Source organism: Anopheles marshallii, chromosome 3 (genome assembly GCF_943734725.1).
Source record: "Anopheles marshallii chromosome 3, idAnoMarsDA_429_01, whole genome shotgun sequence".
Taxonomy (NCBI): Eukaryota; Metazoa; Arthropoda; class Insecta; order Diptera; family Culicidae; genus Anopheles; species Anopheles marshallii.
In genome coordinates, this window is record NC_071327.1 from 37,112,041 (window position 1) to 37,251,514 (window position 139,474).

Here is a 139,474-nt window from a genome sequence, read left to right on the forward strand (position 1 = left end):
TTGGATTCGTACAGTACAATATTCGTATCGCTTTGGTCGATGGTGAGGTTGAAGAGTTCAACTGATAATGTGCGTACATGTTATAATTCCCCGTTAACGTTCTTAATCGGTATATTGTAAATATATGGCTATAAATGGCTTTAAAAGGGCTGTTGTATGACTTTAAGCTGTAAACAATGAATGTTACAATTATTTTTAATAGTGATGTTTGCTGCAATGAAAATTTCTGTAGAAAATGAAGCACAGCAGGAACTGTAGAAATGTTTTAATCTAGCCATACCTATAAACAATCATACCAATTTTTAGATTTTTTGTTAATTGCTTTGAGTTTTGGGGAAAAAACTTATCATAGCGGTTGTCCATTAAAAATTAATTACAAAATAAAATAATATCGAATTATTTCAAACACCATTTTTTACATTTTTGATGATCACATTTTCAACTAGAACTTTAAATTTCGACCCAAGGCAATCTTATCAGTCGTCTGGTGTCCTTTAAAAAATAGCTGGACAATTTTATTTAGTTTTGTATAAAAATATTTGGTTCGCATGCTAGGAGGTATAAGTATTTTTAAACTCTCTTGCTAGATTATTGCAGCATTTATCTAATTGGATGCTTAAATCGAAAATCAGTAATGGATCGATCAGATTAGCAATAGCTTTTTGCAACGTTTGTTCATGTTTTGTTTGATTAATCAATTTAAATTTAGCCAATATAAATAGAAAACAAGAAATTGCTTAAAGTGTTGTTATATTGTATACATATTGTATACAATTTGTAACACTCAACTTCTTTGAAATTGTAACAATTTGTAACCTCATTTACTTAAAACACGAAGCATTTTCATGGGAAAATAGTTCAGCACTGCTCAGCTAATCTCTGCCCTCCTGTTGTTGAAATATTCTTGACATGGTTTATACAAACACCAATTAGATTTACATTTGCAGAGCTGCAACGAATTTGTTCTCATCTTGTTGATCATGCATGCCTCAAAAAGGTTCCCATTGGAATATCCTTGTTCGTATCGTTACAACCTCACCTACCTGTGTCTCTACATTGATCGTAGAATACAACGTCGACCTACTGCATCGAACACGAACTTAATCCCACCATCTGGACCGGTTCCTTTGAGCTATCCTTTTACCAAAACGAATCATCCAACGTGCGCCAAACGACAGCGCTGACGACGTCGATGGCTATGACGCAGGGCCCTTTGTTTTGTTATCTTTTGATAATGGAAATGGAGTTTAATCGATGTAAAATAAACGTTCATTATTTCACGATTCGATAAGCACGATGCAATTACCGCTTTGTCCGTGCACACGAAACGACGAAAACACCGATTTTCCACCGTATCACTGCGTAGATCAACCGCCGGTGTGGCATGAGCATGGCCTGTGTATTTTGGTGCAAGCAATATATTTCCGCATTTTGGGAGCAATTTGTGCGTGTTTCACGAATACGTACCGTACGCTCCAGCGCGCAGTAAGCCCCAGCGTGGGTATTCCGGTTGGGATTGTGTGTATCTCGTTAAAATAATTAGTATGAACTGTTAATACAATTTACCCAACAGTAGTAACGCGTCAAATAATGAGCACATGTTGTGGAAATGGCTTTCCAGTTATCATTAGACGCGATGCTTGAGCTTACGGATTCTGTTGTTATCAATTACTTGTTTTTTTTGGAAAAAGCTGTAACTCATTCGATAGGCATTAAAAAATACACTTGAAGTGCATAGAAGCTCAATTCATTTTGATTCAGTTTAAAGAAATAATATGCATGCATATTTTTAACTAAATGAAACGTTTCACTGTCCAGCCACAGTTAACGTATGAAGAGAAATTCCTTTAATTTTGAACATGCCAAACAAGAATTATTTACATCACGAATAATGAAGTAGCAGAACTCTAAAACTCTAATCTCGAATTCGCAAGGAGAACAACAAAAAATGGCAGAGTAATTTAAAACGGTTAAATATATCTCCTCTGGTACAAACATAAGAAATTCGTCAAAATCTTTGAATAACATTTTTAACAATATGCATGCGGTCAGTGTCATCTTCAACTCGCCAGCCCGGTCACTTGGATGTCTAGCATAAAACTACCTGCCCGGTGGGAATATTGCATGCAAAATTATAATGAGATACTTGAACATATTCTTTGAGACTTCTCAAGAGACTGTGGTTTGTTCAACGCACCGATCAGGGCACAAAATTTGTCTGACTTTCACAGTTTGAGTGGTAGAACTTTCAGGAATGATAAAAAAACCGGAGACGCCAGGGAACGTAATCGAGACATGCAACGTCCAGCAGCTCTACCCAGAACCAATTGGACCATGTACATGGAGGTTTGAATGTACAGTATAGGCCACGATGCATCCATGATTTTGTTGTGCCGTTTGCAGCGATGAAAGCATCTTCCACGGTCTGTGGCGCATAGATCTTGCGGTTAGCTCCGGGAGCATTCGACCACAAAAAGGGCAACCGTTTGGGGGATTCAAAACTCTGAGTGGTTCAACCATTGCTATAATTGGATGCCTGCACTGGTTCTCGAGTACTGCTCCTTGTGGTGTGTAAAAGTTTTTCGTTACTTCCTTCATTTTCTTGCATTAGAAACGTATTATGCGTCAGTGGACGAAACTCGGCTGCATTAACGTTCATATTTTCGTGATTTCTTCTCAAAGAGCTTTCCCCTGGACCCTTTCCATCCATCTTTCTACGAACGGTATGACGCCTTAAAATAATCAATTAATTAGAAAACTCGAATAATAATTTTGTATTGAAAAATACAAACATGTGCATAGTATGCTGCACAGATCTATACCATTGCTGTTGTCGGAACCAGGCGATTATATCGCCAAATTATACAGAGTAACTAATACTAATATCTCGCGAATTTACTTGACTTGACAATCTTACGATTGTTGAATTTTGATAGATTGTTTGTACCTAAACTCAAAGTTATTTTAAAATTCTAAAGGCAGGTCGGAATAATTAAATAGAAGATGAGTTAATCAACCACACACAGGGTTTAAAAGAATGCTTTATTTTATAATTCTCACCCCATGCGCTCATGTTGCGTTTTAGATCATGCGATCTTACTGCTGTCCAATTTAAAACTAACTGTCTTTGTGTCTTCTGTTCTCGTTCGATGTAAGTGATCTTTGAAGATTCTATTTGTCCAGCAGTTTGGCTGCAACTTGGCAGGGCTCTCACGCTGAGTGATGCATAGTGATGCATACTGTAACGAGCTGATGCGTTGTTTATGTAATGCGATAGTGGGATGGTGCTCCGTTGATGATTGCTTTTCTACAAACAGTGCGAGAACGTTTCGTAATCACTGATGCTTTTTCAACTATCGCACTTTTGGCGGTTATCTTAATGGAAATGAGCGAAATAAATCGTGTCAATCCTTAGGCTCAATGATCATAGATCGTTTTTTTTTTGTTTGATTCCTTCCATACTTCCATACCAATCCTATAAAATAACTTATTTCTCTTCTGATTTTGATAACTCGCATTTCATCTTTCTGCGCACTTCGGTAACCGCGTAGGCTTAACTTTTCCTTATCTAGTTTATGCTGCAGGATCTATTCTATGCTATCTTTGATTTGTTGCGCCAATGTCAGTATGACAGAGCATGTTTTGTTAGCATGACAAGGTCCCAACTCCTGGAAGTTCTGTCCAGCACTGTTATCCTCCACTACGTTTGCATTCAGTCTCTGACAGGTTTGCTATAATTGAACCAGCCAAAGAGCTCTTGTTTAGACCAAGTGCGTGGTATGGCATGAGTCAGACATCCTGATAATGTGCCCTTCCATGGTATCCTTCCGGCTTTGCCCACCATCAAGAAGTCTGAGCCGCCAAACAGTTCTGTTGGTTCGCTTTCTCGCTTACACCGTATTAAAAAAGAGAGAATTGGCGTACGTTAACCGTACAGTCGTGGCAGTATTTTGTACCGTGATGAAGTCATCTGAATTGTTAGAAAATTTGTTAAAAAGCATATATGGGTATTTGTAAACACCTCCTTACGAGCGATTTAAGCATTTTACATATCGTTATACCGATAATGTATAGCAAAACTATTCTTACAACTACACAAATGTCAATGTAAATTGTTTGCAGGAGAATATTTTCAATCCAATCATTAGAGCCGCATTTCGGTTGAGTGTACGCTTCACACGTCACCGTGTATCTACGTTCGATGATGTCGATAACATCAGCGTGGCCAAGAAATTGGAACGAACTCGGGTGAAACTGGTTCCCCCAATGTCAAAACCTGCCCTTCGCAAGCCACAATTATCCTTTAAATATTGTAAAATAACAAAGAAAGACAACACACAACATGATACGTTCGATTTCGCTAGTTTACATTTCGATGCTAGTTTACAAAAATATTTAACGCATTAATAAAAAAACATTTCTAAGCCTATTGCCATACATTATTTTAAAAACGATGAAAACAAATACGATCAATCAATAATTTAAGCATTTTTGAGTCAAACTTTAAAAGGCTTCCGAGCTTAGGTATGTTTTTGGCGTTAAGGCTATTTACAGAAAAGCCATTTTTAACTTTAAAAATTTTAGGGAAAATATAGCGAGAAAGATTAAATGTAACATGATTCTCATAGCTTTAGCAAACTAAACAAACACAAACAAACGTACTCAAACACACAACGCAAACGCGCGCACTTCGAAGTACATTTGCAACTTTCCAAATCACTTCCAAACTTGTGTCTAATTTATGAGAGAAATAAATAAAATGACGTACAGTTTTGCAAATAACAGTATTATAAACATGTCAGTATAAGTTTGCAACCAATAAAGTTACAGGGCCATGTTCGGCAATTTAGATCATAAACCAACTCGCAATGCAATTTTGAAAGTAGTTGCACTCCAATTAAACGCTTCATGCAAACAACAACACACCTATTGCGTGCCACCTGTAAGGGGAAAACCACAAATGCCCCTCGTTTGAATTGGTTTAAATGTTTTGCAACTCTTTTCATACCATAAATTGATCATCGTTCTTTTGCGGTACGAGCCGGTGCGGTGGTAATTTATTATATCAATTTCTTTAATTAACCTACCTGGCCCGCCATGTCCCTCCACTATCGACATTTCGCAAAAAAAAGTTTGGCGAGCAGAATGTTTTCATCGCGAGTCTATTACGAGGTGCCAATATGCAAATATTGACTTCTGGTGCTATGGATGACAAATGCACACTCGGCCCTCGGCGTCCTGCACACTACTTTATGTGTTTTATTTTTCCATGAGAATTCAATAACAGGAACGATATTTCTTTCCGTTTTTCTATGAACATCGTTCCATAATTCAACTACCGCAACAAAAAAATCAATAGAGACAATGCAATTAAATATGTCTGAAGTTTCTTTCATAATTCTAAATGAAAGTTGTTTTCATGCATTATGAGTCGTACAATTTTTTTTACATTTTGTCGCATCAAACTATTCAAAGTAAGCACTCAAAATGTATTATGCTAGTGGGCATTTTGAAAACGCTATTTGGTTATTAAAACATGTTATAGGATTTTTCTACGGTTTTTATGGTTTGCCCTTATTTACTAACTATTGTTGTAGCTTGCCTAACGAAACAAATGGCTTTATCACACTCTTTCAAATAAGCATTCTTGAGACTTATCTGTAAAATTACTTATTTAATCTAGAATAATCATAATCATTTTGGAGCGACTGGGCGGTGAATTTGGTTGCTGCACCGATTTCACACGACAGGACCAATACAAAATCTTGTACGAACCAATTCCCCTTATACAGGACTGGCTTTGCAGCTGCATTGAAATAAAGTAAATTCCAGCCAGAATTCCAATACTTTTTTTAAAGCTTTATTTTATTTATTTCATTTCATTCATGTTCAATTTAGATGTCCGTTTTGCTGAATTATTCGGTTACATAAGGTGAAAGAAACCCAGAAATGACAGGGCTCTTAGGTGTACCACAAAAAGTAATCTGTATAAAGATGTAAAATTCAAAAGCCGACTTAAGAAAGAATAAGTATGACAATACTGTTGAAATATTTCAATTTGCAATTGACATACAGTTTAGCTTTCAGATGTCAATGAAAGCTTGCATCAGTCGTTGCTTTAGACAAGTTTTTTTTGTTCGTTCACAAAAGGACCTACATGAAACAAATGAACTTAAGAAACTACCACTATCGTTTACGACCTTTTTGTGTGCAAGTGCCTTTTGTTTGGCTGTACTTTTTTCATAAAATAGAACAAATAATGTCATTTCAATCGAAGGGAGAACGTCATGAACGGCATCAGTTCGTTCTATAATTTTGGCCACGTTTGGGTGCTACTGTAGCATTTCCTTTGCATTCTAACTCAACACTGCTTGGTTCGTTTGCGGAAACCCTAGATAGTGCGCGGCTAAGACAACACTGAATCTCAAGCTCTACAATCATAAAAACCCAGTCGCGAAAGTGAATCGTAACGCGCCAATGGTGTTTGAGAACAGTTTTGCCAGGCAAGGACAGTACCGACAGCAACGAAACGGAAACTTACTTGCATGGGTTACTTGGATGATCGCTAGAGTCAGAAACCAAAAACGAGTCCTGAATATTATTTGCCATCAAAGAATCATAACAGTTAAAAAGTGAAAAGTCATTCACCGCATATGGTATTTTTTCGTCGGTTTGCCGTACGCCACACATTCGCCCGGAATCCAAATCGACCTTTCGGTTTTATTCTCGCACGAGAGCGATGCTGATTTGCCCCTTGCAAACGAGTTGCGTGTTGCGTCAGGATGAAAAGGCATAACTATGGGCATGGCAGCGAGCGCTTGGAGACACTTTTGTTTTTACTTATTATTCCAGGCACATACCGTCGATAAGAAGCCGAGTAGTAATAATATTCATGTGGCCCTATCATTTTACGTGGCAAACGCACGAACGGGCAAGGCGGGGGAAAAGTTTGCTTTTTTGTTTCTGCTTTCGTTGCTTAACAGTTTATCCGCAACATTATGATTCCGGTACGTAGTCTTCTGGCTTCATGTTTCAAGTTGGCAGGCAAACTGTTGATTATTTCAAGGAATCTTACGAGAGAGTCGCATTGTGATTGTAATTATTTAGTTCAATAGAGGCAAGGCTGTCGTACGGAGTTGGCCAATGCAAACGTTATGTTAAAAATACTGTTTCATGAAGATTATTTATGATGATTTAAAAAAACAATTATCATTCTAAACCCAGTCTAGCGAATAGTTAAACAGAACCAAGAAAAATGCGTAATTATGATCTTATTCAAAAATCTAAATTCAGAAATTGACTAGCACGTTGCCACAGAATGGTAAACCGTAAGGATTATATGACTACATATAGATCATTTTCACTAAAGTATCTAGTGCAGTGAAACTTGGCCACAAGTGGAAAAGGAGCTTTACCCGTCAGAGATTTTATGCAATCGGAAAAAAATCAGCCTTGACCGAGTTTCCTGGAAACGGGTAAATAACCTTACCATGTCAACACGACATGCTCTAAACTTCACATATTGAATGTAACTTGACTAAGTAACACAAACACTAACTTGACTTGATAACACCTTCAAAGAGCCGCGTTACCCAGAACACTTACACATAAATACGATTTAAAGTGAAGAGACAAGTACTGTTTTGGCATCAAGAGAAAAAATGATATAAAAAATGAAAATAATAAAATCCTGATTTCACTAACCACCTCTCCACGTACATCATGTTACGTGCTATTTACTGTAAGCGCTCTGTGTCGAAATGGGATGTGCACCCTACCATACTGTGAAAAGCTCAAGACTAATAGGATAAAGCAACAGAAAACATAAATCGTTTTGAAATAGAACTCTCAAATATATATCGTGCGTTCCTCTACAGTCGCTTGACCAGTGTTGTTCTGTTAATGCCAATTCAACAAGCTTCCAGTACCCAGATAAAGCTTGGGTACTGTGGTATACCGTGTAGGGAAAACATATCGCTTCAAAGCCGATTAACGATGGGTGTACCTAGTTTCACATCCATATCAATTTTCGAAAACTAATTTTAAACATTGTCTCTGAGTCACCATCGAATCATCATGATGATGCACCATATCATGCGGATGGTGACAGAAATTTAATTACGATTGTATTTCACCATTACAGCTACCATTCACCCCGATTCCGAGATCGGGACCGAAAGCCCCTCACGGAAATCGAATCACTTGAATGCCGCCATACCTTGCGGTAATGTGAGATTTTCGACAGCTACACGATGGTCACGGTGAAAATATCATTTCCGGTTGCCAATCACAGGTGTAATACTCATTGACATCATGTGAACACCGTTCATCGGTGGCGAGCAATGGAAGTAGAAGAAAAAAAAACTTCTACACTCACTCAAACACAAGTTGCTGGTGGGAAAGGAACTTTTTCAAGCGCAAGAGACCGGAGCCGGTCGACAAGAATGGTTTAAAGAAAAGAAACACTATGCTGGAGCTTACGGAGCGTCGCTTCCGGAGTAAAGACGGTTGGCAGGACTACCATACGCCTTGAGTCCATCCGAGAGGCAACGCCTTCCGTAGCAGTTTTGGAAATATTTTCCTACATTTGCTTCACCTTTTTTGTTGCGGATTTAGTAGCGCTTGGGAATAGCGAAATGAAGGCGAAAGAAATCCACTCGAGCGGTTTGTGCCGGTTTTGTGAATGGGCTACATTTCTTGGCTTTCAGCATGCATGCTCCGGAATCTGGCGGTAGTTGTGACAGTAAACAACTTGACACATTGTACGAATATTCCGTCCACTATTAGTCTCAACTATATTCTCGTTTGGCTTTCCATTGACCAGGCGAATGAATAATGGCCTTCCGATACGGGACATAAATCTTTCCCAGGTTCGCCATGCATCGAGCATTGAATGGTGAGCGTCTCTCAACACGAAACCCACACTGCACTGCTTGGTACTGATGAGCTCGATTTCTGGACGGATATATTTACGGATAACTCGCCGAAGATGGGGTATCAACTCGTTAGATGATTGAAGTGTTTTCCGGTTGCATTAACATGTCTACGTAGTCACCGAACGATGTTCAATAACGTTCCCAAGACGCCAGCGAGGCTCGAATGGTGCGCCTTGGTGTGAATAAGTACAACAAACACATCCGAGGGACAGTCAAGAGGAAAGATGCTCATGTCCGTGTGATAGTATGTGCTTGAGTGGGTGTTCTCTGGAGAAGGCGCTAAGAAAGTGGCCGTATTGATAAATGTGCGGTCGTTATTCAATGGAAGCAATCAATGTATTCTTAATTGAACCGTTTTACGATTAGCAGCTTAGACGTTAATCATTCGATAGCGGATCATTTTTACTTGTTTTTTTTTATTTGTCGAAATTACTAATAAATATATACATTGCTGAAGTTGTCAATAAACTTATCCAAATATGGTTGTTCATTAGTGACGTGCGACATTATTTACACTAAATGGCAGTCATAACTTGTTAACTATCTGTCAACAACCATATCTCTATCGTTAGTTTCTACCAATAACGTTAAACTTCTCGTACAGACAAGAATAAATCCTTGCGTGGATGAGAAAAAGCGTCTTTCCCAACAGCCTTGACAGTGTGTTATTTGCGCTTCTGAGCGAACCCCCCACGTGTCATCCAAGTTGGCCGCAAGATTTATGGGTTTCGCACTCCAGGGACGCGACAAGCGTGATTTCGTTCGTGCACATTCGAGCATTCGAGGGTGAAAGATGCTTTGGAAAAATGCACTCACCCGTACGCTTGCACCAATCAACTGCCACGCCTTTTGCACCTGTGATAGTACCGACTCGCTTTGGTCGCCTTATTCAGACCCGTTTTTTGTTGTTTGTCTTGTTGTCCCAGCAAAAGTAAAAATCACTTCCTTACCGATCGGAACGGCAGAAACTGCATGTTGTCTTCGTGCGCTGCACGCAAGCTCACCAGGAGCACTCTCCCCAGGTTCGGTTGGGATGGCTTAAGTCGTTATAATTAATGATGATTTCTCGCCTATTGTAACTGTGGGCGGCATGGCTGGATGTATGAGGAGCACGTTTACTCGAATTGAAAGCGATAGAAAATGATGTCATTGTTCTCGACCGTTGGTACGGTTTCTTTTTGCCATATTATACAACCGCTCCGCTTTTAATGATAGTACAAACCTTTATGTTTGTTTTGCGGTTTGATATCATTGAATTTTGTTTTGTTTTTTTTTTTCTCAATTCAAAACACATCAAACAGCCAGATCGGGTCGGGGATGAAATCAGAAACTAAATCCACCACTCGGGTTCTAACGCGTGGCATAATTTTGAAAGGGCTTTCGAGCAGCATGGTTTAACCAAAACATTGTTTGATTTTATTTCCGACACAAGAACAATACAACAAGAAGACAATGCTCTTTTCCTGTGTTGTTTTCCATATTGTGACCTTTGTATGCATACTTAAACGTTGAAAGGCCTGAAACATTAATCATACCGAAAAAAGCTTCCACAGAAAGCTTTCTATGTGGCCCCAGGATTCACCTTCTGCAGTGGAATGAGTTGGAACAAACAAAAAATACATGTACTATGTCAACTCAAAGTACGCAAAGCAAACAGTAATCCATACGCTTACAGGAGAAAAATGATGCTGTGCGAGTGTGCTTCTTGAACGTGAACCATGAATAAACATGAGTATAAAATAGACTATATTTATTTTAAAGCCAGGTTATCAATGCACCGTATAATAAATTTGAATAATTTTTATTTAAACTTTCTTAGTTCTGCAGTAGTTTACAAGCTATTAAACTTTTTTTATAGCACAACACACGGAACATTGTATCATTTGGTGCTGGCTGTAAATCACTGTATCGAAGCATAAATCAGGCAGCATATTCTATAATTTGCCTTTATTTATGTTTCCCTATTCTCTCCGGAACTCTTTCAAATCGCATCCAAATTGCGTATCATTCACTGCCCTCTCCGAGTCGGTGTGCAAAACCCATTGAAGTGCCGTTTGCGTTCCACTGATGTAAAGAATTATCTTTTCAATTATCGAAATTTCCAGCGAGCACCATAAATCCTTCCCGATTCCGTACACCTTTGCGCGGCTACGTCACTCGAACGCACCATCGGTGCCTGTGCCGAATCGGGCCGATTTATGCTCCACTGACAGCTGAACTCTATTAAACATTTTCTTGCGAGTAATAAACCACTTCATGCGCTTACGCCAAAGTCCCGTGCATTCCCGTGTCCCAAATCGTGGGTTGCAAAATGCGACCATTTCAAGAGGGCCCTGCCCAATCCCTGAAGGATCTATTCATCGAGTGTTTCTTTTCATCGAGTTTTAGGGATTGCCCCGCCTGGCGAAATACGCTCCGGTCCAGTGTTCAAAAATTGTCGAACCACTGCTGTGCTGTGTCGTACTAAGGATGAAATCAGCAGCACAATTTTCGCCAGCTTCGTTCATTTTGGTGGCCACCACTTATGTTTCGTTTCGAGAGCTTGTGGCATACTTTTGACAAACACTAGCCGAATGATGTTGGAATGGTAACAGCGAGCAATTAACGCAAAGGTTTGTACGGGTTTGTTCAATTTGACTCATTAAATTAACAATATTTCCGTCTTTATAGGTTGTAAAAAAATATAACAATATTGAACTGTTAATAATTGGGTTGTTCTTACGACCTTGTGCTGTGGAACCACAAAATTGAAGGAATGTAACAACCGAATCGAATCTTTTTTGCGCTATAAATTAAATCAACACATAAACTAAGTTACAATTAAGAATTTCTAAAGTAGAGTTTAATTGTGTGTTCCCATATTTATTAAGTTAAGCCTTTTTAAAAGCCATCAAATTGAATCATACTTTTATACTTGTACTTATTTTTATCTAACATTTAAGCAGCAGTCTATCGTTTTCTTGAGCATCTGATAAGGTTTCATTGAAGTAAAGACAGAATGAGTGGTACACGTGGTAATGATGAGTGGTAAGCGAACCCTAATGCAAAAAGGCTAAAAAAGCCCGAATATAGACAAAACTCCATACATAAGAAAGCTAAACAGAACCCAAATGTAAAATAACACCAGGGCCACGTAAATGCCCGCAAGATAAACAATAACCATCAAAACCTTTAATCTACCGCATCGCTTATGAGCGATACATGCCATGTACCTACCGCATTGCTCAAAAATATTTATCCAAAGACGACAAACATGTGAATTGGACAGTAATAAACAAGGTTCAAATTTCATGGAAGATGCACATTAGGTCAATAAAACGAATGCCAAATGTGGCATATTTTCACTCAAAGAATGGATAAAAAAATAAATGTTCTTGAGTAGCACAGTCAGGCACGATCAGTCTAAGATCGATCAGAGTTAAGTTGCGGTTTTATCGAACCCCTTGATGGGACAAGACTCCATCGTCTTCTCAATTACGCTGTAGAGCGTACACGTTTATTTCACCCCTTTGTTTCCCGTAGAAGAAGGAAACCTCGCAGTAATATTTATTTCATACCCTCACCATCCGCGCGTTTAATCTATATCGGGTCACCGGTATGTGTTGAAACGATGCCGCGTTAACATAATTTAGCCGAACCTAGTACATTCTAAAGATATGACCAGTCCACTGGAGTCTGGGAAGTCTATTTCACTGTACGACAGTGAGTTTGTCGTACCGCTCATAGAGCTCATCACTGTAGCGGCTCTTCAATTGTCCTTCCACACATTTGGGGCTAAGAATCCTTCTGAACAACACAATCTCGTCGGCGAGTCACAATGAGTACTGCAACAATATGAGTTGCATATAGTGCCAGCTTCGTTTGTCACGACAGGTATTTTGAGTACAGAAATTTCCCTTTACTTTTTCAAGGACCGGATGGCAGTCCGCACCCTAGCACATGACCCTAGATAGGAAATGTGATCTCCTGTTGATCATAAATATTACACGAGAATGAAGATTGTTTTCACAATGAAAGTTAACTTATTTTCTGGTATGTTAATTCATTAATTCATTTAAGATTTTAAAAAATATTATTTTAAAGGAATGAAAATTATTCGGTCAGTGTGTATGAGATCCTAGATTATCGTTTGGTCATATTGTACCGAGAACATATCTGCAAAAAATGACTTGTGAACTGTGCAGTTGATTTCGAACATCAAGTCATAGGCTTTACGTAAAGTTGGCTATGTAAACTTCTTCTCCATCTTAATGCCAAATGGCGATGGAATACACAATAATTCATTTCACCATATAAAAGTGTTCATATAGTTATGATAAGCACTGTGTAATAAGTTCCATTACCATTCTTAAATTTTGACCAGAATGAAATAATTTATTTAGAGAAGATAATGTGAATGTAGTAGCGGACCAGGTCTTTACGTAACAGGAGCGCTCCAAAATCCCTGACTACCTATCAGTACCTCATGGATATGGATATCATGGAACACCAGAAATCGTCATTGCTACAACCTAAGGTCAACATTTTTTTCTTTATTTAAAGATATTCTAAGCAAAGAAACATATAAAGTGTATGTGAAGTGCTTGCTCATCAGTTTTGCCCAGATTTGGATTAAGATATTAGAAATTATGGTACAACTATTTTGTCAATATGTCAATATGCGACCTATAACGTACATTTTACTTAAATCACATCTTTCATTACAAACCTTATGAAACGCACAAGAAATAGTCAAAGGGCCCACTGTCAGAACAGTTTACCTTGCATCGTTTTATTATGTCTAATAAAATCAGCAAAATCTCCCAAGTGAATTGCCAATAATTGACCAGCGACCCTTTCCGCACCACTTTCTTCTGTCCTACGAGCTGGGACGGAATGGACTGGTTGGCCCCTTGGCACCTTTTTTCTGCTCAAGATTGAACCAGATATTTGACCACCATCACCGCTGTTGAATTGAGAAATTAAAAATTTATTTTCAATTTCATCAACGCTCACTTTACCGTCTCGAATACGCCTCCGAGGCACTTTCCATGCCGGATCACATTCACAATGTTGTATTTTCTAGCATTTTCCCTACGCGCGGGCACACCCCAATGGCAACCTGCGAAGTCCGTGTCCTTCCAACATTTTTCGTTATTTTCTATGTTTTCTTATCACGGTTTGTTCTCTTCGGTGATTTCTATTGTTAGCACCACTCACAACTCAAATATTGTTTCTAACGGCATTTCTTAGCCACCTTGACGTAGCGGTTGATGATGATTGAAGACGGAGGATTTCTTTTCATGCTAAAAAAATACCGACAAAAAAAAGTCACATAGACGGGCGAAAAAAAAACACGGGAAACACGTTTCCCAGTTCTAGTAATCTTTAATAAATAAACGGCCTCAAATGGGCTGCATAATATATTTGCAATCGTTGCTCGCTTATGGAGCCGTCGTCGACGATAGATGACGATGGCAACTTTTAGTGCCCCCCGGTAACAAAACTCACCCGTGGGTGGTGGATTTCTTCGGGGACAACTCGAGGTAAGCGTAATTTTTCTCATCATCACAAAGACCCTACGGACAGGAAGTGAATGTGTTTGTTGTTGTTTCCTTTATCATATTATCCTACAACTGAGACGTTTGCCTACGAAATCATCGATGAATGGTTCATTTTTGGACGGTTAACTTTTTCCAACAGGGTTTACTATTTGGCCATAGGAAAAAAACCAAATCAACGCAAATAATCAACCGTTAAGTAAGCCAGACCAACACCTACAATGGCAGAAGAGCCTCGGGAGACGAAGTAGAATCGAGAAAACGATTTTATTCAAGAGCATGATACAAAATCCGTGGAATATATAATTAAAACCATAGCTCACTACCACTAAGAAACTTCATCTCTTTGTGTGTCTACTCATGTTAGATTGAATGTGAATTTGTTCATTAAAAAGAGTTGTACCAGTAAAATGTTTTAACTTTAAACGCAAACCTTTTTTGTGCTCTCGCTGGCTGCAGTAATTATGGTGTAGTGAAACAGCTTCAAACTGTTGAGTTGTGGGTGATTAGTACACAATTTGCCATGTTAGTTCGATCAACATGTTCCATGGTAATATTCATACGATCATACGATCAATTGAAATCAGTAGTTCTGTCGGACAGAGAAGTTGGTAATGCAGGACCCGAAACAAGCTGTGATTGTAATTTCGACTATGTCGACTGATCACTGAACGAAAAACAAATTCTTAATGGAAAAAGTTTTCTTCTCAACAAGACCAACCACTTGGCTGTATTGCTTAATTAAAATAAAGAAAAACGTTTAATCATCATCCCTTAATATATTGTTCCGAATACACTCCATTTACTTGGCCTGATTCAACCAATCCTGAAATAAGTAAGGGTTTTTTTAATAACTTTTCCCTTCATGTATTTATTAAAAATACAAAAAGTGCTGTTATACATTCGTAAAAACCAGCTAGACTAGTTTGTTTCACAACAATGAGGAGAGTATAGATATAGAATCCATTATGCTAAGGTTAAAACAAATATCGTGTATTCTTAACACAGTTTGTTGATGATACCAATAAACACTATTACTACTACTAATACTATTATTACTACTACTACTGATTCTTCCATTCCATGTATGTATTAGTATTAGTCAATATGTACTTTGGGGATTTTTTTAACACAATTCTTTACTGTTTGCTTCATTACTTATTGAAATGATGTCCCCAGTTATACTAATTGTGATAGCATTGAAAATTTTGAAAAATAAATAAATTATTAATAGAAATACATTTAAAGAAACAAGTTCATCTAAACTACAACCAATCGACTTACTGAAAATTGCGGCATTGAGAAATACTTAAACAACTGTCAATCAAAATAGTGTTAAACAATTTCAACTAGTGGGTACAAACTAGTGTTTGCCTAAACATACTTCTAAACAATGATTTCACGAATAATCGTCTGAATTTGCGTTCATAACCGACTCGTTAACGAACAGCACATATATGAATAAATCATATTTTCAGAACGATTTCAATTACCTGTGCTTATAACGGCGAACCGTGACAGACAAACTTCGCACGGTATACCACCATTCGGCTACTTTCTTCCATTACCCGTTCTTTCAATTTTTGCGTGATCTTTTGATCAAACTTACGCAAACTACCGTTGAGAAAGCGCTACTACAGGCACGTCGCCTTCATGGTTTCTAGCACCTTCTCCCTTTTCCCCTTGTGGTTGTGTTCATTGGAATGAACACACTTTTTCCGTAGAACAAGAAGCTAGCTACCCGGGCACCAAGGACCCGTTGCTGGTGACGATATGTGTGTTTTCGTATACGTTTGTGTGTGTGTGTGTGCAGGTTTGTGTCAGAAAAATGTGACAACTGAGCGCTAAGCTGACACAAACATGGCCGGAAAGCATAATTTCAACAGATGGAACACCGACAAGATGCTCGAATTGATGGAAAAAACCCCGAAACAGCACGACCTCACCGATCCCAATTGCTGCGACCGAAACAGAAAATGAAGCGAAGCAAAACAAAAAACAAAACAAATTAATACGTGGTCTAGGCTCGTTAGAGTAAAATCATGACCGGAATTCATATGTGCTAAATGTGCAGAGTGCTCCAGTGCCGGGGACTGGTTGTTCGGTTGTCTTTTCGCTTTTTCCCGTTCCTTATTGGGAAGGTGACAGGCACCAAAAGAAAAACGTCGTCCTGGTTTCGCTTCCGTATCGCCTTCTCCCGCACTAAGTAAAATCCAGCACCCGCTCCACAGTGTCGGACGGTTGTGGTAGTAGTTTGACTTCTTTTGACTTTGCTCTCGATGGTACAATCTTCGCTTGGACGAAAATGAAATGTTTCACGAAACAGTGAACGAGTTGGACGATGTTCCTAACGAAGATTCACAGTAGGCGATGATCAACAAGAGATTTGGCAACGAAGCTTTTCGTTGGTGTGTGTGTGTGTGTGTGATAAAGGGAAGATTGTTGTAGACGAAGTTTCGTTACGATGTTATTCTTTTGGCTGCCAAAAGCATGTTTTGCTTGCGTATTTTCAACGTTTTCTTTGGTGGGACATTAATGCAGGGTGATGTTTTATCTGAACATAACATCGATTCATAGCTGCATGCACTATCACACCTACACCACAAAGTGCTGCGAATGCGAATGCGAATGAGCAACAGATAACATTTGAACTTGATGAATAAAAGAATGATGGTTAAACAACACAAAATGATTGTGACGAGATTCATCTCACATTTAAAATAAGGTCGCAATTTTCAGGGTTTCCTGTCAGTAGTGAATCAATTATTCGCAAGTGGACTACCGACAAGACTAAACTGCTTAATATTGAAATATTAATCGCAGTTGCGCACATTTCACAACGCATCTTTCTCCTTTTCACAGGTTCCTTTTGTACCATTTTTTCTTCCGTGGCCAGTTATGTTCCAATGATCCAGACCGAACTTCAACTTCGCCTCGATTGAACCCAACTTCATAGTGGTCAACGTCAACAACGCCATCTACCCGTGAGATTGAGTTTGTCAGATTCGATCTAAATACCTACAAGCAATTGCGAGTAATAAATAAACGGTCAATGTCCATTGTTAAATAAACATGTATTTCTAAATCTACAAAACACTATCCCTTTCAGTCTGCAACCATCGTTCGGAACGAACGCACGCTTCGCAACAGATATAATGGATAATAGATTATCAGATTCCGAATGTCGCTAGGTCAGCGACCCTCGGGTAGAAGCACCGCAGCTATCCGATCTCGTATCGGGGCGAATATCGGATGCTCATGATGCCCGGTAAAAAAGAGCTGGGCATCGTCTTTAAATAAAAAGTATTCGGCAGTGACGGACGTACTTCGCGTCCGCACAAATAGAATCCGGGTCTTCGTAAACGATCGTATACAGGCGAATAGTTCGGGGCGTCCCGGTTACAGGATGATACCGGCGCCAGTCATCACACGAACGGACCGAATCAACAATCAAATGACTATACAGCTACGGGTAAATAAAGTCACAGAAAGCCAGAATTGGCAGACCTTCACCTCCTCGTGGATGTTGTGCCGATAAAGAAGAAGAAGCTTCAGGGCCTTTGGCGCGTGAAATTGCAATAGATCTGTCTCTATGCTCAGTGCCGCTTTCTCTGTATGCTACGTGGAAGGTTATCCAGGACCCCAATGGCAGCGATCACTTGCCGATTGAAATGGTCTTCACTGGTAGGAATCGTCATGTTGATGATGCTGAAAAGGAACATCAACCGGACGAGATACAGCGGACTTATGTCAGCTTCACTGTCATCTGTATACTCCCGTTTTAATCCACTCATGGAATATCAAAATCATGTGGAATTATCATTGAGTATGCTCTTGCTGCCCAAGCTAGGAGGCTCTTCCAACCAAGGTCCTTAAGCGAACCTCCTACTCCTTGGTAGGACAAGGACTATCAAGCTGCATTCGCAGCGAAGAGGAAGGATCAGTTACATCGAACTTCTGCAAGGGTTCTGTTTGAACCCTGTTTGTACAAGTTTTATGTGAACGACATAGATTTTTGCCTGGAGCAAAATTGCAACTTACGGCAATTGGCAGATGACGGTCTCCAAAGCCTTTTGCAAACCACGCTTGACAATTTTTAGGTATTCGAATAGCCTAGGTATCGAGTTTTCTCAAGAGAAAACTGAAATGCTAGTTTTTTCGTATCTTTACGACACCTCGAAAAATAGACTTGCCAATCTGTATAAACCCAAACTTCACATATTTTTATACGGCAAAAATATCTCAATTGTCCAAACTTTCAGATACCCAGGCGTTTGACAGTAACAATGTGTGTAGATCACATAGTTACTGTAGTAAAGATGTCCGGAATTATTCTGCTGAAGCTAAGATTGTTGCAGCTATCGCTTCGTGTGCTACTACGTTCCGCAGTATCTAATCCTCTAGTGATTGATAATTTCATTGCGCTACAAGGTTTAGGTTCTAAACGCAAAATCATAGAAGTATATTATTATTTTATATATTTCTAGGCAAACCCTAGCGCCACAAGAACAATTAACTGCACCAGTTTACTGGAGTCCTACAATTCCCTTTTAGTAATCGAATCCTCGATAAGGATCGAAACGAAGTACAACCCAAACGAACTTTGCTGGAGGATCATTCCCAGCATTTTTATCGATACGTATGGCCAACTCAATAATAACCAGTATTTTCACTTCCGTATCACTTCGGAAGTGGGCACGTGATTTGAAGCATGCACCGAAGTTTTCCACAAGCTAAGACAGTCATGCTCCAATCTATGTGGCTGAGCTTGCTGCTATCTTTTATGCGCTACTGCCTATAATTGCAAGTCTTCCGGATTAGTATTTTTTATTCACAGACAGCCTCTGCGATGTCGAAGTACAGAAATCCGTAGTGGCTATAAAGAGCTTCGATTACTTTATCTCCAAAATCTTGGATATACTAAGCTCTATGTTTAACAAAGCGTTTCGAATATCGTTTAATTGGCTGTCTGCTCACTGCGGTATCCCCCGAAATGAAAAGGCAGATCTCTTGGCCAAACGAGATGCCTCTGAGGGCGGCTTTTTCGAGAGTCGATTCGCACTCTGCAATAGCTATGCATGGCACGTTGGCAGAGCCTGTGAAATAACGATGAGCTTTGGAAGTTCTTCTATTCAATCTCACCACAGATTTCCCTGCGTCCCTGATTTGACAGGCTCCCGGTTGGTCGTGCGTTCATTCGTATGATGTCAAGACTTATGCCAAACCATAATGCAATGAATGCGCACCTTGAACGTATAGACATGTCCGAGTCCAAGGTTTGTAGCTCCAGTGCTGGAGTCTATGACATCGACCACATCCCCTGGTCATGTGGAGAACTCGATCTCGAAAGTCTCGGGCTTCTAGCAGGCGTTCGGGCATCAGGAAGATCTCTTGCTGCTCCAATTCGCGACATTCTGGGTTAGATTCGTGCGACGTGTACGCACAAATTCTGTTCGACTTCGCCAAAGAGATCGGAATCACTCTGTGATTCCTTCCTCTTCCCCATCCTGTAGGTAGTACCCACTGTCGTCCTCTTCATTGTTTCTTGTGTTTTGTGTTTTGCTTCTTGCTTGTACATAAGTAGTTAGCATTACTGATGCTTGCTATTGGTGACACTACGATACTTTGGCAGTTACACCTCCGGCGTAGAGAGTAGGATTTAGGACAAATTATTGCCAGCGATCAAAGGAGACCAATACTTCTTTTGGGATTAGAGATCACGCAACAACCGCTTCAAGGTCTTGAGCAACTACAGAAGTTCGATAAACCACTCAAGGCCGATCCTCGTTTTCAGGCAAAAAATCATCCCAGCCATTCTGCCTTACGCATAAACGCCTTTACACATATCCATAAGGCCATTCGAAGAACTCAAAAGGACTTATAGTCATAATATATGTACATACAGCACAACAGTGTGTACATAATTTGTATATAATATACACTTATTACCGAGTACACCCGGGATAAAGAGCATTCGAAGGATGAGAGAAGGAAATGCCCCCCATCCGTATAGCCATAAGTCATTTTGTTGTAAACATTATAAGATATACAGCTCGACCGCTCTTCGGTGAATAAAAAAAAACACTTTCCCTACCAAATTTAATGAATAGCTGCTCTTTAAATTGCCCTTAACAATCAAATACGTTAAGGCATAACTCGAAAGAAATTTATAATTATTTGAGTGTTCTTGCCTTAATGATATAAAAAACTTCACTAACCCATTTACGCTTTTGTTTGCAACATTTGAATATTTTCGGTTTTGCATTCTATTGATTTTTGTACTATTTATCTTCTCCAAGTCACGCTTTGTAGCAATTGTCTCGTGCAGGTCTGGTTAAAAGTTGGAAATTAAAATTAACTCGTCGAATCCCCGTGTTGCTAATTTTGCCGTTGAATTTTGCGAACAAAACAATGAGTACAAGCAGCTGGTTGCGAATATTCACGACGCCCAGACAACCCGTACCGTTACGCAGATGGTAAGAAGTAAGTTGACTTTACTGCATTCAGACGCACGACATTCCAAGATGTTGACTGGAAAGTGTGTAGGACAGCACTTCAGATACGATGCACCTTTACAGAACTTCTGTTTTCTTTCGCCAACTTCCGAAATTTAATTACTCTCCTCGAGTGAGATCAAGACCAAACCGATTTGTAAGCGCGGAAACGGCAGTCTGCTTTCACTGTTTCCATTTTTGATGCTGGTTCAGGAAACATAAAAAAAAACATTGCGTTGGTTTCAAGTTTATTTTTAGCAAGTGTAAAACATTCGCACTCGGACGTCGGGCTAAAGTTTGTGAAACAAAATTTACTACTGCGAATGAAAACCACACCGACCAAGACGATAAGCATCACCTTCGGAAGGAGACGGCAGAATGGAAAGTGTGGCTGAAATAAATTTTATAAGTACAGGTCATAACGACATAACGAGAGAGAGGAAGATAGAGAGAGATAGAAAGAGGAAGAGAGAGATAGAAAGAGGAAGAGAGAGATAGAAAGATATAGAGAAAGAAAATATCAACAAGAGCTGATTTTAAATTTAAAAAAGATTTTATCGTTGTTCTGGAGTAAACAAATAATAACAAAACACAACAACAATCAACCGGTATGGTTTCAGCCCAATTTTTCATCCCTTTACATTAGTTATGCAAATTTTTCTCAAGGATTCAGCTTCCGATAACACGACATTTTGTTGTTGTTTTTAACGTCCATGAACTTCATAGTATTTTCTTCCGTTTCATTCGATCTTTCTCTTGTTCAAAGAGCAAGTTAGAAAGTAAAATAAAACTAAAAAGATAGTTTTATTTCCTTATTCAACGTTCCATGCATTGATCTTCATTTTCCTATTCCATTGGTTTCATCCGTTTGTTTCGATGTGAAAAGGCTATTACGTCAAGGGCATCGGTAAAAATGGATCCAGCATCATGAAGTAAACAATTCGCGGTCGAAGATTTCCTCATTCAGTGAGACAGAAAATTAGCTGGGATTGTAACTGATTTTATTAACCAACGATGCTACATAAACATGAAGACATGCTTGGAATTTCCATTATCAAATGGTCAATTTAATGGAGAGAGTTTTCTACTAACCGATGTCTTTTGCTGTATTTTTGAGGAACATAGTGAAGTGTGGAAAAAGTTTCTAGCAAAAAGACCGCTGTTTGTTATTAATTTCGCAAATGGCCGTGATGTAAATGCAAGTTTTCTTTTTTTTCTAAATTTTACTACTTATTTTGAAACAAAAACAAAACGCAAATGTAATGGATGCAAGTAGGGTAATTATGAAAATAAACTTTGATTTTCCAATCAAATTTAACAAACTTTTCAATTTCTTTGCATAATCATAATAAATGCAGACAACATCATTTATTCAATAACATACATCATTGCTCGAATGATTCCGTCACCAGATACAAGGGTACTTACAAATATAATAATACCTCTAACATAAAATTCTTTGCATTTCTATACTCAGTCGAATAGTCAATTTACCACTAAGACTACTTGTGATTTCTACAGTTACCCTACCAATTTATACATAAATTTTCCTGTAAGTAGCTGCTCAAACCATTTCCTTTATTCGATGCTTATTCGTTTCCTACCCATCATACTTTGTCAGCCAAGAATATAAAAGAACAACTCTTAAAATAATCATATCTCCAGATGGTTTGCAGTACGAAGAAAATTCGATTTTCAGTTCAGATTTCATGCACCCTCCGACACCTTGCTGGTTAACTGGATCGTTGGCTACCTGGCTGTCAAGCAGTCTAATCAAGGTGCGATCGACGCAGTCTGACGTCGGTGTTAGCGAGTTCGTGAAAAAAAAGATTGGAATGATTCACTACATCTGCGGAACGTCGCCATCATACGGAACATAATTCTCTCCAACATCGTAACAGCCAACTAAATATGGCACATAAAAAATCTCGCTTGCTGAGGACAGCTGAAGCGGAAATCGTTCGTGAACTGGGTGGCGAAATAACATCATTTCACTGGCTGATGATACATTCTTTCGCTCGACAGGAAATGAAGTTGACTTATTGTGCGGGCGAACAGGCGATGGTACAGTGTCTGTGTGTGGGTGTGTGTGTGCATTCCATTGTAGAAGTAAAAAGCACATTCTAAGAATGGTGTTGAATGGGCGTAGGTTGGGTTTGAATACATTTAAGCAATGAAAAGCATATTTCCAGTTGATGGCACCTATTGGATAAAAAGGTGCTTAACAAAATTAAGAATTCTTCTGTGCCTCATTCTATAGTACAACCGTGAGTTTTCGTTTGTGTACAGTACTTGAATTCAAAACTCGACCTATGTATCTTTTTTCATAAATAAACTATAAATTATACAGTGTTCGGTGGAATACTGATTGAATGATTAGAAACATTGTTCTTGTTTTATTTTAGATTTTAGTTCTTATGTAGAGTTTTCGGATAAATTACTTTTGGATTAAGCGCTGAACATATTCACCGATGCAACCATCGGAGTTTTAAAATGAAAAGAGAGCAAATGGCCCCTTTGCCCTGTATTTATCAATGAATAATGAACTAGGGGATCAGTAGATTAATTTGGGAAATTAATTTGCTCCTCCGACACTCCCTTGTAGTAAGTTTTAAGTAACGTTAGCAGTGCTCCAAAAATTATTAAATGATTCTTTGTTATTCCTGCTGGTTAAAAATGTCTTTCTTTTACATTTTCATTCGTCCTCAAGTCCATATTGCTCTTTTGCGCGATTTCCATGTCACCGTACTATCAACTACCAGGCGTCTCCATTTCGCCATGCGTAACTCATATCTACCAGGCGTCTCCATTTCACTGCGCACAACCTACCTCTACCAGGCATCTCCATTTCGAACGTACACTCACGATGCCTAATCTAGCATATAGCCTCCGAAACACCAGCAGACAACCGCAAGTCAGCATCTTAAAAGTCACTCCGGTGTCACATTCAAACCGTACGCTTTGAGACTGGTTGCAGACCAAATCAAATTCGCCCTCGGGCGACATTCGAACGTTATGAGTTGGGCACAATGGGATAAGTCAGATACGTCCCAGCCAAGCGGGAAGTTGGCCATCTCTCGGCCAAAATCTCTGAAAGCCACTACATAGTCTGACGGATAGTTTCAGGTCCCATCAAGCCAAACCAGACACGATCCTAGCATCCTTGGTGCAGTTGCAGTCATTCGGTCAGTAGCAGAAATGGAAGAAGAAAGCACGAACACAAAATGCTACAAATACGGGTGACCAATTTGTGGTTTTGTTACGGCAACAGAATACTCTCATGGTGAGTGTGAACGATTCAGGGGATGTTTCCCCGGTCTGAGTGCTGAAGGTGGTGCTGGCGGTTGTGGACGAAGTTTAGCGTTTATTTGCACATCCGGAAGGGATTCGGTGTCAGTTTTTGGTCAAACTTTCACACTGACCAGACAAGGCCAAACAATGTGCACCAAAGATTCATTGTTGGCCAACAAACAGATGAAGCAGGCACAAGTTGACACTTAAAATGCGAGAAGTTTTGAGTGTAAGAAGATTTTTTCTTTTCGAAACGATCGAAAGAAAAAAAAAGTTCAATTAGCGTATTAACAATAGATAATTAAATGATGTAGTTGTTACTTAGAAGTAAATATATAAAATAATGATTTTAGTAAGCAGTTTTTATATAACCTTGAAAGTGTAGAATCATGATAAGTAAACGAAATATGCAAAATTACAATTAAGGAAGCATAATTGTTCTCCTTTTCTTCGCTTTGCTATTTACCCTGACCTGGAATAAACAACCGAATGGCCTCTCATCATTCATGCTGTAGAAAAAGAGTGCAATTAGAACGAAATCCTCTGTCTGCTCCTGCGATAAGCTCCATAAATTGGGCATAGTTCGGTGATCAACCAACTTCTGGATCTTAACTCCATCCCGCAATTTGACGACCCCATAAGATTCTAATAGCACGAATTAACCCTTTGCCTTGCTGATGCTACGTCATTAAGATTGTTCTGACAAGATGCTTCGCGGGAAAATGGCACCGCCATCACCATCGGCATCGTTCCTTGGGGAAGCTTTGACCTCGCACTGCGTATTAAAAGTCGTCGTTCAGCGTCGGTTTGAAGCTAACCAAACCATCGAAGTAAGTTAATGCGGCGTCGTAGCGAAGTATCTCCACGCTATGTAGGTAGGACCTATCTTTTCTGTACATGCTTGAGGGGATTTTCTACCGAGCACTTTCCACGGACGATACCGATAACGCCCCGACGCTCCAAGCGGTGAACTCAGTTTTGCAAAACGCGTAAAGTTCGTAAATCAGTTTCGTTGCGAATGTTTTTAAAAATTATAACATTATTTTAACGATGACTTGCGATCCGGAAGCTAGAGCGTTAGCCATAATGAGTGAAGAAATTCCTAAAGGTGACCTCCGACGTGGATTGAGCGGGAAAATACTGCAGCACACTCAACCAGCAGTGGAAAAGTGGTATTCATGAAGAGGAAAGAGTTTACTCTAACCATACTAATTTTATTCTACTGTAAAAACCGCAAATTGGCCGCGCAGTATCACTATCACAGTTTCGCTTCACCTTCTTTAAGTCTGTTCCTCACACAGTTTGCGTGACCCTTACGTAGATAAAAAATTTAATTAATGATTAAAGTTTTCCGTCGCCCATGTTTTAGGCGTGCCTTGAAGGATTCCTTCTTTTTTCTTACTCCAACGAAACTCTAACTACACTAAATGTCACCTATTGACTGTTTTCAGTGAGCAAAAAGGGGGAAAAAATCTTCGCGCTGTGTCGGGCATGCCTGGAGAGAAAAAAAACATGAAACCTTATTACTGAGGTGAAGCTATGCAGGAACGAAGGTGAGGTGCAAGTATGGTTCAGGATATTGAAGCAGAGAAAACATCAAGCCGATGGCATCCATCGTGCCGGAAAGAAACCGTAGCATAATTAGTTATGTTTCCTTTGCAAAACGATAAGTTAAACTGTGCGGCAGGCGGCACCGGAGCTATAATTATTATTATTATCGAAAATGAGTTAAACTTTAGCCTCCAGGTGCGGTGAATGAAACAGGGGAGGAAGTGGGAGGAGGAAGGAGGGGGGGGGGGGGTCATAAATGGCCAAACGAGCTGATGGTACAGGGAACGGATCGCTGCCGGCTACCTCTGAAGCAAACCGCCGAATAACTCACGTTAGCTGAAGAGCCAATCGAAGTACAGCGTGATGTTCAGCATCCGGCGACGATTTAGTTAATGGCAGTGACGTGAACAGTCGCGCCTTAATGGTTTTCGGTTTTTTTCTTTGCGCTTTGTCTGCGTTGAACATTTTGGAAGTGGCGTGAGAATGTTTTTCCTTGTTCTTTCACTACAGGTGCAGGAGTGCTGACTTTTATTGGCATAAGTTTTGTAAACTTGTCATTGGCGATTTATTTTAGCTTTTTATTTGTTTAGTCACATGTTGAAGTATCGCAACAAATTAAAATTATCTTTCAGATGAATGAGATGAAGATACTTAATAGAGTTTTCAATTTGATTCAAGTTCTTCCATCCGTATGATACCAAAATTTTAAACAAAATGCAGCGATTCACTAACCCTTCTGCTTCGTCTGTATAGGTACAACAACCATAAGAGGTACAAGCCTGCCTTTTCTGAGTTTCTGTGACTTTATTTATCCGCAGTTGGATAGTCAGTCCTGCGTGCGGAGGTCAGTCCTGGGTTCGTGTGAAGATCGTTAAACAGTGCGCCACTTGTTTGCTCCGCTTCGTTCCGCTCCGTTTCGACTATCAGCACGCAAATCCCTTCTGAAGGCGCTCGTCGCTTCTTATATCCTTTTATCTCTCTCACGCTCTCTCCCTCTCTCTCTCTCTCTCTCTCTCTCGCTTTCCCTTTATCTCTCTCTCTTTCTTTACTTCTTTCATACTTACGTTTCTACTCTTCTACGCGGCCGCTCTGATTTTTCGTTCTTACACTAACACCTTTCTTGTTCATTCCCACATTAATAATATCTTCATGATATCTTCTGGTAGTGGAGTCTCTAGTTGTTCGTTGTACTAATCGTTTAGTAATGCATGGAAAATGAACTAAAAATATAAAAACCCAATCGAACCTCCGTCCTCATTTCACAGCAGGTCTCCTAAACTCTGAAGACGGAGGTCTTCTTGGACGGGCGTCACCATCCATCCTAGGGGTTGAAAATAGCCCGTAAATCCATGCCAAGATATACGGTGACACATGCTACGACGAGGACATGACGGAGTAGGAGTTGGATAAGAAAACCTGTGAGATCTTCAACAGGTTTCGGTTCCCACGTCATTGCAGTTACATTCAAATAATTCAACCCAATTATGAGTAATATTGGCAAAGCATCCAATCTAGTCTACCGTCATCATTGAATTAAATGTTTACGTTTTCTCTGCACATCTTTAAAAATTTCTTTGAAGCAGTACTAGTAAAACAACGGTTCATTAAATATTCTGTACACAGTGATTCGATTTCCCGCGCTGTTCAATGGAATTGGTCAATATTTTCGACCGAATCGAATCAACAGAAAAGTATTACATCAGTTAACATATACAATAAGTCGTCCTGTCCATTCAGCTATTAGAACTCACAGAGACTGAGTCAGATTTTGAACTGTGGCGTTCTGAGAAGTAGTGACCCAGTATCTATTATTATATTAGTGATATTTTGATGATTGCTTTAATCAACAAGAACGCTAGAAAATAAATAATACTGAACACGCACCTACTTTTGTAATAGTAGGAAAATGTGATGCGAACAAAACAAAATGAATTCATAAAATACTACAAAGATGATTCTGTCCTTCTCGAGACTGGAGTACGAGACAGTCATATATTGTAAATGCGTAACACTGTTGAATTGTCGATCTGAATCTTCAAATGGTGCCAAACATTGTTTTATTGAACAATTATTTTGATCATTCCCTTAGTTCTTGATTTGTTTATTTGACCGATAGAACTCGATAGAGCTAGGTTTGCCGACACAATTGACACAAACAGACACAATCGATTGTGCCTAGCATAGAAGAATGTTCTTTTATGTACTCATTATACGTGGAATATTTACTACAAATTTTTGAAATGGGAACAAATTAACCAGTTAATCAAAATTTGTTATGAGTACTGAAATAATTCATAATAAATTACTTTTTAAAGTTCGTGATCTTTCAATGAGTTTATTCACCAATTTCATATTTTTGTACAATTTCTTCAAGAAGGGAATTAATTACAAGAATGGCTGAAAATTGTGTTTCAACGGATTTTTTGCGATTTTCACTCGACAACTAAACTTGCAAACAATAACAGCAGTGTGCATACTCCAAAAAACGAGCAAGGCTACCAGCGTATCTGCACGGTACAAAAAATAGGTTCGAACGCGAAATACACACCAATAATATTATTCTATCATTAGGCAACCAGTAACACTAGGGATTATCATAGTCTGCAAACGATTACAGACTCGGCGAAGTTTATATTGTTTTAATCCCACGAGCGCTACGGTCACGCAATCTGAACCGCCTTTACGCTGCACTTCGCTGCAATAATAATCAGTTCCCTGCTACGTCCTCGTATCGCTTGTGGTGGTTGGTTTTGCAATCAACTGACCGGGCGTCCATCCGATGAGTTTACACTCTTATCCCCGGGACAGGATCGATTTAAATCAATCGTTTCCAAACGCTCGGCAACTCAGCCTGTCCTGTTAACACAAAATTGATCCAAACGGGATAGTGCTCGTGATGCCCACGAGTCCCATCCTCCAAAACGTTAGGAAACATTGGGGTAAGTTCTCTACCCAACTGTTCACTGCATGGTTTGTTATTGTAAGTAATTGTTTGCGCAGTTTGCGGCGCATACGCTCGCTATGGACCATTATATTAAAATTTCCCATCGGTACATAAATGCATTTTATGTACCATAATTCCTGTACCCAAAACTGGCCGTTTTAATATCGGGTTCCTTAGTATGTGGCAAAGCATCCATTCGGGGCAGGAGTTGTTCGATGGAAAAGAAACGGTATTTTATAATAATCTCATCAACAGCCATCCCAGACCTCCGCATCGCACAGAGAAACGTGCCAGTCCTCAGACGCAGACCCCGGGAACCAATACGCTGCTATACGACTAGCATTATTCTTCTGCGATCTGAGCATTATTCATCAATTTCATGAATGAGTTCACACATATTGTTCAATTGTGATAGAGATTAATTTATAGTAGCTTATTTTCATAGACTCAGACGTATATCAATAGTTAAATTACTTGTTCATTTACTTTAACTAAAATCAGTTAAAATTATTAGATTAATAAATTTTAAAACGTTTTTCAGTTTATTAGACTGTTTAAACCTTCAATCGTACATCCACTATTTTGAATTTAGTTCTGAGAAGCAAATTGGCAGCAAATAAACCTCATGCCTTTTCTCTGGAGCCGAAAATCCATCAATTTTGCTAAGTCAAACAGAAAGTTCCATTCGTGTTTATGTTTTCCCATGTGCATAAGCGCCGGAACTATAATGAACTAATGTTGAGGTTTATAATGTGTATGTTTAGTGCTAACTTTTTGGCCTCTGAGTGTGTATTACCATATTTGGATTCATTAATTGTAACTGTACACTCCAGTACACCTAACGCTTAGCGAATATTATAAAGCTCGACCGCAGGTCAAAAACAAAGGTAGCATAAGTTGGCCGAAAAACACACCCCCCATAACGCACAGCCCGAGTATTCTATTTCGCTTTAGTTTTTATTACTTACCAAAAATTGTGTTTAACTTTCCAATGCACCCCAGCACAACAGTCGCTGCTAGGCGGTTGGCGATAAAACCGAAACAAGCACACAGGTCTCGCAAATGCCGTAAACTAAGATTCGGTAAGCACCGAACAAGCACCAAACACGAATTTTGCTTCCGAACAGCAAACTTTACACGACAAGCCGGTTGCAAAAATGTTGCGATACCACCTGGATACCATTAAGGGAAAACAAACACTAAACCCAGCTGGATGAACTCCAAAACATTCCCAACACACAAACACATGCTCGATTTAATGTGCCGCACACGGTCACACCACCACACAAGGTGTGCCAAGGGTTCCCGCCGATGTGAATCTGTCTATCGTCACCTTTTTGTGGTATCGTTGGAATGCCGGTATCGTCCCCAAAACATCTCACTACCCATTTTCCCGGTGCAAGTTACCGATGGCCAAAACAGAGCCAAAATCTGGGACACTCATTGGGGAGGGTGCACGCCTAAACCGCTCAAAGAGTGAGTCGTGGGAAACGCAAGAACCACCAAATGCCGCTGATGTGCCAGAAAACGCCCTTGGCACGGCAGGAAGAAGCTACCGGGAAACTGGAGAACTGTAGGTCGACCTTATCCAACAGTACCGTCCTCCGCGACCACACGGAAATGCGCCGGGGTTTGGTAACCGTTCCAGTCACCCAGCGGCACCAGCAACAACGCTAGGGCAATGCCGAAAAATTATAATATTTTCGTGTTATAAAAGCGCCTACGGGCAACCGACAAAATATTTTATTATAATATAGAGTTTCTGCCTTATCTACATCTAATCGTATTTTTCATTTTTCAACCGAAACATGTTCTTGAATTTCATTACGGTAGCGCAACCCAGATCTGGCTTCCTCCCCCCTGCGAAAGGTGAATGGCAGTGGGGAAGGAAAATGGTCGTAGACGCATTGGGGGAAAACCCCGTGTAGTGGAGGTCGAGTGTGAAAGGGAAGAGATTTGATAGCTTCCGCAGTGTGAGAGGCTCCTTGACAGGGTGTCGCAAGGTTGCTCTTGCCTGTGACGAATGACTTCTGGGGTTAATTCGCTGCTGCGACAAAAATGGAGAAGTGGAGTGCCTGTACGGGAGGATACAAAAAGAGGACAAAACAGACAGCTTTATAGTTTTTGTAACCAAAGTTTAAAGGTAGCAAATTGGAAAATATTTTGCCAAAAGTAAATAGCAACACAAAAAATATTACGGCGGAACTCAAATTTCTCCTGTTTTCTATTCACCCTGTCACATTCAAAACACACGCGAATGATTGTGAAGAGCAAGATTGTGTTGCTAATTGTCCTGGACCATTTTTCATGAACTTTCACTGATTGGAAAACTGATACCAACCGTTTGAAACTTTGGTTAATTTCATATCGACAGCTACCAATTTGTTACCCATTCCTTCGTTCCTTCCATCTGTAAACGAATGGCCCCAGCAGGGAACTATACAGACTCCCGATAGCATCTCATGATCGAAAGGGTACCTGTACCGTACCATGAACTTGGTTGGAATTTTTATGGTTGTTTAAACATCGCACTTAAAATGTGTCCCCCTAAAACAGATTAAAAAGACCGTCACCATCGCCTACGAGGAAGGCGCACACCTAGACACACCCCGTGTCCCATCGCTGGTGGGACATTCGGCTGATGAGCGAGTGAAGTTTCACCATTTCGTTTGCGATCGCCCCGGGATATGGGCACGAATTTTGAATACAGATTTAAAAATTCGCTACACAGCCCACTGAGGGCGGTACGGATGTCGGATGTCGGAGCTTTGCCGTAGCTTGTCTTCAGCAATGTCGTCTTGGTCGTCTTCAATCGACTGGTTTGGAGTTGTGGGAGCGTCGATTCATGATATCCTGCTTCTTGACTATCCCCGTGCTTGTCATAACACGATCTTTACGCGTAACGGCGCGCTGTAAATTAAATCCCGCGCATGAAACTCGTGGTTCCAGCGGCCAGCAGCAGTTGGGACGTGAAGAAACGAGCAATGGCTCGAGGCCATCAGTACATCTCGACTGTTTTGGAACGTAACGGCATCTTCGCCTTGCTCACCATTTTGACCGTATCTTGTGCTTTGCGTGACCGCGTAAGTTTTTCGCCGTTGCGATGAAGATCGCGCTCGAGCATCATTAGTTACGGTTCGTAGCAAATGAGCTGCAGTACACATACACGCACACGCGCACATACATCCATAAAAACCTTTACAGAAAATGTGGTCGCTGAACTTTGGCTTCCTGCACATGCCAATATAAGAGGGGAAAAAATAAACCTCTGTAAGACTATTCCTAATGCTTTCTATTCCAGTACAAAAGCGTGTGCCGTGGGGAACAGTATCAAGCTTTATGCGATAAGAACCACTACACATGAGAATTTGTGTTAGAAATGCAGATTGCGCCACGCTGAGCGCCGCGTCACGATACATCTAACAAATTCGGTGCGGGGTTCGGATCACCCGAGGGTGTAAAGTAAATGATGCTCGGTTTATAAATGTGCACTCGTGTACTGTACGGACGCTCCGGAGAATTTCTTCCCAACAAACTTGAGCAATGCCAACCGTGCACCGGTGCTTAATGATGCCTTAAAGATGGCGGCACTTTAGAGTAAACAGCCAAGATTGGCTACAAGATAAATCATGTTTTGCATACATTTTTAATTCTGCTTTGTAAGAAAATGGTGAAATCGAGCAGGAAAGGAAATCTTGTTAACAGCTGCTTCTTGGTGATTATATTAATTGATCTAGTTTATTAGAATTTACTTCGAATGTCGGTCGGTACGCTTCTGATGATGATCACCTCAGCTGTTGGGTCGGCCACATTTAAATGCCTTCAAGCAGAACTTTTGTGCAGAGAAGAAGAAAGCGAAATGTTAAAAATTGATTAAGTGATGAAAAATGTAAATCCTTGAACATAAGTTTTAGTTGAGCCTGTCATCAATTTAACTACAGAACAATGCAATCAATTTACATTTTCATTCCATTCTTGAATGTGAGGCTTGAAGCAATGTCATTTACCCTATTATTTGACTGAATTAATAGTTTATGATCGATCGTGTGATAATAACAGAGATTCGAATGAACTCAGATATTGATTACTGATGCATTGATGATTCGTGCTATGGCTTGACAAAAGGTTCTTCTAGTTTTAGACACAAAGATTTCTACGGCAGCGAAGCAAAAAAATGCATTTCGTCTTGTTCAACGGTTAAAATATTATTCAATGACCAGGTCTCCATCTGCATATCAAGTTGTCAATAGATCATGTCGATTGGGTAAATAGATCTCAACCAGATGTGCCGCAATATAAGTCTCTTGGTGATACATACTTTTCATTTCCTTGTTACGAGGATATAAGATAATTGGTTTTATGGGAGCTACACTTTAAATTTATTAATTATCAAAGCGTCTTTCATCATTCTCTCTCTTAATTTACAACTCGCGGCAATGCCCTTACGTTTGCGCCTATTATCCACAACGTAAGTTTAGGTTGAGCTAAGTAATTAGAGTGTACAATTTGTTTGTGTACACGAACACTGTGTAAAATACAGTTTTATATGTGTGGAGTGATGCAAAGATACCAAGTAGTGATCTATATTCGAACAGAAATTAGCTTTACTAGCTTTATATCACCCGTTTAGGTTAGGCTATCAATTAACATAGGTCTCTCAATTGGCTCTCGAAACGACCTACTAGGGGTCATGCCTGCCATTTCTACTACGTAGCCGGATAGTAAGTCTTTGGTCTTTGCTCTAGATTATTGGTCCGAATGGGATTTTGGACTGGTCCTGTCGTGTGATGTACGAGACCACTACCAATACACCAACGGCCGCCCTAAATTAACATGGGTATAATTTGTTTTAAGCTGAAGCATATTTCACGCCCACGTTTACTGTATATTTATACATTAGATATAACAAAGCCGAACTATGAATTTGTAATACGACTTATGTAGATATGATTTAAGAAGGTGAGGAAATAATAAAAGAAGCGTATGTTTTGAATTTGTGATTTTGACAGTTAAAGAAAGTATATTTTGTGTGCACTAGTTTCAAAAGCAACATTATCGACGCACATACTATTATCGTAATGCAGTGGTACTATCGTCCCTACTAATAACTACACATTAGTTTAATTCAATTGCTTATTTAAACAGCAACAAATATTGCTCACAACGAATGCGCTTACGAGCCCACTCACAGGCGGAAATTGCTAGTCACGTACCACGTACCTCGTTTGTGACTAGTAGGTACTCGCAAAAGTAAAACAAAACAGTGCATTACCAATTTTATTGCAGTCTTCATGAATTATGTATAAGATAATCACGAACCTAGTGCACGCTGTACATTCTACTGGAACGTACACCGTAGAACTTTTTTTTTTCTTCTTAATGCAATTACCCGGACCATGCAGCTCGGAGTCCACGCAACCGATTGACTTTTGGCGAACTTTTCCACACCGATCACTGCAGTGAAATAGAATGATTTTTTTTTTTGATAAAACGTTCACTCGTTCCGTTCCTAATAACGTCTAAATCTTGCGGTTTTTGCTACAATCACCAAGCAGCTGGATATTAGAGGAAATTCGCGGCTCGCGAAGTACTTCAAAAAGCCTCTGGCTATTTGATTGCGGTTATGTCACGATACAGCTGCATTCTACAATCTCTCCTTGGGAATGGTGCAGGGCTCGGGAACTGCTGTTCCTGCGAACTTACCACTGTTTGCTCGAGCGGAAGCAGCAGATCAGACATCGAAGTTGCTTATTGAATAACAATCAGGTGTGCCCTGCGTGTGAGCATGTCGATAGAATAAGCTTCATTGCCATCGATGAAGCGAAAGGCCCTTAAGCACCCGCCGTAGCCAATTGCTTACCGTAGGGTCCCAATTGCCTGCAAGCGTTCTTCACGTGTCTCTCAGATGCATCGATTGCCTTTGGATAACAAGAAAAAAAACGCACACACACTGGTGGCCGTTCCGGTGCCGGATGCCTTTGGCAGGCATCCAGCAACGAAACTACACTCGCCTTGTCTACTTAGCTTCTTTTTCAACCGTTTTATTCGTCCTCGAGAGCCGAGAGAAGGTTGTGACTCGTGCCGTGACTATGCTCTATGCAAGCACTGAATTATGCTTTCCACTAGTGCCCAAGTAGTACTGCATCATGGTAACATCTTCAGCAAACCATCGCTAAAGCATATCCACCTAAAGATCACCTTCAGCGTCCCTTTCCGCAGCGGGCCAACGCTTTCCCAGGAGAACCAGGCCGGACAAAATGGCAGCATGGCATAAAATGCTGCAATGACGATGAACCATTGTTGCGATTTGCTGATGAGCTTTTTTAATAATGCTCACACTCTTGATGCTTCAGCAACGCCTCGGGACCTTCGTTATGGCGGATGAGCTCAGTCGGTTGGTCTGGTTTTTCGTAATCAGCTGTTTACACATTTGCCTTTTCAGCCAGTCAACGAGCGGACAAGTGTTACGGTATGTACACAAACCGGAAGGGAATTGATTTAAAGGAGACTTTTGTTGTAAGAATAAATTAAAAATATATTTTCGAAATGTAAGAACAAATCCGATCCTTCGAGTACAAACTTCTAATCATGCTTGTCATTCGTTACTTGCACTATTTATATTTGTTCGTTCCTTAATATTTGCTCAATTTTATAGTATTTAAACTTGTATATTCTCTCGAATTCTCGTAACAGATATTTGGTTTGTTGAATAACGAACAGCGCTCATGAATGTTTTAAAGCCTTGTGAACAGAAAAAATACTGTTCTTCCAAACGGCAGCACTACGACCGGAAATCCGTATTCCCCATTCAGGATATTTAAAAGCTTCAATATTGTCAACGTACAGTTGACATTCTTTGTTAGTTGTTTATCGTTATTTCATACACCATTCGCCCAGTGCCGCACGATAATTCCAGCTTCCGGGACACCTTTTCAGAACAAACACGATGTTTGATTCTCGCGACATTTTCCCCATTTTTATGCATGCGCGAAAATGCTTTGGCCCGTTGCTTATCGTTTCTTGCACTAAAACCTGTTCGTCTAATCAAAGCCACTTTCAACTGCGGCACTGGCACAAGGCGAATAAAATACTTCTGCGTCGCTGTCGCTGATTCATGTTTTGCCGCTTTCCGGTCTGCTCCGAACCGTTTGTTTGAGCCGCAATGCCTTTTCTTGCTCGGCTATGGTGGTGCTACGCTAAATATGTTTTGTCAACTTCCTCTACGGAAACGCAAAAGAAGCTCATTCATGAATGAAAGATTAAACCGTTTGAAGGAAACTGCGACTGTTGTGTTACTTTCGAGGTGCGTTTTAGGAGCTATTGTACACACAGTCTTTGTGGATAGGACACAAATCATGTTCCATCTGGTCCATACTTGCTATGTTATTCTTTACTTATCAGTCAATGTACTGACAATCCTATTTGATCGCTGTCGTTGCAATAGTGTCAGTTTACGTTTATTAAAATATCTTACTAGTAATGTATAACTAAAAGGTATATTGTATATTATGTATTGTATTATGTTTGTATTGTATGTGTAAGTAAATAATATGTTAACTAATCTAAAATAATTGTTTAATTACATATTTAGTAAAATAAAAAAAAAAACATATTTTCTGATTCAATTAGCATTTCTCTACGGACATAGCAAGATCAACTGAGATGACAATTGAAAATATTGAAAAGAAAAATGTATTCTATTTTATCATCACTCATATAATAAGTTAATTTACTCAATAGTCGATAGTAGGTTAATTTACTTTAATACTACAAAACCAACCACTATTTCAAAACTAATTTGTTGAATTTCCCCAAACACCATCCTCGTCGACACCTCGACTAACAGGCGTAAACACTACCTCATCTCGATTTGTTGGACATGGCGTCACAAGTGCTGCTGAATGTGACTGTGCCGTAGCTTAAACACTCATACAAGGCAAAGTTTATGCTGCCGGACGTGAAACTTTCCGAAAGTAGACCAATCGTAATGACAAAAACTTATTTATCACATGCCATTTAATGATGAAATGAAACAAAACTTTGACCATTGGTAGAGGCACACGGCAAGGGTGATAGTTGGTCAACACGTGTGAGCGTAAGCGTACCCATGCTGTTGACACAAACACAGGAAAATCTATATCATTAGCTCCACAGTGATGCAATATTTAATTTACAACTAAATACATCCAAATACGTAAGTCTTCCCATAACTTATAGACAAAATGGGGGATGATTAACGTTGCAAAATGAATGTGTACCGTCGCCGCTGTGTATCATCTAAATTGCCCTCGTCTACTAATTCCCATGTGGCTAGTAATCAAACCCTCTGAAAAAATCTCGATAAAAACGTTTCATAACAGAGTATCAGATTCCTCCATAATTGCTGTTTTGAATAGTTTTCCACCATTCGCGACTATTTAGATGAGACGATCGATAGGGAAAAGCTAAAACATCTTGCAAACGTTCATTTTATTCCCACCGCGGCCACTTTGCAGGATATCCGGTTGGAGCGTCAAGTCACAAAAACTGTTCTGTACGCAAACATTATCATTGTTGGAAATCAATGTTTGCACTCAAGAAAAAAAACCTCTTAAAAAATTCGACGAAGCAACACATAAAAGTAAATAGTTTTACAATTCAATTATCTAACCGGTGACTGTTAATCGCGCGGGGGGTTTCCGTAAATTTGGCTGATGAACATGGTTTTGGAAGCGTGCAGCACTAATAAGAAACAAATAAACTAATAAAAACTTCCACCATCCGCTCGGTTCAGACGACATCAGCGGTTCGGTTTGTCCCAGCAGTTAACCGGAAACAAGAACCTTCGTTTGGCCGTATTCGAGCGCGTTTGATTTGAATCGCATTAGTAATCTAATCTGTTGGATGAATCTTAAGTTTAACCTTTTATTCTTTCCGGTCGCTTTTCTGGATCGAATATCCTAAACCGACCGAAAATTGAGCAAAAAAAACAACAACGGGTGGAGAACGTTACTACGAAAAATACTTTTTGATACTTTTTTGTGTGCTGAAACTAACGTTTCGGAATCGAGTTCCTTTACTTCATCCCCGATTTCCATTCTTTGTTGCTTTTTGATGAGCTTCCAGTCTCCAGCGGGCGGCTCCATAAAATGAATGATGTCGTTTTGAAGGGAGACGTCTCCCTCGACGAAAACATGCGTATCCCACACGTATGGCCAGAGGAAAGGTTGACTTTTTGCTGACCTTCTTGTGACGCAGAGCGTACGGTTGAGCGCACGCACGCAGACGAGCAATAACATTGGTATTTGGGGAGAAAATATAAAACCAAACAGAGCGCATTTGGATCCAAAGTCCGCCGAAATTGTGGCTTAGGCAAACGAAGACGTTCAATTCTATTGCCGGAACACGTGTACACGATCGAGTGGACAAGCCGTTTGATGGGGGAGAACTACACAACCATCCACCCGGTGTAGCATTTATTTGTATGTTTGAGAATATTTTCCCACCGGCCTGAGCCCACCTGCTATCTGCCCATGCTCCATTTCTCCACCGACCGAATAATGGTTCCTTTAGCCCACGCAAACAGGAGATACACGGATGCTGTACCTTAACTGGCATAAGTCGAACAGCAAAAGCACCCATCGCACCCTGTACCACACAAGTGTGCTTTCCATCCGGGTGGAACACAGCTTCCAAGAAGCCGATGCTGGTTGAATTTGATTTATAGTTGTTCTTTTCGGCATTCTGTTCCTTCACCCTCCCACCTCGCTCGACAATGTTTTTGTACGTTTGAGCACCGCCGCTATCGCCGGAGCACGCCGACGACGCCGGCTTCCGAGGGTGTGCTGCTTGAGATAATAAATTCTGTTATGATTTTGACAAATTGCGTATAAACATAGCATTTAGTGGAGAGACCAGCAAAAAAAAAATACGCACGAACAAAAGGGCGAAAGTGAAAATGTACTACATAATCTATGTCATTTTTACGTTGAATGATCTTTCCAATTGGCATGATAAAATGGTCAGCTACATGTTTACTATTATATGAAATGTTGGCGAAAGGTGGAAAGGCATTACGGTGTATTTAAGCACCTGTATTAATCAATACAGTGTAGATTCAGCTCTCTACATGGCATAAGGACTCCAAATGAATTTTTCGATGCTTTTGATAATGATAAGATTTATATCTTAATGTTACAAATGTAGGTCACAAAAGATCTAAAACTTTTACTTGCATGAAATTTTTTTAACAGTCTTTGATAATTCATCAGTAGGGTTAACGATAGGTGAAAAACTAGCCCAAGTGTGAACTGCAGCCTTTTTAAAATAATATTAATTTTTTACGAAACTAAGTCAAACTTAGGCCTTAGGAGAGCTATTGAATTATAAGCACGAAACTCAAGAATCAAATGCAATAAAACGAGAAAAATCACTTAAAGAAGAAGTAATAAACGAACTAAAAAAAGTGCAATGCGTCCCTGAGATACGCGGAATTTGACATTTTACAGCTGAAGTAGTATATTGCATAATATTCAGATATAAAGGTAAAATAAAGTGTTAAATATATTATGCAAATTATTTTGTTTTTAATTCGTTGTTCATGTTTTCTTTAAAAACAGGCACATGAAGTGCTGAATTAATTACAACTAAAAGGGAAGTTAAATTCATGAATTTCATGTTAAAACGATATTGTACCCTTATTTGATGCACACTGATCTCTCGCTTATTATTGTTTTATCAGAGGCTGTCTGTATATCTGTTTGAATGTATTATATTATATTATATTACATATTATAATATGATAATACGGCTAAGAGCCGTTATAATAATAATAGCATTAAAATAAAATATTAAAATAAATAAAAGATTTATGATAATATTTACAAGTATAGATAATTAGCTTTGAATCTTTCATGTTCATACAAGAAAGAATTCGAACAGCCATCTTAATATTCTAAATTAGCAATTTTCTGATGACACAGCCGTCCATAAGTACAGTTTAAAGTTAAAAGAGTAATTATGAAAACGATAATGGATCACGAAGATGTATTACTCAACCACAACATAAGGTATGAAAGATAAATTATGAAGTCATTTGAAGAGTACTGTCAATTAAGATGTTGTTGAACGATAGAATTTTACAAGTAAAAACAATTACTTTATTTTATCAAATACTTTCAATTTTTATTTTGATATTATGAAACATTTTAATATTTATTTGCGTTTATTATTTAATATTTATTTTATTTATTTATTATTACATAAATTTCTGCTCCAGGCATTCCAATAGCACTTGCTCATGACAAAACAAAATTAGTTTTAATGTTTAAAAATGTTGATATGCCACTGGAATTAGTACAAAACTTCACGCTCTCCAAAAACTCTTTACTTATTCGATTTTATTTTTTAACATATTGCTGATGTTCATAACATCATAGATTTTCTAACTTTGCTGTAAGTTATATATTAAAGTAAGTTAAACAGAATCATAGATACTCGTAGAAGATATGATCACCTTTAATCCTTGCGACGCCCATGGAAGTGACTCTTCAGTTGAGAATGATGTGCTCTTGACGAAGATCTTCTCGCTTGTAAACAACTTATCCTTCTAACGAACGGCAATATCCGAAGGCTTCAATGGTTCTGTCAGCCGTCAGTGGAAACCCTTATCATTTTCGTGCGAAATTATCATTCCGGCCGTCGTTATCATTTCCATCATCACCGGACGGCATCAGTACCGTCATCTAAAGTTCCGACGAATCAACGAACCCCACCGAACACCATCCGATCCAAACGGAGGGGAAAGCACAGATGGTTCGTAAATGTTCGTGTTGGCAACCCCCACTGCCTCAAGTTCATCCCTTCCAACAGCGTTGCGAACTGGTGCCGAACCTCGATTTCTTCCTTTGACACAGGGGAAAATTTGCTCCACGACATAAATTTCCTGCCGTTGCATACAACTCCAGCGGGAAATGCGGCCAAAGGCGCGCCTACAGCCTCCATCCTTTCGTACTCGCCCACTGCAAGGATGCAGTGCATTCAGCTGGTAGCGCGTTAGCAGATGGTTCTAGCGTTTAACGGCTGGTGACTTGGTTTGGCGTGTTCAGTACTCAACAGGATTCACTCAGCGACAGTTCGGTAAAACGTTGCGCTGGCCGGAAGTCCAATACGGTTGAAAGCAGTAGTTGCTTCGTCATATCGGTAGCAAGGGTTCGTTGCTTGTGGCGTCGGACGCACCTCAAATCGAAGCCACGCAATCAGATGATTTATCAAAGGCTCGCTAGAAGGCAACGATTATAAGGCAGAACCCTACACATCGGAAATGGCCATTGTAGTCGGGTGTAGTCAGTTCAAAATTTGGCTTTCTTCAATAATAGACCAACCTAATTATCCTAATGAACTCATCGTGCAAAACGCTCCTTAGTTTATCTCTGGCATCAAATTACATCACGGGCACTACTCTTCTAAGGCGTTTCCCTCTGTTCTTGATACGGTTCAACCTGTGCTTGGTGTAAACCGGATGTTTATAGTGTGCTGAAGTTACCACATTAGCATAAAAAACATACCCTTTCCCATTTTATCCAACAACTGCAAGCCAAATCGAAACCGGAAACCATTCCATCATAATCGATCGCATTGTGGTGAAGGAAGTCGGTGGTGATGGTGTCGGTTGTAATTAATTAAGTTTTTTTGCAAATATTTAACACATCAACCATACCACGGCGAAGCGGTTTTACGGTAACGATGGATCTGGATTTGGGCTAATGGACGGTGTTGGAAAAATATTTACCACCTTCTTTCAAAGTGTTCCGACAGCGCGTGTTAGTGAGTGTGTATTTATTTTTGGATATTTATATATGCGCGAACAAGTGTATGTGTGTGTGTGTACAATAATATTTAACTCATATGTGAAGCAGTGTGACCAGATAGAGGCGTGTGGCAAGTGTGTTGCTTCCCTAACAAAACCCCAAAAACCTCATCGTAGCTGATCGGAGCCAAAAAGTGTAACAATAACGTTACCCGGGTACGTTAGCAACACAGACCGCAACGCGAACCCACAACAGCGAACGGTCACACGTCAACGTTGGCCACGCGTTGGAGCAATTGCATCTGAACTAATTAATCCACGATATCGAACGGCAGCAAGCGAACTGCGCGAACGGAAATGCGCAACCGGAAATGAGTGTGCGTAGGTGGTGGAAATATGGGTGTAAAATTGGTTGTAAAACCTAATTGCGCCGTTTCGGATTGGCCGTGGTTTGTGGCCATGTTGACAGCTCCGCGAAAAAAAAAAAACGTACACGAGGCGAACGAAGCAAATAATCAAGCTGTGCAATTAATTGTTGCTTTTTTGTGCGTGCCAGGCGACATGTGACAGTAAATTGAAATAAATTACACCAAAATTATGCGTATCATTGTGGGAAATTAGATGACGCACGGTCATGGAGGACTACTGCTGCCCAAATATTGATTTGATTGTTTGGATTTCGATCTGATGAAAACGAATTTTGAAAATAAGTTTGTTTTATTTTTGCATTACACGTCAAATACTGTTTTGATCGAATTGACGAATATTGTTGTGATATATTATTCAAGTTGATAATTATAATCAATTATAAAAAAAAATTGCTGTTCATAAGAATTCATTACGTTTTAAAAACCCTTCTATTATTTAATCATAGTTGAACCCAAATTTGCTCATAATGTGTGTGAAATTTTTGTTAAATGTATTAACAACATCGAATTGCGAAGCGAAGCTAAAATTTTAATAACCAAAATTTGGAATACGCACGTAGAAACTGAAGCTGAGTCGGAAAAAATGAAAAGGACGAAATTAAATAATTATGCATCGTCATTGTCTAAATGAATGATATTGAAAAAACACATTTTGATAGCAATATAACTTGCTCAATTCATAACAGAAATTTATTTTGTTAAGATAATGCGAAAGCAATTCTACTTTTCACATATTTAACATTTTTTTTACAAAATCACTGACTTAAAGAGCTTCAAAATAAAAAAGCAAAAATAAAACAGGAAACGAACAATAACAGACAAAAAACTATACCGGCCATGCTACACTGTGGCAACAGTGCCATGCTACACTGTGGCAATACTTAACTATTGGAAAAGAATCATAACACCCTACTGAACATCGATTGGATAAAAATAAACTTTCCTTGACACTACTTTATGTTTCTTGTCGTAAAACTTGAAGATACTAATGCCTATATTGTAAAACCTTCCAGCTGTCAGTGCACGCCTAAGTCTTGTCATACTAATTACGCCTCGAAGTGTTGCTTCTGCAGTTCATTTAAAGTGTCCCGGCATGTTTGCGGGGAAAGTTTAAAATTCCGTGTTCTGTGTAAACAGTGAATTGATTGCGGTGTAAAAGTCGAGCACGCAAAGTAACGCATATTTAAAGTGCGCCTACAACGCGTGGCCGCAAATTTGTGCAAAGTTTAGCGACACTACCGGAACAACCGGCTCGGGGTGCGATCGATAGCATCGTGCTATGAGAAGGGCACTACCACTGAACAGCTGATGAGCGGCCTACAAACACTCGAGGCCCTCTTCCTCATGCTTCTAGCAACGACGGGGGTCTCTTCTAACACAACCAGCAAAACAGGGACAGCACCTGCAACTAACGGTAAGTGACCCGGAAGGCGCACGAATGTTGTAATTTTCGACAAGTTTCCCTGCGGCGAGACGCTTTTCCGGAACATAGCCGCCGGAACGGTAACAAAATTGTAATTATTCTGCTGGGAGCAGACTGCTACCCGTCGGTACGGTTGAGAAAAAGCCGGGAAACAGTCTACACTAACCGTGACTCAGCCAGAAGGAAGAGAATCTCATTTGATATTCATACAAACCTGGTGCTACTGTCACTCGAAGACACCCAACAGTCAATGGGGCAGAGTCGATGATGCCGACGCATTTGCGAACCGTTTCGAATGTAATCTACATTAATTTGTACCTTCACTTGTGAAGCAACCAAAATTATCGCTGGCATAATAATTACTACATAATTATGCTGCGGAATGACTGTTTAAGCGTGATGCTCATTTAATTCACTATTCATGCGTAAAGATTCGAAAACATCAGTGCTTCTACTGACGTTTGGAAGATAAAAAAGTTTGTAAAGGTAAAAAACGCCCAAAATGGTGCGTATGTGGTGGGGGTGGTGTATTTATAGAGGCACCGGTGCATATTTACTGCTTTGTTCTCTCCTTTCCGTAAATTCAGTGACTTCAAAGTATAGATAAGAACGTAAATTAGGTTATGAGGACACTTTTCAACGTTTTTTTATAACGTCTCACTTAATGCAATTTTGTAAAAAATATTTTCTATAATGATACAATCAATAAAATCATTCGACGAAGAGCCATCGTAATTATGAATTAACAATATAAATTCAATAGATCCTTCACACATTGTAGTACTTTATTTCAAAAACATATTTTAAATTGAATGCAATTGAATTAAAATATGCAATTATACAGTATTTAATTGTACTGTATGTTATTGCTAGGTTTTACAGACCTTTGAATTTCCACAGGGGTTTTCAATTTTGTAAAGGAATATTTCAAAATCGTCACTTGGTTTTTAATTGTGATTTACTTTACTCTAATTTAGCTCTTTTAGAAGAATGGAAAGTTTTGAAACAGTATTGCAAACTATCAAAAGAATGCCAATGAATGTTCGAATAACTTAAGTGCATTCAACAATGAATGCATAACTGCATAACAATAATAAATAATGAATACTGTGGAAATTGTCAATGAAGTATATTCAATCAAAATTCGATTTGAAACTTGAAAGAATTGAGTTTTGAATCTAAGTTTCATAAAATAATTGAAAAGCAAATTACATTATTGAAATAGAACGTGACGTAAATCTATCTTCTTCTTTATCGGCATAACAACCTCAAAAGGTCCAACTCTGCCATTTCTGGCTTGCTGTGACTTTATTTGCCCATAGCCAGATAGCCAGTCCTGCGTACGGGGACTGGATCCCGGTTGGGATTTTGGGCCGGTCCTGTCGTGTAAAGAACGGTGTCGCTACCAATACACCCCCGAGCCGCCCGGATGGAAATCTATACCCACAGAAAAGAAAAATCCGTTGAAATAGTCGTTTGCCGAAATTAAAGCTACTGTTGCCTATTAAAAATGGTCTGTTAAACCATAGTCAAGGATGTACAGGGGTGGTGTATTTGTAGAGGCACCGGTCTTCACACGACAGATGACCGGTCCAAAATCCCAACCGGGCCAGTCCGCCATAACAAAGACTGACTATCCGGCTACATGGTTAAATTGAGTCTAGTAAGCTCCAACTACGTGCTAAGCCAGAAATGGCAACACGACCTAGTAGGTTGTTAGGCTAAGAAGAAAAAAAATTGCTTTCCATTTCTTTATCATAAATTTAAAGTTTAAAAAGCAATCGTGCATTATTGGTACTTTGAGAGTACGGACACTTAAATAATCCGGACCAAAATGGAACGCTGTGTAGTACCCGTCCCAAAATAAACATGTTTGTAAGCGACGAACGCTCATACACCATCAAAACCAGCTGTTTCCTTTCCTAATAGGTCTCGATGCTTCACTATGTCGAACCACAAGCGAAATCAGCAAAAGCTGACATCCGCTAAAGCTAGAAACCGCCACGAAGGACATCACTACGTGGCCACTTGTCACAATAGATAATAATCAGATGTGCCGGTCAATATACCTTCACCCCAGCTGCTACGCATGATGGCTTTTGAATGACGACGATACGGAAGCTACGTGCACCCAGCATCGAGGGGTTATCTTTTTTCTGTGTTTTTGAAATTATCCTTTCACACACAGCACACTATCCAATACCGTGCACGCTTCGTCAATCATAAGCATTCGCTCATGCCATCAGCTGACCCAAACGACTGCGATTCTTGCAATCGTTATGTCGATGGAAAAGTCATCACACAGCCGACGATGCCGCATCGAGATGCGGTTAAATAGTGCGGTCGCCATACTATGCCACGTACCGTACCACGAGTTTTGCATTGAAGATTTTGTACCACGGTATGTTCTCCGTTTTGATTTTTTATTGCAAAGGCCACATCGGCAGACATCCACTTGACCGTAGGCATACGTCCTTGGACATTATCCTCACACAGAAAGGTATTGCGAGAAATGCAAACAAAATCCATACCGCTTACGGGTAACATACGTTGCGTTCGCTCAATCGATGATGACGTGTTCTTTGCACGTTGCCGTTCTTTGATGCACGAGGGCGTTCTGGCATACAAATGTTCGGCACTACGATACCGGCCGGTGCCACTGAAATCCCGTGTCGAAAAGGACACGTACTACACTTCTGCTGTTCATCGGCCCCCACAGCCACAGGTACGGTGTGCGGTAGCATTATCACGATGCTATGCGGTCATGTTTTACATAAATACGACACACCAACATGTGGCTTTTTTGGAAGCTCTTCCATGGGTGATCCGTCTTGCGGCTTCTGTTACGAAACACTGAAAACTGTAGCTCGAACGGCAAGGTTTCAGTGCATCGTTTTTTCCTTCGAGCGAATTTCGGTTCGAAAAGTGGCCTCTTTGCACCGAAGTTCTCTTAAAGCATATTACACTGGTTACGGAAGGCGTCCATTTGGTGCCGTTTAGTAGAGTTGGTGGTAAAATGATACGGTGCACCCTTGCAGCATTGCTTGCTTATGCACGGTAGATACTAAAGTTCCGCTGTGGCTGTGTTGAAACATGGTTTCGATCCGTGTCCATGCACTCAACCGGAGCACTAGTGCACAGGAGACGATGATTCAATCAACCCCATTCTTGTGGTCACATCCAGTAATCGAACGACACAACCCCCCTCTTAATCATCCTTCCACAGATTCTGTCTCGATTTTCAAGAATACGTTGATAAAGTAGGTATGGTAATGAAGCAAATTCCTTGAAATCTTCAAATAGCCACAATCACCTATAACGCCACCAGGTCCTTTCCGAAAGGCCAATAGGGTTGGGTTTCATTACAACTTTGCATTCCCATCAAACCCGTGTAGTTTGAATTGTGTAAACATTTGTTTGCTCAATGGTATGTAAACAGTTTAATGATGATAATTTGTTTGTTAGCAAAACATCTTGTAAAAATAAAGCAGTGTCAACTGTTCTGCTCCGTGATAGTTGTAACCCACCGAAAGTATAGCAAACAAAACTATGAAAAACTTTCCAAACCAATCTAACCCAAAACATCGAAACTAGTATTTTATGTAATGAATTTTTAAGAAGAATCGTTTATACGAATCTTTAGCGAATAGTTGTTTAAATCATGAATACACTCTCGATATATTTACAAATCCTTATGGGTTTACGAATCTTTACAGATTCACGATTCCTCAAAGATGTGAATCAAAGGTTCTGGAACCTTTAAAGTTGCATACATTTTCTTCCGAATAATCACAATAATAATAAATCCCAAATAACCCATATACTGCTAGCACTCGATTGCGTAAACCGATTGAAATAGAATTTGTTTTACTGGGAACTAATCTGGTTTATAATTTGTACATGGAGAGAAAGATGCTCATAAGGATTGCTGGCCCCATATGTGAGGAACGACAATGGAGGCGCTACTACAATGACGAGCCCTACGAGCTATATGATGATCTCACAATTAGCGAACACACAGCGAATTAAAATAACCAGACTCCGATGGGCTAGTCATGTCATGACATTGGAATGACACCGGACGACCAAGAACGTAACGTTCTTTTAGGTCGTTTGTATCAAATAGAGAGGAAGTGAAGGTGTTAATGCGCGTTTAAAGAGCTCCTGTAGCAGGGCAAGACCATGAAGCAGTTGTAAAGAGAAAACGACGTCGATAGGATTTTTTGAAGATTCAATATTCTATATGGAATCATCAATCTATAAGGATTCTTTTAAAGTTCATAAATCTTTGAGGAACCTTTGTTTCATACATAAGAATAATCTTTCAATGGAAATTCAGATCAATTAACTCAAGGTAGAAGAAGTGGAAATTAAAAGAGTACAATCAGCAAAAGTTCTAGGCGTTCTAGGCGAGAATCTAGGCGTTGATTGAGACAGTAGAATGACTTTCTCTAGACACATCGAAATAACAGTCAAAAAAAACCGCAAAACGCTAGGACTAATCAAACGAATAATCAAAGGCATTTATGATCCCTTATGTTTAAAAGCATTGTTTTGTTCACTCGTGAGACCAATACTTGAATACTGTTGTATTATTTGGGCTCACAATGCTGACTCAACATCTCATTCACCCGTTATGCGATCAGGAAAACATTGGGCAGCACACCAGCTAGCTTGCCTCAATACGAACATAGATGCCTTTTAAAAATGCCGACGTATTTCCCAAATAATGTTTGTTGCTTCCCGCACCTAATTTTGGATTGTGGAAACTCCTAACATAGTTGCTTCCCTCGTATTTTATCTTCTCACCCGTTCGTTACATCCCCGTCATTTTCTATCTGTCCCAAGCCGACGTACCTCAATAGGATTCAATCCGTTTAATCGCCCTTCGTCATAATATGTAGAGAATAGACTAGGTTTAAATTAGAAATGTTGTTAAGTGTATGTCTCAGGCAACAGATAAAATAATAAAAAAACAAACAAACTCAACTTAAAGAATCATACCCGCAAGGTGAATGCTTATTTTTAGCTTATTTACATCACGTATCCCTCTGACTTGTTGTAAGGAAACGCTCTGGGTGGGATTTGGTACTGGTCCTGTCTTGTGAGGGGCCATCTATAACTCTGAACTGCTACAACTCAAATAATGAATTCCATCTAAGTATCTTCCACATACAGCGAAATTCATCCTTCATTTTTATCCAATTTCTAGGAATGTTAATGAATTGTTTGTCAGAGTTCCGTACATAATTAATTGTAAGCTTTCAATATTGCACGTATTTTCCACGATTTATCCATCTTTGAATTGAATGTAATTCTTAGCTTGCCAAACCACGTACACATGTAGTAGGGCAGCTTCAAATGGAGGAGGAATTTTCTCGAATGATATCGCGCATCTCTCCTGATAGCGCCAACAAAACAAAGGGGTATAATATAACCCCCGAGATAAGCATAATTGGATCATCTGTTTTCCATCCGAACTTTCCAACGCTTTTCGTGGCAATTGTCAGCAATTTCTCCGGGCCAACCGAGTAACCATAGGTTGAGCTCGGTTTAATATGCTTTATTCATAACTTTGATTATCTATTATCACATCCCATAAATCTCTAATGAGTTTTCGCAATTCCCGAAAACGGTCGAGAATGGGTTGAATTAAATTCACACGGCATGCTCCTCAATGGTTTGTTAGTCGGGTTTGCGATGCGAGAGATGCGTATTTTGAAGGAACGATGGATTGTCGTTCCAATGTTGAGCTTTCAGCAAACCTACATAATTTAACATTGCTGTATGCATGAAAACAATGTGATCCTGTTGAAGATTGTTACGGGAACGATATGCACCCAAACCATACCATGATGTTCGTGAGTTGTTCAAATAAATATTGACGATTGTACGTGGGGAATAGAATTGGATCGTGTGAAGAAATATTGGAGCGAAATTGTCAGCTCAATGGTAACAAAACATTCAAGAGTTTTTCATTAAAAGGAACTGCAAGAAAGAAATTGTAAGTGATAAATTATGTTAGTTACAAATAAAAAAAAGAAACATAAATTTCATCTTGTTGAGAATTTCAACCAATTATTAACTGTTATTTGTTTAGCAGTTCATTGAATTAATCTTAACTGCAGTACTTTAACCGTAAAATATGTTTCTCAAACAGTAAAGAATAAACAATTGATAATAGTACCCCTACTGGAAAACAATGGCAGCATTTAATTAATCTCATCGACTGATATACTCAGCAACGTTCAGCACTCGTCCTTGTGCCTGCGAATACATCCTATGTACAATATAGCGAAACGAACAAACGAAATGAATAAGTACTTTTACGCAAATTATGGGATTACTTTAACAATCAAAAGAGATTTGTTATAAAAAAGTAACACAAACTCACAACTAAGGAATGGATTATACGTACAATGGACAATTATCGTACCGTTCCCGACATCCGAAGCCTTATCCTGACCAACAATGCCATTTATCTTTTTGCCGCTGGCAACATAAACCTGCATGCGAAACAAAACATCCATATAACACCGGTACAACAAAGAGAGTGAAAAAACAGCTCCGACACATCAACCGAACAGTCATGTGCAAGCCCATTCTGGATGCGTCTACCATGCATTGGTTGTTTAATAAAATATTAAATTTTACAGCCAGGAGTATTAAATGATTAAAACCATTCACAGGAGTGGCTTTTAATTTGGCGTCCGTAAATTGTTTTTCCCGTTCGCCGGTATGGCTGCGTTTGCACAAACACTCCCAAACCGGCTCCAGTTTTTGTACCACAGTGTTGCGAATCAAAAGCTGCGACAGCAACCGGTGGTTGCGCTACTGGCGGAAACCGGGTGACAAAATTGACTCTGACGGGAAAACCAGGACGAACTTAATGAACGAATATGAACTTTATGCAACGTGCGAACTGAGCCCGCGCAAACCCAACCTGCCCCAAAATGACAACGGAGACGAGTGTCAATGTCAGTCGAGTGTTTCGCAGCTATCATCACCACGGGGACCCATTTTGACGGTGCTTTTTGACGTGGACAGGAAACGCACAGCGGCGAGTGTTGCTGAAAGAGTGAGGGCGACGAACATGGTAATTGATTTCAAATGGCATCGCTCGACAAGCCGCAGCTAGCTAAAAACTGGCCATGTGGTGCAAGAAATTTGAATCCTCCGTCAACAAAGGAGCAACGATTTTCCAACACTTTCCTGCGTACCATATATTTAGTCGTATAATCAAAGACCCTCCCAGAGGACTTCCCTTTGCAAACCGGTGGCTCCATTCGGGCACTAGGATATTTTAATGAAATAGTATGTCACTGCAGGCTGGACAATGATAGAGAAGCAATAAATTGATAGCGAACGATGGATTTGTTGTGTCCTTGGTCAGCGGGACGCCAAGCGTATTGCTTTTGTGTGTAGCCAGTCATTTAGAGTAATGAATGAACTTTGCATATCCACCTTTTAGTGTGACTATGAACCGATTGTTTGCTCTGTCAACACCAGGCTGGATGCATCCCATTCAGTGTCAGTTCTAAAGGAATGGCATCAAATCGAACATCCGTAAAGATAACCAATAAAATAAAGTTCATTTAACTCCACTATGATGTTCTCTTCAACCCAAAATAGAACAACTAAATTCCATTATCATCCATTTTACAACTAAATAGTATTTAAAATATAATATAATATATAAAAAAATTCTTTATACAATTTTGTCTAATGGTACTGATTTAAAAATTATCCTTGATACACTACAATCTGTGTATAACCATCATCTAGTAAAGTTGCATGGGAAGTTAATTGAAGATAATGATTTTTGGAATACTTCTAACTTGGTTACTATATTTTCTAGTGTTTTTAAATAAAAGTTACATTGTTTCTTGCTTCCAGTTTTTCGTTCAATCTGAACCTTAATTAACGATATATTGAAAAGAAAACTTGTAAGTATTGATTGTTTTCCAAAACTTGACGTAACCAAACAAGTTAATTAAAGGCAAGAATGTCAGATCTCTGAATATTCTTTATTAGTTAGATATTAATAAATTATTTTAGACGTGATGTAATATTTTCAAGTGATATCATGTCCAGTCATCACTAAAAAAAAGTACGAGAATTGGTTATATACTTTCATAAGAAGAATTTATCATGTTGCTGAGATCAGAAAAATTGAATAGAAACGAGTCAATAATACTCTACCAGGACATTGCTCGCCCACATGTTGCTGCTCCGGTTAAAAAAAATATTTGGAGGAAAATGAATAGGAAATTCTACCACCATCAACTGGACTAGAGACTTTTAGCTCAAAACAGTGTTCGACTGCCTCTTTTTTCGTTTATTTTAGAACATATGAATGCGTACTTAATGTAATTCGTTTGATTAATACGTCACGACACGGCCAAATCACATCGGAATAATTTCTTCCGTCCGCAGGATTAATTATCTTACTATCCCAAAATAGCTGTCTACGACACCTTGAGATTATAGTCTTGTCCTATTACGCTAACCCGGCGGTCTACAGCGATTGAACATTGAGCAACTGTTGTCAAATTGTATGTGTTGTGGAATTGTTTGTTCATCGAACACATTTCCCTTATGATTTAATAGTTATTGCTCAATGTTCAATGAGTGTAGACCGACGGGTTGGAGTCGTTGACGATTCGTTAGCTTTTAAACCTTCTTTGTCGATTCCTCAAACAATTAGTAGAGTCTCGGGGACTGTACGAACCTAGGGTCCAATATCCCCTTGGTTACCTTCTTAGATGATGGTTTTTTTTAAGAGCATTCCTTACTCAGGTGCTTGCAGGTAGTATACTGCCATTTAATAATGGTGCACTGGTGGTGCAGTACTGACTGATTGGTGTTTCGAACCAATTCTTCTTGACTCGGTTGACAAGCGTTCTCAAGTTCAGGGGCTCATTCAGGGCACCATAAAAACATGAAATATTATCTGCATTACTTCATATCATAAAATATAATATAATGCAGAATTAAAGCAAGTATGAAACATTTTGTGTAAAAACTAACTAAGTAATATCAGTTTACTCATTAAAATAATTTTAAAATTTATAAAATTTTCGCAACCAAATATTAAAATTTCATTTGTATCATCAATCTGTAACTTTATCTTATAAAACAAATAATAAATTATCAGACATCACTTTTATGCGTTCCATGAACAGCAGCAAAAGTCACATTCGATTACACCTAATGATACTTTTCTGACACCAGTATAAATCCGAATTAATCAACCAACTCGTGAATTTCCCACGCCTATCAAAGTCTCTCCTTCCACATCAACTCGCCCCGGGCGCTAATAGCTGACCACGACAAAAAGCATCATTCAACGATCTCCTCAACGGACGAAACCTTTTCCAAGGTTCCACCAAAAAACCACCAAATGAGCCTCACCTAATCTTCTTGTTTATCGTTTTGTACGGAAACAGGAAACCATTTATCTTAATGCCACCCCATCCCATTCGAAGTTAGGTACCTTTCAGAAATTTTCCCGTACCACATAGTTTGTGAACCTAACCAAAGTTCCTGTAGCTCCTGCTCCAAAAACAAGGGTCTAGCATTCAGGGTGGGAACGCTCGTTGGGAATTAGGTTCCACTTTTTATGTACATTCAATTAGACTGTTTTTGTTGCTCGAACCACCCGCTCAGAAATGGTGACCGCCCATTTTCACATCGTTTCCAGTTCCATCCCATGGAAAAGCGTGCCAATCCGCTAAGCCACAGTAAACATTACATCAATGGGCCAACCTCAACACTGACGCCGCCAGTCACGGGTGTATCATTTTGTGACACAAGAAACCCATAAACCGTCCTTCCTGGCGACAGCGGACACATTGGGAAAAGGGCATGAAGGATTTCCTGATTTTCCAAAGCAGCCATTGTCGGTTACTGCGGGATGGTAGCTGCTCTCCGGAACGGGGAAAATCAAGACAACAGAAGCGCGCTGTGTCGTAACGGAAGCCCCTCTTCCCCGACCAACACCGGAACCATTTTTCTGCATGCTTTCGCCCGCGCTACATTGACGTGATTATCGTGCTTTATGTAATTAAGATTTAATTGGTTAATTAGTACGTCAACGTCAACGTTCAGTTGATGAATAGAAACGGGACTTCCGGTTATAATTATCGAACACCTCCCTGAGGCGGACCAAAGCAAACAGAAATCATGGTATAAAGCATTTTCTTTTTTCCCCCGTTCTGTTACGGATTTTACCAGCTTTTTTGTTTTTTCGCTGTGTTAATAGTTGAAAGTATTTCCCACAGTCATTTGTTAGTAGTTTGTTTGCAAATTACATCGTCACAACGACCTTCTTAAAAATTTATTAACCAATATTTTAAAGATAATGATTTTATAATTAGTGTTTACTATCCCGATGGTCTATAATAATTGAATATTCAAGAAAAACTGTCAAAAACTGTTGGCAGTTTTTCTTCAATTTTCAATTATTGTAGCCCGCTGGGTTAGATATAGAACCTATAATAATATCATTTATGTATAAAACAACGTTTAACCAACGTTAAAACCCGTTGTGTTGATTGTTTAATGTGTCATTATTATTCAATAAACTATGCTTATGTTTTTAAAATAAATATTTAAATTGCTAAGGTATTACAACGTCGTTTTCCCGAAATTTGTACTCTTCAGTCCTTTTCTTCGCTCATCGCTAGACACACAGCCAACACCTAAGATTGTGTTAGCAATAATTTAAATCAACATATACAATCGTATAACAGAGCCAATTTTGGAAATTTCAAACCACAATCTACAAGTCAAAAGTCAAACAAACCCCTTAATCAAGAGAAAGTAAGGATTCTTGCCATCTATGTCATACCAATTTGTTGCAACTGTCATTCGCATACTGACATTACATCATATCCCGTACGGCATACCACAGTTCCCGTTTTCTTTCGATAATGAAGAGCACGTAATCGCTCGTATTTGGATAGCATTCATTGGTATTCATTCGCGGTGGAGTTTCACCCTAAAGTTACGCTAAATTCGTCGATTGAGAAAAACTTTTCGGCACATGGAACGAGCGTCAAACGAGTTGCAAACCCCGAGCTCCCATGAGACACTTTCATCGCCCACTTCGGGTTATCGCTCAAACTATTCTTTCCTGTGCTGACTGACTGCTGTCAATGAAATTTCATTTAAAATCAGCCAAAAGTCAAGTTTATCAACAACAATCAATTGGCAACAGCGATAAAACACCGTTAATTCAATTTCAACTCAGTGTGTAGGTATTCCCCGGGACATGCGTCCTCGATGCCATGCTGGAAATGTTTCGTAGCGACCTCCAGTGAGGACGATCTGCCATCACAGAAAATCGACACCGACACAATACGAACGAAGCACGTACAACATTTCATCACAGAAACGCTTCTCGGACGTCTTTCTATCGTTGTCCCAGCAGCTAACTCTCGGAGCAGAGCGTCTTTAGGAATGTCTTCAGAAAAAGCTATCTCATGCTGTTGGCCCTGAAACTGATGCATCATCAGATGAAAAACGGGAAACCTCTCTCTTTCCAGCTACAAGTCCGACAGTACGTATCGTACCGTATTGATGCGGGTTTTGATCCAACCATACCCTTTCAACGTTGTCCTTTCGACATGATCCTAAGACAAACTCCTTACTAACCAACTGACGTTACCCCAACAGTTGTGTCGACCGACGCCAGAAGTTTGTTATATTACGCAGGAAAGGCTGTTTCCCGTCATGTCGAATAACCGACATCCGACAGCCTAACTTAGTTCGACGTGATGGCAACAACAAAAATAACCCTCAACAAATGTTCTCAAACACTATTTTTTTGCTCCACCTCTCGTATCGATACATCAAGGAGTTTTAATGCGGTTGTAGCCTTCGTATCGATAATTCCAGCTAATGATTTAAAGATCCTCTCGAGATAAAATTCGTTCCATTCCATCAAAACAATCGCAATATTTATATCAATTTATTTCGACGGAGCCTGTAGTATCACTCGAAGTAACACTTGATAATGTGTCAATAGTATTTTACAACATCAACACCGTTTAGTTTATGCCACCAAATATCCTGGACGGTTCACAAGGTCTTTAAAGTGTAGCCTACACTACGTATGTAGTGTTAAAGAAAAGCTCCATCTCCGGAAACTTATTACACACTCTCAAACACCATGCAGCAAGGTGTAACGAATCGTAAGATCGTGTTTCGAATACTAAATGGTTATAAATACATGCAACCCGCATTTCCTATCGTTCACACCCGATACATACCTTTTTGCGATCGATATTACTCTGAATGAGTTCAAAGTAAGGTACTGAAAAACGGATACTACAGTTCACTGACGGTGAAAAACGCGACAACTTCGACCTTCGCACTTGTTTATCACTGGGTGAATATTTATTTGTACATATTTTATTGTCACTGTCGGGATGTGGAAGCAGGTTCCTTTTTAATTTCTCCCTTTCGCTCTCCCACGAGCCAAACCAAGTGTGGTCGATAAGAAAATTGAAGTTGGATGACTTTTGGCACCGCCAGTGTCACAGTATGTGCCACGGTCGTGAGCCGGAAAACGGAAGTGTGCGCTGCACTTTTGCTATTAGTTTTATTTTTCTCCCAATTCATCGCAGCTGAAAAAGTGTCTGCGCTCACTAAAGACCATGTTTTCCACTATCGTTCGTCTGGCATCAGCACTTTTAAACTTCTATCGGCGCGGGCGACAAAAACACTGTGTCGACCATCTTTCTTTACTAGCGCGATGGTGTATCGCCATCGGCGACAGGATCTTGAACCGTTTGCCGAACCGAAATGCCACCTCTCGGGTGTCATCCGTGAAACAATACCACGGCATGGCGCCAACCAAACCCGCCCGCCTCTTGCTATCATTTCGTGCAGAAAACCGTCTGCATCGGGTTTCAAGAAATTGATAACCATTGTAGCCATTTATCTTCGGCAATGCGGTTTCGACAACCACCCAACGCCAACGAACGACAAAAGACAAAACGCCGGAAAAGCTGAGCCGGTTGGCAACCGTTCAAGCGGACCCATGGAATCGAAAGTAAAAACATGGGTGGGTCGAGTACGGGCTGGCCACCAAAAATTCAGTCCACAAACACACGCTGCAGGCGTACCTACACCTCTACTAACGATGGAAGAAAAGTCTCAACAAAAAAAGGCCAAAGCGGGTCAGAAGCTGTTCGCGATAAAGTAAAATGAATTGTTTTGCAAGCGACAAACTGTCTTGGCGAGATTACTTCAGAGGAAAACTGCTATCGAAAAGCAAAAGTAGTGCGTCTCCGGTGATATCTGGGTAAAAAGAAAAACTGTAATCGGAAAAGTGTCGTTATTAAATTCTTACATTTTTTGTTTGAAGTGCGGTGCGGTCGTAACTTCCATCAGCTGTTAATACTTCTTGTACTTTGTCCCAAAAGCAACAGAACGTTACATTTATTTTGAATAACTAAAATTATATCTAAAGTTGAAATTGCAAAACGTTGTTTTGTATACAGTCAATCACAAGTTATAGCAAGTTTAATATGTACAACATGCATGAAGAAAGAACTCAATGCTGGTTTTTTATTTTCTTTATTTCGCTAAAACGGCGTATTTACTTTTTTTTTACCATGTAGCCGGAAAATCAATCCTTGCTTCGGGAAATTGGTCCGGGTGGGATTTTGGAACGATCCGTTCGTGTGAAGAGCGGTGCCGCTACTATTATGCCTCTGGGCTGCCCTCGAAGTTCTTTTACATACAGTTTGTTTATTTTTTTTGGCATGAAGAACGGCCACACCGTATTTCTATCCATACAATGTATTCTCATCTTTATTGGCATAACAACCTCAGGAGGTCTAGGCCTTCCATTTTTGACTTTCTTTGATTTTGTTCACCCGTAGCTGGATAGTCTGTCCTGCGTACGAATATGATATGATATGATATGATGAGAGGCACCAAACAATGCTTGCGTACTCTAAGATCGGCCGGTCTAACCAATAAAAAAGCGTTTTTATGGGGTCACAAAACTCATTTGTCACTCGGAATAACATGCCTATCGTCTGATTACCATGAATAATTAGATTTGTCATGCGAAATCTAAAACTGTAAACAAACAGCAATATTTAATATTCTAATTAATATTTTCCGAAAAATGAATGAGAGGAATAATAGTAGTCGTGTCATACAATTCATTCTTTCGTAGCGCCACCGCATCGTCAGGATAATGCTTGCTAACATATGAGAAATCCACATCCCATTGTAAATTAACTTTCAATACTCATTTCATAACCATTGTAAAGAAAGTTATTACAGCTTTGGGCCTACGTAGGCTCACAACTGACATCAGAGATCCGATCAAATGTTTGAAGGCGCTCTTTTGCTGTTTAGTCCGTACCTCTCTAGAATACGCGTATATTGTTTGGAATCCTGCAGCTATAGTTTGGACTACGAAACTTGAGCAAGAGATATTTTACGAGGATGATTTTTCGACGCATCCTGGGTTTCGATTTTGACTCAATGCCCCCATTCCATGTGCGAAGCCAGTTGCTTGGTCTAGACTCTTTGGAGAGTAGACAGGACCTTGCTCAAGCAGTTTTATTGGTGGGTTGCTCCTGGGTGTCATTGATGTGCCTTTACTCCATTCTCGGGTCCCTATTTATTTTCCCTTCCACGCCGTACGATCCCGATTTTTTCTCTCTGATCTTGCGAGGCGCACTATACATGGCTCTAATGACCCTTGTTTCTTGTTTGTCTAAGACGCTACATCAGTCTGTATCACCGTTTTGATTTCAACCTTTCTTTGACCGTTTTCCGTTCCCGCTCCTGTCCTACTAATTAGCTTAGGTTACGCTCCACATAGTACTTAAGTTACTTTTTGTAAAAATCCCTTGGGGTTGACAATATTAAGAAGCAAATACAAATCTCATGCTGTCACCTTCAAAATGTGTTCGATTGATTGATCCTTTTGAATTGTTATTGGAAACAGCAACTCTATAAATTCTAAGTTCACCGAAGGGACTATCTTCGATGTGTCGTTAAAGTTCTACTATTTAATTGTTTTTTAGTACAAATCTCAAAGCGTAAGTCACCATCTTATTAACATGTTTCTCTGATGGCATTTATCTGACCAGCTGCTAAACATTCAATTTCAAGCCACAAGTTCCTTCAATATTTCGACACCGAGCAACTCAAAAACAAATAGTCCCAGGACCTCGTTAAGCGAGAGTTCATTCAATTGAAGAGAGTATTATCATAGCATTTATTCATAATTTATTCATTTAGCGGAAACCTCGTCAAACGGGGCGCTTGTTATAAGGAGGTTGGCTGTATTAGAAATCTATATGAATGTTAACACATTTCTGATTTCTTTGTGCTCATGAAGTAGCTACCAAATACCACAATTCTTTTACGCGTCTTTTTCCTCCCTCTTTCTTCCAGTTGTCGTCGAGGAACCAGAATTTACGGATGTTATAGAAAATGTTACAGTGCCTGCCGGGCGGAACGTCAAACTGGCTTGTTCCGTCAAAAACCTAGGATCATACAAAGTAAGTAACGATTGGACGCAATCAAACATCGCATTACAATGCCCATTACGATGCTCATTGCCGCTAATGATCATTTAGTACAACGCCCATCAAATAAATGTATCGTTTTGCAGAAGTGTTGTAGAAATTACAGCGATTTATGTTTCGCACGTGTGCTACACGCTCCACGCTGAAACACCAAAACAACAAAACGGCATGTTTTGCAAACACGAACCATCATCGTTCATCACGGTTCAATCGGACGCACGAAACGTGTGCAAATCTGGTTTTATTAAAATTGTTATCTTTTAATAAAAAGATATCGTTCCTAATCGTGCCCATTGCCATCTCACTCCGCGGGCAACCCACGCACAAGAACACGTTTTACTTCTTCACTCGGTCGCGCACCGTGTAGACTAACGCACGCAATCATGAATATTTTACTAATAAAAATTCACATTTATTTGCATTCTACCGGTCTGGGATTTCATCTTCCCACCCGACCGAAACGCGCGCATATTGTGGGCATATCTTTCTCAAGAGACTTCAGAAGTGAAGGGGTGGTCGTCAAATCATACTACGTTATTATCCGTACTGCTTTAGGAAACCTTGAATAATACGTGATTGTTGGCAGATTCTGTTTGTAACATCTCTTAGAATGGGTTTTTTATTTATCGGATTATTTTATCATATTCTTAAAGATCTTAAAGTCATATGGAAATTTACCCTTCGTTTTGTTTAAGTTTCATCTTTCATGATATAAAAATAAGATCGAATAAATTGTGCATTGAGTAAATATTGACTCCTTTTTATAGAATAAGTAACCTCTAGTAGTATCACCTTAAAGCAATGATGGTAAATGTTTACCCTACGGATCCGCTTACCATCATACTTTGAAAAATCCTACCAGGCCTAAGAAGGCATATCAAGGGTAAACATAAAAATGCCGTATTATTTTCATGCGTACCCACAATAGAGAAGGGCAGAAAAATTAAACCTATACACAAAAAATAAATTCCTCCACGTACAAGTGCATTTACGACGGTCTTACCGCCGCCCAGCGTTAGTTCATATCCTGATTCCGATTCTCCTACTACGAAACGGAGATGAAAAGAGTCCCGTATCGCTACATGATATCACGAACACACCCTGTCTGGACGGAGAAAGGATAGATGTAGCATCTGAGCGCCGTATCGATTCGGGCAGTTCTCCAAAGACCCAAAATCAAGGTGAAAGTAAATTATACGGATCAGCGAAAGCAAACCATAATCCTTACAGAACTGCTCGTCTTCAACATTGGAGAAGGTTGATGTTTAAAAATACTTACTTGCCGCAAGCAAAGATCTTATCCGGCGTTACAACCGCTTGGCGATCTTGGCCTGATGCAGGAACCCAACTCAAGGAAAGAACACAGGAACAATTTAACAACTTAAGTTCACTTTAACGAACGTTACCACATATGCATGGGCTGGGAATACCGCGCATTTCTTCCCAATGATGAAATGCCCCCGGGTGGCATCATTCAGCGAGAAAGTGGTAAACATTTTCAACACAAACACACCACCCAAGCACTAAACATATTATGCGTGCAATTTAGTTACGCAGTTAAAAAGTCAACAATTTCTATCGATAAAAACCATGCTCTAGAAAAAAATTTGCTTTTCGTCCCTCGACCTTCACAAGGGAAAACGCTCAATGGCGAAACTCCTACTGTGTACACAAATTTGCCGTTACCAGTACCACATCGGATTATGGATTGACTGAATATATTTTTCCGCGAAATACAGAATTGGAAAGCACAATATAGACTAAACCATTGATAGTATTCGATCGGTTAGCTTGAATGTCATTGGCTAGCGACTTGCTGCTATACGTCTAAACGAAGAGCAAATTTGTCAATAACCGAACAACCAGCGGAGAAAACATGCGACAAGAAGGCAGAGTATTACCAATCATACAGAACCAGCCGTCTGGACCTGCTCGATAAAGGACGATACAGCCGCAATACCTTTGGTCCAATATGTCTCAATCTATTCGGAAATACCAAGTTGTGCTGTGGAGAAAGAGCCAAATGATTCATTTTAGCTGGACATAACCATCAGACAGCGAAGGAAATATCCTCATGTTTATTTCATTTTTTATGAAACTCCACAATCAAAAGCATGTAGCATCTTTTAAATGTGATAAAAAATTGTGGATTCATTACTTTACCACATTTTCAACCGAGCTTGCCCGGGATAAGACAATAGGCAAGGAGGAAATGCTTTTAGGAATTCATACTCGCTGCAGTCGGTCTATATAGGACTGATAATACGGCTAACAGCCGTTATTATTATAATAAATAAATAAATGAATAAATGAATAAATAAATAAATAATTTTACTGCATTGCATTGTAGACAAAGAATTGAATGCAATAATTTTTTTAGTTTTTTTTTATTTCATTTAATAGAGGCTTTGAACCGTATGGCTGACAATTGCCTCTTTGGAATGTAATAAATAACAATTTTTGGTGCTCCATAAACTAATCAATAATCTCATTTTAAAAGATTCCATTGAACACAAAAACTTTAACTATTTAATATAAACGACTACGAAAATAAAATCATATCGTAGAATTGATTTTTTTGGCTATTAGTAAAGTTTATTATTGGATTAAAATTAAATTTTAATTTTTAAATTAAATTTTTTCCATTTCATAATCATTTCATGTTGACATCATTTCAACTTTTTATATCATTTCTAGACGTTTAAATAAATTCTAGAATAAGTTAAACAATATCCTTTAATCCCTTTTCGCTTCAGGTAGCGTGGATGCACTTTGAGCAATCCGCGATCCTTACTGTACATAATCATGTAATCACAAGGAATCCTCGCATCAGCGTCACGCACGACAAGCATGACAAACACAAGACCTGGTTCTTACACATATCAAACGTCCAAGAAGAGGACAAGGGTCGCTACATGTGCCAAATCAACACGGTCACGGCAAAGACACAGTTCGGATATCTGCATGTGGTCGGTAAGTACATTCGTCGTTTTGTAAAATAAATTTATTTCCAGCAACTCTCGCGTCTTTCATCCCATGCACTAATGGGGTTGGCTCACTCCCAGCAACCAAACGTGCTCATTTTCTTTAAGTGCAGGTTGCAGTTTTTCTTCCCTCGAACGTGATCACATTGCGAACGAACGAACGGTTCCCTAATCACGTCGGTACGCGTTAAAGAAAGCCATTTAGTACACCCCGGCCAACAATTTTCTCGTGGAAATCGATATCTTGGCTCGTATCTATAATCCATCAGCTACTGCTGCGTGGTAGCACCGTTACAATCGAATTAGATACTGTGATTTTCGTACAAGCAGAATATAGCTTCGTTAGCACCTGTAACAATCCGTCGCTCCTGCTCATAAGCAGTTGGTAGCAGCATTTGGTTGGTAGGAAAAAATTAAATTTGCCTCTCTAGCTCTGAAATAAATTGCCTTCGTCGTGCTTAACGTAACGATGTCTGTCATGTGATAAAACGACGATAATTAACTTATTTTGCTGGTGCTCTTTTCTTTTGCAAGATTTATTTTCTCTTTTCGGAGTGTGAATCTCGCCGAAATCAAACTAATAAATTTTGTACACCTGTTTCCCATTGTTTGCAAATGAAATTTAATTTTAATCTAAAGTAAACTGCACTGTCACAAATAACATGTTTTCCATCCATGGATAAACACATATTCTTGAAGAAATTCGTTAAAGCGAGGGAAATGACTTGTTAAAACGATATCTGGCATTACAGACGGATTTTCCGAAGATTAATTGTGAAAATAATCCTCCCTGCAGTATGCACGGACGACAATTGTTGTGTCAACGGGAACAATACTGTTCTATCAGCAATTCGGCTACGCTTGCCGTGTCACGGTTGCTGCTGCTGCACAGGATCGAAGAATGAAAAATTGAATCTGCACTACATTTGCATACCGTAGCAACATTTCCCCAATGGATGTACTTCTTCGGCCGCACTAGCATACAGTCACAAGACTTTGCAATTGCGATTCTTCGCTACCACGACAAACCCTGTCGATGAAGCAAGCAGTCGGTACATTTCCTCCTCTTTATATTGTTTCGTGTTTTTCGTACTTCGCATGCAGTTCGCTTTTGAGCCGTTCCGTGTTGCTCTACAGAACCTTTTCGCAAATCCGATCATCCGGTAGCGCTGCATCAACTGGCGCAAGAAAGTGATTCGATTTTGCACTTTTGTCGTTTGCACCGATGAAAAACGATAGGCATAATGAAGAACGGAAATCAATTTAAATTCAAATCACATTAGGATCATCGGCCGTCGTCATCCGATACACAAAATACACCGAACCTGCTTCCCCGGGCCGAACATTGATTGTTGTGTTTTGTTCCCCTTTGGCTGCTAGGACCGGGCAGCTTTTCCAGAGTAACGAGCTGCCTAACGCCTCCAAGATGTCGTCTGTCTTCGTCGCCTTCGACGATTGACGATGGGCGCATTGCTGATGGTGGGATGGTGACCTAAACGCTTAGCGAAGCCAATCTGGAGCTGATGCAAGAAAAATATCCCCCCAAACTGCTGCCGAAACGATAGATCGAGGAACAAACAAACGAGAAAAAAATCTCGCGAAACATAGTCAGCGAAAACAACCTACAGGATATCCGTAGGCAACTTGCCCATCGGGTGCCTTGAAGGCGAAACGGATGTGGGTTGGGTCAAGCGGGAAATGAAAACAATTTTAAAATAAACATTTATTTATTTTCATTTCCCTTAAGCGTGAAGCCGATACAAACAATCATGGTGGCCCGAGGTTGGATCAAGAGTGAGGCCCTTATTTATCCTGCCCTAGCGCAGGGGGAACAATGTTTAGCGCAAGCTGTTGAAGTGTTTCTTTTATATGTGTTTTTTGAAAAATGCATGTTTGGTGCTTCCTTCCATCTCATTGCATACGTTGTTATTTTTTATACATGTGTTTGAAATCAGTAATCCCATGAGCTAGAATATCTTCAAAAGCAATACACGGAACTTCATGCAATATGACAAACATTTACCTAACCACCAAGGACATACGATATGAAAAGGAACAACAATTCGAAACTTCAAAACAGCACAAAAAAGACTTGCGAAACATTCAACACTTCATGTTTTTGTCGGTTCTGGCACACATGGTTCACACCTCTGCCGCTGTCGCAGAGCGTGTAGTTTCGTGAAGATTATTTTTCTTCCATAAGAAAAAAGTTTCTTTGGACGAAATTGTTGCTTCTATTGTGCCAGTACACTGACGGGAACGCATTGGGAAAGTTTGAACTTATGAAAAGAGATTCGTTAGGAGATTAAAAAGTAAGCTATGTTCATAAACAATTTGTTTCATGTGATTATGTTGCCGTGTGCACTAAACTCTTCATGAGTTCAATAACAATTGCACGAAATTTTTATAGCAGATAAAATGTTAATGGGCGTTGTAAATAAATCTTGCAATCGATTGGCAAATTCTATTAAAATTATTGGAAGATTATTCAATGAGTTAAACCATCTCTGAATACTGCTGCTAAGAATTCAGTACTTCCCCATCTTCTTTATAGGCACAACAATCTCAAGTGGTCAAGGCCTGCCATTTCTGGCTTTCTTTGACTTTATTTACCCGTAACCAGATAGTCGGTGCTGCGTACGGAGGTTTGGTTCGGATGGGATTTTGGACCGGTCCTTTCGTGTGAAGACCGGCGTCGATACCAATACACCACCGCCGCCCTGATAGTACTTACATTTTAATTAATTTCCTTTCATCGCTTATTTTTCCAGTTCCTCCGAATATTGACGACTCCCTGAGCTCAAGCGATGTTATAGTGCGGGAAGGCTCAAACGTGACGCTTAAATGTCGAGCCACGGGTAGTCCAACGCCCACAGTAAAATGGAAGCGGGACGACAACTCTAAAATAGCCATTAATAGATCGTTAAACGGTAAGTGTGTTCCACTTTCATTTCTCACACACAAAGAAGAACTCACCACAGGATCTATTTCGACTGTCTCAAGTAACCAAAGGACAACGACCGATATACTCATTCTAAAAGGTTCCTTCCAAAGAGGTAGAAAATAGCCCAAGTTCTACCGGTCACACTACTATCGGCTACACCGTCTTTCGCCTGCATTAATAAATTTCTTACCCTTTTCCACGCCGTCCCCAAAACTACCGCAACGCACTACGGAACACGGAATCGAATGGCAAACCGGACGCCCCGTGGATACGCCATTTGCCCCACGCACCAGTGCTCGAGTGGGAAGGAAATTCCATCGAAATTACGAAAATTTCTCGCCTGGATATGGGCGCATACCTCTGCATTGCATCGAACGGTGTGCCGCCTACGGTGTCAAAGCGAATTAAAGTCAGCGTTGACTGTAAGTACACACAACATGATAACTTTCATGCAACATTTCCCATCCTGTTCGCTCGTGTACGATGCATCGTCGGCATCGTTGTTGCTATCGTTGTCGAATGTCATTGTGGTGTAACTGCTTAAATTAAAACCAATTTACATTTACCATTAAATTACACACGGGCGTGCTTGCATTAGCCTTCGTGGGTGGTGAAAAAGATGGAACACGGGCAGAAAAGTAGCACACAAAATCACACACACAAATAACGAAGCAACAAGCTTCACGAGAATGAATGTGATTTTCCTCGTTAAAGGGAAGTAAACCAAAAACATTTAAAAAACAGAAAGAAACCAGCAACAAAACAGAAAAGCAACAACCGTTCTGAAATAATTCCATTCCGATGCGGTTGCTTTAATCCTGGACCGAAGGTATGGAAATTAAAAACACTAATCGGCCATTTTCCCTATCCGTATCGGTGTGTTGGCTACGCTGGTGCAGGAATGTCGCTCCCTCACGACTGGGAATGGATCAGCTACTTAAAACCATTAGAGGTGTCAGCCACGTTGTTAGCACAACAATGCCAACAAGCTACTCCGAGTCCTCTGACCACGAGTGGATAGGTGATTTTGACGGGGATTAATTTGAATTTTATATTGCGCTTCCATTACGCTGTCCCGATGGCTTATGTCAATCGTTTGGAAAGCGATTCCAGTAACCGATCGTCTGTCGTGGATTTTTTGTGTTGTTTTATTTCCTTTCACAACCGTTAGAATGCACGTTCTGGAAATTACCATTCCACTGCTGATAGCATTTATATTGATGTTTACATAATTGATTAGCCATTGAAGAAGAACCGAAACGAAATTCATCCTATTTTAATTAAAAACACATATTTAGTTTTCTTGCACTTGTTGATAATTCCGAACATATAATTCACAAAATTTTAGACATTTTATAATAATTTGGCGTACTGTTAGCATCCAGTTGCAACAGTTCACTAAATTATGTGAACAGAAAACTATGAAATCATTGTAATGTCGCATAGGGGCTTCGTACACTCAAATTGTAAACCTTTGCTTGGCGGTTGATACTGGAGAGAATTAGGCCTAGTTAAAAGTTTTGAATCGAATATTTTAAGGCACGCGTCGGTCGATCGAATGGCAGAAATAATTACTCACTATATTGAAAGAACAAAATTAAGCAAAACTGTTTCATGAAGCTGCTGAATATACCTTACTTATTTGCTACACCTATTTATTTTGCACATACTTGTATAACTCTGATACAATCATGAACCCATCTGCATCAACCCGACTCCCAATCAATGCTTTTAATCAATCAAACTACATGTGATTAAAGGTTGCCTATATCCCACCCCTCCCACACATAACTCTGTCACCGGTGAAGGATGACGCACGCTAAACGGTACCATAAAAAGCAACTCAATCGATGCAAGAACGCGTTCCAATATTAAAGTCGCCACTTTCACTTTAAGCTCTAGCTCGTTTTACTAAACCCCATGCTCGCGCTGTCAGTTTTAAGTAAAGCTTCTTGAACACACGCCAGCATGGAATGAAAATGTGAAAAGAAAAATTTAAATCTTCCGTGCGGAAATCGAAGAAAAATGGGAATCATTGCTGATGATGCTGTGAATCCCTTGTATGGTGCAGGGTTTGATTCCAGAGACATCAAATACCGTGCCATTGCCAGTCGCGTGTATTGATCACGAGAAGGCGATGAAGCACATGAAAATCACCCAATCCATAAAGATGCCACCGTGGGAAAGGTTTGGTGTGAATAAACCTACATTTGGGTGAACAGCGAATTTAACATAGCTGCTGAATTACGATATCTTCCATTGGCAAGTGAACTGTCGATATTCATTGACGGCGTTCGGTTGGCATTGCTGAACTGCTGCCAACGACCGGAACCATGGTAAGCTACGAGTAGGAAACCCCGGAAACAGGACAATATTACATGATGATGGGATAAAAAATTAAAGCTACACTGCTTCAAGAATCGAAGGCTGATCCTGTTCCGGATCTCCCCTCAGGGGTCGTTTCTTTTCCCTGCTTTTGGATACTCTTGCCACACAAACGCAAACTCACAGCAGCTATCTTCACATGTACGCCTAAGAAATGGATGGGGCAAATGCTCCCTCCAATGATCTGCCGGAACAGGCAACACATCACATCATTCCAAATTCCTCTGCCCATGTGCTTCAACGAAAGTCTTCAACACTTCAACACCCGAACCATAAGTATCCGTACGGTAAAGGATCAAGCGTTAAGTTGGTGCGGATTGGTACGGAACCGAATTTTCTATACCCTGGAGCACTTGGGCAGAACTGCCAGCGTCTACGCCAATCTAAAAGTGGAGTTGGTTTCGGTGGAAGTTCTGTTGGTGGTATTGGTAAGAAAGATACTCAATAATGCTACCGTAGTCCTCCCCCCCAAAACATCACCACAAGCTACCGGCTAAAAGAACATTCCCTTTTCTTTTTTGGTTAGGTCTATGGTCCGATTCACGGATGAACGGATGATTGGGAAGGTGTGAACGAAATAATAAAAATAAATATTTGAGGTAAAATCAACTGCACCATAGTGCGGTGTTTTCTGTCGTTAGCAACACCCTACTCGACCAAACCCGCCCGAGGATAGACACAAAAGGGACTAAACGAAGGAGGATGTGCCCGTTGTGCTTCTTACGATGTTGCTTAGTCGAAGGAAGATTCTTTCGTGTCGTATTGTTCGAAGGCTTTTCTGAACATTCTGTCTGAGCAGTAATGCGCTGAGTTCATGGCGTTTTTGGCCTTCCTGACTCCGGTACGACACTTCCGATGAGGTGTACGTGAGGCATACATGTTGGCGAACTAGCTTCGACGCCCATGGATGGATATCGACAAACGAATTTCGACCGGAAACGGTACGACAACCATGAACGGAGCAAGAAAAGCAAGAAATTTTGCCCAATAGACTTTTCCGGTATTCCATGCGCTGATTTGATGCTCGGCTGCGTTTAGCAAACCGAGTACGGGGTTAGCAGCCATTGTCGGAATGGCAGCAGCAGTGGCTTAATAATCTAAATTACACAATTTAAGGCAACATTTGATTGGGACCGAGTGGTAGGTAGAGTTCAAGCAACAACATACAGTACAGAAGAAAGCGGGCAACCAACGGAAGCAAGTTGCAATCAAATAAATTGCCATTTTTCTTCCGTGCACCACCATCCATGTGGGCTGTGGATTGATTTTTTCGACTTCAACCCATTGGAATGAATCCCGATATAGTGATTGCACGTTGGTCAACTGTATCTACGGTTAAAGGTTAACCAGCACTGATCGTGTAGTCAACCTGTTAAATGGTGTCGAAAATTACCCCTACGGTGTCTCGGTTGGTTTCTGGCACGTCCATGATTCTCACATGGATGGGTTGCTGTAGTCAGGCTGCCGCTGGCAAGGTTATTTCCCAAGCACTATCTCCTGTCCCCACTTGCCTACAAACGTTCAGGATCAAGACCGGCCAATCGACATCCTCCGGCAACATAATTGATGATGCAGCATATCCTCTACCGGTGGGATAACGATTATTGCTAATGAAGACAATCATCATTTACTGATGGCCAGTCGGCCAGCTCAGATGACCCAAACCAACTCAGCGACAGGAAGAACGTTTTCCCCCGAGGAAGGTCGAGGGTCGAACGACCTGCTTAGGATGCTGCTCAAGTGCGCTTGTACAAATATGGCATGATTAGGCAAGCAAACCTAACGCAGCAGCTGACCTCATCTCGGTCAGTGTTGCTTTGATACTGCCCATTAAATGGCACTTCAAACGTCGTCAATCGCTGTGCCTGAGATGATGTCCGCCACAATGAATTACAAAGATGAACGTGATATATTGCCATCCGTTTGATGGTACTTTCATCCAAGTTCAGTAAAACGACTTGGTTATATAAAATGAAGAATGTATAGCAGGTAGAAAGAGAAATTAGCAAATCTATCGCAAGCACCAGTTTCGGCATTACATAGAAACAACTTACTTTGCGTATAGGAAAATTTTTGTGTACGATAATGATCTTTCAGTTCATTTAGTGTTACCTTGTGGTTAAATAATGCCAACCACAATTGAAATATAATTTAAAATATCTTTTTATGTTCAATATTAGAAAAATCCTGACCTTTATCCATTTTCCTAACTCAGTACAATAGCATATTCCAAGAATATATTTTTTATTACACTAAAAGTACATCTAGTAGTGCTGGAAAAACTCGTAGTACTGGGAATAAATTTTTCGTAGTACGAACAAATAGTAGTACTAGGAATTCCTAGGAAGGAAAGTATTTAAATTAATATAATATAAAATAAAAGATCAAAAATTAATATAAAACTCTGCCTGTACAGATCTCAAGTTCCCTCTGAAGTCAAATCTCAAAATAACCAATAGCTAAAATCAAGATCCCAACTGTGAACCAAACGTGAGAAATTATGGAAATTATTTAATTGTATGTTGCATTGCCGTCCTTATCGTCGACTGCAATCCATTGTAAAACAAATAATAATCACGCTTTTCTCTATTCCAAACATTCTCCTTCTGAGGCAAATTTCGTCTACATTTCAAGAACAGAATGATCTGCTGCGAACAACAGCTTCTGTTGCGGTTTTTTCTCTACTCCCAACAAAAGGATGTTAAAGATTAATGTCGTTCAAAACGTCCCCTTTTTCGGTGTAATACGACGCTTCCAGATTATTGGCACTTTGGTAAGATGCGAAAAACAATACCGACCCTAAACACCAACCATTAACTGTTGTACAGATTTTCCACCGACCACCAAATGACTGCGCTATCTAGCAATCGGCTTAACTAATTACCTTCTTTACCGACCAGCAACAACTGGCTGAGCAGCTCGCGAAGGCAAAGTTCTAACACGGTAACGCCCATCATTCCATCGCGATGGCCTCGAAAGTGGCTCCCAAAAAGAGTGGCAGACAAAGTCGTAAGCGCGAACTGTCTAAGCCTCAATTTACATAATGGCCGTTACAATAATTTGTTCCATTTGGTTCGGGGTAACTCGCTCCACCGTCCGGTAAACTGTTTACCGCTCTCTAGTCTCGTTTCTCCACATGCCATACTTTGTGGTGATGTGTCGAAAAAATCCCCACCTTTCTGTTTCTCGTTGTGTTTTGCATCCCTGGAACACCGTACAACCTCCAAACCCTAGGGTAGCTTCCGGAACGGGAGTAAAAACAACTTTCAACAAGCCGGTGGGGCCCATTGCCAAGCCATTCCGACCACTCGCAACAGCTACGCGGTTAGGAATGTTTGAGTGGTGTAAAATTAAAGAACGAGTTTCCAGCCCCACCTCCCCACAGGACATCGCATTGGCGGGAGCGATTGTTCGGTTGCACAGTTTGACCAAAAGCAAATGTAAAATTTGTTAGCTGCACGCCTTCATCCCTCATCATTATCCCAGCCGGGGCGAAAACACCGAAATCCGACCACGAAAATGTTTGCACGATGTAGACATAATCGTAAAATGAATCGCATAATAATTTTAATGCTAGTCATAAAATCAACACTGTGTAGACACTGTGTTGGTGAGGGAGAAGTGGCCTAGTTGAAAACAGTCAAAACGCTTCGTGCTCTACTACCGGGAAAACAGACTATTCTAACCCCATGGGAGTCTTGATGGTTCCGATTGCTATGGTTATGGAAATTCCGCAATGAATTACAGCAGCTTTCACTCGCACCGTACGGTGACATAGGCGAGACAATGACCGTGAGGGAAAAAATGTTGGACACTGTTCTGCACCCAGAAGTGATGTTTTTGAACGCTTGGAAAACTCGGCTCCCCATCTACACTAGCGGCACATCCACAGATGAAAAGAGTTTCGCTTAATGTTTCAACAAAAGAGGATTTCTTCCAGCAGAAAACTCCATCTTGTCCAGCGTTTCAGACCCACAAAAGATGTAGCTCGTCATGGGCTTAAGCCTTTGGCAAGGGCAAATATTCCTGGTGGGCAAACTTTTTTCCACGAACTGGTACGTGCGTAGATTCCAATATGAGAATCCCATTTAGTCACCCGGCGCATGGATGGAACACAGAACTTTATTCCCGAGGCGAGTGTGAAGCTAACGTAAATAATATTCACCTACCTATACTATAAGCGCACGGATGGCAATAGGGTTGATTTAATTAGAAGATTCTGACACACCCAGGCATTAGCTCGCTCGCCTACGCCATTCATGGAAGACGCTCATTATCACCAAAGAAAGCGCTCCTGCAATCAAATCCAATCAAACTGTGCCCTTAATTACATTCCTAGTTAGTGTTAGCTAACATCTGAACGAATAATGAACGAGAGAAGAAAACCCGAAATAATCATGTTCTTCCTCGCGGTCATCAACTAAAAACATGGGGAAAAAAATTGACAATATATAATAATGTTGCGAATATAAGGCGTTATAGTTAAATTCTCTGTGGAATTTATTTTTTGTTATTTGCCAAATAAGTATACAGGAAATAAAACCGCTCAAACGGAAATGGATAACACGGCACCCAAACACAATAAAAACTATGAAACCCCTTTTTTCTTCATCAAGGAATGAATATTAAGATAGCAACTTAATGTAGAACGTACAACTGCTGGTTTCCCGTAACTTGGAAATCCTTGGCATAGAGCTAAGGTACATAAATTAGATTTCCATTATGCTGATACAACTTCCCGGCTTTCTGATGCTAATACATTCAACAGATTAATCACGCCCCCGAAGCGTGCCAAAGTGTTTGAGCAATTATTCAAAACTTTACCCTAATCCCGAAACAATATCTCAAGTGCTCGTTCTCTCCGGCAAGTGCACATCTCTTCGTCACTGCTTGAAGAGAACTCCAACCACTTCAAGGCCGAAAATTGACTCATATTTGTCTCAACCCGTCATAACTTCATTCAACACAAGCCCTTCTGTCAACGTGCTGGCTTGGTGGCTCGTGAGTTAAGGAAGTCACCCGTCATCATGCCGGTCTGTCTGTCTGCTCCACTGTCTGTCAAGTGTGAGGCTTTGCTTTCAGCGGAAGCAGAACGTGTGTTTATGTTTACAATCACACACTGTACCACACGCACAAACACACACACACACACACAGATCGCCACCGCCAAAAGTAAACCTACCCTGATCGTTATCCACTAGCAGGCTGTGTCTACCAACAGGGCGAGCGAGAAATCTCCAAAACCCAGAGTGCAAATATATTATGACATTTTATGTACTTAAAAACAGTCGGTAGAAGTTGTTGCAGAACCATGGTGTGGTGACGGGTTCACAGCAGATGTATTCCGATGTTAACTTTCCTTAGGGTGCGAGACTGGCTCTTTCCCGATGCTCCTAACAGAACTACCCGACACAACATGTTCGTTCCTATACATCTGGATTAGCTTCAACATGCCGACAGCACGACGCTACTCAGCGCTATAGAGCAACGCACTAGTGGCAAAGAAATCCAAAGAATATGCCACCACTGCTCGGAGCCCCAACGCACGGAGCACCGACTTCCTCCTCTACTTCCTGTTCGCAAAACCATGAACTTTTCATGGAGGAAAAGTGTTGTTAACGAATAAAAAAAAAGAACGAACACGGAAGCTCCTTGCCAAGCTGGAAGCGTCTGCGGCGGGTGCAATAACCATGATTTTGCCACTTTGGTTGACGGTTTTTATGTCGGCTTTGAACGTTATGCTGGTTTGAGGTTCCGGTAGTTGTGTTTCTACCTTTTTTCCACTTTCCTTCCACCAATAACGTGCTGAAGAGAGTGTCGCTAAAACTGATGGGAAGATAGGGAAGAAAAAAAACCCTACGGGGAACTCTGGCGAGAAAAAGCTTGTGGCTTTTCGTTATGATGAGAACAGCGGCATTGCGGTTCGGGGAAGATTTTTGTGGTTTGAAAAGTGGATTTTTGTCAAACAGTTTTATGGACCAACGATAAAAATCATTTGTTTGTGTGTTGTGCGATTTCCTTTTTTGGTTTCCACACAAAAGAAAACAACCCTGATATCCATAAATGAACCAAATCGAAAGTGACAGCCCACAATTGGTAACGATAAAGCGGAATGATAAATGGTTTCTTTCCAGCTGCATGAATGAAAACTGTACATACACGAATGAGGAAAAAACACACAGAGTATGTTAGTCACAAATCAAGTAAAAAAATTGAATTTGAAAAAAATTTTAAAAAAATTTGAAAAGTTTTGAATCGAAAACTCGATAGTAGCTCGATAATCGAGCTAATTTTGTTTCGATATCTAGTATTTCTAAGTAATTTCCTCTATTGAAATTAATTGAAATGTCAAAAACCACCACCTATTTATCCACCAACACCGCCAGTATTTATCTACTGTTTTTGTATAAGTAAACAATATATTTTCAAGAAGAATTATATTTTTTTTATCACCACAACAGCCTCAAGAGGTCTAGGCATGCCCTTTCAGGGATTCATTGCCTTTTTTTACCCGTATATCGAATTGTACATCAAATACAAAAACAATCCCTCGTACATTCTTTACAGAAATCATAGTGCTCATTACCTTCAATTACCTAGCACTCAGTTTTGGTGTAGCCTGTCGTCTAATAGATACTGGATTACTACCTCCCATGACGCCAATGCTCCAGATCTGACCAGTTTTCCTGTATCTCAATAGTATAAGTTAGGTTACTGCACTCCAGAACATGAGAACCCAATGTATCCGTCAACGGTAACATACAAATATCAATGAATAAGTATCGTAAAGCTATTCAGACCACTCGACCGTAATACATACCTAAAGCACACCTTCAATACGCCACTTTACAACACTCAAACAATTTACTCCTTCTCTAATCGAAGATCCTTTTAGCTACAACTCCACAGAGCGTCATGATTAAAGTCGTCTTTGTAAGATCCACGAGGATATGATCATTCGTTCTTAGACATATTATGATATTCCTAGACACATTAACGCACACTGAAATCTTGTATTGGTGTAGTGTGCGATTTCTTACATCTCAAATCACTTGGCGAATTGTATATCAGGACACTCGAATCTCGAGATGTCATTATAGTATCTCACGTATTGCTATTACAGTAGCTAACATTAACAGCTTTATTTGAGTTTTATTTGATATTTCCCAACATCTCCGTAAAGAAGGTTCGCTAAGCTATTATTAAAAATGATTTTTTACTCTATCATTTTTAATTATGATTTTTCTCTATTATGATTTTTTACCACAACTATGCAAAAATATTCCATTTGCTTGATCAGAAATAAATTATAACGAACAATAATCGATCAAAAATAGAGACCATAATAATGGTATTATAGAACCAAACCATACTTTTTAACATCATTGGCGTAATAAGTTCATCTGCCTCTCGTCATGGTCGGTATTATAATTTAATCTCCATTCAACAATGGTGGCTCGGGTCCGGAAGCATCGCTAAAAGAGCAGTATATAAATAATTCGCATTCAATTAACTATGCTTGATCCCTTGTACCAATGAGACTGCTTGACTAAATAAATCGTAGGAAAACATTTACCTTTAAAAAACATACGTTTTCCATAAATACTCAGCCGTTCGGCCAAACCGATCGGTTTCTTTTCCATGGTGACAATATGCCAACATCACGCCAACCCGTGGGTAAACATCAACCGTGCAACAAGTGAGCAAACGCCACCAACACTGCATGCAATCAAACAAACCAGCCCCCGAGGGACAGTAGAGCAAATTGTTCAATAGCACTCGACGCCCGATTGCATAAGCCATGACCTGGCAAACAGTTGTAGCACTCGTACAAAACGATCGCCCCGTCGACCGACCAACTGTTGAGCAAACGTACCGACAAAACATCCCGAAGGTGTCCCCGATTCGCCCGCAAGACAAGTGTTTGCAAATTTGAATACGACCCATTTCCAGCACCGTCGGGCACGATTTAAGGGATCGACTGTCCTTCGCAGGGACAAAGTGGTGCCCGACAAAGTGTTTTATGTTTTCCTTCCTTCCTTCCTTCCTTCCTTCCTGCAGCTTGCTTTGGTGGAAAAATGAGAGAAAGCTAAACACATTCACACCAATATTCCGCCTCACGCAGCGTGGCCACCCAGGGCTCCAATCGTGTGCTGTTGCTGCCAGTTTCATCATCGGCAGCCCCGATCTATGTTTGTTAACAATTTTATTAAAAGCAAATTATGCAACAAGCACATCGAAAATCAGCTACCACAGGGAGCGAGAAGCTTTCTCGCCGGTTCGTAGCTGGGATTGAGAATTCTTCCGAAAGTAACTTTCCACTTCCGGGCAACATGTCGGCAACGACCGTACGGTGTGGAAACGCTCCATGGGAATATGATTGAATATAAATTAAGAATTTTTTCTTGCCACGTTTCCAATCCCTTGCCGGAGCCATGTAGTCCGACTGGTGACAACTTGGTGTCGATGTCTGAGGTTTGCGACCACATCAGACCAATCGGCCGATACCAACATGAACGAAACACCGGTGTGACACACCGGAAATATTAGCATTTAGATGTAAAGTTTTTGCCACACTTTCTGATTCATCTTTTGCTTTTAACATCATGCTTTCACTACTGAACGACGGCTATGTGCTGAAACAAAACTCAACCACCATCGCCATCCTTTCCTTGGGGCCGTTTGTTCAACCCAAACAAGCAGGTCATATTGGACCATCTGCTACCGAGGGGGAAAAAGTTTACCTCGCTAGTATGTATTTGTGCATCACATCGTCTTACTGTGTGCGGTGGTGCGAGATTTTTCCTTTAATCTGAACTTCCGTCGGCGTGCGTTGCAGACGAGTGCTGAGAATTCTTTAATCTTGTATTTAATACATACTGCTGCACAGATGGACAGACGACTAGTCAACGTGACAGATCCGTTGCTTTAAGGAAATTTACGTCACACAAGATTTCACGTGGTAATATCGTCATTAATTCTCCTTCACACGAAAGTACCAACACACGGTTTTATTTTTCAAGGAAACAATCATGTTTTCAATGTACATTGTATATTCATATAATAGATGTAAAAAAAGCTGTGTGGAATTAAAATACGTGCCTTTTCGACACTTCTCATTTTCATATATTCCTTTGGAGCACTTTATTCTTACTTAACATATCTTTTCAAACATTACACACACCCCTTAAAAATAAATTGCAGTAATGTGCTTGTAGCCAAAATATAACACGATATAAAAGCAATTTGTTAAGCAAATTGCAAAAAGCAATTCTAATTCAATTTAATTTCTAGGAAACATGCACTTTGGCACTTGATTAAAATTCGTCTACATTTCTTTGAGAAAAATACAAAATATTAAATGATATTTTGAACTCCAAATCTTTGGCCTCATAATCATTTCGAAAAGATTATCAAAAAGCTAATTTAAAAAAAAAACTTATTTCCCATAACTTACGATAATCTCAATAGTGAAATGGCAGACTAAAATTAAATAGTTCTCGTGTGTCTTACAGCGTGTTTTTTTTTCATTGTACATTTTCAAATATTCATCAACTTGAGCGTATTTTAAATTCCGCAACCTGTATGTACTATTCGTACCAGTGCATTTTCGACTTCCTTTCCGGGAAATGTCCAAACGTGAACGGTTGTACAAAAGCAGCAGCAGCAACAGAAGCAAGAAATCGTACCGATTATTCTTAAAACAATGCTAAATGAAATAAGTGGCACTCGGCATAAAACTCCAATTATGCTCAAAGTTTCCCATTTCCGGAAGGCATCCGTAGCAGAAATGAAATTAAGTTTCCAAACAGACGAGATCGCGGAAAAATCACGCTTATACCTTCCGGTACAGTTCGGATGTCTTTCCGTGGCTCGCTGCCGTTGTTTCAACGGAAGAGCTATTTTATGTTACGTACAACTTGTTCTTTTGCCGCTTTTCTTCCACCATTCATACAGCAAAGCAATACGCGAGAGCCTTTATATTTCATCAGTTCTTAACGAATGGACGAATTCTTTCCCCAAGCTCCAGGGCATCTGTTTCCATTGGATTATTTTGTGTGCATAATTGTTGCTAGTGTTCGTCGTGTCCCAAGCGTTTGTTTTCTTATAACCGGTTTTTTGGCAAAGGAATGGTCTAATGCTGTTAACCTAGTTTAGGAACAATTTTCCGTGCCTGTTTCCCGTGTTTGAAGCATCCGGAAGATTTGATTTTAAAATATTCTTCTTGCTCATTCACACATCTTTACGGTGCTCTAACTCAGTGATCCAGACGTTTTCTCAATTAAAGGACAATCCGATAGGCTTGGAAGTGTCTCATGAAAATCAAATCGTCATCGATTTAATAATGCTATAAAGGCGCCCATTTTACTACCACAAAACCACAACAAATCCAAAGCGGCCAGCCCTTGGGGAAGGATTCTTAGCACACACAACCGCTGAACCGTAAAGTGTTGATGATGTGGCCACTTAAAGCGTTTCCTCGCTCGTAAACGGCTTCAACAGCAGCCGGTTCCACCCTTGAAGATAACGAAGGTACAGTTCGGCACATCGAGTGATTCCATTTCCCACTGATTTGATGACCCCTGAGGGTTCGTAACACACGCTCTCCCAAAACTTCGCTCGGGACGATCCTGGAGCAGTCTACTCCCATACATTTTGCCCAGTTTTCATTGCAAGACTGTCCTCCAGAGCAAGAACCTTTACGAACATGCCCTCACTCAACCACCATCACGCCCAACAAATTGAATTCCCATCAAAAGAGAAACACAACCACCGTGTGCCACAGTAAGCCGTCTCCATCGTCATCTTTGCTCGGGGATTTGCAGCAGCGGATGAAGTTTTTTGCGCTGCAGGGAAGAAAAAAACAACTTTTGAAGAGATCCTATTTGCTCAAGCTGTGGTTGTTGGACAGTGCCGGAATTCTACATCCTCAAGAAAGAACGAAATGAAAAGATTCCGCAATTTCCGATAGCTCTCAGTCGCACGGCAAGAGATGTGGAAGCAATAAAATATTTATGAACATGCTTGCCTTCGGAAAGCAGATCTGAAGAAACCGTTGATTTTTGAAGTTTTGAACATCCACAAGCAACCAGCCAGTGGAAAGTTTTGTGTTTTTTTTAACACCAACCATTAGTCGGGGAAAATGAATAGAAAGGGCAAGTGGGATAAGAAATTGCATGAACTTCGGCGTGAGCCCTACTGAGAAGAATGAAAGAAAAATACACACACACATACAACACATCTACGAAACATAAAACATGTCCGGAATCTTGTAAAGCGTTTTATTTAAATTTTGTTTACATCCTTCGTAGTAATGAAGGGGGATAGAAAATCTCATTGCACAACACCAACGTGCAATAATATTTCTTGTTCCGTTTGATGTTTTTTTTCTATCGTAGGATTTGCCTTCAATTAATATTTTAGGTTTTATTTTTTCAAATAGGTATTTACAATATTTGATAGTGAAAATGTGTACATAACAAACACAAAAACACATTAGTAGAGATTTAGTAAAACTCTAAGTTCTAAGACATCAACAAAGTACTTCAGTTGTTCGAAATCGTTTAAACAATAGACACGGTGTTTTGCGTTCCGAAAAAAAAGCCTAATTTGAATATCGTGCCACGTTCGAGGATTTGTGTTAGAGCAAAGAACACAAAACAAAAAATGAAGAGACTCTTTCGATTACTCGCCGTATTTCGTACTAGATGTGCATCGCCTTACACCATGCACGGCTCATCAGCTTGACGAATGGAGGAGCTTGATTTATCCTCCGAACATTGCGAAAATTCTCAACAAGCCTTAAGCCAACAAGCCATTAAAGCACTCAACGGTTTCCTCGCTCCCACCTGCTTCACAACCCACGGCTTTCGGCACCATTTGGAGGTGGTTTAAAAACAGAACTCCACACCACACGCTTTCAAGCTGTATCTCGTACGGGGGTTCCATTTGGATGTGGATCTCGTGGCGTGACGGTGTACGACCGATCCTGGCGTACGTTCTGCGGTCGCATTCCGCATTGAAATGTGTCGGTTTGGCGAACACTAGAAACACTACGTCACAGTCATGCTGTAGCAATCCTGCTGAAGAACCGACGCGTCGAGGGTGTGAAGGATTCAACCTGATGGCTGGTTGCCATTCGGCGCACCTGTTTCCGAATCGAGCAATCCATCTATCTTTAGAGAGGGTTTTAGCGAAAAATCGCTTCCCATCGTACACGTTCAACATTCGCTCAGTTACGCTGTCAGGCTTAAGCTTTATCCTTCTCATGCTTTGCCTGTATCTGCCTGTTCCCATAACTAACCTAACCGTGCAACTATACCTTATATCGATTCTGCCCTTTTTTGTCCTTTTTGCATTGGCGTCTCTCACGCGCTGCCCACGATTGCATGCGGCTGTAGAATAACGATTATGCCTTAGACTGTCGATCAGCAGCGTTTATTTCTAACCATCTGCCAACAGGGCAACTCTCATCTATTTTCACTTGTTTAGTGTGGCACAGTGCGCTACAAGCAAAGAGCACAATTAAATTTTATTAATTGATTAAATGATGAGCACAGTTTTTTTCAATTATTTAATGAGAATAGAAAATATTACAGATTGATATTATAGAAATGTTAGAGAACAACAATACCTTTGTTTTATCATTGATTCATGCGAAATTCGATGTAAGCAAAAACTGGATATACGCTAAAGCGTTCGCTCAGAAACATTAGCGTGAAGCGGGATGCTGCTTCATTTGAAATATTAAAATGTTCCATGAACTCCATTGCATAAAACAATATTTAAAATAATTAACAAGCCAGAGAAACTAAGTTTATTTCACTTCTGTTTCGATAGTAAACTTCAAACGTGTGAAATTAATCTCCATTGTATTTAAACAACATGTTACGTCCGGTAGGGTTTTACAATAGCTTATTTACCTATCGAACAGGTTCTTTTACCTTTCCTTTTATCTCACCATATTCAATCAGTATAAAAATTCTCATCTTTTTGTCCACTAATTGACACTAAAGTAGTGAAATTCTTGTCCACTTTGACTCGATAATTGTCAAAAATCGTCAAAAATTCTTCAGCTCAGAGAATTATGCACATGAAAAGTAAACTTTGTTATGATTTACACCAAAAACATGTTTTGCTTGTTTTTAATATAGATTATACGCCTTTCCATGTAAAGTATACTAACTCTACCCTTTCAATTAAATTGAAACACTTTCCAAAGTAACGATGAAATTTACTCCTTTTTGACTCAATACGCACTGGAAGTCTTCTGATTAATTTAAACGAACTAAACAAACAACGAAAGAAACAAAGAAGAGAAAAAAGCAAATAAAAAATTGCATTGTTACCGGTAAAAGTCAACAGTAATAGGTTATTTTATCCCTCTTTCCACAACCCAATCGACAGGCTTCAATGAATCAACTGTGGAATCAGTGTGCTCCTGCATCGAATTGCTATTAACATTCCAATCAATTCAACCGTATCAGCTCACCTTCCTAAAACCACTCAACACCAGATTTAACCTTTCACTTCATGATCTTCTGCATGACACACTGCACAGGATAGCCATAGCATTGGTCCTTGTCCGTAGATACCTGACATTTCACCACATGGCTGTGTCTGGAGAGACTTGCAGACTCTCAGCACTACAACAGATGGAATGTGTACCTCCGTTCGGGTTCGAAGCATCGAGTCGTCTACAATCCGACTCTGGTTAGGTGGATTTATTTAAATTCAATTTCCATTTACGCTCTCCATCCAATCGAACCCTTTGTCCACCGGTAAAGACAAATATCGGCCCATGCAGAAACGTTTTAAAACCGTTTGCCACCCATTTTGTGACGTGTTTCATTTGAAAATTGGTTTCAAACGGATGTTTTGGGTGCTGCACTTAGATGTGCCGTACGATTCGACCTAATACCGTGCTTTTTTATTGTGAAAAGACAAATCTGTGAACACGGTAATATAAACAAATGAACAGATTTTAGTTCTCCAAAACGATTAATTCACTCTACACACATCCACCTGGAACAGTTGTTGCATACTGTTGCACACAACAGATATTTCACGGCAGAATCTTTCGTACAGGGAAGATATTTGTATTTGCTCCATATCCTAGCATGAAATATAATTTTACAAGAACTAAGTTTGCCACACTATCCTCTCAAATTTCACCCAGATTATACTTCTGTACTATATTATCATCGAGTGTGCCTGCAGGTGCCAATGTACAAGTGCTAATCCAATGGAAAAATGATAAGGATAAACGGAAAAGGTTCCGCCGACGGCGGCAAATAAAAACCGACCGAATACTTTAACAAGTTTTTACACGTTTTTATTTGGAAAGATTTTTTACTGTCCATACTCCCTGTGTCTGCGTCCCATGACATCATGTCCTTTGCTACATGAACACACTGTCACATCTCTCTGCACTCGGGGCTCCATCCTCCATCGCCAAATACTTGCTGGCTTAACCCTTGGCGAATGAGGTGCAAAAACATGGCGGCAGAGTTGCGAAGGTTTTTCCGTTTTTACATCACACAATCCCTGATCCGCCGAGACCATCGTTTCGTTTCCACCGCTACTTCCTCCCCTTTGGAAGTAATAAAATACGTGGATGGCATTAAAAATTCATTCATTCGACTACCCGTAGTACAGCCCCCATCGTACTGCTGAACCATCAACTATGGAATTGACTGTGGACAGGGCCTTGGGGACAACAAAAAGACGGAAAAGAAGCTCACAAATTCATACTCACTTTCTTATTTTCTACAAAATATCAAGTGTAGCACCACAAGAAAGAATCTGCAACCGGAAGCTCATTTCCCCACCGAGCATTTTCCCTAGCTGGTGGTTCATTTCACGGTCTTTTTTACACATTCCTGTATGATTAACGGTATCAAACACAACCGAATAATCTCATACGCATCAGTTCATACGAGTCATGGTACAGAGCATTTAAATTGACTGCGAGAGCCGCGCCTGGGGCAGCGTCTCGCATACATTTTGAACCAGTTGGGCACGTACCGGAAGTTAACCATTTTGATTGGAGCTTCGATTACTAATTGACACATTCGGCTTGGGAGCGAGTGGAGATGGGAAACGGAAAGTGCAATTAATCAATCATTATGCTTTATTAAGCACCATTATCTGGACCACTAGTGTTGAATGACATGTTGCTGAGCTTCTTTTATTTACTTGCAGAAGCAAACAATTTGCGTTGACGAGGTTATACAACAAACAATTGGATAATTGATTTACTTTAGTACTTTCGGCTGTTAATTATTCATAAAATTGTACGCAAGAGCTTGATCGTTTTTTTTTAATAATAATATAATATGAAGGTATAAGATACAGGGCATCGAAGGTCTTACGAAAGTAAAGAAATATAATCAGAGTTACGCAACGAATAAAATTTAAAAAAAATATCTACGATTGCGGCAATAAAACTACTTTAAATAAACTAAAAAAGAGACATTAATCAACGTGATGCCCATCAACGATAAAATGTAACATAACAAATAACAGTATTATCAATTTATTCACTGTACTTCCCGTACTGTATGTATCCACAATCCCAACCAAATGCGGTCGAAACCACCAGTATCTTTGTCAACCATCACGACAAGGATGAATGATTCTTTTTAAAGAATCTGAAATATGAACACAACATCTATTATGTTTCCTCTTAGCTTGATGCATTTGAGGAACGTGAGCATCATTTTCAACGACCGCACCTTTTGCATTACTTGGTGAGCTTATTGATGTGATACCAACTGCCCGTTACATGACAAAATTACACTACCAACAAATCAGTGGACTAACTTCCGGCAATGTTCTCCACCCTTCTCATTCTCATTTCTGCCAACGATCAGCAACGGTGCTCCATAAGTTGTTTTACAATTACTTCTCATTTTTTTCATCTAAATTTCATACATCTCTCTTACTACCGTTCTCTTCAGTTCCACCGATGTTGTGGATACCACACCAGTTGGTCGGTGTTCCACTCTACTTCAACGTGACATTGGAATGTTTCACCGAGGCGCATCCGACATCGTTGAACTACTGGACGCGAGAGGACGGTCACATGATTCATGACTCTAAGAAATACAGGTAAGTTACGATGTTCACGGTTTTTAATTCACAAGAGGTAGCTCGGAAATAGTCACACCTTACCCGTATTGCACTTGTTACCAGCTAATGTTTATTGTTATTCTTCACTTCCACAATCCAACACCCCTCAGAACTGAGACGAATGTAGGAATGCCAATCTACAAGACGCACATGCGTCTGCACATTTACAACATACAGCAGACGGATTACGGGACGTACAAGTGTGTTGCCAAGAATCCCCGCGGCGAATCGGATGGAACAATTAGACTTTACAGTGAGTATAACACCGTACTTAACTGCTGGTGTGCGATAAGCTTAGCGAAACATTATAAGCAACCATTCGTAATCAGCACACGTGGCGTTAGTCTTAAGCGAGACTGTGTCACGTTTTCGTTTATTGTCAAAACCTCGGAAATCATAACCAATTCACCCCAAAGCTGCAACGAACATGCTGTCCTTCCGGTTACCCACCCAATGCAAACATCACCATTGCCATTTGGAAAACAAAACTAAATACCCAGCGTGAGTGTATACGGTACAACGTAACCACCATCACCACACACGTCCTAATAAGCTAGGGATGCATTGTTGCATTTCACCAGAGCTGTACCATAAATCAAAGCTCCGTTTATTGGCTGACAGTTTTAATTACACTTATTAAATCATAAATTAAAACTTGCACAATGGCTGACTCTCTTGCCCGGGCCCCGAACACCTGTCATTGAGCGTGCAATAATTGAAGCTATTATGTTTTATGAAATGCATTCCTTCCGATCTTGCCATCTTCCTCAGGAACCCTTCTAGTCGGAAAGTTGACACCTTTGCTGAATGGTTCACCAGCCGCCAGGGTGGAACTTAATGTAAAATGCTTCAGCAACCCGCCTAGCCAACCATTATCGGAGATTGTTTTCATTAAGTTTTCCCATCGCTTTTGCAAACTGGCATTGGTCGCAAACGACGACTTGCATATGCACAACAGTTCCAACAGTTCAACGCTTTCGGTGAAAAATTATCCTACCGCTCAAGAATAGTCCAGTGGGAAGGTTTTGAAATCATGCTCTTAAATGAATCTTAACGGAAGAATGCTCTTCTTGCGTAAGTTATGCCAATGGTGGTGGATATAAGGTCCTGTTGTAGTGTTCGAGTCACTTCCAGAAGGTACCGGATGCAGCGATACCGAATGCATACTCATTCTGCCAGCAGGCCTTAGATTATCTTTCCCAATGTCCATTCCCCTCAAGGAGCCACCCAGCTCAGCTCCACAAAACCGAGAACAATCAAACTAAGCCAGTAGCTATGCAAACGCTTCCACGCTTTAGAGCTGGCATGATTATTTATTCAGCACAAAAACACAAAAGGTAGCTTCACTACTCGTTTGCCGACCGTCGTGCGTGCATATGAGTGTGTTTGCTAGATTTGCGATAGGTTAAATCAGAAAACATGACCGGGAGCATGGAGGCAGGAGGTACATCATTATTTATGACCAAATATGCCGAAACCAGCTCTTGAGAGCATGATTTGTACCACCAGGTGGTCTGCTTCGGGGCGGGCTCACCTGTTCATATCAAAGATTCTAGCGAGTCACTTCTTGCCAGCTTGTTCTCTTATGCTTAAGCTGAAAGTGTGCTTATGCAAAGCGAGCAGTGGAAGGAGTGTTTGAGAAGTGGCAGTTTGCTTTCGAGTGCAACCGAATGTGAAAACAAAACAAATTGCACTTGACACTGGCCATTAGATGAGCCGAGTAAGACACAAGCATATAATGTATATAACAAAGCAATAAAACCTAGTACCAACAGATGACTTTTCAAAAATCTCGTAACATTAAAAAATTTAAAAATAAAACATAGCGAAATTCATGTTTGATAATATTAAATTTTATACCTATAAGCGTATCTTATTTTTATATTGCATGTGCAATTAAAAATTATCCATGTCCATTTTTATTATAAAAACCTTGTTTTTACGAAAATCTCTGATGTTTTCTTCCGAATCGCTTTAGAGCTTTTTCAATTTATCCGTTCACAACCACAGGGAACTAATGCGTTTCCTCAGAGCTTTTTCATATTTATCCTTTTACAACCTCAAAGTACTTGGTGCTTCTGAAGAACATCAACAGCACTGCGTAAGGTGAACGGCCCATGTGGTGTTTGGAACCGGTTTTTTATTTAAACAATTAGCTCTATTTTACGTTCGTAATATTTTCCGTAACCTATCAACAGTTGATTGAAATGAACAATTTTTGCATGTTTAGCGGTAGGACATACAACGCTTACCTTACCAAAGAAATTCATAAATGATTTACTTGCAATCCAAACTTCTCATTCCTTCTTCATTTACCCTCCTTCGATCGAAACCATTTTGGACAGCATCAATTAATTATGGCAACATAATTTAAAACTGCCTCTAAACAATTTCCCTACCCACCTGACCAAACAAAGCATTCAGTTACCTCGCCGGAGAAGCACACAAAAACCGTCTACCACGAAAAAAACGAACACGCACACACACACAGTTTTGTCAAGTTTAAGCATCGCCAAGCAGTTAGCCACCAAAAGTCATTGTTTGTGAAACCTCAACAATGCCTTCGGCGTTGGCAAACCACAAAACCGTCACAACCCGCGAAGAGAAAATGTCATCCGATGGCCTTTTTATCGTTGATTTGCTTGGCTGAGAGAGTGGAGGCGAAAATCTATGCGTTCCACCCGAAATGTGCCACCTCGTCCCGGATCTGCCACGTTCTTGTTATGGGTCGGAATTCAAACGAAGCGTGCTTTAGTTATTTTTGCGCGGCCATCCATTTCCCCCGAGCCACCCACTTCTGGCTACACTCAAAATCACCATCATCATCATCGTCATGATCATAGCCATATCGCCATAGCCGTCGTCTCTATCGTCGTCGTCGTCGTCGTCATCTTGGCCGTCGTCTGGGTCCTCCATTATTACTCTTAATAATCATATTTCATTCAACCATTGTACGGTACATTGTTTGCTTCAATAAAAATATGTTTTTCCAGCGCATTACCCAGGCTTCCGGTGTGGTGCACCGTTTCGTTCCTAGACTGCCTGCAATCTGTGACGGAATCGCAATCTCCTCGTTTGCTACCCAAGAATGTATGAATAAACGGGTAGGAAAGAGACTAACATTTCACGCTCCCCAGAAATTGTGGTGGCCATGTCGGGTTTTAAGAAAAATTGCTCAAACGTTTCATGCATAAACCTTCTGCTGTTCTGCCCAGCAGAAGTGGCATTGGCACTTGATTCAAATATCATTGGCATATTGATAGCACAATTCCAATTCATTCAAGGACGTGACAGTTTGCACAGGCCAAAAGTTGTGTGTTTATCCACAGTGTTTTGTGTTAATAAAGTTCTCGCTTGAATTACTTTGCTTCAATGTTTTACTTTTGGATTTTGGATGCTCTTGAACGATTCTACACAAACTCATAATATTACGTTTTTATAGATCACTGTTGGATAAGCATTACGGCCTGGCTTTTCTTTGTGAATAACAAAACTGTCTGTTGGATTATGTTCCATTCTACTTAAATATCCCAAAAAATTCAGTATCAAAACCTATCTGTATCTAACAAGAGCTAACTCTCTCACTGCACCCACTTTCAAAACAGCTGTAAGTAAGTTTTACTTCTTCATCAAAAAAATCCCCGTTCTATTCATCGTCCAGAATGACCGACCGCCTTTGCCGATGACGGTCGAATGAACACCTTATTTTGCATCATTATGAACCATAATCAACGAACTCACCTTTCGTCCATTGCTTCCCATCCTGCTGGAAATTTATACTTACCCCTGCACATTCTGATAGCTCTTGTCCCTTTGCATAACTTGCCGTCCTTTCCAGTTCATTTTCTCGTTTAGATTTTTTTTTTACCTTTTTCCAGGCTTAATTCGCCTGGAGAGTCGCCCTCTTATTTATGATTTATCACTCTTGACTTCCTCGACCCCACAAGAACGCATTCTATTGAATTGACAAAGGATGCTTCCGCTAACCAAGTTTTTTCCCATCCCTTTTGTGAATCTCTTTTTGCGTTTTTTGTGCACCTTACGGGTACGAAACAGAACGTTAATGAACATATTGTTATTTAGTCATCAAATATGAAAAGTCATTAATTGAGAGTATGCCTTGGCAGAACACAGATTGCAAGGAAATAACTTTAAAATTGAATTTCAGAGAATGTAAAAGTAGAGTGTCTTATTAAATGTCTTCATGAAGACAGGAATTGAAATAATATTAAAGCAGGGTAAATATATTTTCATTTTATGTTGAGGATCTTCACAATGGTACAGTTTGATAGTACACTAAAAATATCATAAACACGTAACCCTACTATTAGTCTGAAGAAGCATCAATTATGTCTATAGAACCGCCGATAACAACGTCTCTTATGAAACATAACTGCAACTATGAACTCAATTCTGAGCCGTGTTTCAACTTACTTTGGAGGGTTAATGGTTTAGCATGTTGATTCTGCTACGAAGGAGAAGTTCATGAGGATTTTATGCTACTCTACGTAGCTAGTAACAGTCTCCCCAGCACGATCGAACCATAGCTTCCACCATGGTTTGTTGCAGTTTAATTGAGCTTATTACATTTTTGCTCCTAACATAATCCTTCATATGAGCAGCTAAATACGTTACCACCGTACTTGTGGTAATGTTTAGTATCTTAGCACAACCACATACCAGTACCGCCTCGTCTTCTAAATGCACGTGCTCGTGAACTGCGTAATATGATTACTGTGAACATTCTGCCGAAACATACTCTGCCCTCTCTGCATTATGCGTACTACCTCCATGGCTTTTTGCTCAATCAGTGTGCATGTGAGTATACGCACCAATTTTATGTATGAGCATGTTGAAATTACAACAACGTGCGTCTATATACTATTTTCCCAAATTGCTACCGGCATATCATTTATCTGCACACCAAGGACTGGTGGATAGGACTATAATGAGGAGTATAGCCTCCCAACTGCGCCGTGGCACACATAACGATCACAAGAAGATGTTTCGTATTGCTCATTCAATTGCGTTAATAGAAGTTTAAGCAGATTTGCGTAACAAATAATACGCAATAATTTATGTACAATATGTAGCATATTTACAACCAATGAATCTTCTAAACTCTCCCATGTTATTTACGTTCCTCTCGAAAACATCTCTAGATTTGTTTCAAACAATCATTTTACAATGAATATTATTTACCACAAGTGCCTTCCATTTAGATCTCAAGCAATGACCTTTTATGATTTATGTACGCCATCGTATGATATGAAGTTCAATTTTACTAGCGAAATATTCATCATCTTCCTAAGGCAACATCTAAAAACTGTAATGGAATACTTTTTTTACAGTGCTCTCGGGTCGTGATTGCCTCTGTTCAAGTATCTAATAACCAGCACCATTTGTGTGCTACTCGACACCGAACTGCACTGTTTTGGAAGCATCGAAGAAAACTTTGATATTTTCATTGCCCCAAGCTGCAAACATGAAAAACCGAAAGTTTTTGCTACACAACAGCTAAGAAAATGGGTGTGTACCCTTGGTGCCTTCACCCATCTGCCGGCTACAGTGTAATTTGAGCTGCGGTCAAAAGTCGTTCGACACAGATGCTCGAAAGGGGTGCAATTTTTCTTTCTTATTCAAATCGTTCCACCCCGTACGAGGCGGAATGACGAAACGAGAAAAAATGCAAAACACAGACACAAAAGCACAAGAAAGCATCCTTCTCGCCTTCCCCAAACTGCTACACAACAATACAAAACTGAAAGGATAATTTCAGTCCGTTTCGACTAGCAAGCTGTCACTGGCGATTCGTACGTTTTTTTTGTACATTCGCTTCGCTGCGTCAAACCGTCGATAATTTCAAAAACCAACCTCCACCTACGTTTCGACAGCTGTCTACTCTTTTGGGTTGAAACACACTCCACGTAGCTCCCTTTTGGACGCTGATTGCTGCGGGTTTTACTGTCCTTTTTGGAGGTTTTTGGGAACCTCGCATGGAATCTTTGCCCAAAACGAACTTCTCCGTCAGATAAAAGATACAGTGAAGGATTTGATAAAGGGAAAAAGGATAACCACTTTGACATTACCACCATTAAGAAGAAACCTATCCCTGGCTTTAACCATAGCCTATGTGTTTTTCATAGTATGGGTTACAAAGAAATTTAACGATGAGTTTAAAATACTGTTACACAATTTCATAATAAAGCTAGTTCATTTGCTTTGTTCTTTATGTGTCTATAATTATTTTACGGTTACGAACATACAGTCAACATCGCTATGCGCAATACCCTAGCAAAATGTAACACCTTCGCAAGGTTGACAACCAGCCTTAAATGGCACGTCAAACCTCATAAGGCTACCAATCAAACGAACTATGGTGTGGGGGCAACGATTAGTTGAAGTACTGCACTAACGTGCAAAAAATAACATTCTGCTACGAATTGCGAAACACACACCTCCCATACAACGCAGCACAAAACCAACAGGCATCGTCACACATCTTGATGGGAGTTGATTTATATTCCGGACGTAGCATCCCAGCATCCCAGGGCGTGCAAGGGAGCATTTCTGTGTTCGTCTATCCTTTGCCAACCACCACAAACACATAGCTGGTTTTTCGGTTGGCTTATAAATATTCTACCGTACTTCCACACCCGCCTGGTGACGATGGATAATGCTGCGTGCCGTGGGTGAAGCAAAAAAAAAATACTAGAAAACCTTCTTCTACTCGTATACTGCACGCAGGTAATTTTGAAACGAATACCTTAAAAAAGACCCCATTCACCCTCACAAATGAAAAACGAAACCTCCACCTTTTGCAAGTTCAATGAGCAGACTGTGGATGGAGTGCAATGGAACTAGCGGGGAAACTTGTCACGGAGGAAGCACAGGAGTTCCGGTCAGGTTTCAGCGAGACTCTGCACCCCGAGAACGGTGGATTTTTCATCTTTCATTCAACCGTACTCCGAACACGGTAAGATGATCCAAACGCGAACTAAAGGAAATAAACGAACCAAAATGCTAGGAACGATTTACACCATCTTAGCCCAACACGAAAAAAAGGGACGATGGACGAAAAACACAATTTGAATCTTGGACGTGAAGGTGTGAAAGCCGGCAAAAACGAACCATTTCACCAGACATCGGCACCAAACGAGATGGAATTGTTATCAGCCTCGTCATCGTCATCATCGCTGTTCTATTGCGACAGCTGCACGGGCCGGCATTTGAGACAGTGTCAAATAGCACCGAAAAAGAAGCAAGTCACCGACGGCTGATTTATTAGTGAAAATGGCAAAATAATTGAACCATTCGCCGTCCCATGTTATTGGTGGGTGATGACAATTTTTTACACAAGAAGTTGTCAATGTACTACGCCCCAAATACCCCATGTAGCCATGCCACTAGCATGGCAAAAAGTCACCATGAAATGAGCACCATTCTTAGGCGTAATAACTTCAGAGTTATTTTAAATTTCAAACCAAACTTATCGGTCATGTTGTGGGTTGGGCGGCCCTCGAAAAAGAATCGATGGATATCACGGTTTGGAAAACATTTCGATGGCAGCATCACTAGCCGACGAAAACCAATCATAAATAAAATAAGATATCATACCGGTGAGCCGTAACAAATCTCCGGACCAGGATATCGTTGTAAGCGGAAATTCAAATGATGCTACCAGTCACTTCCTGTACTACTTCCACCGCATACGCTCGTGTAGCTTAAAACCGCACAAAGCATTTAGGATGGATGGATGGATCATTTGTATTTCCGATGAACTTTGTTCCGTATTTTTCTTGAACCGGCCGGTTTTTTTTATGCGAGTGTGTTGTTTTTTTCCTTCTCCTTGGTCGATTTTGAAGACATTCCCATTTCCTTCACAATTTTTGAATTTCCTTTTGGGTTGTGAAGGTAGCTGGTACAAATAAAGCGAAGAATGAAACACCATAATGCTACCTAATCCGGCACTGAGACAGCATAACGTGAAGGGGGGAAATGACCCGTCACTAATACCATCGTAATGCACTTACGGTTTGGGGGATTTTAATAAAACATGTCTGTTGTGTTCTACTGTCGAGGAAATGTGTAGGACAAATCATTGTTTTACTTTTTATTTCAAGGCCTAACAAAACGAATAAATCTCGATACGAAATGCTTACTACTGCAAATTCAAATCAGGTACGAACAAGCAATGGTGCCTATAAAGAATATTCTTGAATGGCTAATAAGGCATTCACTTTAGTTGGACTATAACTATATCTATAATTGTTCATAAATAATTTAAATAAGAAACAGCGTTGCCCAACTTGAAAACCTCATCGTGGTCATTTTTAAAATTTACCAATGCTCAACAATCAACGCTTTCAATGTAACGTTTAAAGCTATAACATCTCTTTTTATTAACTTTTTTTTTTGGTTTTGGCGAAGTTTTGGGCAAATCGGCACAAAAGTAATGTTAATATGTATCATAGCGTATAGAAGACTCTCAACATAGCCCAGGTTTGGAAGTATTGCCGATGTATTTTGTAGTAAACTAAAGTAATAAAAAGACTTATTTTATGATATTAGGTAAATAATAAATATAAAATATATTTAGCCAATAACTAATACGAATCCAATCAACCTACAATGTTGAACAAAGAGCCGCTCCACAAAATCTTGTAGTCCCTGTACTTCAGAGTGCTTGATGCGAACAAACCCGATGCTGCCTAAACAATTCAGTGATCACATAAGTGGGGCTCATTTCTAGCCGCCCTGCCCTTATTTGTCAAACGCTCATATGTACTTTAACAAAAAGAAAATACCTTTATCATATTGTTCCCTCCGCTGGATGAGTTTTCCATTTGCGATCCCACACGTTACGTTGAGTTCCGTACGCGTTGTGTCCAAAAGTTCAAATGCGTTCTATCTTTTTGCAGCGTCTACTCCACCAACAACTTCCCCTGGGCCACCAACAACCGAATCCTACTCCGACCTTTGGTCTAACCGGGTCCTCAACGATTCCGCCGGTGGACTTCACCATCACCACGGTGGACAGCACTCGAATTCTTATTCTGGGCACGTGGTTGATAAAAGTAAGTATGTGCAAAGTGAAGCATCATTAGAGGGTCAGCTTTGGGACCATGAGCACTTGCTCGCTGCTGCTAGTCTTCCGTAGTTGGAGGCTTTCCTCACAGATGAGCAAGTAATTGAATTAAATCTCACTCTAATTTGTGACGGGACGCTTCCATGTATGCCTTTTGTACGCCCAAGAGATATACCATTCACCCACCCGCCTGGTGGACATTTGCTAAGCGTCCGTTACTCTTTTACTTTGCACATTTACCTTTTTTCGATTGCTTTATATCCTGCACAGACTCTAAATACTCTTCCAATCTTAATGAAATTGATCGATCCGAGCAAAAGTCGTTCGACACAAATATCATCTATTGGCCACCAGAAACTAATCGGAACAATCAAGGTATGTAACATGTTGGATGATTGTTATGTTTTAATAACGACCATCAAATCGCACATTAAGCTATTCGCGCTTGACTGCAAACATAATACGGAGAATCATTTAAAAATGTGGCTCAAAGTTGACTGCTATTTCATAAAATGAGTCATATTCTTTACAAATACACCCTCGTAACATATCCAAACAAGCTATAACGAAACATTTTTCATTCAAATGTAATATTTTTTTTTAAGTTTAGAAATAGATTAGAAATAGAAATACTAATTGGTATTTAGAAACCTCAAATATTATAAGAATAATGATTAAAAACATAATTTAATGCCTTAGTCATGTTTTTTTTACAAAGTTCATGTGTTTTGTATTTTCAACTCATGATTTGATGTAATCTTGGTTTAGATAGTTTCGAAAAAATACGAACGAACGATCACAAAATGAGCTTGATTTGCAATGCAATGCAATGATTTGCAGAATTTCTATCATTCTCACAAAACATTGTATAATTATGTTACGAACTGTAGAAGTTTCAATGGAATAGAACAATAACTAGTGTGGGGTGAATCAGATTCAAACTCATGAATCTGAACGAATCTTTAAACCAAATGAATAACTCTGAACCTCTGAACTAACGTTTAATGATTCCTCTAAGATGACTCCTGTAGCTAATGACTCCTGAACCATGCATGAATCGTCGAAGATTTATGAATCCTTGAAGTTAATTAACCCTTATCTTCGTTAGTCTACGAATTATAAACTACAATAGTTGGTAGCTAAATAAATGTCGATCAAATGGTTTACGTAATCGAATGGCTCTGAAGCTAAAACCAACAAAAAATGCGTAAAATGAGTAAAAACTTTAAAAGTAATTCATGAATCTTTGAAGATTTTCAATTCTCAGAGGTATTGCGAACCTTTCAGGTTTAGTGACTCTATTAAGACGTGTAAATCTATGAGGAATCATAAATGCTTTTAGAGCAGACTCTTGATTGCAATCATCATGACTCTTAATTCAAAATGCATATAAATGATTCTTCTCAAAAGGTTCATTAAGGTTTCAATAAACCAAAATCACATGTACAAACCCGTTTGTACACGTTTTTCTTAACACATATCGATCGTTTTGCAAAAGTATCATTGAACTTATTTTTCCTTTCATCACTACACAGGTGCCATCAATACTACCCGCAATATTCTGTCCATTATTTTTAGCACAGGTATGCTATTTTTGGCAAGGATAAGCTTACATTAACTAGAAATCAAATATGTATCCTGTAAACAAAGAGACAGCTGAATGAACACGAGACATGGTAGGTTGCTGCTCTCCAACCCGTTAGCACACAGCAAAGTGATAGAAAATGTTTTGCTAGAAAAAGAAATGGCTTAACACTCCGATGTTCAATTTGGCAGAAGGCAAAGAAACTCGTAACAAGCATGGTGGAAAGATTATGCAGCAGCAATAGCAGCTAACTCACAACAAAAGAACAACTATTTCAACACGTATAACTGAATGCAGGGTTTATAAAACATATATATATATACTAAATGACAAATATATATACATATACACAGACATATACTAATTATACAACTATATTATAACGGAGAAGTCATTGACATCATATACACGCAACTTGTAGTCAAAATGAGAAGATAGCACAACGGCACAATCCATCAGATAGTGTGAAATTGTATCGCAGGTTACTAAACACGACTTAGGGCATATCTCTCAAGCGTCAACTGCACCATCAGTAGCACTTACCTACGGACACGACCCTATAACCAATGAGCTGGCTATATGTGTACGACAGCCACACTGTACCAACAACCGTATACCAGGAAGAAAGGAAGAAGCGTAGTAAATAGCGCAACATTGGACTACTCGCGAAAGCTTGCGAAAGCGTTCTTAATTAAATTTATCAGCTACAGAAACAACTCTTCATCGGGCTCGAACAATTGTCTTCGTCCGGAGACTTGGAGGGACAAAGACACAACAACTCATTGAGCTTATGTTTGTTGTTCGGTTCCATCGTAAAGGTTGCTTTATTTTCACCTAAAGAATACAGCTTATTCCGGAAGCAAAAATATCTACCGAGACAGCAGGCCTCTTATGAAGAAGAGCCTCTGTGTAGCTTAGAAAATGCTGCGGAATGTTTCAACTCCCCGTTACGGTCTCTACAACAGATGACCCGGTAAGTGTGCTGGAGATAAATACCGATCATTTGCATAAGGGAACATTGTTGAATGGTGAAATTCTTGCACTAGGAAGAGAATCGTAAAGAGTTTTGTTCGAATTTTACGAGAAACTTACCTGTATAAAAATATAAGCTTACATAATCGGACTGAGACCTTAAACGAAATTACAGAAACAGATAAGAAATAGCGCATTTATGATCACATATCAGTAATGCCGATTTGAAGCATAGTTTCGATTAGCACAAACTGTTAGGAAGAATTTATAGAGTTGTTTAAAGTTCATGTGTAATATCGTTTTGTATACTGCGCGCATTCGAGTTGTACCAATATTTAAACTCTAACATTTAAAATCCACTCAACGAAAGAATTTTAGATTAGTTTTTCTGGCCCGGCGGATGTTTTAGGAAATAGAAAAAAAAGATTTCCAAAACCCAAAAACCCCTATTCAAAACTCACTAAGATCACACTAAACCCACACCCTGTAGTAGGGGAGCATGCAGAAAAAGACTCCAATAAAACCGCACAGATAATAACCAATGATGCAATTCCAAACGAGGCAAAAATTCTTTCTCCTTAAATGCACTTGTGAAACAAATTGAATGCGATTTTGAAGTCTTTTTTGTCCAGATCCGGACCAAACGATGCATTCGAAATGACTCCTTGGACGATAATTGGATTTCTTTTGCAACTGCCCCAACAATTGTCGACCACAGTTTGGCCAAAAGATTTTTTTCCGCGAGAAGAAAGATGCAAGATGAAGCAGAAAGGAAATTTCTACCAAGCACTAAATCATTCAACCATTCGCCCATTCGCGTACACCCAACTTTGGAAACCGAAAAACTTTCGCACGACATGGTAGTACGACAAAAATGTTCAAAACCGTCATGTTCAGAAAGGAAGTTGTATGGGCTTGATTTTTTTTCGCCTTTTAACTACCAAAGATTTTTGCACCTAAGAACGAGCTCTGATATGCCAAGACAGTTTTACATCTTTATTTCATCTTTAATATACGAGATATCTGCTTTATGGCAGGGGAAAAACCCACAAATCGCACCACGTGAACGTTTAATTATGAGGCAAACGAAGCCATCGATAGTAAGGACAATTAATGACCTACGCACAATTCTTGCTTTTATCGCAGATATCGTAAAACGTGAGCCCTACGCTTGATGATGTGCAAGTGTAATGCTATAATGTGCCAAATTACTCATGACTCATACGCTCATGTACTGTTTTCCTAAAAGCGTTTCCTTCTACCGAGTGCTTCTGTGGACAGATTGTTGTTATGTTGTTAGACTGTAAGTGGCATTAGTTGAAACTGGAATGGATTGTATAAATAATCGCAACGGTCGGAGAGCAGTAGTGACTCGGAACGTGCAAAACTGCATTTTGCATCTATGGCGTGTGTTAATATGGGGTAAAAAGACATTTTAGTGACAACGATGTTACCGCGTGAATGCGACAGATTAGTCCAACAACGAGATATACGTACAACATGAATTTATCCTAAATGTGTATATCTAAACAAGGTGTAAGTTAAGGCCGGTAGGACCATAGTAGATATTATTATTGACATTTGGTTTGTTGTGCATCAACACTGAAGTACGCGTATTGTTTGTACAGTTAGTTCAGCATGCAACGCCAGGAATCAATGTGCAATCAAACTAAACGGCTAAATGTTCCACTATGATGATTAAGATATAGTATGCAACAAATGTGTAAAGAAAATTCCACTGTACTAGTACCACATGTTTCACAGCAGGAAATGCTCCCGCATCAAACAAACAGTAACAACCGGAGCATTGCTATCAAAGATTCTGGACAAATAGAATACAAAAAACCAATAATAAAAGCTTTGAGTAAAAAATGGTTATCTAGAATGGTGTTTGACAATTTCGACCATGCTTTCCACTATTTTTTATCCGAAAGTATTTGATTTCAGACAACTCGTTGCTCTCCCAAAGGTAAGAAACTTGTTTTTGCGTCATAGGAACAGTCAGTTCTTCGGAGCGTCACTCGTTAGGAGTCAGTTGCCACTGAACTCTCAGCGCGATAAGAATCTGTGAGTCTCGGTTTTGAATGTTTGACACGTCGCAATGGAGGCGCCCAGTAACATCGCAAAGCTCATAATCGACTATCTAGCTAGAACTAACATGGGCGAGGTTCCATAGTCCCTCTAAAGCCTGCACTTTTCATCCTCGACTTATTTTTCTGTTTCGCGGTTAAAATGAGCGTTAAAAAGGTATCTCTGACGCGCAATTGCAAACAATCTCAAAAGACCCCTTATGGGTTCTTTTTTTTAAAAAGGCTCACTACTTTCGGTAAGGACACTGTGTAGACTTAAATAGACTCGATAACTAGGGTATAACAATATCCCATTGGTTTAGTTTTTTAGTTATGGTTAGTTTTATTATTATTTAGTTATATTATTGTTTTAGTTATGGACATTATTAAGGTCTTATCTTACCAATGGGGTATTGCTACAGTGGTAGTGTAACAAAAAAAGACAAACCCAAACCCATCTTCGTTTAATAAAAAGGAACATCAACTTTGAACATAATAATACTTTTTTGGGGTTCCAGTAGATAACAATAATTATATCACAGTGTAAATATAAAATATTCAATCGCTTAAAGAATACTTTAGACATTTTCATTAATTCTATATCACGATGTTTTCAATCAATTGCTTCTTTTTTATTTTGCGCAGTAAATTGGTATTGAGCAAAAACCGCCTGAATCAAATTGATTATCAAGACGATTTTCTGTAATGAAATTTAATGTATTATTCAAAGTACAAATATTAAAATATAAAAACACTTGTTGCCGTGCTTCAATTTCAACCCATACCATTGAGTAAAACAGCTGTGCTTCTTTTTCTTACATAGGTGAAACAGTACGTACATCCACATTAAGTAGAGAATGTGAGCACCAACGAAATTTCGATCGCGTAAATTCGACATCGAAACAAATAGAATAAGCCGATTATATTAAGTAAATCAAAGGTGAGCACTGGCAAACATGTTTGGCAAGGTTTTACTTATGTTATGGAAGATTATGTCACAAATTCATAACTAATCCAACCTCTTCGTCAAACAACAGGAGAAGAATTCAGCTGGGAAAGCACATGGAGGATTTAGCAAAAAAAAGTTTTATGCATGTACGTTGAGTTCAGAAAAATGTACTAAGCCTTTTCCGATTAATCCGGTTTAGGAAAGATATAAAATATTTTTTCATACTGCATATATAGCAAGGTCAAAGCTAATGGCTATCCCATCTAGTGTTGGTTCATTGTTTCTCGCGTTATCATTCTTATTACCAAGAAATAGGTCCGTGTAAAATAACATTAAAAGAAATTCGTTGGAAAATAAAGGATACACTAATTTGTGTGCAAAACATTTTGATAATTACTACATACAAATGAGTAAAAAAAACACATAAACTTTATAAAAACAAACATTCCATTTCATACACGAACAATGAGTAAAAACTAACTTTTAAACGAAAACATGACATTCGGGAGAGTCATTTCTACGCATATCTCAAAGCGTTACGAACCACTCCATGTGTGAAAACATTTGTCATGCTTGAGTTTTGTGGTTAAAATCTTTACATTACTTTCACCGTCATCAACGATAATTCAACAAGACTTTGCCTAATGGACCATCACCTCAGCTCAATATTCGAAAAGGGTGCTTCGTTTAGTATTTGATTGCTACAAATTGATCGTAAAAACGATATATTTAGCCCCGGTTCCATATAAACACAGACAAAAGAAAAAAATATATAGAGAACGTGAAGCAAACGGTAAAAAAGCACCGTGAAAATTAAATGGAAACAAATCTTTCTAATGGTTTCAATCACTCCACAGCGCGATGGAGGCGCCTAGCTTTCGGTGTTTGTATATGCATACACACACAAACAAAGGGATGTTAAAATGGGCTAGAATGTAAAATAAACTCACTCAAACGCATCCAATTCAATCCATGCACACACAAACATACACACACACACATACATGCTCATATGTGCTGAAATACATTCATCGAAAGCCCACTGTTCGGCTCATGTTCGTAGTGCTACGACGTTGTGTTCACACCCCTTTCCGGAAGGCTCTTCTCACTTCAAACCGCAGACAAACTCTCACACCATTGCCATGACGACAACTAAAACACTTTCCGTACGCAAACCGACGTTATTTTGGTTTAATTTCAAAACCTCAAAACTATTTACCACTCACACCTTCCCTCGCTGTGCTTAGAATACCGTCGACACGTTTTGCTCCGGCTGTTGTCCATTTCATCGGCGCTAACAGCGAGCAGTCAACGGACCAACCGACCCGTCACAGGCCTTCACACCCAACCGGTGGTAACATTAGTGTCGCTGGTTTTGGTTAAATTTCCAATTCGGCCGCTCTTTCGAATCCGCTTTTGAGCTGATGCTCGTTCCTCGTCGTTTTGTGATGTTTAATGTTTAGCAGACACACTATTTTACAACATGGCGTAAAGGTTACACTGAAAACTTTAAACAAATAATAAATATTTCTACAAAATTTATCGACAGAAAAGTTTTTAAATAATTTAAAGTTTCAATGAATTGTAAATTGGAACGTTCTCCCGCCTGCACCAAACGCTGATCGCGAAATACAAAGTGAAATTTCACGAAAATCAATGAATTTTCGAATAGGAAAAAAAATCCGGATTTTTAACCTCAGTACAATCAGCTGGAAATGTTTAAATACAACAGTAAAGAACAGAACTAACCCGAAAGGTTATGTATGGCCACGGTTTGATTCGTAACGGAAAAGCAAATCATAGAATGTGTTAAAGTGGAAAATAAAAATTAATTGCCTTCAAAAGTCAGCAGGATGGAAAAATGGCCAGCGCTTAACCTGGTCAAATGGTACCATAGCTTCACGGTTGGTTTCTCTCTGTCAAGCCGGGTTTCGAAGCAGTACTTCGTCCTTATCTTGTATAATCGATATCACCCGAAACGATTAAGTTTAGTGTGCATTGAGTTTCACTTAAAAGAAATTTAAGATATACTACACAAAATAAAAATAATAAAATACGTAACTAACTATTAAACGGAATGAGTAAACTAATATTACATACGAGGTAATTGTTTATTCAAAACAATAAAAATGAACATGATTGGTACAATGTTTTAACGAATGCATCGCAAATAATAATTTTGTACATTACATTTGAATTCTATTTGTATTTTGGAACACTTTTACCTTTTTACTGTTTGAATGTCATTAAGTGCAAGATATTTTTTCTTTTATTTTGCAGAATAATTCAACAATGTCCTCATACATGAATAACACCGAAAAGATACCATTAACAAGCGCGTGTGTGTACAGGTTAAATGTTCGTACCCAATAAATTATATCATTCCTCTCGCTTCACTTGATCCCTGGCACTGGTCGAAATAATGAGTAGCACCTGCCGTATGGAAAGTGGACTCCCTTTTTACTGCTGTAGAGTTGCTACACAAAACACCTTCGTCCTACCACACATAACCAGCGCAACAACAACCACTTTCCACTTCGTTGAATGCCCGTGACGGTATAAATCGTGTTAAAATAATATGCTTTTAATTTGAAGGATCCATGCAATACTTTTACGGGCGGTCATTATCATTATGAAATCAACCAAAGTGATCCTCGCACTTCGGCACTTCCAGTCAAGTCCCGTCGACACAAGTAATAAAATTTGCGCTGAATAAATAAAACAGTGTCACCGTCGACGGTGGCTTTTCATCTGGATTTTTTTTTGCTTGTTACTGGGTAGCTTCAATTTTTGTGTCATTCTCTTTCGTACTAGTTACCATCCGAAGCGAGGGACAGCAAGTGTCAAACTGTTCCCAGTCAGTGGGTGAAAGTCAGTCAGTGGTCGTGTGCCGAGCGGGACAAAGTTTGTATGAATAATAAATAAGAAGAGGGAAAATATACTATTGCCCTAACATGTTGCTGAAAACCAGCAGTGGAGGTACTCTGGACAATCTGGAAAAATATTTTAAAGATTCCATGATGCAGATAACATTCGCGAAGAAATTATCGAAAGAAATCCGAATTTGAACAAAAACTATATCTTGTAAAGTACATACGGGTCAATGAAAGTAAGCTTTAAACAATCCACGTTTAAAAAGGTCATTAAATTAGGCCTAAAATCCTATCCCTGATCAAACTGAAATTAATACACCTATAGGTATAATAATATACCTTTTACAGCTAGCCCCGAACATGCATCCAAGTGTGCTGTGTGTTACATTCTATAACCACCCTTATCTTTCTATGGTCTTTCTGTAACCACCATAATTTACAACGCGGAACCTTCGAGGTTGATGAAATGTTGACAGTACGTTCACTGGCAGGACATCAGGACACTAGGCCGTACATATTGCATGGCTATTGTACGGTAGAGGTGAACCTAACCATCATGGTAAAAGTAATGCTTGCAATATATCAAACATGTTATTCTTGCATAGTAATGTTTTCCCTCTTTTCAGTCTGGAAAAATGGCTAGCCTGGCTTTAGGAAAAACAAATGCTACTTTGGACAAGCATGTGATTTTACCTCAGGTAGCTTGAAAAACAAGTGGCAATGTCAACACAAAAAGCTTCCGTTCAGAAGACATCCTTTAACGAAGTCGTGTTTTTTGGGCAAATCAATACTTTCATATATGGACAATGGTTTTCCAAACGCTCTCGATACACACAAAATAATCCAATAATGAAAAAAATCAGATTTTGGAACCTTATGATCTCTTAGTTTGTTTTCGTACAGCTGCATAAGAGAGATATTTCAAATATGTCTAAGTGTTACAATGAACCCATAAAATCTTCTTTAAATGCGTGAAGTGAATGCTATAAATATGGAGTTATGATACACATGCTGAGTTGCAGCCGACACCCTGTTTGGACCCCCGTTTTGGACAACATGACTCCAGAGCATTTGCATATCACCTGATGCTCTACAACACGCAACGTGATACCGTGGGAAAGGCAGCCAACGGATGTCAATTTTAGATGTCGAGCTAGCATTCATCTTTCGTTTAGCAGCCACAGCCACATTATTTTTAAGAGATAAAGAGATTGCAGTCGAGTTCTAAAACTCACTTTTCTAAAAAAAATTAACGCTTATCTGAATTGATTGAATACTAACAATCCATAATGGTAAGGCTACAATTTCAAACAAAACTAAAAATTGGTTAAAAATTATGTAGAAGCTTATGAAAGCTTGATTATGCATATGTTATTTTAAGCTTAGCACTGTATTTCCCACACAGAATCCGCTTTCGTGCAATTATTTTCTTTCATTAGTTAAATACATTGAATCAACATTGAATTAAATCAACATACAAGTCATAAAAGTATTCTTCACTCTCCGCAATATGACTGATATTCCACATTCCCACAGGAATCACAACAATCATCCTTCAAGGTTTCACAATTAAAAGACAAACGAAATTGTATGAAAAGTAAAACACTCCGTTATACGGCGGAACAATGCAATCCTAAAATTTAAATATGTTTATCAACAACCTGACAAAAAATAGTTCTTAAATATACCTTCCTCATTCATCATTTTAATGAAATAATTTTAATGATTATCCAATGGAATAGCCCTATTTTTGTGCGGTTGTTTCTATCTAAGTCAACCATTTATAAAGTTGATGTACGATAACATATGAGGAAACAATATCCCATGCTTCTATACCTTCATAATGTCTTTGGTTGATTTTGTTTTATAACCTGCTGTTAATATGTTTTCCTTGACATCGGTAACTCAATATATTACATCTTCATACTTGTGCTCCATTAGAAGCTGTGGGATGCTACTGTTTAAAATTTTCGATTATAGTCAACTGTTTGTCTATATCACCAGTTAATTAACTTGTGGCATTGCTCTGAGCTGCCGCATAACATTTCATATCAAGCTAAATGTTCTTCGACTGTTACAGGAACCCTAACTCTCGTTTTGCTAGATTTGGCCCGTTGATAGGACGTATTTTCGTAGCATTTAAATTTGCTCCTAATGCGAAAAACTCGTTAAAAGAGGCACTGATTATGAAGGGGTAAACTGTACTGAGTTGTTTAGTAATCAATATTTGTTATGCAACACAATATATTCTTGGCAATTTGTCTTACTTTTGTCTTATTTTTACTTCATGTATAGAATTCCCTGCCAGGCCGTTCCTTTTGAATTTGAAAAAAAATGTAGGAGTCTGTGTATTTCCGGCTAATGTGTCGGTGACCCACCGGTAGGCTCCCTTGAGTGACCCACTCTATCCTCGACTGCTAGCAAGGGCAGTGAAGTGCGTGTTCTTTTTGTGTTCTTTTTCGGCTTATTATGTTATCGTCTTAAACCATAATAATTATAGTATAGTATTTATTATATTTTTAAAGTATTTTATAGTATTTACTAAAAAATAATTTGAAAATATAATTTAAGAATACAAAAATATTAATTTCTCTTACAAATTATAATGCACAGCGATACTTCAAATTTCTTTGAGTATTATTTGGTCTAGACAAAGGGAAATTAAGAACTATGAATAACCTTAATCTGAATTAAAGATGATTACAGTTTATTATACATATCTTCATTAGTTTTGGGGCGGCCCGGTGGCATGATGGTAGCGGCACCGGTCGTCACACGAACGGACCGGACCAAAATCCCATCCGGACCAATCCCCCGTAGCAAGGACTGACTATCCGGCTACGTGGAAAAATAAGTCGACACGGCCAGGCCGTTCTAACGAAAAACAAAACAAAAATCATTAATTTAAGAATTAACAATAGTGAGCCCTCATTAAAGAGCATAGAAGAAATAAAAGTTCCATTGCATTTCATTGCAATCGCACAGATTACGTTTTCAGGAAACCGTATTGCTCCTGCATCATTCCTAGCAGATTGCGGCCACTGGTAATGAGCGATTATCAATAACAGGAATCGGATGCATTCAAACAGAAAATTATAATTTACGATATCGCAATTAGCATGTGTCGACCGAATGATAACATTGTCATCAACATGGCAATTTGCTCCGATAACTGTTACAAACACATTATATTGGAAGAATTATAATGGAAATGCGTTGCCTGAGAAATTACATGCACGGTCAACCTTAATATTTTCGTAACATCACATGGAAGACATGCTGTACATGCATTCGTTTCATTTTTGCTACATTACAAACGTGGTATGCAATCGAGGATAAAATTTTCCTAACGATAAAGGAGAAATAAACGAAGATTTATCTAATGAATAAATTCCCCGTGCAATGCATGCTGTGAAGAAAATGGCCATCCCATACTGCACACACTGGACGGTCCATCCTAAACCATAACGACTGACCCTGAAATTCGTTTGACCATGGCTGCTACAAACCAGACACGAAATGCGTTCCAAGCGCTGGGAACCAACCAACCAACCAACGACAATGTGCAAGTGCATCAGCGAACACGCAGTTTCACTGAGCCTACGACCGCAACTGCACGAGAGACAACAGTGCAAAACGGGATCACAGGGAGATGTGATGAAAAACTGCCCCCGAACGAATGCATTTATGGAAGATCTGCAAATGAGCAAATAATTGGATGAAACTCGAGTCCCAGACATAACAGTGACGGCGCGCCCGTACCGGGATCCGACCGCAGAAAAGTGCCACCCCCGTTCGAACGATGCAAGTAAAACAAGGGAAGCATAATTGCATTTGTCGCTGTCGGCGATGTTTCATTCCATTCCAACCGTTCCGAACACCTATTACTGGGGGCCGATAGGGAGATGCCGGGAAAAAGGTTTGTCAGCACCATCAAAAGGAAATTCCAGCCGCAACTTTGCCGGCCTGTCCGCTGCAACGAATGGAAACAATGGTACCGCAAAGGTAGCGAAAGGGAAAAGTGATGGTGACAACAAAAATGGCACTGCATTCTACAGCACGGCGCGGAGTAGATGAAAATTTTGACACCAATAATTATCGTTCTCCCACCGGGTACTCAAAGTTGCAAATATCGACGCCCGTTGAACACTGCATCGGCTAACAAATCGCAATCGAATGCAATTTTGTGTGGCAGCAACTACAAACAATAGTGTCGCTCGTGGAACGCGATTTCTATCGGAAGGATGAGCAATTGTTTGCGGTTGTAGACAATGATACTACGAACGATAAATTATGGCCACCATATGACTCAGACATTGGTCACCATGAATCGGCTATCTTGAACGATGGCAATGACCACATCTCAGTTTCTTAGCTGTTTTGTCTGTATCGATCTTTACGAGACAATCAAAAATTTGTGATGATTGGTAGCAATTTAGTTATTGCTATCGCCAACACACCGAAGAGTTGAATAACTTGGTTACATATGCCTTTAGGAAGACGATCGCATAATGAAAACATTGTGTGAAATTAGGGGGAAAAACAGTAACCAAATCTCCCGTAGGGTAAGAAACAATACCATTATGATACATTTGATGGCCCGAACTGAGAACCAACCAACTGAGAAACCTTTTCAATCAACATGTAATATAAATTAAACAGACTTTGTGATTTTTGTTATGCTTCATACTAAATCCTAAGCAGGTTTGGCAACGGTGCTATCGTGTAAAAGCCGACACCACTGTTACTAAATTGCAATTGAAAAGGATATACTTACATAAACTAAATTAAAGACTATACTATCAAAGATGCATATGATGCTTTGTCAGTTTAAAAATGTTATTGCTCCGTTATATGCTTTTGGTTGCTTCAAAATGTTTCTACTTTAATGTGAAGAAAATAGCTGGTAGCATATCAAAGCAAAGATTTTGACCACTTCATATCAAACGATATGACATAGTAGGTTGTTATGAAGTTATATATGAATATGACATTGTTATCCAACAGAACAAAACAATTACCCGTAAGCAGTAACTCACTCATAAAGAAACCACTGAAAAGAAATAACAAATAGCAAATTCGCTCAACTAGCGGCCTACGCAAACGCAAGCATAAACAATAACAAACATAAACAACACAGGTGATGCGTTAAGCTAAGTAAGTAAACTCAAGGCTCCCAGTACTGAACGACAACAGCAAGATTATTCCGTTATTATTGCATTGAAAATAATAAGTAATTATGTTGAGGTCATTTCCCTAAACATAGTTTAACATATAGAGTAAAACCACATCGTAACATAGAGAGGATATAAATAAAGATGCCTCAGCTTAGACGAGACAGAACCGTTTAGACCGCTATACATCACGCTCAAGTGATGGCGGTTGGTGGGACCAGATAGGTGTTATGTATGAGCTATTGCAATCACTGAAACCATCACTGGAAAACGGGTATCAATCTCAACTGTTGCGATTGAGTCGACGGGAAGAACAATGCCCAATACGTGGAGAGGTAAAATCATTCTTCAGCACGACTCATCGCTAAAAATTGGTCAACCCTCAAACCCTACTATTTATCATTTGTTTTTAATGGTGGTTAGTCCATGTTGACCGGCAGTTTCGGCCATATGAAGATATCAAAAACTAGATTGATACCTGCATAGTGTTGAATAATGAACGCTTCTACTGTGACGGTATTCCAGTCATCCGTAGCTACTGATGGATGACCCAAGTGTTAAAATGATCGATTTTTTACAATAAAGATACATTTTTAGAATAAAAACAACTTGAACTTAATACATATTTTCTAAAATGAATATAAAATTTTTAAATTATTTACTAATGATGCTATTTTTAATTTGATATAATTTCTTACCAAAAAAATACAACAGTTTGTGTATGTAATCAACCGTTCAAGAAATAAGTATACAATTTTCACTTACACGACCAACGCATGTACACATAATTATCACACAGTTTATAATGAAGCAGCGCATCCGAAATATTTATTCAAATTACAACAATCGGTGTTTGGCATACAAGCATTTGGATTCAAACTTCGGCCTAGTTTAGTTATCGACAGAAATGGAACCCCTGGGCAGATGTTCTGTAATGCTACTCTTGGTATATAAAACACCACCCGGATACAGCCAAACTCGACAGTCAGAATGAAGTGTTGCCTTGCAATGCTATACTCAGTGACAGCACTTATAAACTATAGAGTTGGTCATGCTTATGCGAACGATCTAAACTCATCAACAGTGATCAGTGATCGTTCGAACGAGGAACGTATCGTCGGAGGTGTTCCGGTAAATATTCGTGATTTTCCGTACCAGGTGTCGCTACGGCGGGGAAGACACTTTTGCGGTGGGTCGATTATTGACGTAGAATGGATACTAACTGCCGCGCATTGCACGAGGTGAGAATGCTATTAACAAAAACTTAGGCCCATTTTAACTCCCTTTCCCTTGGCATTGTTTCAGAACCATCAACGTTCTCGGCCTTTGGGTTCACGTCGGTTCCACCCATGTAAACGATGGTGGTCGATCAGTCAAAGTGAGACGAATTCTTCACCATCCGAAGCAAAATTCGTGGAGTGATTATGATTTCTCACTTCTCCATCTGGACCAACCGCTCAACTTCAGCGAAACGGTTCAACCGATTCGTATGCGTAGACCATCGACTAGCGAAAGTGACGGAGAGCTATCGGATGGTACCTTGTGTAAAGTTTCCGGCTGGGGAAACACTCACAATCCGGATGAATCCACCCTCGTCCTACGGGCTGCCAATGTTCCCCTGACCAACCATCGACGCTGCAACGAGGTGTACGAAGGCATTGGAAGCGTCACCGAGAGTATGATATGTGCGGGCTACGACGAGGGAGGCAAGGATTCCTGCCAGGGAGATTCGGGTGGTCCGCTCGTGTGTGACGGTCAATTGACCGGAGTTGTCTCGTGGGGTAAGGGATGTGCCGAGCCGGGATTTCCGGGAGTTTACGCAAAGGTTTCGACAGCATTCGAATGGATCGAACAAGCGTTGCAGGTAGAACGTGTATCCGAAGCACCGGACAAAGTAGAAGCCTTTTAGTGTCGAATCATTTTAATCCGGGATTTGATGCAAAAAAAAAGTTACACATGCCCGACATTATAGATTATCTTTTACCAAAGCATGGAATATGTGCAAAATGAAAAAAATATCACAAGTGGTACTCTCTATATGTTGCTCAGTTTTGAATGCTGTCGGTCCGACAAGGATGCTTTTGTTAACAAAATAGCATTAAAATTGTTAAACATTGTGAAGGTTTGCAAGTTCAAGCTGGTACCTTTAACTTTTTAAACCGAGCACTTAGCAAGGAAGTAGATATTTTCTTACTAAAAAAATTTTATACATCAGTATTTCTTTATTACCACAACCAATCAAATATCAATAGCAACTCTAAACCATCAGGACTCCGCATCACTGCTTTTCGGAAACATTGCTTCAAAATCGTCACTAGTGGCTCGAATGTACTGTTCGGCAAATCTGTCGGCTACCAACGAGATTTCTTCCTCAGATTTAGAAAGATCATACAACTCACCAAACTCCTCTGGTAGGATCGTTTCTTCAACCGGTAGTACATCTTCGTTCAGCCCCAAAACATCGTTCATTTCCGCAATCGGGTCATAACTTTCGCGATAGCTAGGTTCGCTTCGACCGGAATCAGAATCAATTGTTTTCGTATCATCACTGCTAGCACTGCAGCTCACATCCTGAACACCACTCTTTTCAGGAGGATTTAACGTTTCCCAGTGCATAGCAACGTCACGAAACATATCGTTATAAACCTTCTTGTAATACTAAAAAAGATTTTAATGAACTATTACATAGTAGCGAACGCTCAGAGTATGCAAACTACTTACTTTGGGCTGGGCATATGTTAGTCCTCCGATGACTACTTTTTCAAGTGTAGACGTAACACTGTCCTCATCACAGATACTTTCGTAATCTTCGGAAGCGTACTGATCGACAAGAGACTCTGCCATGGTTGTGGTCGACACACTCGCTTCGTCAGAAACGGTTGACTCAGCCACTGGTTCCGGCAGACATTGATTAACTACAAATACATTGAATTTCGACAAGCTGGTTGAAGCGATTTGAATGCCTTCTTCAAGATCAACCGTTAAGGAACGGTTTACGCTCCGCTCATGGTTGTCCAACCGATCTTCAAATATCAACGAATGCGTAGACATCTGGGTAGAGTGACACTTTTGTTGACCATAATGTAGTCGGCAAATCTCTCGCGTCATTTCTACCGTATCCAGGCACTGGTTATATTCACTGATGAATTTTAAAAGTTCTTCATATTGATACACCAACCATTGTATAGCTCGATCGTCGATATGTTTTTGCTGACTGAAATTATAATCAGAATTGCTTCGAACAATCTACCTTTCTAATAGCAAACAAACTGTATCACACTTACTCTACGGCAGTTTTGACGATTTTTTCCATCTCCTTCATGATTCGGGATTTTTCTTGTTGCATTCGGCAAGTTACTTCGCGCTCCAGCTTTGTCCTATAGTAGCAGGCCATTTTGCACAGCATATCCTTGGCCTGTTTTCGTACCTTCCGACACACAAACTCTCCCCATACTTTTCTGGCTTCGGCATATCCACGGTGCAGGTCACCTTTCTCTTCCCAGAATCGTTGCTCCAGTGTTTTTTCCATCTTCCTCAACAGTTCGTCATAGCGCTTACGCTCTTCGTCTCTTGCAATGTTAATTTTCTGACGATATTCGAATTTCAAAAAGTCCACCTCATCTGGACTGACGCTCTCTGCTGCAGTTTGCTTCACACGTTGCCTCCAATATCCGTCCACACGGTGAGAGATATTGCCGCCAATCTGGAGAATATGTTCATGAATCTGTCCGCGAATTGTATCGGATTCGTGTGGTGGAGACAATCCTTCCGGCAAGGCTATGCAATCTGGTTGCACTGCGGACCGCTGGCTTGGCTGCAAGGTGCCGACTACAACGCTCGCCAAATCAGGGCCTAGTTCGTTGGCCATTTCTGAAATCGTAGGAGCTGTGCCTGTTTGCAGAAAATATGTGCGACGACACAATTTTGAAGGTATCTTTTTCTTGCAGGAAGTCATCTTTGATATTTATGTTTGTACCACTGCTAGAATAATGCTGGAAGTTTTCGCCACACGTTTCTACACTCTCATATCACGAATATGATGGGTGTATTCTTTGGCAACCACTGTCACACCGGAAGTTTAGAACAATAAATACCATAACGATCTTTCCAAATAGAAGCACACTATCAACATTCAAGGCCTACTGCTATTAAAACTTTCCCCAATTTCCGATGCATTTCAGATGTCGATTTCAAATTTTCAGCAATTTAATTTTCACTTTCGGCAACAATTTTATGATTCATCATTTTCCAAGGATTCATTCTAAGCAAGGATTCTTGCTCTGTTTCTTCTCTTGTTCCTTGTTGTTTTTTCTCTTGTCCCAAGATATTTTTTTCCAGATTTACCCTTACGTTGGTCATCGCTTTGCATAGGGTACACACAAATAACTCCTTCCTCTGTTTCTATTTCCATATTAGTTAGTGACAGGTTAACCTTCCACCTTTGAATATAGTAAGATACGACTCGTGGAACCAATCGTTCCTAGCGTCTGATGATTTCTCCCCCAACATATGCCACTCATCCAAGTGTTACTGATATTGAATGCCATATTTTAAATTAATATCCCCATGCATGTGTTGTTGTTTAATAAGAAATCACATGTTATGCATGCACAGAGAGGTTCACTCTCTTCCCGCAGTTTCACACCCGGTTTGCTCCAAGAGCACAACCCCAACATCAGCAAACTGGAAGTTATTAGTTACGGCTTTCCAATGGAAGTTCGGCACATCCGTGTCGACTGAACGTTCCGTCGAAGGAATCGAACCATGTCCACTTGTCTTCGTTACGGCGCTCCGTTATCAATGATGATGATGATGTTGAAGTAGGATAGTGCGGAGCAAGAGTTGCTTGTCTGCAGTGTTCTAGTGTTTCAGCACGCGCGTTGTTGTTGCTGAACTCAACTATGTAGGCGTCATTTTCTACCGACTATACATACTCCACACCCTTAGGATGTTCGTCGGTTATGATACGATGTTGTTTCACCTTCCAGTCTCACCCCAAACGCGGCTGGCCAAGATCAACAATACCGGTTAAGGAGACCATCCAACACTCCGCCTCCGAGTCCGATCTGTAAGGCTACACTTTACTTCAAACGCTCTCACCTTGAGATCCGGCTGACCCGTCGTACACCCGTCCTTCCTATTCAACCACAGCCGGGTTCCTTTTTCGGTAATTGAGCTACGCCACCGAGTGCGTCGACCTACAGCGTGTACCACCCAGCAACAGCCCTGTTCGTAGAACGTCAACACGCGGGGTAGGAGATTGATACGTAAACATCGTTTCACCGGCGCTTGTGGCTAAGCGGTATGCAAGGAACAATCTTTCGAAATACCCTCCCACATACACACATATATGTGTTCAGACATTTTCCGACAGCAAAATGGGATGGAGTAACACCACATCGACGGGATGAAATTTGCATTCTAATAGATGACGCTCATGACGGACAGATGGCACCTTTCCAGCTTGTGCATAACCAGGGAAGAAGGCACCGATCAAGACTTCCCGCTGCTAGTGCAATGCAGTCGAAGCATACACATAAGCAAATCCAATTCCAACCCCGATTGAACCAAACATATTGCTGATATGGTTCATTTTGAAGCGGCATTATTGTGCTACTATAATGACTAAATAACAAAGAAGTACTGTAAATTAGTTTCGGATTTGATTGTAGCAAACAGAAAGGTACACAAAATGTTTACGAAAACGAACGAAGATTATTATCATTGTTATCATTTGAAGCTACTGAATCTTCAGAACCGCAAGATGCTGATTGCGGTGCTGGCAATATTTGACCAATAAATTTTAAACTGCTAGCAGGACATCCTATGCATAGATGTAATACAACAGTGCAACAACAGCAACAAACATGCATGTGATAATTATTTGCTTATTATCCTTGCATTTATCCACCTTTAAGGACAACAAACAATTGTTTGTGCACATGTATTAGGAGCTGCAATTCAAAGCACGCTGGCTGTTACGTACGCAGCCAAATATTGTTCAACCGTCTCAATGCTGTGCATTTGAAATGACAGCATTCTCTGTCAAAAGAAACGTTGAGAATCAAATATTCGAATTTATTCATGCTTAACGAGACTGTGGATCGAGATAATGAAATCGTTTCATTTGTCGCTTATTACGTTCTATGTGGTACTATTATGTGGCTTTAGTTTAAAATTGTATCAATTACGTACGGCCAAATCTGACCATCTGTCTAACGGGTGGGTTTTTGATTACAAAAAATGGCAGTCGAAAGTTGGTGTCAAGGTGACAGCATCGTATCGGACAGCATCCCTTTTGTTTATAAGCATTTTCAAAAATTCGCAAATTCAAAAAGCAAATTCAAAAAAATAAAAAAACATAAAAAAAAATAATAACAACAAAAATACAAAAGAATCCATCAACGTCGAACCATATAGCGAAACAAGATGGTAAAAATTAAAATCCTACAAACAAACATTCAAAGTTTAAAAAGTAACAAAGAGGAACTAAACCACATCCTACGCGACGAGGAATTCTCGATAGCATGCTTACAAGAATCCTGGCTAAGGCCAGGAAAAATGATTAGAATCCCAGGTTACAACATAGTAAGACAAGACAGACAAGACGGCTATGGAGGAAGCTGTATACTAATCAAAAAAAATATTAAATACCAAATCAACAATTTCACAGACATAACAGAAAATATACAAACAACCAGCATAAAACTAACAACAGAAAACCTAACAATTATAACAACATATATAGCCCCACAAGCTAACATAAATGAAATAAAAAACACCATTAACAAAATTATACAACACAACCTTACACAGAACAGAACCATAATCACAGGAGACTTCAACTCCCACCACACCTTCTGGGGGGACGACCTAACAAACAGAAAAGGAGAAACAATAATGGATGAACTACAGAACTCAAATTACATCATAATACCAAACGAAACATATACACACACACCAACAGACGTAAACAAAAGACAAACAGCAATAGATTTAACAATAACATCCAACGACATATACAATCACATTACAAGGAAAATCAAGGACAAACACGTAGGTGGAAGCAATCACAAAACAATCGAAATAATCTTTGAAAGCCATACACAAAAAACCCATCACACCGTCCTCAATAAAAAAAAAATAAAAAACGATATCAACAATATTAACCCCCAAGAAATCAACACAATTAGACAACTAACCAACAAAATAAAGAAAATAATAGCAAACAACAAACATAAAACAACTATAAACCTAAAATCATGGTGGAATGACGAAACAAAAGCAGCTTTCCAAGATAAAAACAAAGCTAGAAAAAAATTCAACCAATTAAGATCACTAGAAAACGCAATAGAAGTCAGGAAAAAATCGGCAATATTAAAAAGAAAAATAAAAAAACAAAAGGAACAGAACTGGCAAAACACTTTAGAAGGAATCAATAAAAACACCAACACCAAAGACCTATGGAACCTGGTGAATAAATTGAACAGTAACAACAATCTGAACAGCAACAATCACAAAGAAATAAATATAATACATAACGAAACAAACAAGGCAAAGGATTTTCTTAAGCTGAACTTTACAAATAATACAAACTCCAAATTCAAAATAAACATTCAAATAGAACCAAATCAAGAAAACGAACTCATTGATCAAACTCTATGGGAACAAATAATAACAGGAAAGAAGAACACAGCACCAGGACCAGATAAAATTACATACGACATGCTAAGAAACATCAATCCTGAAACTTTGAAAAAAGTCCTAAACGAGGGAAATAACATGTGGAGAAAAGGAAGAATTAAAAAACATCTAAAAAGAATGAAGATAATAGCCATATGCAAACCAAACAAAGACACAAACGATATAGAAAACTACAGGCCAATAGCACTAATCCCAACAAACACAAAAATATTCAACACAGCCGTTATAAGGAAAATGAACAAACACATAGAGAACAACAATATACTCCCCGAACTATCATTTGGATTCAGAAACAATAGAACCACTAATCAACCAACTAACTACATAACAAATCATATACAACATAACAAAAGGAAAAATTTAATAACGGGTATAATATTCATTGACCTTGAAAAAGCATATAACAAAGTTAAAACAAAAATATTAATTGAAAAAATGATAGAAACTAAGATACCAACACAAACAATCAAATGGATTCAATCATTCTTGACTAATAGAACAATAGAATTAGAGAGCAATAATCAAATAATCAAAAAATTAGTTACGGATGGACTACCCCAAGGTGACGTTATGTCACCAACCTTATTCAATTTCTACACCAAAGATTTACACAAACACATAGATAACAATCACATAAAACTAATTCAATACGCAGATGATTTCGCCATAGTTGGAAACGGAAAATCTCAATTAGAACTAGAAACAAACCTACAACATGCCACGAACATTTTTGCTCAAGAAATAACAAAACTAAACTTAACGATCAACACAGGGAAAACAAAACTTATGACTTTCGAAGAAAACATCAACAGAATAATAATCATCATACAAAACAACCCAATTGAGGAAGTAAAACATTACAAATACCTGGGAAATATTATAGACAGAAAACTAACGTTTAAACCTCACATAGATTACATAAAGAACAAAACAAACACCAGACTAAACATAATAAAAATTTTATGCTCTAGGAAAAACAACTTATACCCACACAAAGCGCTAAACATATACAGAGCTAACATTCGAAGCATAATAGAAGCAGGAAGCTCGTTTACAAACAACAGCACAAAAAAAATACAAAAAACTTTAAACACAACCATTAACCAAGCACTAAGAAAAGCTACAGGATGCACTAAAACCACGCCTTTGAACACATTACACGCTTTAGCCGCAGAAATCCCATTCAACATAAGAAACAAGTACACCACCCGGAAAGAACTAACGAAAAACATAGTATTCTCAAAGCCAATAAGATCACAAATAGAAAAACATCAAAAAATCAACTACAAAAAAAGAAAAAAAACCTTTCAAGAATCGCTATTTGAAAAAGACAAAAACAAATATACCCACCTTTATATAGCCACAACAAACAATATTGAAGAACAAATACAAATAGACATAACACTTACCAATGAAATAGACAAAAAAATTAACAATAACAGAGATAGGATGAAACAATTAACACTACAAAAAATAGAACAAACAAACCAAAACAGACCCTCCATATACACGGATGGAAGCATAATTAATGGCAAAGCCGGAATAGGGATATATATTAAAGAAACGAACGTACACACATACCTCGACTACAGCTTAAAAAAATACGCCTCCATAACCACAACCGAAATTATAGCAATAAGCAAGGCCCTCGACAAAGCAGACGAAATGAAACTAAAAAAACCAATCATATACACGGATAGCCTAACAGCATGCAATATACTGAAAACCGCCCAACAAAAACTGCTAATAGAAGAAAATATATACAAAATAATAAAAACATGTACCAAATTAAAAGCAGAAATAGTTTGGATACCATCCCACACAGGAGTAAGAGGAAATGAAATCGCAGACTCTCTAGCAAAAAAAGGGACAATATCTCAAGTAAAAATAAACAACAAATACAGATACCCAGATATTATTAAATTATTTAAAACGGAAATGATTAAGGAAACTTTAGAATGGTACCAAAAAACAATAAATAACAAAGGAAAAAAATTTGCCAAATTTCAAAAAGAATTTAAGCTCGAACCATGGTACAAACAAACTAACCTAACAGGTAGAGAGGTAAAAATATCAAACAAAATTTTATCAGGGCATGATCTCTCCGAATACTGGCTGGAAAAAATGAAAATAGTTCCCGAAGGAAACTGTGATACATGTGCTAGTCCAAACACCGGGTGGCATAAAATTTTTGAGTGTCCAAAATACGTCAGATCCACGGAAATTAATATGAATAACCTTATAGAAAAATGGCAACAGAAATCAGGACGAACTCTAAAGAAAATTATAGAACTGATAGACAAAAATAACATAACTATATAGAAAGGCAATAAAAGACAAACAAAAGACAACAATACAAACACCCCAAAATCAGAACAACCATAACTAAACAATAGTATACAAAGGAGATTCCTAACTTCTTTACAAGAAGAGCAAAAGAATCTCCTAATACTTTCAGTATAATAAGATATTCCGACCTTGAAACGACAAAACAATACGTAAAGCTTCGATCTCAAATCAAAACACAAAAAGGAAGTTTCTACCAAAAAATAACAATAAGTAAAAGGCACCAAATATTCATGATGATTTCTGACGTTCCTTTGCCGGACAAAGCTTACGCCAAGAAAACTAAGAATAGAATATCAACACAACAAACAATAGGAACACAATAGAATACATAGGAGAAACCAAGCAGGAAAAAAAAAATACAGGAAGAAGATAATAAGGAAAAAAAACATGTTTCAAAGAAAGACGACTACAACCCTCTAAGCACCACTCAAAAAAAAAATAAATAAATAAATAAATAAATAAAAAAAAATAATAATAAAAATAACATTATTAACACCCAAAAAAAAAAACATACAAAAAAAAAAGAAAAAGAAAACCAAAATAAAATAACCCAATAATCATACTAGCTGGAAAAAAAAAAAAAAATGAAGTGGAAATGAAATATAACAATCTGACTAACCAAAAGACGGTAACACATGCTCGGTGATGGAAGATAAATACTGACACGACACTCACGCAACAAACAAAAAGAGAAGAGACGAACGACGCAACAGCAACAACATCAACATAAATCGGGACAGAAGACAATACCGACAATAGAAAACAACTCAGAAAATAACAAAACAACAACAAAATCCAATGGAAATGGAACGAAATATGAAGGAACATATACACTAACATAAAACCGGTGACAGAAACTAACAACAAATTCACAGAAACTCACCTGGAACAATAACATCAAAACAATAACATCAGAGAAATGGACTCACAGTCCTACTCTTTCACAAACAGGGTGGTACGCCTCTGATTATGACAGCAAATGTCATAGGAGGTTTCAACCCATCCACCTAATAAGAAGAAGAAGAAGAAGCATTTTCAACCTAATCGCTGATTATCCATTCTGCTTGCGAGCTGGCTAACAAGATTGTAAGGTAACTATCATGCGTTTGCTTTATAATTTGAGTGTAGTGTAAAACTAACCATTTTCTATCAATATTCACATATTTCAGCATCATGAAAAAAATAACATATCCAGCCGCCGAAAGAAACAAAGATCCGATACTGAATGTGCTAAAGCGAGTATTATCAAACACCGCACCTAATCTACGACTTCTAGAAATATCTTCCGGTGCTGGAGTGCATGCAGCATACTTTGCCAAAGAATTCCCCAACATCACTTTTCAACCATCGGAATTTGATACGGCCTTATTCGGCAGCATCAACGCTTATCGGCAAGAGGTAGAGAACGTTGCACGTCCGGTCTTTATCGACGTATCACAGCCCTGCAGTGAATGGCAGAATGAAGCCAACGTGAATCTACGCTGCTGTGCCAATCAGTTCGATTATATGCTCAACATCAATATGTTACACATTTCACCGATAACCTGCACTAAGGGACTGTTTCATAATGCATCGGAACTACTTAAAAGAGGCGGACTATTGATCACCTATGGACCGTATGCCGTGGACGGCCTTCTTACACCAGAAAGTAATGTACGTTTTGACGCTTCGTTAAGACGCGAAAATCCGGAATGGGGTATACGTGATACGAGCGAATTGTGTAAAATGGCAATTGAAAAAGGAATCACACTGCAAGAAGTGATCGATATGCCTGCCAACAACAAATGCTTGATTTGGAAGAAGGAATAAAACTACAGGCAAACAAGGTTCAAGCTTGCATCAAATATAAATTCGGGGCGGTCGGTATAATAAATATAAATAAATAAGACACAAATTTACTCGATTTCGATCCAACAAATGCGAAATTCTTTATTCTAGAGGAAAAATCTTCGTCGGCTTTCCATCTGGTGCCGTTTGTTTGTGATCATCCACTCGTAATCACCACATTTGCCATCGAACAATCCCACCTGCAGGGATCGGAGTTTCAACGTGAAACGTGGCCCCAGTTCCCGTAGCTTTACGCGTTTTCCGTTCTTATCGAATTCGTACAGATGATGCCGGAAGAAAATGTAATCGCGTTGGTTGTGAAATGTTACGGCTCGTCGCCCGCGAAACTCTGGTTCGTAATGGAACAATGCTCCCAGCATTCGACCGATAGTCAATCCAAGGCGAGTTGTAAAATTGTTCAAAATCACCTCCGGCCGGTGGGTCGTAATGTCCGTATCTTTACGCTTCAAGTCTTTCATGCCCTTGAAATTGCTAATTTTAAAATGTGCCGTTGGTCCTTCGGGAAGATGAATTAGAAGCAAACCTTCCGGTTTCTTTCTATTCTCATTCACCACCAAAATGTCCGTAAAGTTTTCGCGTATAGCGCTTTTACAGACCCGTTTCAGATGTGTTTTGTTACGTCTAAATGTAGACGCATTCGGGATCATTTTACGCAGCAAGGAAGCGAACTCACGGGTAACATTATGCGGTGTCGCGTTGAACGTTATCATCACCCGCGGTGTGTAGCTCTTCTTGTAATATTCACAAAATTCATCGTTTGCCAGATCGTTCATCACTTCAGCCTGTTCTTCTCCCTCGATGTTGGTCACCGTCGTAACATCCTTCTCTCGCAATGTTTCGATCGTATGGGTCGGAGCAGACGGTATGCCTTCCAATTTACGCGTCTTCTTGTTTACTTTTTCCTCCTTTCTCTTCGTGGTCTGAAGCCGCTTGAAGCGCTTGTGACGAATTTCTTTATTCTTCACAAAATTTATCGGATTAATCACGGGAAATGTGGTCTCCTGTGGATCTTCTTCATCATCGGCAAGGCCTCTTCGACGGCGTAAACGCAGTAACTCTTTCGCGCGTTCAGCTACTTCCAGGGCTGCCTTTTCATCCAGGTAATCCTGCAAACGTTTGCGCTTAGGTTTTCCTTCGTCTACCTTTTCCTTGGCATTATTTTTCGAGGAGGTTGGCTTGGTTTCCATTTCCACATCACTATCACTATCGTCGCTCGACATTTTTAATAATTTTCTTCAAATACGAGCAAATTACAATGATTTACAATATGAACGCAACACGGCGTTCGGGGACCACGTTGTGATTGTTGTTCTGGTTACAAGATACCGATTCAAGATGACAACTACTTGACAACAGACTGCAATGTCAAACGAGAAATGGCGTGTATGCCCAGCTAACAAATTAATGTATGCGAAATATAAATTTGAGTGACCTTCGTTCAGTTTTTGACTAAATTCACATGTTGACACAGGACGGATGTATGCCTGCATTGCCAACCATCTTTTACTTTGAAAAAAGTTTTAATTCACTATATTGCACTCCGCTCATGGTTGTTCAGCCAACCTTCAAATATCAACGAATACGCCAACATCTCATCTGAGTAGAGCGACACTTTTGTTGACCATAATGTAACCGGCAAATCTCTCTTTGCCATCGAAAGAGGGCCCTCTTTTTATCAGTTATCTAATGAGCCTCATAAAAGCTGAGGTAACTCATGACACCACATCACACTGTGAGAAAAAGGTGGCCCGCTTTTTCTCAGACCTAAACTGAGTCACACAAAATAAAATAATGGGGGACCTCATTCTTCAACTCATTTAATCGAGGATTTATCCTACCTATTAGGAAGGATTACTACCTTTCGAAAAACACTGGGATGGTTTACCATTTATGAATGGCAAAGTTATTCACACATACTTTGTAAACGCAGCCATCATGAGCTGTCTTTGGCAAATCCTAAACCATAGCTACCTTTGAGAGACATTGGTGTACAAACATCATGTGCAGCTTAGAGAAAGTTATGTTAAACCCGTACTACTAGGGAATTTTGGCTCGTTATTTGCTGTCAAAATCCGCATTTTGACGCAAAGTTCCACCTGGACCGTGTAATACATTGAACCGGGCCCAAAAGTTTTTTTGTCATTAATTGATTTCAAAAACAAAAAGCATGGTTTATTCACATCTAATTGAACGAAACATTACTGTTGACGACGATGGTTCCACGCCTAACAGTGGATGTTTACACACAATTTTAACTTTGACAGAAAACATACCATCCGATGGCAAAAAGAATTGGTCATGTCAAATGTCTTTTTTCGGATTGGCTAAAATCTGTCAAACGCGATTTGACAGAAAATGGCTGGAGCCAAGAAGCCATCGTGTAACACGGCCATTAGGGAGACTTTGCAGCTTTGAGAGACGAGAATTGTATTGAAAATGAAGGATTGTCAGAAAGGTTCAGCTTAGGAAAACTTGCTATTTTGAGAGTTACTACCTTAGAGAGACTTGACTGTAGTTGGTCAAAACATACGACACTCATATTGTCCGGAATTGACCGGAATTACGACACTCATATTGTCAACGAGGAAGTAACTCATTTTGAAAAGGCCTTGCCAACAGGGAAAGGTACGAAATGAGATACGAATTGTTAATTGGGTCCTTCGCGTCTTGGTTTTCTCGAGATAGCTGCGCGCTTAAATCATTTGCCAAGTGCGTTCAACATAAACAGAACAGCGGTTACTACTGGTAATTGTGATTCGTGTGCATTTATACGGAAAAATACTCGAAATTTGCTTTCTAGATACCCATTCTGTTACCTTTCATACTCCGAAATGAATGAAGATGAGGTAAGAATTTCCAAGCAGTCCCCAAGCGTTATGGAGTGCAAGCTTCTCGGCTTTTCGATTTGTTTACATCAAAATGTTTAGTGGTGTTCTCAACAATTGCCTTCCAGTTATGCACTTTTGTACGATGAAGCTCGTGAAAAGCTGCTCGCTCAAGACTGTGGCACACTAACCAGTAAACGAAGATCGATACAAGATAACATGCATGAAAACGCTTCTTACAGGTACAACATCTTCCCGAAGAAGAAGTTCCTCTTGAACAACAAGAGCAACGAATTGTATCCATAGAAGAAGATCAGTTTGAATCAGCAGACGAAGCGGAAATTGTTGACATCGAACACAGAGCACCTCGTCGATCACCACGAATACAGAGGCCTGCAACCAATAATGCACAAGGACAGTCTTCGGCCCGACGCAGAGCCGCCCAGGCAAGGACCACTGCTGCACAACGAGTAACAGCGATACAAAACGCAATCCGACGTTCCAATGGACAGGATCTAGAATACAAACAAAAGATCTTACGAGCTCTCACGCAAATCACACGTTCGTTTGAGATGGTAGTTGAACAGCAAGCCGATGGCAACCTCATGTTTTGGCAAGCAATCGCTTCGGAAAGTCGTTATTTACGACCCGCTTTATATACCCAGTTCAAAACGGAGGTTATCGATAAGTTAGCTGAGTACATAAGGTTGAATCAACACACTTTTGAAAGCGAAATGTAAGGCGCTAATTTTGATCATTACAATCTACATGCAATTTAAAATCTTTTTTATGCAAATCAACTGTTTGTCTCGGTATATCACGTTACAGCTCACATCCGAACAACTGGTGCAAAACTCTGTAAACGTGAAATGTGATGAATTAATTAATGACAATCTCTAAATTCCGGAACAACCCCATTGCAACTTTTCCGGTTTATAATTCACTCAAAGATTGTTTACATTTCGTAATGCATCAAGGTATTAATACGTAACTACCTTGCATTAACCACCTTGTTCTTGCCACGACAATTGTCAGCTTGACGGGAGCTCTGGATAGCTTCTGTCATTTAAATCGTTCCACGAATCCGCCATGTTTTTTCCTATCTGCTGCTGCAGCAGTCGTCATCGTTGCCGTGTTCCGTGTTACCAATAGTGAATACAATATTATTTATTTTCACTCTACTAAACGGAGCGTTAATGCATTCCCGGGGTTGTCGGGTTGGCTGTTGCAAGATCAAAGTGTAGGTAGGCTAATACTGACCCACGGTTAACAACAAAAGAATCAAACCTGATGTGAGAACGAGCACCACACGGGGACTGGAAAGTTGCCAAGGGGCACCAAACGACAACGACGACGACGACGCAAAGTGCGACGTTGGTTGTGCTCCAACACCATCTCCTCCAGCCTTGAGACAACCTCCCAAACAAGCGGTATTCAGGAATATCGTACTCCCCATCGCAAGTTGAAAATAAGGGGCACTGTGTCTTATCCAGCTGTATACACATATTCCGTTCTGGTCAAGTATGCACGATCAGCAACGAAAAGCATTGATCTAATAAGTGCAGGAAGTTCTGTGCGTGTGTGCGTAGAAAAAAGTGTATGTGTGCATATTTGTTTGTGGCCCAGTAACAATCCATCAGTGTGTGTCCACGGTCATCGTGTATGCGGTAGTAATAGCAGCACACGTACATTTAAGTGGTACTCCTGCTGGGTGGTGCAGGAAAGAAGGCAGGTGGAAAAAGTGTAGAGTGCAAGGAAAGGCCAACCACCACCACCAACACCGTGTCAGGTGTCAGTCGGTAACCCCAGCGGAGGCTGACTACTCTACACAGCACAGCAAAACAATCACATCACCGACGAGGACGGCGGCCTAAAACGGCAAACGGGGAGCTAAAAGATGAATCGAACGGACGGGCTTGTGCGACGTGTAAAAGCACGCGACACCGAATCAAATGGAGGATCATCTTCATCCGCGGCGAATAACGCCGATCCGGAAGATAACAAGATAGACAAGGAGGACGAGATGGAAGACTGCGACTCCAAGGAAACGCGGCTAACGTTGATGGAAGAGGTGCTGCTGCTTGGGCTAAAGGATAAGGAGGTAAGAATGGACGGCAATGTGTCGTCGAGATAGTGAGACAGAGCGATCAATCAGCGTCACTGGTACGCCAAGTCGCGAATATAAAATGTATCGCAATTTAAGCATTGGAATCTGAAATGCATTCTAAGATCGAAGGGCAACATACATAACACTATTCACCGTGCGATGGCCCCGGAGAAGCAGTAGATGTATCGGTTTGCCGTAGCAATCAAAGTATGACACAATCAGTGTCCGCTAGATGAGTGGTCATAGGTTTTTTGTCCACGTAAAATCTTTTGCTCTGTTAAGTGGCGTAAGCTCCCCAACATTAGTGTTAATTTTTTTTGGTCACGCTTTCGGAATTGATTGTTCCTAAATTCGTGTCCGATATCATCATTCCGCACAAAAGTTATGAACACTGCCTTGTGCGAGGTGAGCCGTTGTGATCATGATAATGTTTATTAGTTTGCCATCGCAGCTATCGCAGTGAAAATAGCCCCATTGCAGTGAACTCAATGTGGCATTACTGCGCCTATTTAGAAGCAGCGATTTACAAAAAAAAGGGAATTTTTAACGCAATCGGTATATTCTTTTTGTGTACAACAGTTCTCCCTTGGTTTACTTTCGTTTGAATACCGACAACAGTCTTAACTGAGGCATGCCAGTTTCCTCAATTCTAAGGCTACTTTGTTTTTTTTTGTGCAAATAAAACAATTGCTTCACTTGTTCTATAGTCTATCCGTGAGGTGAAACGTGCTTGGTATTGTTTTTCTTCTCCAACGTTCGGCAGGTAAACAACGTTCTTGCGTAAATGGTGCCTTTTTGCTACACCAACTGTAACCAGCTCGCTTAACACGGTTGACATTGATAAGCTGTTTACTGTTTACCGTCCATAATTGGTGGTAAAAGAATTACTGCGAACGTCGCCAAAAACAAGTCTACAGATTATTGTTATATGATGAATGAATTAAGTTTTTTGAGCATTTCTCAACTCCATTCTGATTTTTTGTTTGGGTCTTCCTTCTGACAGGGTTACACATCATTTTGGAACGATTGCATATCGAGCGGATTGCGTGGTTGCATTCTGATCGAATTGGGGCTCCGTGGACGCATCGAACTGGAGCGTGCCGGTATGCGAAGAAAGGGTTTGTGCACGCGGAAAATCATCCTCAAATCCGACACACCAACCGGTGACGTACTGCTCGATGAGGCCTTGAAACATATTAAAGAAACGTACCCACCGGAAACCATTCAGAGCTGGATCGAATATCTAAGCGGTAAGTTTGCCGAACGGTGTTCAACCGTAGGTCAATTCTTAAGTCAAGTTCTCGTCGTTCTCGGCATTAGTTTACATGTTATCTTTGCTATCTGATAAGAGAGTATCGAACGCTCGATATGTAGTATGCACACGGTGAATGGTGAATCTTTAATATGAAAACATCGTTGAGGATTTATTTATTGATATTTATTTGCGATTTATATGAAACTTTAAGCTATTTTGCTTGCTACAATCAATTAAATCAATTATACGTTTTCGAGTCATTTGATGTTATAAAGTAATTTAATAATAATGCTTATTACAATTTAAAAAGTTGATGTAACATTGAAAGTTTTAACATTAGACAGCCTCCTCTTAAGCATGGTATTAATCGCTACTTTATTCATACGCCGCACAGGGGAAACATGGAATCCGCTTAAGATACGCTATCAACTGAAAAATGTCCGCGAACGACTTGCCAAGAATTTGGTCGAAAAGGGTGTACTAACGACGGAGAAACAAAATTTTCTCCTCTTCGATATGACGACACATCCCCTAACTGATAACGTTATCAAGTGCCGGTTGGTGAAGAAGGTATGTAACTGTGTGTTTGTGTGTGGTAACAGTAAAGACAAGTATTCGTCACACAAATGCAAAAACGTGCTCAGGATGATTTAATCTGGCTTCTTTCGTTTCGTTTCTCCTGCAATGAACGTCTGCAGATACAGGATGCGGTCCTAACAAAGTGGGTCAACGATCCTCAGCGGATTGGCAAACGAATGCTGGCACTGATCCTGCTAGCGCACGCCAGCGACGTGTTAGAGAATGCCTTTGCGCCACTCAACGACGACGACTACGAGCTGGCGATGCGACGGGTAAGAGAGCTGCTCGATCTTGACTTCGAGACGGAGTCCTCCAAATCGAACGCCAACGAAGTGATTTGGGCCGTCTTTGCGGCCTTTACCAAGTAAGATAAGAGCAAACCCTTCCTAGTTCTGCCTAGACGCAATAACGCGACCGCGCGCACACACATACATGGCACTGTGCGGAAGACAGAGCAATACAAGTCTGTTTCTCCGACGGAACACAACTGTGCAACGATTGACATGTATATTTGCGCTTCAGGGGATACAATAGCCCTCATTTACTGTAAAACCGATCTCCGTACGCTACATGAGTGTGGCACACGAGTAGAGGGAGGACGTTCTCCGGATAAAAAAGATACGGTGGGAGTGGATGGCAGGTGCTCAGGAGTAGTAAGAATTACCGAACAGTTTGGTTTGTTTCCAACGGGTTTTCCGCATGGCGTACAGTACATGAATCCAAACTCCTAGTTGTGGCCAATAGGATGGGACCACTAGCAATCACATCTAACAGCAGCAGCAGCAAACAGTAAATAACACAACCTTGCCACGGCGACACGAATTTGCAAGTGAAAAAAAATGAGTTGATAGAATTGTGATTTTGTAGTAATTTTTTGAACGCATCAATGCAATTATTATGGAATTTTTGCGATAGCGATAAGATAACAGCCGGATAACATTAGGGAGCAGCTGTGATCGTTTTCGAAACACATGCTTACATCGCAGGAAGTAATCAAATGACACAATAGCAATCGCCATAACTTCTTCCGGCGAGTATAACGATCATATAAACAAAACAATAAGCACATTGCAAGTCCGTTCAACACTGGGCGTTTTCGTGAAAAAACAATGGTACTCGATACGTGCGATGGCCACAAACGTAACTATTGGAACTAAACAAACAATCGTGTAAAATTAGCCAAGCCTGCATGCAACATTCATGTTCGTAACGGAAGCAGATGACACAATCTAATACCCGCAAAACATTCGATAGTCAAGGTAAAGGAAAGTTTTTCGTTTCACGAATAGCTGCATCTTCTAAGTTTTGTTGGTACATTCATCAAAACCTCTAGCACACACTATTTCAAACCGTTGTTCACTGTTGCTTGTTTAGCTGCGTAAAGGTTTTATTGTTAAGCAGAAACATTTCAGTTCCGTACTTTCCTAACGTTCCACATACTTTTCACCGAAAAAGGAAAGCAGCACATACATACATTTATCTGCAAAACCAAGCAACCTGTACTGTTCGATTTCAATATTCTACCGTACACGTGATAATCGTCTTTGCAGTTTAGTGTGTACGGAGGAATTCCACTATGGACCGAACGATAGTTTTGTTCCGTTGCGTTTTGTCAACTTGATTTTATAGGTGCAAATGCAAAATGACCGACGCGAATATCTTCGAACATGAAAGGTTAGGACATTTTTTAAACACTTATCTAGTTAAAAACCTTTTTGAAAATATCTATAGCAATAGAAGCATAGCTTACCGTTGCTCTGGGCATAATTGAGCGCGCTGAGAAGGGGACAAGTGATCACGAAGAAAGTCAAAGGCACGATACAATATTGAGCTTGAACATCACGTAAATTCCGGTCCCCAAACACAAACACAAAGCTAGGCAAGCGACGCATTATGTTCACCTTTCTGGAAACTGAATCGAAACACTAGAAACCCAAAAGCAAGCTAATTGTAAAGCGGTACGAAACATTCTTCACTGTCGTGTTTAAGGATAAAACGATGCTTTTTTCTATCTTTGTTTCCCGTTGTTTTAGTAAATTTTATTTAAGTGGTTTTTTCCTCTACAATTAACACATGTAGCGATAGTGTAAGGAAACAAGTTCATTCGTTTCGGTTAATGGCTTTCGAAATTTGAAATCAAACAATCTGAAAGTTGCATAATCTGTTCTCGAGGCGCGGCGTGGGTGCCCGCATACGCAAATCGCGCTGGAATGGGTCTTTTTCCGGCAATTACATCGGATTTAAATAGACAACTAAAACATGTACATAGCGAAACAGACAGCGTAGGTCGAACCTATTGTTAAAGTAAATAAGTAAAACAAGATATGTAAAGAAATAAAAGTATAAATTGGTTAAAATCTTTAACAAAAACCATCACGTGCAAAACATTACTTTACGCGGCGATGAGAAAATGTAAAATTAACTTTCTCCTCGATACTCTTTCCAGACCTTATAAGGATATTGGTTTTCAGTGCAACAAATAATTTATGACTTGTAACAGTAAGAAGTCGAACTTTAAATTACATAAAACAGATATATGGTTGATTCGTTCCTCAGCAGGATATCGTTCCTGCCAACGAAAATAATTCGTCGAAACGGGGGGTTTTCGATCAGAAACTTCACTCGTGCTATTGCTAGTTGTGATGGGAAATCCGGAATGGATTCATTAACTCACTTTGACTCCGAAAACGAAGCAAAAAAAACCCGAAAGTCGAATCCGGTGCTCCGGACTCCGGTGTTGACTTTGGCCCACAGTCAACGCTAGGATCAGTAAATTTTTCAACTTTTTCATAGGTATTTAAGTACTGTTTATGGAATTTTGAAATTAATTATTGGTTCATTGATAAACGTACTGCAGGACCTACTCAATAGCACACTGGAGGGCATGGTACATGTAGTTGGAGTAATTCAACTCCAGAAATACATTGGGTTTTACCCATCACTAGTTGTTAGTTTTTCGCTTCTGTCAAATCGCACCGAAACGGTCCAACCTGCGTATAAGCTAACTTTGAAAGTCACGCAACGGAAAGGACGTGTGTGTGCGTATGTGTAGTGTGTGTATGGCAGAAATTGACCAAGATTGCTGTTTCTTCTTCGATAAAAATCTGAAGAAAACACGTTCGTTCCCTTCACGAACATACATTGCTCGTCGTTTGTAAACTCTGCACGCGCAAGTAGAGTTAACTCATTCCCAAAACTGCACAATTGTTAGTCACCGCAAAAGGCCGCTGTATCACTAAAATAGCGGACCGTGTTCGTGTCGCACAATTGTTCTCTAGGGTGTTGTGTGTACGTGTGCGTGTATGTGTGTGTATGTGTCCGTGCGTAGTTGTCAGTTTCGTTGCGGGAATCGGCAGAATTTTTCTTTGAGGTGAAAGAAATCGAGCACGAGTTGCAGTGCGAATTACACGTACTTGTCTGCGGATCATACGACATCCTTTGTAAAGGATATTTGTGCGTGCAACGAAAGAAACACACCCATCGAACAGTTTATCATCACAAATAAGTTGTCACACCGTGTGTTTTTCGTTGCGTGTGATATCGGCAGTCACAACAACAATTCGCAGTTTGATTTCTACCTGCTAACCTGCTGTGGGGGATAAGCCAACGCTCTTCAGAATGGCGTCGTATCAGATAGCGAATCTGTTGGAGAAGGTGAATATTTGTATGAATATATGGTTTTCTACATGCCACCCACAAGAAGAGCGAACTGAAAAGTGTACCATTGCATCTGGCTGCTGCATTTAGAATGACAATCTGCATCGATACCCCGTGCGTTGTGTTCTTTCTCTCGATACGACCAAAGAATGTGTGCGTATCACAAGAAGAGGTCGACTTTTATTGACGAAAGCGGAAAATCCTTCAAAGCAAAGATACTGCTGTCCTTCCGTGTACTATTTTATCTGTTTCGTTTTTGTTTTTGGCAAAAACATTAACAACCCACTTTGGGATAGCAAAAACTACCTCACATTCTGCTGTGTAGCAGCAACCATTGGAAAATGCTTACCAATAATTGTAACCAAACTTCACCAACGGAATGCAATCATACAAAATGTACAAATCATCGTAGGATGCCATGATTCTTTCATAAATAGAATATTGTTTTTTAAATTATAGTTATTTTCAATATATCTGATCGTTTTTTACCGGTTTCATTCGCCGCTGCCTCTAGATGACGTCCAACGATAAGGACTTTCGCTTCATGGCCACTAACGATCTGATGACGGAGCTACAGAAGGATAGCATCAAGCTGGATGATGAGTCGGAGAAGAAAGTCGTCCGAATGGTGCTGCGCTTGCTGGAGGACAAGAACGGTGAAGTGCAGAATCTTGCCGTCAAATGGTACGTGTGTAAATGTTCCTTGCTCCGTTTGCTTACGTTTGAGGTTATGTTTTAGTGCCCGTGTATGTATTTGCAAATCATCACAACAATGCTCAAACCCAGTTGGTATACCATTGGTATTCGTAATTACAATGGCTGTAGAGAAAAAAGTGGAATTGAAACACAAATGTAGTTAAATTGCAACATAACTGACATTTAAACATTCTCAAAATGAATTATTTGTAATTTTTTTTTTGCAGTCTTGGCCCACTGGTAAACAAAGTAAAGGAAAATCAGGTGGAAACGATAGTGGATCTGCTGTGCGCCAACATGGTGTCCAACAATGAACAGCTGCGCGATATTTCCAGCATAGGGCTGAAGACGGTCATATCGGAGCTGCCCCAATCGTCCAATTCGCTCGTGCCCAACGTTTGCCAGCGTATCACCGGCAAGCTAAGTGTGGCGATCGAAAAGGAAGACGTGTCGGTGCAACTGGAAGCACTGGACATACTGTCAGATCTGTTGTCACGCTTTGGCGACCTGCTTGTACCGTTTCACGAACTCATTCTAAAGGCATTGGTACCGCAGCTCGGTTCGGCTCGGCAAGCCGTTCGCAAACGTACGATAGTGGCCCTGTCGCACCTGTTAACCACCTGCAACAACAACGCATACAACAAGGTGATCGAACATTTGCTCGATGGTTTGGAGAAACCGCAAAATCCGGGCACCATCCGAACGTACATTCAGTGTTTGGCGGCGATTTGCCGGCAGGCCGGACATCGGTTGTGCAACCACATTGAACGCGTGATGTTCCTGCTTAATCAGTACAGCTTGCGGGATGACGATGAGTTACGCGAGTTCTGTCTACAGGCATGTGAGGCATTCGTGCAGCGTTGTCCGGAAGCCATCATACCACATATACCAACGGTACGTAAATAAATGTATAATGCCCTAATACCATTTGAGCTGTTTCCGTTCATGGAAATTAGCATATGAAATCAACGGTTATGAACAGCTATAGATTTTTCTTTACACAGATTGTGGATCTTTGCCTCAAGTACATCACGTATGATCCAAACTACAATTACGAGGCGGATGATGGTGACGGTGGTACTTCGATGGAGATGGAGGACGATGAAGAAATCGATAGTGAAGAGTACAGCGATGACGACGATATGAGCTGGAAGGTACGTCGTTCGGCTGCAAAGTGTTTGGAGTCGGTCATCTCGACCAGACATGAGCTGTTGGAAGAGTTCTACAAAACCCTTTCCCCGGCGCTTATCGCACGCTTCAAAGGTAATGGTGATTGCAAACGATTGCTCGCTTAACCGATATCTGATTCCAACTTTTATTTTCTTTGACCGCAGAGCGCGAAGAAAACGTGAAGTCGGACATATTCCACGCGTATATTGCCCTGCTTAAATCAACCCGACCAATGGGTGATGATATCGGTCACGATCCCGATTCGATGGAGCAGATCCCAGGCCCGATCAGTATGCTAACGGATCAGGTCCCTACGATAGTGAAAGCGGTACAACCGTTAATGCGCGAAAAATCGGTCAAAACTCGTCAGGATTGTTTTCTTCTGTTGCGCGAACTGTTGAATGCTTTGCCAGGGGCGCTTTCGAACCATATCGATCAGCTAATGAACGGCATACATTACTCGCTAAATGACAAAAACTCGACTTCGAACATGAAGATTGATGCGCTTGGTTTTGTGTATTGCATGCTGGTTGGACACAATCCGCAGGTGTTTCACGCCCACATACAACTACTTGTGCCACTTGTGGTAAATGCAGTGTTCGATCCGTTCTACAAAATTGCTACCGAAGCATTACTCGTACTGCAGCAGCTCGTAAAGGTTATAAGACCGCTCGATATGCAGACATCGTTCGATTTCACGCCGTACGTTAGCCAGCTGTACACGAGCACACTACAGAAGCTCCGTTCGCCGGAGGTCGACCAGGAAGTGAAAGAGCGGGCTATTGCTTGCATGGGTCAGATCATTGCCAACATGGGCGATGTGCTGCAACCGGAGTTGGTCACCTGCTTGCCCCTTTTCATGGAGCGTCTGCGGAATGAAGTGACACGTCTGAGCTCGGTTAAAGCGCTCACCATGATTGCTGCTTCACCGTTGCGCGTGAACCTCAGCCCAATCATAGCGGAGGTGATACCGGTACTGGGATCGTTCCTGCGCAAAAACCAACGAGCGCTCAAACTCAATTCTCTCACGCTGTTAGACACGTTGGTGACGCATTACAGCCAATTCCTGGATCCAATGTTGCTACGCAGTGCCGTGGCAGAGGTGCCACCATTGCTGAGCGAATCGGATCTACACGTTGCGCAATTATCGCTCGTGTTGCTCACCTCCGTCGCCCGGCAGCAACCGGAGGCTCTAGTAGGTGTGCACGAGCAGATTCTGCAGGAAGTAATGACACTGGTACGATCACCGCTGCTACAAGGAACCGCGTTGAACTGCACGCTGAAGCTGTTCCAGGCATTGGTGCAAGCGCAGCTGCCGGGATTGAGCTACCGTCATCTGCTTGCGATGCTGATGAACCCAGTGTACAATCAACAACAGCACGGAGGTAGTCCACTGCACAAGCAAGCTTACCATTCGTTGGCAAAGTGCATTGCCGCACTGACGCTGCAGGTTCCGAACGAGGCGTTAACAGTGGCAGGAGAGTTTTTGCGCGAGATTCAAAACCGTCGCAACGATTCGCATCTCATGTTCTACCTGCTAACCATCGGAGAAATTGGACGACATTTGTAAGTGTAAGGGGGGAGTACGGGAGAATAACGTGATTTAAACTAATCGTTTTCAAATTGCCGTCTTTGCAGTAATTTGCACACCATCGATACGCTTGCACAGACGATCTTGAACTGTTTCTCGGCCTCGTCCGAGGACGTAAAGGGTGCAGCGAGTCACGCGCTCGGTGCGATCGCAGTCGGGAATCTCAACCACTATCTGCCCTTCATACTGAACGAAATCGAGGCACAACCGAAACGCCAATACCTTCTGCTTCATTCGCTGAAGGAAGTCATTTCGTCGCTGTCAACCAGTAAGGCCGGTCTCGAGCAGCTATTGCCGTCAGTTCCATCGATTTGGACGCAGCTGTTCAAGCACTGCGAATGCTCGGAGGAAGGTTCAAGAAACGTGGTGGCCGAATGCTTAGGAAAGCTCGTGCTGGTTAACCCGGAAGAGCTACTTCCACGACTACAGATGGCACTGCGAAGTGAAAGCGCCCTCATGCGCACCGCCGTTGTATCCGCGATAAAGTTCACCATCTCGGACCAGCCGCAACCGATAGATCCACTGCTAAGGCAATGTATTGGTCAGTTTTTGTTTGCTCTGCAAGACCCAGAACCGTCGGTACGACGCGTAGCTCTGGTCGCATTCAACTCGGCCGTTCACAATAAGCCCAGTTTGGTGCGCGATCTCCTACCCGAGCTGCTGCCCCAGCTGTACTCCGAGACGAAGGTGAAGAAGGAACTGATCCGTGAGGTAGAAATGGGCCCGTTCAAGCATACCGTTGACGATGGGCTAGACATCCGGAAAGCGGCCTTTGAATGTATGTACACGCTGCTTGAGCAGGGGCTGGATCGTGTGGACATTATGCAATTCCTCGAGCACGTTCAAGCGGGTTTGCGCGATCACTATGATATTAAGATGCTCACGTATCTCATGACTGCCCGGCTGGCCGCCCTCTGTCCGAATGCTGTGCTTCAAAGTAGGTTTCGCAATGATTTAACGTCAAGTTGAACAATTCAAGTTAGACCCTTTTTCTTCATTTTTTTTGTGCAGAACTTGATCAATTTGTAGAACCACTTAGAGCTACCTGTACGCTAAAAGTGAAGGCTAACTCGGTGAAGCAGGAGTACGAAAAGCAGGATGAATTGAAACGATCTGCGTTACGCGCAGTTGCTGCTCTGCTACAAATTCCCAAGGCTGGTAAGTATACCTTTTTGCAAGTGTTGCTCAAACGTCCCCGGAATGAGTTGTTGACCATATTTTTCGGCTTTCCCATTTACTTATAGATAAAAATATATACCTGGCGGAGTTTTTAATTCTGATCCGCAGCTCGTCCGAGCTACAGCCACTGCTGGAATCGGTCCAAAAAGACTCGTCCGGACAGACTAACAACAATATCGATGGTCGTGATTCCTCGATGGATCAGAGCTAGGTGGAAAGGACAAAGAAACGCAAGGTGGATGGTGAACATAAGTAGTCCGGATCAAGTGTAACTCACCCTGTTTGCAGCTGCACGTTGGTCGATTATCGTTTCTTATCCTGTTTCCTTTCCTTTTCCCATTCGCCATCCTACCGGAGTTATTTTAAGACGATCCCAGACCCGGATCCTCTATAAATCTTTAACACGATCATTCAACATATTAGGTGCTTGCATTAATTTTGGTCATTTTTTCGTTGACTGCAGAACTGCGCTCGTTTGAAGGGCCTTATATGTCAACGTTTTGGTAACCGTAAAGTCTCAACTGCGAGGTTGTTTAATTGACTCCAAGTTTTATAAGATGTTCTGTGTAAGTTTCTTCAGAGTGAGTGATTGATTCACGCCCTATAATACTTCTATTATTTGTCGTTGACTTTGCCATTTTTCTAGCCCAAATTTTGTCTTTGGAGTCATGCATATCTGTCTCAAATCGCTGTTACCGAAATTTCCAAATAAGCAATGGTGAAGCTCCATGAACATTTGTTTGCCATGATCATACAGTGCTTGAAGCAGAAATTTGGTTTTGAGCATTATTTTCTGTTTCCGTACATTGAACGATAACGGTTAGAATAAGTGTCGTACAGATGCTATATATCCGTAATGACCCAACAATCATCGTAGACATGCACAACTGAATATTGGAACAAAAACTGTAACAAAATAAGTCACTGATCAACATTAATGCAGCACCCTAATATATACAGCAAAGTAAAACGATATAGAGGATAAGGTTCATAAAATAAGCAACGATTGGCATACGCATACGTATTCCTACAGGGAAAGAGATGCTTGCGACGTTTAAATACCCTGGATTTGGTTTTCTGATTGCACCGTTTCAAATGTGAGGCTTATGATTTGAAGGATCCGGATGGGATCGGATGAGAAAGAATGATGAGGGCAAAACTTTTTCAAATCGATACAGCTGCATCCGTCATATTTTGTTGCTTCCAAATCGTTTTTAATATTTTTTTTTCTTATGTAAAATGGCAAAAAATATACGTATGTGTCTGTGCTGCGCTATTACACATGTTTCGGAATATCTGAAACCGAACGGACTGTAACACTACATTGATTGATCGATTGACCCGCCTTTGTTCTGGTGGTAGTGTTCTGGGACAGTCCAGACTAAAAGAAACCCTGAACGTTTTCGGTTGATACTGGAGCAGATCACCTGCAAGGAGAATTCAAATGTAATAACATGATCGCAACACTATGAATAAATAAGCAAAATTAAGTGACAGCAAATATCGTCTACATTATATTTTTCTTTCGCTCCAGCATTGAAGTTTTACTCTTTCGTGTTCTGATGTACAACGAATTCCTATGACCGAATTCGGAGTGATTTCACGAGCCTCCAGTTTCTGCTGAAATAAAACTGAAATCAAGTGTCGTGATCAGCCCCGCCTGCTGAAACAAGAACGATATTTAATGTTCTAGCATCTCGATTTCGGTCTGGCACTAGCAAGAACTCAACACAGGTCAGGGCACTTGACCAAGGTCTAGCAACTCAGTGCTAGCCATCACTCGATTTCGGTCTTTCGGTTCAATGAAACCTTTGAATAATTGTTTTCTTCATTATCACACTACTCCTCCTGGTGCATTACAACACTACTCAGTCGCCAACTCCTGTATGTACCAGATTACCGTTACATAGTTACTCTGAGCTCATCATTGTTCACACATACTACAGCAGCACGGATAAACAGACATCCCTTTTTAAGTAAACCCGGATAAACGACGATGCACTGCACACGAAGAAAGAGCCCCCAGTTGTCAAATTGACGTTTGAAATGGCATGAAAAATTAAACCGACCGCCCGCAATGCGCTTGCCTGTTTGCCATGTGATTTTGACAGTTCTTCATAGTTGAATTGATGTTGTTGTCGGCGCGCCGATGGTTGTATAATATCAGCTGTAAATAACAGAAATGTGTGTTTTTATATTGTAGATACAGTGCTAATTAGAACGTGGTTGATAATGGGTTTGATAAAGTGTGGTTTATTTAATGCGCTTAGTAGTGTTAATTTTCGGTGAGTAAGGATCCGTCAGAATTCCAACAATTTCGTTTGCCAATTTGTTATTCCTTGCAGGAAGAGATTGACTGTCGGTGTTCAGCATTACTGTTTTCATACATCATCCTGCCGATTGTCCGACGATATCGAGTACGATGAGATACCGGTGTCTCGAATACGTAACTTCAGCATTATTGCGCATGTAGATCACGGAAAGAGCACACTTGCAGACCGTTTGTTGGAAATGACCGGCACCATAGCGAAACACTCGGGTAATAAGCAAGTGCTGGATAGTTTGCAGGTTGAAAAGGAGCGTGGCATCACGGTGAAGGCACAGACGGCATCGCTCATCTATCGACGGGCGGGCCATCCGTATCTGCTCAACCTGATCGACACACCGGGTCATGTGGACTTTTCGAACGAGGTGTCCCGATCCTTGGCCGCATGTAACGGTGTCATATTACTGGTCGACGCAAACCAAGGCGTACAGGCACAAACGGTAGCGAATTATCATTTGGCATGCTCGAAGCAGCTCGTCATTGTGCCTGTATTAAACAAGATCGATCTAAAAAACGCTCGTCCGGAGGCGGTGTGTAACGAGTTGCTGACGCTCTTTGACATCGATCCCGACGAGGTACTGAAAGTATCGGCTAAGCTCGGCACTGGGTGTGATGAAGTACTTGCTAGCATTGTCGATCGATTGCCAGCTCCGAACGCAAATCGTGATGCAAATTTTCGTGCCCTGATTTTTGACAGTTGGTTCGACAAATACCGCGGAGCGTTAAATCTAATTTACGTACGGGACGGCGAGATCAGCACAGGACAGGAAATCGTATCGTGCCACTCAGGCAAAGCGTACGAGGTGAAAAGTTTGGCATTGCTTCGGCCGGATGAACGCAAGGTCGATCGATTGGTGGCTGGGCAGGTGGGTCTGCTCGGATGTAACATGCGAACCAGTAAGGAATCGCAAATCGGTGACACACTGTACCTGAAGCGAAATAAAACCTGCGTCCCATTGCCGGGTTTCAAGCCCCAGCAGCCGATGGTTTTTGCGGGCGTTTATCCACCGGATCAGACGCAACATCCCGTACTGAAGAGTGCTATCGAGAAGTTAGTGCTGAATGATTCGGCCGTTACCGTCACGCCGGATTCAAGTCCCGCGCTGGGACAGGGATGGCGACTCGGGTTTCTGGGGTTGTTACATTTAGATGTTTTCAGCCAGCGATTGCAACAGGAGTACGATGCCGAACCTGTCCTAACGGCACCGTCAGTAACATACAAAATCAAACTTAAAGGAACCAAAGCGGTAGCGGCACACGGTGGCAATGAAATTGTGTACATCAGCAATCCTGCACTACTGCCCGATCGGACGATGGTCGAAGAGTATTTTGAGCCGTACGTGATGGGAACAATTATCGCACCGACGGACTGTGTCGGTGCCATTATTGGGCTGTGCGTTGAGCGACGGGCGGTTCAAAAAACATCCCTCAATATCGATAACGATCGCATCATGACCACCTACTTGATGCCACTGAACGAGATCGTGTTGGATTTTCACGATCAGTTGAAATCGATTAGCTCAGGATACGCGAGTTTCGATTACGAGGATCATGGCTATATCGAGACTAGCATCGTACGGATGGATGTGCTACTGAACGGTCAGCTGGTAGAAGAGCTCTGTACCATCACGCATACCAGCAAAGCGCAGAATCATGCGCGAGAGTTGGTACTTAAGCTGAAAGAGCTTATACCACGGCAAATGGTACAGATCGCTATACAGGCGGTGGTTGGTGGAAAAGTGTTGTCACGTGAGACTATAAAAGCATACCGGAAGGATGTAACAGCTAAACTGGTACGTATGCAGGAGCTTTCTATTTATTCGCTCCGGTTCATTAATTTAATATTCTTTCCTTCTGTGTTCTTTGTACAGTATGGCGGAGATGTTACCAGACGAATGAAGTTACTAAAGCAACAGGCTGAAGGAAAGAAAAAAATGAGATCCATTGCTAACATTAATGTTCCTAGGGATACATTTATAAATGTGTTAAAGCGGTAGTGCCAACCGTTGTCGAAATTAGTTGGAAACATCCGAAGAAGAATTTGTCAGTATTACAGTACAAATAATCGGATCCCGAGTTACGAGAAATATTCTAATTGTCGAAATATGCGTAAATCAATTAATTCAAGAGAGTTCAAGTTACAAAATTCGAGTTACGCGAATTTCTCTGTCACGCATTATTCGCGTAACTCGGGAAAATACTGTAGCTAAACATAGCAAGAACAATACAACAGAGTTCCATTGATGGGACTTTTGTATGCACTCAAGAATGCAAGAATTTTGTATGCACTCCGTTCATGTCTGGCTCATGTCATAAAAATGACACCGGGCGTTCCAGCCCGTAAAATTCTTTTGGGTTGACCACACATAATGGCGTTGATGCATGGCCTATAGAGGACTACTGTTGCAGGACAAGCGGTTATAGTGGCAGATAAGTAAGTATTCGACATTAACTAACCGCGCTCTTATGTAAGATTTTCAGCCAAAAGTTTCAAGTAATGATCCGCTTTATGATTCTGATCAAATTCGCATGCACATGGAATGTTATATTGCACAGTTACTATAAAAAGTTATTCTCATTAAAGCTCAAATGTGAGCTCCATCATCAGATGAATGAATTTATTCCAACAACGTTTAAATCTTGTTGTCACTAATAAATGTTTATTTTGAATTTTAGATAGCTTTTCAATGTAAATTCGTTAAAACTCCTCTATTCCAGTTAGCAATCGTCAACTCTGAATAGTGTTTTCCTTTCCTTTTTTGCTAAAACTGAATAGGGCGCTGTACCGTACGTTAAAATATATAATACGACACATTTGTTTAACCGCCAGTATTGTCCCTACTGACAATCACGCACCCGCATTATGAGTGTAAAATTTATCTTTAACACATCCTGGGTGACAAGTGGATCATTTCAAGAAGCTTGTGGTACCTAGAAGGGAAAGATAGGATAGGAAGGGATTACTTCTTCTATGATCCTTACAAAATCCAATTTAAAGTTACGGTATATAGTCAAACATTTAACGGCATTCGGAGTGTGGCCTGTGGTTAGGGTTGATTTTTTTCTTCTCGCTCTTTATTCACTTCATACAACACAACCATGCAAGACGATTTCGCTTCCTTAGCCGAGTTTTGCTCCTTGAACAACTACTTAAGTGCGGATAAAATAGGAATAGGAATCTTGTCAGGTCGAGGATTTGGCCTACATCCACCAAACGTTCGCGGCAGATCGTTCTACCATTAGCTCTAGCTTTACCCACCTGTGTACATTGGTACTATGTTAAACCATGGACCATAGTTTTCTTTGAGTGCAATCATTTAAATCAAAAGTAGCAAATGAAGTCTCTCACAATCTCAGGCAACATAAGTCAGCCGAATGAAACATGTTGTGATAATCATATTCAGATGTTGTTCTTTGTGTTTGTTTCTGATTATTTGAACTCGTACATTGCAGCATGCTAAATCGTGCTAATGCTGCTAATATGCTAATAATTCTAACTGGAACGTGTGGAACAAGGAACGTTAGAAAGCCGCAGCTGTGTGAAATAGTTGCATTTTGCGGAGGTTTTTGTTTTGATGATATTTTTGGTAATGTACGATTGTAGAATATTGTTTTCGTGGAAGAAAAAGTGCAATATGCGAACTTACGGACGAATGAATTGAACAAGAACACTACAAGAACATTCTCTACGCTACTGAAGTAAATTATGTACTGTGTATCGATATGATGGTAAGGACAAATACTTTACAGCTAAACAGCTGCATGCAACTTGGTGAGGGATAATCCTACCGGCATTGGCATTCGGGATGTAATGGTTTTGAATTTAGTATACCGTGCATGACACTCTGACCGGTATGATCGGTCTTGTTCAAAATCGGGCCTTATTGGTTGGTTGCTACAGTAGTAACTAAAGTATGATGAACTGGGTCGCTGGAACTTGACTTAAAAAAAGTTCCGTGCAATTATCTCTTGTCGTTAGTGCCATTGAATTTCAAACAAATGTAATCGCATTGTTTTGAATAGCAGCGGCATGAACGAATAATGCTAATACTAACGTAAACAGATATCTGT

General features: G+C 40.0%; 9 protein-coding genes across 9 annotated transcripts; 7 read left to right on the forward strand and 2 right to left on the reverse strand.

Annotated features, from left to right (window-relative positions):
- The first annotated feature begins 43,279 nt into the window (after window positions 1-43,279).
- LOC128712556 (lachesin-like) lies at window positions 43,280-94,113 on the forward strand. Its single transcript, XM_053807449.1, has 10 exons — window positions 43,280-43,385; window positions 58,827-58,933; window positions 61,717-61,933; window positions 64,716-64,874; window positions 65,182-65,310; window positions 83,236-83,386; window positions 83,518-83,660; window positions 92,329-92,484; window positions 92,766-92,870; window positions 94,031-94,113. Exons 1-10 carry the CDS (start codon window positions 43,280-43,282, stop codon window positions 94,111-94,113), a joined length of 1,356 nt encoding a protein of 451 aa, XP_053663424.1.
- Window positions 94,114-107,107: 12,994 nt separating this feature from the next.
- Window positions 107,108-108,026, forward strand: LOC128712557 (trypsin-1-like). The gene is made up of 2 exons (XM_053807450.1): window positions 107,108-107,358; window positions 107,423-108,026. The coding sequence occupies exons 1-2, from the start codon at window positions 107,108-107,110 to the stop codon at window positions 108,024-108,026; spliced, it is 855 nt and encodes a 284-aa protein (XP_053663425.1).
- A 356-nt stretch (window positions 108,027-108,382) lies between these two features.
- LOC128715009 (uncharacterized) lies at window positions 108,383-110,072 on the reverse strand. The gene is made up of 3 exons (XM_053809890.1): window positions 109,402-110,072; window positions 108,839-109,331; window positions 108,383-108,775 (listed from the first exon to the last, which is right to left on the reverse strand). The coding sequence occupies exons 1-3, from the start codon at window positions 110,070-110,072 to the stop codon at window positions 108,383-108,385; spliced, it is 1,557 nt and encodes a 518-aa protein (XP_053665865.1).
- Window positions 110,073-117,089: 7,017 nt separating this feature from the next.
- On the forward strand, window positions 117,090-117,979 carry LOC128712559 (methyltransferase-like 26). The gene is made up of 2 exons (XM_053807451.1): window positions 117,090-117,125; window positions 117,299-117,979. The coding sequence occupies exons 1-2, from the start codon at window positions 117,090-117,092 to the stop codon at window positions 117,977-117,979; spliced, it is 717 nt and encodes a 238-aa protein (XP_053663426.1).
- A 125-nt stretch (window positions 117,980-118,104) lies between these two features.
- On the reverse strand, window positions 118,105-119,238 carry LOC128714579 (probable ribosome production factor 1). The gene has a single exon (XM_053809451.1). It carries the CDS (start codon window positions 119,236-119,238, stop codon window positions 118,105-118,107), a length of 1,134 nt encoding a protein of 377 aa, XP_053665426.1.
- A 1,611-nt stretch (window positions 119,239-120,849) lies between these two features.
- On the forward strand, window positions 120,850-121,583 carry LOC128715283 (uncharacterized). Its single transcript, XM_053810165.1, has 2 exons — window positions 120,850-120,864; window positions 121,086-121,583. The coding sequence occupies exons 1-2, from the start codon at window positions 120,850-120,852 to the stop codon at window positions 121,581-121,583; spliced, it is 513 nt and encodes a 170-aa protein (XP_053666140.1).
- Window positions 121,584-122,740: 1,157 nt separating this feature from the next.
- LOC128712079 (Golgi phosphoprotein 3 homolog sauron) lies at window positions 122,741-125,152 on the forward strand. The gene is made up of 4 exons (XM_053806975.1): window positions 122,741-122,944; window positions 123,954-124,200; window positions 124,600-124,775; window positions 124,904-125,152. The coding sequence occupies exons 1-4, from the start codon at window positions 122,741-122,743 to the stop codon at window positions 125,150-125,152; spliced, it is 876 nt and encodes a 291-aa protein (XP_053662950.1).
- A 3,250-nt stretch (window positions 125,153-128,402) lies between these two features.
- Window positions 128,403-133,288, forward strand: LOC128711612 (cullin-associated NEDD8-dissociated protein 1). Its single transcript, XM_053806493.1, has 8 exons — window positions 128,403-128,438; window positions 128,956-129,125; window positions 129,365-130,031; window positions 130,142-130,400; window positions 130,472-131,873; window positions 131,946-132,835; window positions 132,910-133,056; window positions 133,143-133,288. Exons 1-8 carry the CDS (start codon window positions 128,403-128,405, stop codon window positions 133,286-133,288), a joined length of 3,717 nt encoding a protein of 1,238 aa, XP_053662468.1.
- Window positions 133,289-135,309: 2,021 nt separating this feature from the next.
- Window positions 135,310-137,400, forward strand: LOC128713755 (translation factor GUF1 homolog, mitochondrial). Its single transcript, XM_053808622.1, has 3 exons — window positions 135,310-135,362; window positions 135,423-137,196; window positions 137,275-137,400. Exons 1-3 carry the CDS (start codon window positions 135,310-135,312, stop codon window positions 137,398-137,400), a joined length of 1,953 nt encoding a protein of 650 aa, XP_053664597.1.
- Window positions 137,401-139,474: the final 2,074 nt, after the last annotated feature.

Excerpts from the sequence above, each read along its gene's own strand:
- LOC128712556 (XM_053807449.1), top strand. The coding sequence starts at position 43,280 with ATGAGCGGCCTACAAACACTCGAGGCCCTCTTCCTCATGCTTCTAGCA. Across the intron at positions 43,386-58,826 it reads GACAGCACCTGCAACTAACG|TTGTCGTCGAGGAACCAGAA; the intron begins GTAAGTGACCCG and ends TCTTTCTTCCAG. Across the intron at positions 92,485-92,765 it reads TGGGCACGTGGTTGATAAAA|ACTCTAAATACTCTTCCAAT; the intron begins GTAAGTATGTGC and ends TATCCTGCACAG.
- LOC128712557 (XM_053807450.1), top strand. The coding sequence starts at position 107,108 with ATGAAGTGTTGCCTTGCAATGCTATACTCAGTGACAGCACTTATAAAC. Across the intron at positions 107,359-107,422 it reads ACTGCCGCGCATTGCACGAG|AACCATCAACGTTCTCGGCC; the intron begins GTGAGAATGCTA and ends GCATTGTTTCAG.
- LOC128715009 (XM_053809890.1), bottom strand. The coding sequence starts at position 110,072 with ATGACTTCCTGCAAGAAAAAGATACCTTCAAAATTGTGTCGTCGCACA. Across the intron at positions 109,332-109,401 it reads ATCGTCAAAACTGCCGTAGA|TCAGCAAAAACATATCGACG; the intron begins GTAAGTGTGATA and ends TTATAATTTCAG. Across the intron at positions 108,776-108,838 it reads TAACATATGCCCAGCCCAAA|TATTACAAGAAGGTTTATAA; the intron begins GTAAGTAGTTTG and ends AATCTTTTTTAG.
- LOC128712559 (XM_053807451.1), top strand. The coding sequence starts at position 117,090 with ATGGACTCACAGTCCTACTCTTTCACAAACAGGGTG. Across the intron at positions 117,126-117,298 it reads ACTCTTTCACAAACAGGGTG|TGTAAAACTAACCATTTTCT; the intron begins GTACGCCTCTGA and ends ATTTGAGTGTAG.
- LOC128714579 (XM_053809451.1), bottom strand. The coding sequence starts at position 119,238 with ATGTCGAGCGACGATAGTGATAGTGATGTGGAAATGGAAACCAAGCCA.
- LOC128712079 (XM_053806975.1), top strand. The coding sequence starts at position 122,741 with ATGAATCGAACGGACGGGCTTGTGCGACGTGTAAAAGCACGCGACACC. Across the intron at positions 124,201-124,599 it reads CTGGATCGAATATCTAAGCG|GGGAAACATGGAATCCGCTT; the intron begins GTAAGTTTGCCG and ends TACGCCGCACAG. Across the intron at positions 124,776-124,903 it reads AGTGCCGGTTGGTGAAGAAG|ATACAGGATGCGGTCCTAAC; the intron begins GTATGTAACTGT and ends GAACGTCTGCAG.
- LOC128711612 (XM_053806493.1), top strand. The coding sequence starts at position 128,403 with ATGGCGTCGTATCAGATAGCGAATCTGTTGGAGAAG. Across the intron at positions 132,836-132,909 it reads TCCGAATGCTGTGCTTCAAA|AACTTGATCAATTTGTAGAA; the intron begins GTAGGTTTCGCA and ends TTTTTTGTGCAG. Across the intron at positions 133,057-133,142 it reads GCTACAAATTCCCAAGGCTG|ATAAAAATATATACCTGGCG; the intron begins GTAAGTATACCT and ends ATTTACTTATAG.
- LOC128713755 (XM_053808622.1), top strand. The coding sequence starts at position 135,310 with ATGGGTTTGATAAAGTGTGGTTTATTTAATGCGCTTAGTAGTGTTAAT. Across the intron at positions 135,363-135,422 it reads CTTAGTAGTGTTAATTTTCG|GAAGAGATTGACTGTCGGTG; the intron begins GTGAGTAAGGAT and ends TATTCCTTGCAG. Across the intron at positions 137,197-137,274 it reads AGGATGTAACAGCTAAACTG|TATGGCGGAGATGTTACCAG; the intron begins GTACGTATGCAG and ends TTCTTTGTACAG.